At 46.5% G+C, this 142,584-nt stretch overlaps 2 protein-coding genes across 2 annotated transcripts; one reads left to right on the top strand and one right to left on the bottom strand.

Moving 5' to 3' along the window:
• Positions 1 to 63,490: 63,490 nt before the first annotated feature.
• On the top strand, positions 63,491 to 81,962 carry SYNM (synemin; the record flags this gene model as incomplete). The annotated part of the gene is made up of 5 exons (XM_084253738.1): positions 63,491 to 64,300; positions 68,605 to 68,729; positions 74,820 to 74,890; positions 77,901 to 80,317; positions 81,242 to 81,962. 5 exons carry the CDS (start codon positions 63,491 to 63,493, stop codon positions 81,575 to 81,577), a joined length of 3,759 nt encoding a protein of 1,252 aa, XP_084109864.1. The 3' UTR covers positions 81,578 to 81,962.
• Positions 81,963 to 86,429: 4,467 nt separating this feature from the next.
• On the bottom strand, positions 86,430 to 139,255 carry TTC23 (tetratricopeptide repeat domain 23; the record flags this gene model as incomplete). The annotated part of the gene is made up of 10 exons (XM_084253658.1): positions 86,430 to 86,544; positions 87,341 to 87,423; positions 99,583 to 99,732; positions 104,367 to 104,494; positions 114,096 to 114,201; positions 125,235 to 125,412; positions 135,002 to 135,127; positions 135,307 to 135,457; positions 136,935 to 137,058; positions 139,076 to 139,255. 10 exons carry the CDS (start codon positions 139,253 to 139,255, stop codon positions 86,430 to 86,432), a joined length of 1,341 nt encoding a protein of 446 aa, XP_084109784.1.
• Positions 139,256 to 142,584: the final 3,329 nt, after the last annotated feature.

The following is a 142,584-nucleotide window of genomic DNA, read 5'->3' as shown; positions in this document are numbered from 1 at the left end:
AAATGTTGATGCAATGCACAGAGGCTCCTCCTGCCCTTTGCTCCCTGCTATGCCCTTCCTCTGAAATGAGGCGGGGTCCTGGCTTCCCCAGTGGTCAGTGCCAAGGGGGACATGTTCTCTCTTTCATCCTCTCATCGGAGCTGTGCCAAGACACCAAGCCTGGCGCCCAGCCCTGAGGATTACAAGTTGCTGTAAGCCCTGGACCTGCACAACTCAGGGGGCCCAGAGAGCCCAGACTGGGGCACACCAGGGTGGTGACAGTACTAACTCAGTGATGAAACCCCTCAATGCTCCCCAAAGCAGGGCTCAGCCTGGGAGGAAAGTTCAGAACCTGCCCATAGTTCCGTGGCCAGCATATAGCTCTGGGGTAGCCGTGCAGCGTGACCCGTGCCCTCCATTCTTCATGGAGGCTGGTGCTGAGCCAGCCAGAGACTTGGGGGGCTCCCTCCCCGCCTCACTCAGCAGTGTAGGGGGTGCAACAGTTAGGGACCTGTAGGGGGCAGGAAGACACAGAGCAGGATCTTTATGATCCGAGCAGATGGGGTAAAGGAGAAGTCCTGGAGCCCTCATTGGCTTTTCAAGCTTTTATTGGGATTTACCAAGTACATGGCAGGCAGGGGTGCTGGGGGGCCAGGAGGCTGGCAAGTCTTCACTCTGTCTGGGCCCTCTGTCATTCTCTCACGTTCTGTCTGCTTCTCTCGTGGTTCTTCTGTTGGTTCTGCTTCTTTTCTTCTCATGGTACTGCTCTTGTGGTTTTGCTTCTCTGCTCTCCCGTTCATGCTTGTTCTCTCCTGGCATCCCCATGATGCCGCCCTTATAAGCCCCGTCTCTCAGCCCAGGTGTACCCATCTGCACATGTCCACACCCCACTCCAGGTGCCCGCCATCAGGCATGTATGCAGGACCGCAGGGATCCATCATCAATCCTAATGGTGGGAGGGCAGAAAAGCCTGACACTTTTTTACCTTACCCTACAGGACCCATGACTACCCCCTGGATGCCCTCTCTTGGGTTACCCATTTGGGGCTTCTCTTCAATGTCAAGGCTGCCTTTACTGCTCATTGTAACTAGATGGCATTTGCCTAACAGTGCAGAATGGGGGGCGGGGGAGGCCCCCTGCACATTTCCTGAGGGTCCCTTGGGATCACTACTTCCTCTCCAGGTCTTGCTGCTCCATCCTGTCTTCATCAGCACCTCTAAAGCCCCACCTTCTGTTGGGCCCTCTACTAAGAAGGCTTTTGAGCCCTGACTCTACAGTGGCTGTTTTCTGAACCCTCAAATCAAAACACATAGCTGTGATAATTCTTAGGACATTCACAGAAGTGAAACTTGGAACCTGAGGCTGCCCCCCAAAGTTGGTGATTATCCCTCTGCTATCCCTTGGAAAAAGTCAGACTAGTTGCAAGTGTGTTTGGCAACCATGCCAGGCTGGGTAGGTTCATCTTCGGTTCTCGCAGATGAAAAGATAAAGTTGGAGTCTTCGGTAGATTTTATCTACTGGTGCTGAATCAGGGGACAGACCAGCTTCCTCTCAGTATTTCTCTGGCTGTCTCTTCCCTGTGTAGTCATCACACTGCTTCAGAGTGACGCTGCCCTTATAGCCCCTCACCCCCTTGGCACAGGTACCCCTATTTACATATGCACATGCCCGTACTCTCTGGGGCGAGGTGTCCATAATTACAGGTGCGCATGCAAGACTGCAAGTGTGGGTCATAGATGCTAATGGCAGGATGGCATGAAAAGCCCGATACTTCATTTACCCTACAATGTGCCTTTTTATTTCACTTGCTTCCTACCACGTTTCTCCTTCCTGAAATTCACACACTTCCTTTACCAAAAAGCACTTCGTAAATAGCCATGGAGACTTCTTGCATTGATGGCCCAGGGGCCTTGGAAGTTGTGCGTGAATTGGATAGTGTAGACACAGAAAGCCACATCCACACCTTCTAAAGAGGAGCAAGGAGAATCCATCCCTTGCTCTGTTTCTGGCAAACACCGCCCCCCCCACCCCTGAAAAAAAAAAAGGTCTAATTATTCAGTGTGACTGTCAGTGTTAATCAGATTAGCCAGAAGATACTCAAGTCTATTTCATTTTGTTGCACAAATAAAGCCTAAGGGGAGGTGAGAGTTTCTGGCTTCCCCTAAAATCCTTACTCCCTGGCAGTAAACACTTTTGTGAGAGGAGGATTCTTAAAGCGAACATGTGTCCTTGGCCACGGGGAGCCACACCAGGGCCTGCAGCCAGGCCTGCAGGACTCCTGGGGAGAGACCCCCGGAGGCCAGAGGAGAACAGGTGGGCAGGTAGGGGACAGAAGCACAGTGCACTGGGATGGGCAAGCGAGGTGGCGATGGAAGCTTGGGGGAGGCTCCAGAGATGAAACCACTGGAGAAGCTCAAAACCCATCAGGTCAGAGCAGAGCATGACCCAAAACCTGCAGGGGGGCTGGGGCTGCACAGGCGCTCTTGTTTGCTACCATAACAAAGTGCTCCAGGCTGAGAGGTTCACATGAGAGACAATTATGCTTTCACAGTTCTGCAGGGTAGAAGGCTGAGAGCAAGATGTTGGCAGAGGTGTAGGGCTGTGAAGGGCTCTCTTTCCATGCCTCTCCCCTGCTGCTGCTGCTGCTGCTGCTGGCTAGCTGGTAGTCTTCACCATTCCTTGGCTTGCAGACACATCATTCTCATCTGCACCCTCAAGCTCACACGGTGCTCTCCTGTGTGCATGCCTGTGTCCACAGTTCCCCATTTCATAAAACACCAGTCATATGGCCTCCCCTGGTGGTGCAGGTGGTTGAGCGCCACGCTGTGAAGCTGTCTGCAGCCTCTGCAGCGCCGCTTTGATCTCAGCCAGCTGGCGAGGGTCCCATGTGGCACGGCAGACCTCTCCTGTTGCACCCGCTGCTCCCCTCAGCAGTGTATTTCGTCGTATGCCTGTTCTGTTCCCCACTCTGTCTCTGGTGAATCCTCTCACCCTCCTGCACATCTGGCCTGTACCCCGCTTCTTGTATAAATAAATAAATAAATCTTTAAAAAATAACAAACACCAGTCATATTGGACTAGGTACCCATTCTACTCCCAGATGGCCTCTTAATTAATTGCATCTGCAATGACACTATTAGGCACCAGGTACCCTGATGAGACACACGTAGGGACAGTGGTGAGACCAGTGTGCCCATCACTCCACAGTCCTGCTAAGAGTTTTGTCTCAGGTTCCCAGTCTGTTTTTAAGCCAGAAAGTTCTGCCCACTCCCTGGGAACTTAACAACTGTGAAAAACAAGCTTTATCCGGGCTGTTGGTAATGCGGCAGGAAGCATTAGTTGTCTCCCAATATCCATTGTCCCTTTCTTTCAGGAATGAATCCCTGCAATAAAAAGTGCTTTTTCCAGCCTCCCTTGCAACTATGTGACCATTTGACTATGTTGGGAAGAATGGGAAATAAGCAGAAGCTCCTGGGAACTTTCTACTTTAAAATCCTTCCTTTTCTACTCCTCCTCTCCCTTCTTCTCATAGCTTCTGTTATTAAAGATTTATATAAACCAAGCACGCTTCTAAACATCTTGCAATTATCAACTCCTTTGTTTCTCACAACACAATGAAGAAAATATTCTTAGAGAGCCTCCCTGGTGGTGCAAGGGGTTAAGATGCAGCACTGTGAAGCACATATCTGCAGCCACTGTAGCACGAGTTCAATCCCTGGCCAGGGAGGTGACCCACATGGCGCAACAGACCTCTCTCCTGTCTTTCCCACTGCTCCCCTCAGCAGTGTATTTCAGTAAATCTGCCTGTTCTGCTCCCCACTCTGTGTCTCGTGAATCCTCTCACCACCCCCTACCCTGAACCTCTGGATTACACCCTGCTCTTTTATGCATAAATAAATAAATTTTTTAAAAAAGAAAATATTCTTTGAGCTCTGTTGCAGATGGGGAAATTAAGGTACACCTGCCAGGTATCCTTGACTCTCTATTTTTCTTTGTTTCTTCCCCTGTTTGATGGATGCAAAAATCCTAACTGACCCAAGGGATCAGCTACAGGAAATGATGACTTAAGCTCAGGATTTAGTTCAGTGGCTCTTCAAGTTTCCAGCTAGAATGAAGCTTTGCTGGCTGCCACTTTTGATCAAGGGTCAGAGCCTGAGGTGATGTGCCACTGAGCAGCAAGAGCCCTGAAGCTGGGTCCCTGTAGCAAAAACTGTTCACAAAGCAATTTGCTTTTCTTCTTGGCACACAGCTAGGCTATATTCCCCAGCCTCCCTTGAACTTTAGAATAATTTCCAGCCAATGGAATTCGAATGGAATCCTAGACATAGCCCATTAGAAGTCATGTTCTTTCCTAGGTGCTCTTCCCCATCATCTGGCTACATGCAGGGGATTCTGGGGCAGAACCACAAGATTGAAGAAACTGTACCACTATCCTTGAAACATTTCTTAAATAGGTTTATTTAACATAGGGTTACTAGAGCCTATAGCACGCTGGACCCACATGGAGGAAGGAAGCCTGCTGATCTTGAACACTACGTTGGATTGTCAGGTAACCAGGGGAAACAGCTTTTTTTTTTGTGTTAAGACATTAGTATCAAGGGGCATGCTTGAGACTGCAACTAGCACTGACCCAAATTAAGAGAGTCCTCAAGAACTCTGTGGTATGGATTGGCTCACTAACCTTGAATGGCCCACACTGGAATTTCCACATGAGAAAAAAACACTTCTGCACTTTCTATGATTTCTGTAACTTCCATAATTCCTAGTCACCTACTAAACACAGGTGAATCTAATTTTAAAAGAGCATGACAATTACTTTGGTCCCTCTAGAGGCCTCCTTGCCTTTGCTATTTTTTGCCCCTGTTTGACTTTGACCCTTGGGGGTCTCCAACGATCATAGCTTTGCCAGCTTGGACCCTTAGAACCTCCCAAAGGCCACTCACTCTAAGGACACCCATCGGTGCCTCCAGCCCAGGTTATTTCAGGTAACCAGCTCTCTGACTAGAAGGCTGAGCACCTTGACTTGCAAACATCCACACGAACCTGACAGATGACTCAGTTAGTGAGTGATGACTTGCATTCAGCCTCTATTACAGCAGCCTTTCAGCATCTATCTTCCCAGTAGATGATTAAAAAACTTGATCTCTGCAACTTCTTAGAACTCCACTTATCACATTTGGATTAAAAAAACACACCAACCAACCTCCGAATGGCTTTTCTGCCAGATCTTAAACATTCCATATGGTCCAAAAGCTGGTTTGACTAATGAAGTGCGACTTGTGGTGCTTGAGATGACCCAGAGCTGCGCTCACTACTAGACTTTAAAACGTCTCCCTTCCCTTAGCTCTGGAGGAGTAAGGCAGGACCTGGGAGCCAGCAGCTTGGACGGAGCTCTAGCATGATGCTGTGACCCCAGTTAGCACCTCATGTCACCAAGACAACTGTCAACCATCTTCCATCTTCTGGGGGACCACCGAAACTAGACCTTGAGTCGAGAAATCTTGCTTGATCCAAAGGCAGGAACAAATGTTCATAGCTCTACAAATCTCCAGACGTCAGGATTCCAGGAATCCTGGAAGAGCTGAGAGTACCTTCCTGGACGTCAAAGAGCGTGGAGTGGCAGAGAGAGAAAAAATTGCAAATCAGACATGCGACTTTTTCCAAGCCACATTACTCACCCGACAGTCAGTGTCCTCATTTGCAAAATGGGGCATATTTCTCTCTTACGAGGACTCTCCAGGATTGAACATAAAATTATTTTTGAAAGTGGCAGAAACTCTTTTACCTCTCAGTGCCACTTGTCTTGATGCTGTTTGTCTTGGTTCTCCTCCCCCGACTCCCAGGAACTCAGAGCCCCAGCCCTGCCATTTAATGAGGTGCACAACTTGTCAAAATAATTGGACGTCTCTGCACTGCTTGGGGTAACCAAGCCCATAGCACTGGCGTGAGGACTGAGCAAAGAGTAGGAGGCGTGGAGAGCAGGCTTGAGCCAGGAAGTGTCCAGCAGCTTGTTATGGTCATAGGAAGAGCTGCCCGTTGCTCATCTTGTCCCCCCCCTTTGGGGCAGAAAGCTCCCTGGGGCTTGAAAGCTTGTTTTTTAACCAGCTCCCAATTCCCATTCACGGTTAAGTCTTATCCCTGGGCCTCCCGATCCCGTCCCATGGACTCACCGGCTGCTACTCACGCTGGAAATGACAGCTGACCAGTTTCTAGGCTGGTGACCCTTTTGGCAGCTCACTCAGCCTCTGCACCCCAGGTCCCCTCTCAGAGGCATCCTGTGGCATGGGTCTAGTCCACGGCCAGAAAGAAATCTTCCTGTCACGAGTCTGGGGCTGGTGCATGATCTTTTCTTAAGTGTTTTCCACTGAGGTGTGTTTCTCATTGAGTTTGCCTCAGATGTGTGTCCAGGGACCATCCTCTTTGGCACCTGCCTCACTTTCCTCCTCTGGCATTCTTGCCCCTCTTAACCCTGACACCTCGCCACCATCACCCCACACCCCCAACCAAGGATTCCCAGTTCCAGGTCAATTGCATCCAAGTTTGCCTCATGCAGAAACTGGAGAGCAGCGACTTGGATGCCTGGGGAGGACACCCGCCCGGACACACTCTTTCTGAGCTAGGACTGACCCTTCTCATCACGGGGCTCAGTGCTGGCGTTCACATGTCTCTGCCTCTCCTTCTACCCGAAGACAACTCCCAGACACAGGATGCTGGGTGGAAACCATCCTGCCTGGGGGGTAGGGGCATCAGAGTCTCAGGGAAGCTCGAAGACGTAGGACCACATGATGCAGAAGCCCATCTCCGTGCCCCAGGTGAGGTTGGTGCTCCAACCAAGGAGGTCAGGTCACCTCTCCTCTGTCCTCCATGCTTCCCTGGAGCCTGCCCTTTCTGAGGATTCCATGGAAAGACCACTCTGGGGGCTGACTCTGAGCTGACAGTGGTTCCCCTTGGTTCCCCAGGGTGACAGGATGCAGACCAATGGCTGCCCCAGAGAGTGTGTGAGCAGGACCGGCTTGGCCACCCAGGCAGAGGGCTCAAGAGGAGCGATGAGCTTCTGTCTCTGCCTCATGGAGGGGGGAGGGGCAGGGTCTGCTGTGTGAAGGAGGCCCTGGCTGGGGGCTGCGTTCACATTTCCCAGCATAAGCAGAGTCAGGGTCTGGAACTTTCCTTCCCTTTCCCTCGTGTGATCACCCACCCACCAGACCCCAAAAGCTGGGGTACAGGCCAGAGGTGTGGGGGTGAGAGGATTCACCAGAGACAGAGTGGGGAGCAGAACAGGCGGAGTGACTGAAATACACTGCCGAGGGGAGCAGCGGGCGAGTCAGAAGAGTTTTGCTGCTCCATGTGGGTTTCTCTCTTGGCCAGACGGGGATTGAACTTGTGCTGCAGAGGCTGCGGATTGCTTCAGAGTGCGGTGCTTAACCTCTTGCGCCACCAGCGAGGCCCCCATTGTTTTTCTAGAGTGACACTTGAACACGCATGTTCTCAGTCTCAGATCAGCCCCAGAGCCGCAGCTCTCCGGGTTTGTCCTCCGAGACTTACTCTATACCTAACAATAAGCCAAAAACCCTGACTTAGCCAGAAGCTAACTGGCCAACAACTGTCACTGCAGCGACCTGACTTAGCCTTTTTAGAGGCACTGGGGGAGCCAAGGAACAAGGAGTTGGGGGGGAAGCTAGAAACAGCAAGACCACATATCATTAAATAAAAATGTGACCAGCCTGGATTACAGGCATGCATCCAGGGGGCTGAATCGCAGCTTGTGTAGCTGAGGTGCTGGGGATCAGGGCCAAGCACGCCTCAGTGGAAGACCAGGCACCTCCCAGGACTTCGCTCTTCAGCAGTGCTCAAGTGTCAATGATCTTGTTTACCAAGGTCAGAACGGTGATGGGAATGAGAGCTTGTTTGTGTCATCCCAGTGACAAATGACTGGGGCACAGCTGAACTCAGGAGAGGGGAGGAGGAACCAGAGAAATTGTATTTCTATTCTCGAATCTCCATACAGCTGTCTTGAGCCAAAGTTAGTTAGTACAGTCAAAAGTCTCCTTTTCTTTGGATTGTGTGTCCACAGTAGAGAAAAGCCTGGTGACGGTGCTGACTGTGGTTCACAAAAGGACACTGTATGTAGCCAGAAGAAAAGTGAAATGAGAAGCATTGATGGATGGACAGCGGGTGGAGACTGGTGGCCAGCATGTGGCTTCTATGAAATGAATGCATGAATGCAAGGACCCTAATTATTACTTTCAATTTACAAAGTATGGTGTACATAGAAAATGCTGCAGGACCACTCTGGCTGCATCTCAGAGCAGTTTTAGAAGTAAATATAGAAATTCTTGTGTACACAGCTTTACATTTAAAAAAAAAGTCACTTTAAAGAGCAAGCAGTGTTTCCATACTTCATTGCATAGATCTGATGGGTGACCAGTTTTGTTTGTTTGGGTTGTTCTAGAGCAGGGGTCCTCAAACCACAGGCCACAGGCTGAATCTGGCCCACTGCCTGTTTTTATCAATAAAGTTTTATTGGTGAAGAGCTATGTTCACTTGTTTGCACACTGTCTGTGGCTGCTTTCAGTCTATAACAGCCGAGCTGGGTGGGGATCACAGAGACTGTCTAACCTGGAAAGCCTAAAATAGCTGGCCTTTTCTAGAAGCTTCACTGACCCCTATTCTGTTGGAAACAGTTACTTCAGAGCAAGTCCACAGGCTGTTGGTGAGGTGATGACGCAGGGGAAGTTGGGGCCTTTGTTGAGGAGCTGGGCTCCCCCATGAGCAAGGAGGGGGCAGGTTCTCTGGGTCGTGATTCTGTTATTGAATATGCAACCTATGCAGAGGCTACATGTAAGTGGAAATGCTTGGGTACAAAGAGAAATTACCACTAAGGCTTTTATGGAGGTGTTAAACATTTTATCAACTCATGGGATCTCTGACTCACAAAAAAAAAAGTCAGGTCAAGATCGAACTACGGTTGAAGAAAACATCCTTTTAGAGTTCTGACATAGGAGGGAAGGATCCTAACTTCCTCTTGTGAACTAGCAGGGGTACTTAAGGCAGTGGGGTGCTCTCATTTTTAGGGCTTTGTACAAAGGCTATCTCCTACATTGCTCCCCTTGCTGCAAATGGAAAAAGGTGGAGAATTTTCACACATCCCAGGGACCTGTATCCAGTAGGGTTCATAATCTTATGTTTGGATTTAGTAGACCAGTGGGTTGGAAAGCAGTCACTGGCCATGGATTGTACTGGAGATGGCATATTTAAATCCCAAAGGTGGAGTTGTGACATCACACTGGGTAGACACTGAATAATAAAGTGACTGTTAATAAAGTAAGGACATGTTATGAGACATTCTGCAGGAGAAGAGGTGGCAGAGGGATCAAAACAAAACTATATATATAGTTTAATTATATATATAGTTAACAAATAAAATAATATAAATAATAATAAAGTAAATATAAAATAAATATTAAAATATAAATATATAAATATATATAATTAAAAAAATAAAATACAAAAGAGGAAATAAAAGTCAGAATGTGCTAGTCTGGAAAGCCTAACATCTGGCCTTCTGACACTAAAAGGGGCTCTTGGTACAAAGAGCCGTAGAAAACCTCACCGCTGCTTCCTTTCCTCCGCTCTTGGCTGGGCGGAGCAAGCTCAGCAATAACAGCCAGAGCAGGTGTTCCCAGCACGGACTGAGAGCTCTCCTAGATCATCTCCTTTCGTACCCACAAGCCCGAAGGAGGTACTGCGATGATCCCCATTTTAGAGATGAGGAAACTTGGGCTCAGAGAGGTTAAGTGACTTGCCCACGATCACACAGCTGGAAAGTAAGGGGCCAGGCAGTCTGACTCCAGAGTCCATGCTTTAAAAAGGAAAATCTACAACAGACCTCAGGGACATAGAATTGGGTCCACTCCAGTCTTGGCATGACACGCTGCCCGACGCATGGACCCTCTTTTCCTTATTTCATGAAGGGAGTTACACATCAGTTAATACCCACACTCGCGCAGTTTTCGTCTGGGCTCCCATGGAAGATTCCAAGAGAGGAACGTGAGTCCAGGTGGTTTCTTTGGAAGGTGGAGGAACGCCAGTAAGACTGAGGCAGCAAGGAGATGGCAGCACACAGCCAAGCCAGAGCCTCAAAGGACACCTGGAGGGGCCTTCCTGGTGGTGCAGGGGTTAAAGACAGTGCTGTCAAGCTATTGCCAGCCACTGTAGCACAAATTTGATCCCCGGCCAGGGAGCTACCCACATGGCACAGCAGACCTCTCCTGTCTCACCCACTGCTCCCCTCAGCAGTGCATTTTAGTAGATTCTCCTGTTCTCCCCACTATCTCTCTCACCCTGTATGCCTCTGGTTTATACCCCAGTTCCTGTGTGCATGAATAGATAAATCTTAAAAAAAAAAAAAGACAGGGGCTCCCTGGGGGTGCAAGGGGTTAAGATGCAACACTATAAAGCTCTCCGCAGCCACTGCAGCAGACCTCTCCTGCCTGCAGCAAACCTCGCCTGCTGCTCCCCTCAGCAGTGTATTTCAGTAGATCTGCCTGTTCTGTTTCCCGCTCTGTTGCTGGTGAATCCTCTCACCCCCCACACCTCTGGCCTGCACACCAGCTTTTGTATGCATAAATAAATAAATCTTTAAAAAATAAAATAAGGGCCTCCCCTGGTGGCACAGCAGTTGCTGGGCTTCGAAGCTGCCCACAGCCTCTGCAGCACCGGTTTGATCCCCGGCTGCAGGCGAGGGTCCCACATGGCGCAACAGACCTCTCCTGCTGCGCCTGCTTCTCCCCTCAGCACTGTATTTCGTCAGTCTGCCTGTTCTGTTCCCCGCTCTGGCTCTGGTGAATTCTCTCACCCTCCCGCTCTTCTGACTGTACAAATAAATAAATAAATAAATAAATGACAAATAAATAAATAAATCTTTTTTAAAAATTTAAAAATTAAAAAAATAAAAAATAAAATAAAACGAAAGACAACTGGAGCAGCCCCTGTGGGCAAACTCTGGAAAACACAAGCTCAGAATGACCTGATACATGGAGGGTGGGGAGGGTGCGCCTTGGCACACCTGTCCTGCCAGCAAGCAGTTGACAGATGCTGGGTGGGAGAAGTTTCCAGGACAGCAGTGCACATCTGGTAGTTGGAAGTCATCTGGACACATGCAAAGTCAGGTCCAAAGCAGTGTTTCTCAATCTTCAGTTTAAAATCATCTTCACTCCTAGTGAGACTTCAAAAGAACTTTTTCTAATTGCCCCACCCCTGTAACATTTTGAAACTAGAGAGACTATACATGAGTTAACGTGCTGTGTGACTCTTTGGCGGGTGGGTATTAGTCAGGATTCTTGAAAGGAACAGAACCAATAGGGGTGTGGTGTGTGTATGTGTGTGATTTCAAATATATAATGAATTCTGGAGGCTGAGAGTCTTGGCAGCTGGCATCCGGAGACCCTCAGAGCCAATAGTGTAGTTCCAATCCAAAGGGCAACAGACTCGAGACAGAGAGAGAACTGAAGTTTCAGTTCAAGTCCCAAAGAAGGAAAGAACCAGGCCTCCTTGGTGGTGCAAGGGGTTAAGCAACGCACCATGAAAAAATCCACAGCCTTTACAGCCTTTACTCCCCTCCCGGCTGGCCAGGGAGATACCCACATGATGCAGCAGACCTCTCCTGTCTCACCCACTGCTCCCCTCAGCAGTGTATTTCAGTCAGTCTGCCTGTTCTGTTCCCCACTCTGTCTGTGGTGAATCCTCTCACTCCCCACATCTCTGGCCTGTACCCCAGCTCTTGTATGCATAAATAAATAAATCTTTGGAAAAAAAAAAAGAACCAACCCTCCAGCTCAAGGTAGCCAGGGAGGACGAGCTCCCTCTTACCACAGAGTCTGCTTTGTTGCTCTCTTCAGGCCTTCAGTGGACTGGCTAGGAGGCAGGGCAATCTGTTTTGCTGCCAATTCAAACGTTGATCTTACCCAGAAATACCCTCGCAGACACATGAGAATAACGCTTGGCCAAATGTCTGGACACCTCAGGGCCCAACGGAGTTAACCATCACCCCTACAAACCACACACCCCCAGTACCAGTTTTCTCCCAGTTGGAGGTGCTATTGCCCCTGCTGAGACACATGATCCAAATGGTCTACGCAGGGCACAGAGAGCAACTGGAATGACAGCAATACCATCCCGCTCTTTTTTAAAAAATGTATGTATTTATGCATACAAGAACTGGGGTACAGGTCAGAGGTCATCCCGCTCTTATCTCTCTGCCCCTGCTCATTGAGAGGACATGGGACTGGAGTGGTTGGTGAATCCACAGGGACAGAGAGAGAGGTGTACCCCATTATTCCATTCTTCTGGGCTGGAAGTTCTGGGGGAGGAGAGAAAGAGGTGGGCGAGGGTAGGGCCGATTGAAGCAAATGATTAGCTTTGATAACCCATCACAGCAGAAACGAAGCTCTAGTTTTCATTACTTTCCAAGATCCCTATGCAGTCTCGATTTCCCCAAAAGGAGCCCCGGCACAACGCATTTAGGCCCTGCCTTGGTATTTTGCTGCTGTTGAAATCAGATCCTAGAAAGGATGCGAACATCTCTCTGCTTCTGAGCCCCACTGCAATCTCGCACCAATGTCAAGTTAACTTCTCATGTTCCCAAGTTGAAAAGCAGTTGAACAGATGGTGGCTGACACCTTTCTCAGGAATCCTGGAAACCCACCAGTCTCCCCACTGAGGTATGAAAAAAAGAGGGATCCAAAAATGTGACATAGAGGAAAAAAAAAGACTGACATGGGATGAGCCCGAAGACCATTCTGCTGGGCATGATGGAGGCACTCTTGCCACCGCACAAGATCCAGAGCAGGAGAGGGGAACTGTCATCCCTGCGTGGGGGCGGAGGCAGCCTCCTGACCAAGCCTGTCCCCTGGCGACATTGCTTCCCCCAAAGATTCTGAAGATGAGTTCGAGTAGTGCATTCCAAATTTTTATGCTCGCCTGAAAATAACAGCATTTCTTCCAGGTTCTAAGTGGAAGGCTAAGTTGTGAAAAGTAGATCATAGAAAATGTGAAGAGAAGGGAAAGAAAATCAATGCAGTCTGCACACCTACTTTTTCCTTGAGAGAGCACAAAACTCTACAAACCTATATCCAGGCTTTAGCACTGGGGAGCAAGCAAGGACATTTTTTCCTGCTGTTTCCTTACTAAGATCAGAAAAAAGACACTTTACAGAGATGTCCTGCCTGCTTGTGACTATGCAGTTTCCTCTCTTTTTCTTTCTCCTTTTCCTAGAAAACCTGTCCTAATAAAGTATAAGAAAAGAAAGAAAGAAAAGCAAAAGAAACTCAAGTAAGGACTGCTTTTTTGGGAAGGAGAGAAAAGTAGCAGCTTTAAGCATAAAGCAATACTTTGGGGGCCTCCCTGGTGGCACAATGGTTGAACGCTGTGCTGCAAAGCTGCCTGCAGCCTCTGCAACACTGGTTCGATCCCCGGCTGCCAGCGAGGGTCCCACATGGCGCGCAGACCTCTCCTGCTGCGCCTGCTGCTCCCCTCAGCAGTGTCTTCGATCCTTCTGCCTGTTCTGCTCCCTGCTCTGGCTCTGGCGAATTCTCTCACCCTCCTGTACTTCTGACTGTACCCAGTGCTTGTATAATTAAATAAATCTTTTTTTTTTTAAAAAAAAAAGCAATACTTTGGTAAGGTGTGCATACGTGTTTTTAAGTCAAATGATTTCAGATTTTAAAAAATGAGGCATTGGTTGTTGGATAGTCTCCGAAACACTAGCAAATTCTCTCCCCCTTTTATTAAACTTGAGACATAATATCTATATATGCTACAATTGTCCTGGTAACATACTCATCTTTCAGCCTCAGTGACAATTTTGTGGCTGACCACGTGAAACTTAACTAAAAATTAAGCTACTCTGGCAGAACTTCTCTGATCTTTTAGTTTCCACAAATTTGAGGCATTATGGAAACAGGAGGGAATCTTAGAATATGGAACACATTATTGTTTTAGGGCTAGAATTTTAAAAAGCACCCAGCCAAATCACTCCCTTCACTTTTTAGAAGTGGAAACAGCATTCTAAAAGGCTGAACAATTTCCTAAGGTGACAGCTGGTTGGCAACAATCAGGTGGGAAGGACCCAGATTCCTGCTTCCTGGTAGGTCTTCTGTGACTCCTAACACAAAATGAGAAAAAAATCACCCACAGATTCACAAAAAAGCCCACAAAATGGAAGCTAGGACCACACATTGCCATTTCAGATGGTTTAAGCTGGGAGATTTACCCAGCTCCACGAGAAGGAGGGCATAGTGTGGCACATGGGGTCAGCTTTACCTTCACCCAGTAAAGAACTGCTCAGTGGAGTTACCAGAAGGATATGCAGACACCCCCATGCCAAGTCCTCCAAAAAACCACATTCAAGTCCCACATACCTGTTTTCAGATGCATAAAGATCAAAAATAATTTTTTTCCATTTTACAATTAATAAGGGGCTGTTTAAGCCCAATGAGCATAGCTCATTCCCAGGAAAGTCAAATTGCAGAACCACAGAAGCAGGGGAAAGCAATGTTAGGGGTGCTAATTGGCCAAAATCTCCTATAGCAAAGGACAGGGGTGGCACCCGGATGACCGAAAATCCCGGACCAGATATATTTACTGGAGTGGGTTTTGACAGAATCACAGGACTCCCCAGGTTGGGGGAACCCACACTCAGAAAAAGACACACCTGGTGATCTGTTGGGACATGGTGAACTCAAGCCAGTGTGGTTGAGTTCCAGCGAGGTCCCTCTGCCAGGTTGCAGACTGCAGACATGGAAATGCCTCTCCGTAACAGGGCGAGGGCCTCCTAAGCCCTCTTCAGGAGGCTCTAATCCCCCTCTTAGGGTGTAGCCCTCATAACCTATTCATCTACTGCAGCCCCACCTCTTAAAGCCGTCACAACGGAGGTTAGGATTTTAACACAGGGATTTGGGTGGACACAAATACTCAGTTGCTAGCAACCTGCTTCACTCTGAAAGCCAAGAAAACAAATTTCCCCTAAAACTAAACAGTAGAGCAAATACTAAGGTCGAATTCTGTCCAAAGTTAGAAATCTAAAAAAAGGAAAATAAGGATTAATGACATTACAAACACAAATAGGTATATCCATAAAATAGATAAACACATAAGTCTCCTATCAAAACAAGCTAAAAATGTAAAAAAAAAATGGCAAAAGACATAGGAATACCGCAGTGATTAAAAACTTAGAAATGAAGTAACAGAAGTCATTAAGAAATAATTAGAAAATAAGAAAAAAGATAATTCAGAAGTGAAGATTGAACTAGAAGGAAAGAATAAACAATAAATAATGCCTTAAGAAAAATAGAAGATGAGCCTGGTGGTGCAAGGGGTTAAGCACAGCGCTGTGAAGCTATCTGCAGCCTCTGCAGCACAAGTTTCATCCCCTGGCAGCCAGAAAGCTACCCACATGGCACGGCAGACCTCTCTCCTGTCTTGCCCGCTGCTCCCCTCAGCAGTGTATTTCAGTCAGTCTGCCTGTTCTGTTCCCTGCTCTGTCTCTGGTGAATCTTCTCACCCCCTGCACCCCTGGCCTGTACCCCTGTTCTTGTATGCATAAATAAATAAATATTTTCAAAAAGAAAAATAGAAGGTGAAAAATAGAAGAAGAAAAAATATGAAAAAAGGGATAAAAAGGATTTTGGGGAGGTGACAAATATTAAAGATATAAAGAAGACTAAATATGGACAATGGAAAACCTGGAGAAGCAAATCAAGTAAGGCAATAAAGCAGATGCTAGAGACTACACCCCAAGAACTCTTGCCTGAAATCAGAAGAAAAGAGATTTGAAATTATACATCAAAGAAACCAACATACCTGTGAATATAGAACAGAAGTTGCTAACACCTACACTAATTACTGAACTTTAAGGACAAATTTGAAATTTATTTGAGCACAGGGAAGGAGAGAATGTAATTTGTAAGAAAGGATGCTAGATTATCACCAGACTTTTGGACAGCAGTACTTAATGCCAGAAAAAAAAAGGTGGTCAGTCACATACTTAAGAAAATGTGTACCCAGGACCTTGATTCCAGCAACATTGAATTTCAATACAAAAGCAAACATCAACAGACAGGTATAATATAGAAATTAGATGAAATCTTGATAGTTTTCTATTAGGTTAGAAGTATCAATATTGACTCATGAGATAGTTTATCTTTAAATATATATTTGTATATCGATGACATGGAAGGAAGGAAATACATCAGAATGTGAAGAACTTGGAAGCGTTTGTGTATGTGAGTGTGTGTGTGTGTGTGTGTGTGTGTGTGTAGCTCCACCATAAGGAAAACATGACCAACCCAGAAAAGCGAACATTCCAGTGCTGACACTTAGGCCTTAAAGTACTATTTTTCACTCAAGGAGAGAATTAAGGACTTCTTGAAGGAACAAGGACTTCTTGAAGAATTGCCTGCATTTGGGGCTGGTGCAGGAGATGTAGAAGGTGAGCCTGGAACATCTTTCCATCCAGAGAGAAAGGAAGATATGAAAGATTTCCAAGGGTCATGTTGAAAGGACATGGAACCAACTTGAAAGGCTCCCACTGGGATCACCTGAGCTGCAGTAAAAGTGATGTTTAAATTCATGAGTTCATAATGATATGGAGAGAGAGGGGGGGAAAAAAAAAAGAATTGGTCACCCTCCCAGGATGATAGAGAAGCAATTTAATGCCTTGAAAACTGCTGACTCAGGGAAGCTTCTAAACTGTAGCCTGTCTTTCCTATGCGAACTATCTACCTGAAGTATCTTCCTGTAACAGTATTATACCCATCAAACAACAAAAGTGTTTTCATGTCTCCATTGTGCAACCCAACAAATGAATAGATTCAGACATTAGGGGAATGGTGTCCCCCCAAACCAGGTGTGTCAACTGCAGCATCCAAAGTGCCACCTGCACGCTACATCCCTCCACAGTCTGGCCGAATTCTAATGATTGTATCACCAAAGGGATTAAACCCAAAGCTGGCCCAGCTTCTGGATCCAGCTGCCCACGTTTCTGGAAACATCAAAGGCAGAGAAATATGTTGAACCAGGGGAATGTGATTAACAAGTTACAGGCAGAGGGGAACACAGCTACTCCCTGTCGAGAGCATGTTTTCAAGACATGAACTGTGAAAAGGATGGAAGGGGAACTAAGAGCTTAGAAAGACTTAAAATAAATACCAAAACTGTTTCAATGGCCTCCCTGGTGGTGCAAGGGGTTAAGCACAGCACTAAGAGGCAATCCACAGCCTGTGCAGCACGAGTTTAATCCCTGGCCGGCCAGGGAGAAACCCACATGGCGCAGCAGACCTCTCCTGACTCGCCCACTGCTCCCCTCAGCAGTGTATTTTGTCAGTCTGCCTGTTCTGTTCCCCATTCTGTCTCTGATGAGTTCTCTCACCCGCCGCATCTCTGGCCTGCACCCCAGCTCTTGTATGCATAAATAAATAATTCTTTAAAAAAAAAAAAACAGTTTGAATGGACATAATGATGTTATACCCCCTGAGGAGGCATGTATGGTGGACAAAACTACTTTCAAAAGAAGCTAAAAAAAATGAGGAACACAGGGATCATGGTAGTGCTTGCTTTGGGGAAGTGGAGGGGCTGGGATCCGGAAGGAGTATACAAAGGGTCTGTTCCCGGGTGACTGGCAAAATTGTATGCCAGACCTAAATTGTGTTTGTCCTTAAATCTTTCAGCAAGCTGTGCATTTGGTTCATGTGACTTTCTGCCTTCTGGATTGTATTTTAATATAAAAAAACATTGCTTAAAAAATAGATTGAGGGGCCTCCCTGGTAGTGCAAGGGGTTAAGATGCAACCTGAAGCTGTCTGCAGCCACTGCAGCATGAGTTCGATCTCTGGCCAGGGAGCTACCCACATGGCGCAGCAGACCTCTCCTGTCTCCCCCGCTGCTCCCCTCAGCAGTGTATTTCAGTCAGTCTGCCTGTTCTGTTCCCCACTCTGTCTCTGGTGAATCCTCTCACCCCCTACACCTCTGGCCTGTACCCCAGTTCTTGTATGAATAGATAAACAAATCTTTAAAAATACAGATTGAACTTCATGTTACCTAAGTTTAATAGAAGGGCAAGTGGAATTAAGGTGGGCTAAGGTCTTTAAATTGGCCAGGGAAAGGGCGAAGGTGGTGATTAACTTAAGATTTTAAGTATACAGATTGCCATTTCAGAATAACAAGTAAAGTAACAGAACTAGAACAAGGAACTCTCAAGGTGGTAGAAGGAAGAAATAGAATAAGAAAAATAATCCAAAAGTGGCAAGAAAGACATATAAAAGAGGCTTGGAGCAGTTGTGTTAAGGTTGAAATGTGTCCCCCCAAAGACAGTCAAAGTTCTAAACTCTAGTACCTGTGGATGTGGCCTTTGCACACGTCATCACACCACAAGGAGGCCATTCTGCAGAAGACGCACCTTGATTCAATGTGGCTAGTGGCTTCAGGAGAGAAGCGACCCAGACACAGAGGGAGCAATGCCTATGACAATGGAGGCAGAAGTTGGACAGATGCAGGTGCCAGCCAAGAAATGCCAAGGCTCAAAGCCCACCAGCAGGAGTTAGAAAGTGGCAAGGAAAGAGTCTACCCAATCACAGAGGGCGCATGGTGCTGCCACTTGATAGATCTTGATTTCCAGCTTCCAGAAAGAACCATGACGGGATAAATCTCTGTTTTTTTAAGTCACCTAGTTTATGGCACTTTGCTATGGACAGCACAAAGGTATACATCAACTTGACAGGGGTATAGGGTGCCAGATATTATTCTGAGTGCTTTTGTGATGCCATTAACATTCAAATCAGTACGATGACTGATTTGGATAGCAAAATTGCCCTCCCCAATGTGGTGGGCATCAGCCAATCCACTGAATTTCTGAACAGAATCAAAGCCTGGGTGACAAAGAATTCTTTCTTTCTCTCTGTCTTCAAGCTGATACATCAGTCTTCTCTTGCCTTCACACTTGGAATCAGACTGGAACTTACACCATCTGCTCTTCTAGGTTTCTAGCTTGGCGATCACAGATTCTGGGTTTCTCAGCCTCATAATTGCAGAAACCAATTCCTTATAACAAATACAAATAATATAAATATATCCTTTCAGTTAATTTTCTCTATAGGATCTAGACCAATACAGACAACCCTAGGAAGCTATCACAAGGAAGCACAAGGAAGCTATCACTGGGAAGCACAAACTAAGGTATCATATTTAACACAAACTTATCATAAAATAGAAATGATTCAAGCTTCAGATAACTACAAAAATAAACTGATTTTTATCATTTCAACTATATGCTGTTTTCTCATCATTGTTGAAATAATGAAACAAAAGGTAAAAAAGTAGAAATTAAAAGATTCAAGAAATGACTAAAGGAAGCTAACATGGCCCTATTAATATCAGATAATATATGCTTTGAAGTTAATAGTTTTCTCAGAGATAGGGCAATTACTTTGCAGTGATAAAAGATTGAATTCACCAGAAAGGTACAATAATTTTAAATGTAATACACTTAATATTATGGCCTCAAAATATGCAAAATTAAACTTCACAAAATTATACAGAGAAAGAGACAAAACCTCAATCAATATGGGGGATTTTGAATAAAATGAATAAGCAGCTTAAAAGATTTCCAGAATATATTAAAAAGTCACACACTATAACATAATAATGCAAGCATAAGCAAATTACAGAAATTTGCAAAACTGATCTTTCTCCTACCCTTAGTGTGAGCTCTTAACCACACATCAGATAAAAACAATGATGAGATAATGATATCAGAAACGATGTTCAAACAATGTTTTAATTTTCAAGAATGGTCTTTTAAGTAAGGTTTATATCCCCTGTCCTTAACGATGAATGAAGTGTTCGTTGTGCCTGGGGACACTTGTTAATGGTAATATGAAGTCATTGCCATTTGTTTGACACTTGAAACTTACATCCACTTTTCAGGAAATGGTGGTAGAACAGCTGGATGTCTACATTAGATAGAAGGGGCAAGAACCCTGTCCCCGACCTCAAATATTAATGCCAGAGGGATCCTAGAGCCAATGTAAAAACTAAACCTGGGAAGCGTAAAACTACAAAACATAGGAAAATATCCTCATGACCTAGAACTAGGATAAACTTCTTAAATTCATGAAAGAAAATAACTGTTAAATTGAATTTTATCCATCAAACTTCAAAGCTACCCATCAAAAGACACCATGAAGATGAAGAGGCAAGTGAAAGAATAGCAGAATATATTTGTAATACATTCTAACAAAGAACTCAGATCTGTAATATATAAAGAACTGCAACAAGCCAATAAGAAAAAGACAACCATTTTTTAAAGGATAAAATAAATGAACTCCATATAAGAAGATATCCAAATACATGTGCCATGATTACTTAGATAAAGGCAAGTTAAAACCACAATATTATATCAACAGGCACCAACCAGAGTGGTTAAAATTTAAAAGACCAAGGTCAAGTGTTAACAGGGAGCAGAGCAACTGAACTCTCATTCATTTCTGACAGTAGCATGAACAGGAAAGCTGTTTGGCAGCTTCTAATAAAATCAAACATATACGTACTCTATGAAACTTGTGCAGGAATGCTTAGAGCATCTTTCTAATTTCTCCACACTGGACACAATTCAAATGTCCATAGGTAGGAGAATGAATACACAGATGGTGGTTTATTCATATATTTTTTGTGGCAATAATACTACAGAGCAAAGACAAAAAATAAGGTACTGATACACACACCAAACTGGATTTGTCTCAAAAACATTGAGTAAAAGAAGGTGGACACAGAAGATGATGACCCTATTTATGTAGCATTCAAGGGGAGGCAAAATTAGTCCATGTTGGTAAAGGACAGAATAATGGTTACTGCTGCAGGTTTTTAACTGGAAAGAGGTCCCAAGGCTCAGGAATTGTTTTATATGGTGATCTGGGTCACCGTTACATGGGTGGCTGACTAAAAATCCACTGTGCTGTATACATAAAGATTTGTGTGTTTTAGGCAATGTAACAAAAAAACAAACATCTAGAATACAAAAATAAACATCTACAATTTTCTAGCAATCTTTCTTTAAGATTTATTTTTATTGGGCCTCCCCGGTGACGCAGCGGTTGAGCGCTGGGTTGCGAAGCTGCCCGCGGCCTCTGCGGCGCCGGTTCGATCCCCGGCTGCTCCCCGGCCACCAGAGGAGGGTCCCACATGGCGCGCAGACCTCTCCTGCCACTTGCTGCTCCCCTCAGCAGTGTACTTCGGTCTTTCTGCCTGCTCTGCACCCTGCTCTGGCTCTGGTGAATTCTCTCACCCTCCCGCGCTTCAGACTGTACCCAGTGCATGTATAAACAAAAACAAAGAAAGACAGAAAGACAGAAAGACAGAAAGACAGAAAGAAAACATGCCTCTATATAAAAAAAAAATAAAAAATAAAAAAAAGATTTATTTTTATTTATTTATGCATATAAGAATTGGGGTGCAAGCCAGAGGTGGTGGGGGTGTGAGAATTCGCCAGAGACAGAGTGGGGAGCAGAACAGGCAGACTGGTTGAAATACACTGCTGAGGGGAGCAGAGGGTGGGACAGGAGAGGTTTGTTGCACCTTGTGGGTCAGCTACCTGGCTGGGGATAGAACTCATGCCATAGCTTAATAGCACAGAGATTTTAACCCCTGTGCCACCAGGGAGATCCCTAATTTTCTAGCAATCTTTAAGGTAACATTCCAGTCAAAATTTAAAATAGTTCATTAGGGATCATGATAAATGTTTAGAAGCCTCTCCTAAAGTTTTTGGCATAAAAGACCAAATTGACATACTATTCACGTATGAATATTTGCTCTTTGTTCCACATAAAAACAGCAGACATGATATGTAGAAAAAATAAAGAGAAGCTAAAATGCATTCATTTGTCAGCAAATACTGCTGAAAGACTCAGAATATATTGCTGAAGATTTGAAAATATAAGTATTAGAAAAATAGGCAATGTGGAACATTTGCTGTGCAGTTGGTTTTTTCACATGTATCTTAAGTTTATGGTATTTGCTAAATTTTGTTTCAGTGATGAAGACATAAAGAATTGTTTTGGAAGCTATTAAAGGAAAGATATCGATAGTAGAGAAAATAGATTCTAAATCGCACAGGACTTTATTAAGATGGTGTTTTGTAGGAAAATGTGTTTGTAACTCCAGCAGCAAGGGTTACAATGATTGTAGTTTTATAAATAAATGTTCTGGGGTGGGATTTCCAAGTCGGTGCTCCAAAGGAAGACAATTCACAGCATCCATCGCAGGCAAAGAAGTTCCTTAAGAGAACTGGAAGGTAAAAGCACGCAGTGATACAAGCTGTCACCTGAGTGGTTAATTTCATGAAAACAAGGCATTTGATATATAGCCAAGCCTTTCTGTAATAATGCCAGGGAGTGACCTTAAGAAACAGGTGTTGTTGCAAAAAGAAAAATAAAGCTCCAGATTTTCTGACCTTTTCTGGGATGACAAGTGGCTTTCAATAATATAGGTACGTAGCAGGTAAAATTGAAGAAACTGATTTCTTTCTTTATCCTTAAGTTTAAAAGTGGATTTAAATTTCAAGTCAAGGTGCTGCTTGGAACAATGAATTCTAAATTAACTGCTTGTTTTTTTTTTTTAAAAAAGAAACATGCTACAGAGAGATCACTTTGAAACAGTTGTTTTTAAATGTTTCTAACAGGTTGTGATATTAGCTTTGATTCATATGGTTACAATAAACTCCCGAAGGTACACATTTTACATATTTTACTATTCAAGTAAACTAAATTTAGAACCCGGGTTTCCCGTTACAAAATTGCAGCGTGGTAAACTAATAAAAGAAAACACTTTCCATTACATTGATCCAAAATATGAATGCATTCATTTTAGATCATATTAATCACATTTATATTAATAATTAATATAAGCTTTTAGTGTTAACCAAATATTTTAGTATTGTTAATAAAAGTTAATGTAAAACAAGTTTCGTTTGTTGATTTCTTGTCCTTTTAGCAATCTATTTGGTGATGGTGTAGGTATAGTTATGATTACGGTAGAACATGATAGACATTTGAATAGACAAACACTCACATATATAGATATTGGGGCTGCATCATCAAAATATTTTTCTGATGGGAGTGTTCAGTCAAAACACCTTGCTCTCTTGGTTCAATCACCAACTGTGCTTCATTTTCCTCCTCCACCTCCCTCCAAGTACTTGGCTAGATGATGGTTAAATGAGTAAAGTGCCAGGGAATGGCTGCATCCCAGTGACCCAGCGGATCTTGGAACATTCTGGAACACTGGACATTTCTATCTCATACCAAAGCAAAAGCTGCCTCCTTGTCCTGACTTGACCACATCACATGCAGACTCTTCCTCAACTGGGTGACTTTCAGCAGCCTGGAAGATCCTTAGACTTGTCTTCCCAGAGTGGATCTAACTCGTTTTGGGTTACCTGATATCTCATCCCATTCCAAACAGCACCGAGTCTCTTCTAGAGTATTCCCTGTGTGGCTTTTTTGGGAAGGGAGCAGCTACTGCCCACTGTCCAGCCTGAAGTCAGCAAGGGAGCTTGCATGTGATATTCCAAGACCTGTGCATGTGACACAGGGTGTGAGATAGTTGGAGCCTGTAACTGCCCTCAGAGGTCCTTCTAAAGGTTTGTGTATCTTAGCCCAGCACACACCAACATAGCTCTTAATTCCCTGTGCTCCTTCCAGCCTCTGCATCTTTGCATGTTCTGTTTCCTCTGAACTACCATCTTTAAACTCAGCTCTCAGGTGAGTGTAGCAGACTTTGTCTACACCCAATGAGTCCTGGGGCTTTGATGGAAGGGTCTAGGTGGACAACGTCTCTCAAGCACCTGCCTCTGCGTTTCAGCCTGAGAGTCCCCTGTGGCTGCAGCCCAGCATTCAGCCAGATCCTCCTAGAGGCTGGAAGTGCTGGGGCGGGGCACACACAACCCCTAAGAGCACCCTTCAGATGACAAGGGGTGCAGAGGTGATGATGAACACCCAGCATCCTCAGCAGTGGGGCAGTGAAATCTCTCAGCACATCCCAGAGTGACTGCGTGCCAGTTTGCCCATGGGTCAGCGATCTGTGGCTGTGCCTTTTATCACCTTCCTTCCTCTCTGCATTCAGCCCCCAGATGAGTCCCTCACATCTAAGCCCAAACTCAGTGTCAGTTTGTGGGTGAGCCCAGGCAAAGATAGTCAGAGCTCCCTGTTACAGATAGTCTCATTCACAGTACCACACATAATTTGAAGCAGTATACTTTGATTGCTCGATTAATGTGTGTCTCCAGTACATTCTAAACTCACTGAGTACAAGGTCCTGTCTGTCTTGCTCCTCCCAGATCCCACAGACCCCAGCACCCTGCCTGGCACCAATAAATTCTCAGTAATCACTTGATAAATGAAGACATGCATGACTTGGGTCTGGGACTAAACCTGACTAATCTCCCTCACTTCTTCTGTGTGATTTGCAGCAAGTGACAACAGGATCTCTTGAAGCATCAATCGCCTTTCTGGAAAAGGAAGCTAATAATGTCTGCAGCCAGAGCACCAGCAAAGACAAAGGGGTGGAAAGGCAGACATATTCCAAGAGGCAAACACCTGTTCTGGTTGGTTTTTACCTGCTCCCTCCTCATGTGCTGGGATATGACATTGAAGTGCTCTTGACATAGAGACACACTTGGGTAATTGCACCACGCATGCTTCCCTCCAAATGGAGTCCAGTCTCCACCCCTGGTGCAGGGTACACTGAATGTCAGGAAAGTAGCAGCTTAGAATTAGTCCAGTGAATGTTCTCGAGCTAACTGTTGGAGAGGTGACCAAAGATCCATGATATCTAGTAATTTGCCAATTTGCTCAGGCACCTGTTGGAAGTACCTCAGATTGGCATGAGGAATGAATCATCATGAAGCTCACAACCAGCCTCATCAACAGCCCGCATCCACCCTCCATGTGGATTTGTAATGTTTCAGCAGAGTTGTCTGTGTGGTGACTCCCATTCAGGGTCTATTGGGATCTTTGGTTCAGTAAGTTTAGCCAGATTTTATTATAGTTTAACATTAATTTATAGATCATTACTTAGAATGGTATATATGTACATATATTTACTTTTTTTTTAGATTTATTTATTTTATTTATATAAGCACTGGGTACAGTCAGAAGAGCAGGAGGGTGAGATAATTCACCAGAGCCAGAGCGGGGAACAGAACAGGCAGACTGATGAAATACACTGCTGAGGGGAGCAGTGGGCGTGGCAGGACAGGTCTGTGTGCCATGTGGGACCCTCACCGGTGGCCGGGAATCGAACCGGCGCTGCAGAGGCTGTGGGCAGCTCCACAGCCTAGCACTCAACCGCTGTGCCACCAGGGGAGGCCCTACATATATCTACTTTTACAGATATTTGTATATAGCTATATTGTTTAGCATTTTTTTATTTATTATATTTACATAATTATGTTTTATATTGGTAAAGCATTTTGCTCAGTAGGATGCTGAGGATTTTTCAAGATCTTGCTACATAAACCTTAGGGACCTCAAGGTTTTCCTCTATCAGTTAGAATTAGTTAGCCCGACTTGAAACAGTAGGATCTTGGGTTCTCCTGGGTCCCCTGGATAACTGGAGGTCATTCTAGTTACCCCTGCCTGTTTGCTTTATGAGTGTCCTATGTGGCAGAAATGTTCACAATTAGTCTTTTTCTCCACCATCTTTCCAATGGATGGTGCTATGGAGGCAGGATGGAAGTGGACATCTATGGTTGCCTGCTTGCCTGCTTGCCTGCCTAGCATCCCTAATCTCCTTTAGTGAAGAAAAACATTCCTTTTCTTTTAGGGACCAGTTTTCTTAGGCCTGACCAAGGAGGGCCAAAGAGGGCCAGTGAGAGATCAATATGAAAAGAAAGTCAACAATAACAACAACAAAAAAGAAAGTCAACATAGAGAAAACTAGCTGAGATATGGATACGGCCAAGTTCAGGTAATAATGTTGAGCTCCTGGAGCAAACGGTACCTGAAGCTGAGACTTTCCATTGCCAGTTTCATGAATCAGTTATATCTCTTTTATGCTTAAATCAGTTTAGGTTGGGTTTCTGTCTTTTGCAGAAACAGAAGGCATTCTGGCCCATACAGAAGGCGTTCTGGCCCATACAGAAGGCATTCTGGCCCATCTCTACTCTAGGCTATAAAAGGCCCCATGAAACTTTAGAAATTTAGGCAAACAAGCAGGAGACCAAAGGTGGCTACTGTCCCCTGGGGCTTCTGTCTGCATGTGTAATCAGCTTTTGCCACCATCTTCTCTAGCCACTCGAAGACACAAGGTTGATAGCAAACTATTCATATTGAGGAGTCAGTAATGACACCCCCCTCCCATGACAATCCTTTGGCTCATCCCATAGGACTGTTCACCATGCTTCTGTCCTCCCAGGCTGTCCCTAATCAAAAGGGCACACACTTTGGAGTCAGATTCTGGCCCTGCCACACAGTAGCCAAGGGACTTTGGTCATTTTTGTAGCCCACCTTGTTCTGAATTCCCTGTGGTTGTGATAACTTTATCCACATCCTAGGGTTTTTCATAAGGATTCAAGGGCCTGTGTAAACAGTCTTCACATAACTTGTAGCATATAGCTGACACTCAATCACAGGTAGCTGGTTTACCAGTCACGAGATATTTACTGAGCCCTTCTGGGGTGCCAGGCCCCTCGCTAAGGATTTTACAGGCACTACTTCATTTAATTCCCCCAACAACCCTAGGAGGTGGCTCTGCTGTACTCTCCATAGGCCAGCCACTCTGTTAAGTCCTTCACAAATGACGAAATCATTAAATCTTTGAAAGAACCGGAGCACAGAGTTGGAGGAGCGTGACAAAGGCTGCACAGCACTGCCCTGGATGGCTGCTGCCGGGCCACACAGGGCAGGCGATGCAGCTGTGCCCATGGGTTCCACCTGCCTCAAGGCATTACCCAGGCATCTGAATGGAACCAATTCAAGATTTGGGGACAAGTTTCTGGGGGAGAGAACGGCAGGATGAAGCATCGCGAGAGCTAGAGGACACCTCTCTCCGGTTTGCATTTTGCCAGCACATCTGGGAAGGGCGAGGCGGCAGCCGGCTGCCACATTCCTCATCCGGCTAGGACGGGCGCTCTGGCTGCTGGGATGGGAACCTGGGCTCTGGAATGTCAGGACAAATCCAGACAGCATTAGTTTGCACCCAAGCTGGGAACCAATAAAACAATGACTGGAAAATAATAATCTACAAACTATTCTTGCTGTAATGTTTCCACAGAAATATACTATGTAGCAAGCTAAGTACATTCTTGGAAACTTGGAAAACCCCCAAAACTGGTAGAAGCAACTATTTTTTTTTTTTTTTTTTTTTTTTACTATTTCACAGAGAAGAGATAGAGGGAAAAAACACACACTTCTTGGATTTAACTTTGTTCACACAAACTTTCTATTTTTTAAAGAAAAACTGGCACCATTTAATCAAAGCATGAAACTGTCACTCCAGTAATTTTCAAAAGTTGCCTAAAATTGTGTGACTTGGAAAATTAATTTCTGTCCAGAAGAAGAAACCCGAAACAGGTCTTCTGAGTGAAAATGATTGCCCTCCTTCCCCCGCAGGAGGCACATGGAACAGTGGAAAGGGGCAGGGACAGAAGCTCAGCCAGACAAAAGGCCTGCAACTTGCCTAAAATAGAAAATAAAAGTTAGCAAACCTTTCCGCCTAGCAGGCCCCCTCTTTTTGCAGTCCGCTCTAGAACAGGGAGTAACAGGTAGGAAGCCATCCCTGAGGCTGGTCCTGAAGCATGCAAGTCCCTGAGGCAGTTAAGGTAGAAGTTAAGGCCCAGATTCTCTTTACCCCTATCACCTGGGGTTTGCTTCACACTTCTGGGAGCAAGTGCACCCCCAGGCTGACTTGCCTAACTCTACACCCCTCTCCCCTCACCCCTGTTCTCCCAGGCAGCAGCTTTGCTTTGTTCTGCCGAAGCAATTCAAATCACATCGCTGTTTGGCTTCTCCTTAGAGATCTTTGGAGAAAGAGACATCTGACAGGAGCTTTGCTGAAGAAGTCACTGGCCAGGTAAGTTGTTCCTAACTGCGGGACAAGCCTTGGCTTTGAAGTGTGAAGGGCCAGGGTTCAAAACCCAGTTTTGCCACTAGTCGTGTTACCTGTGAAAGGGCGAGGATCACTCCTGTCTGTGGGTGTGGTGTGAGGTTGAGGGTTACAGTGAACAGGGGGGGCCTCAACTTCCACCCTGCCTGGGCCATCTCGCTAAGCACACCTGAGGGGCCAGCAAGGCAAGGAACAAGGGGCAAGGAAAGAAAGCCCCACATCCCACCCTCCCCGCCCCTGCTGGTACTAATCCTCATCTGGAACCTCACTAATGCACCACGAGGAAGATGCACCCCAGCCGGGAAGCGATGCCCGCACCCCCTCGCGCCTCGCCAATGGGAAGTCACACCCTCCAAGCGCAGCTTCCTTCCGAACCAGAGAGCTGGACTGTCCCATAATAGGGCTTTGTTCCTTCTTTTTCCCGCTCCTCTCCCTCCCCCCGCTGCCTCCCTCCCTCTGGCCCGGCCGGGCCCCGGCGCGCACACAAAAGGCGCCCGCGAGGCGGAGGTGCGGGCCGGGGGCTTGTTTACCCCGCGGGGCGCCCCGGCAAGACGCTGCCCGGCGGCGCCACCTACCGGCGGGACGCGGCACTGCGCCGGGCGCGGGCCGCCGGCGGCGATGACCCAACGCCGCAGGCATCTGAGGATAACCTTTCCCCTTTCTTTCCAAGACCAAATAAGGGGGCGCTTCCCTCTGCGCGCCGGGCCAGCGGCGGTTGGTCCGAGGGGCGTGGAAAGGAGGATCCGGGAACTGGGCTGACGGGCTGCAAAACAACCGACCACATTGTTCCGCGGCCGCCGGTCTCCACCGCCCTCCCTCGGGTGCGCACGGCCCGAGGGCAGGCGGGCGCCCCCTGCAGCGGTGCACGGGGGACCCGGCGGGCGAGCGGGCCAGGGCCCCCCCGCAGCCCCCCAGGCCGCGCCGCCCCACACCCCAGCCCTCAGAAGTGGAGGGCGGGGTGCCCGCGGGGTCGCGCCCCTTTGCAGCGCTCCCTGCAGACCCTCCGGGGCCCGCGGGCGGGGGGCACAGCCCGAGGGGGAGGCAGGCCGGGCTGCCAGGCCTCGGAACCCTGGCGTCGCCCCCGAGGAGGGAGTCACCGGTGGTTGACAGTGTGTGGTAACCACAGAAACCGAGATTTGACCTATATTTTCGAAGATGGCCTCAACTCTAGTTTTCCTTCTAGAAGTCAAAGTCAGAGAGTCTGACCTGACTGGCTGTTCATTTTCCTCCTGCTTTGGATTCCAGGATGCCTCCCAGAAGCCTGGGCAAGTCAGAAGAGCTCTGGTGCTGGGTGGCGACAACTCGAGAGGGTCCCCGCATTTGGGGCCAGGAGGCAGGGCCAGGCCCAGAGGGCGGGCCCCTCACCAACCCCCTGCCCACCCGTGGTGGGTATGGTTTGGCAGGGCAACTGTCAGATTTTACCAGGATTTTAAATATGTAAACCGTTTGGCTATTTGATTCCACTTCTGAGTTCATCCTATGTGGGTAATGGGTAGTGTATATTCAGATGGTGCTGGCAGGCACGAGGCTTAACTGAGCATTTACTATGTGCTGGGAACTATTCTAAATAGTTACAAGTACCTGCTCATAACATGCCTGTGCAGCAGGTTATTATAGCCTCCGTTTTATAGAGGAGGAACCTGCCTCAGAGGTTAGAGCTCCACCCTGAATCACCCAGCCAGAGAGTGGATTTATGGTAGACTCTGGGATCCAGAGCCTGTGCCCTTGACCGCAACACTAAATGTTTATCGATGGGGATTTGATTAATTTAGAGTGCATCCGTATAACGGAATACTCTCCAGCCACTTAAATGGTGATGTAGATTGGGAATAATTGGCATGGAAAAATGTCCATGACGTACTGTTGAGTGAAAACAGCTGGTTCCACCACTGCGTGCATGGCACCATCCCGCAGCGGCACAGGAGGGCGCTGGCGGCGCGGGGCTGCGATCACCTGTGCCGGCAGGACTTCAGGTGGCTGATTTCACAGGGATGTTTTCTGGATTGTTGAACCCATGCGTTTTGGAAATGAGTGCATATTATTTTCTAATTTAAAAAAGGCTATTTTGCTTTTGAAAAAGTGACAAAATATTGGGCCTCCCTGGTGGCGCAAGGGGTTAAGACGCACCCTATGAAACTGTCTGCAGCCACTGAAGCCTGAGTTCGATCCCCAGCCAGGGAGATACCCACATGGCGCAGCAGACCTCTCCTGACTGAACCGCTGCTCCCCTCAGCAGTGTATTTCAGTCAATCCACCCATTCTGTTCCCTACTCTGTCTTTGGTGAATCCTCTCACCCCCCACACCTCTGGCCTGTACCCCAGCTCTTGTATGAATAAATAATCTTTATAAAAAAAAGACAAAATATTTCTCAGATTATATATCAGAGATATGTAGAATATTTTACTATCTTTTAATATTTCAAACTACTTATTATTCATTATTTAAAATATAACAATTTTAAGATTATATTTTGATATGAAATATATCAGAGAAATGTATAAATATGTATCAGAAATATACACACATTTTTCATATAGGTATACTGTATACACATACGGGAAACCACTGTTGAGGCTGTACTCAGATCCCACTTTCTCCAGAAAACCTTCCCAAATCCCTAAAGTTGGAAGGAACAGCTCCCCACGCCCCGTACAAGTGAGAACTTGTGTCCAGACACTCAGCTACGTGAGCACATACCTATGTCACCAGCTAAACTGTAAACTCAGAAAGGGAGGCATAGATTGTTGAACTTTTCCCCCTGTTCCTTGCACAGCAGTTTACTCATTGCAGGTTTCAAGTATTTATTGATAGATGGGTAGAAATCCACATTGATGGAACAATCCACAGAAGAATGAATTAATTGCATAATTAGATGTTTGATGCCTGCAGTCTGTTAGCCAGATGATGGTTGCCTTGGGAATAGAGATGTGTCTGTGCTATTCAGCTCCATATCCTGGTACTTGGACAGTGCCTGGCACATAGTAGGTGCTCTGTAAATGTTTACTAAGTAAATGAGCCCAGAGCTGCTCTGTCCCAAGGGGTTCTTCCCCTTGAGAAATTGAAACTAGTTTCTTCTCCTTGTGCAGGGACCTCTGTTTACCAGGTGATTAAGCATCTCTTTGAGGCAGACTTCTCAGCAAGAATTGGCTCTAGTTACACAGCAAAATATAGGGTAGCTCCTGGGATTGATGGGAATGGAGGGGGAGACTTGGAAGGGAGTGAAAGAAAAACTTGGCTAAGATCAGGCCAGAGAGGTTGGCTGGCACCCTAGCCACTGCCTCCTCCCCACATAGGCACCCTCTCTGTGACCAGATGTCACCATCGTAAATGGATTCCATCTTGTCCCTTCATCTTTGGGGTGTGTGTGTGTGTGTGTGTGTGTGTGTGTGTGTGTACAATACACATATTGTGTATGTGACGGTATTGGTGTCTCAGCTCCAACTTCTCCAAAGAGATGCTCTTTACAAATCTCCCCTCACCTCCAACAACGCAACCCTTCATTACACGCAGGTGGACCTGGTTTCCAGAGCTATGTGCCTGATTTTGTGTTCACAGCTTTGGAATTCATCCCCTATGCGGCTCAGTGCCTCTGTAGGAAGTTCCAATTGAGCATCCTGCAGAAATTTGCCAATTAGGTGATAATTACAAGGGTCTTGGCCTGATGATAATTTGCTAAATTGTCCACTTAGGATTTTGGTATCCCACTCTATGCGCATTTATAAACATACGGACCTGAAATATTTAAAGCTTCATACATTTACTACTACAGGAGAGGCAGATGGCTTTGTTTGAAAGGGAATGAGTTGGTTCTTGGACAAAGTGCAAGAGATAGCAATGCTAGTTTTAATCTTGATCTGGGATCTTGAGAGATCAAACTCTTGCATGGTTAGGGTGAGATGCTATGTGAGTATAGGAGTGGCCCCCAAGGCAAAGGAACTGTGACACTGGCTGGTGGGGAGGGCATATAAAAAGAAACCACACTCTGACTACCTCCTATCTCCTCTGCCAGCCCAACCACTTTTAGTCATTTGTTCCATTGACTGCCTAATATCTTTCCACTAGGGTGGTAACAACTATTGCAAAGACTCCATTCTGGAGACTTTCTCTGGCCCTTCACAAACTCTGCTCTGCCTCATGGTGTCCAGGAGGGGAAAGTCAATCATCAGCCATGGCCTGTAGGCATCTTCTAACAGCCTCTCACTCTCTAAATGGTGTGTAGTCCACAACAGTTAGCTTGAGATAGGTTCTGCTGCAGTAACAAATAGCTCCCCAAACTCAGTTGCTTAAAACAGAAGCATTTCTTTCTTTTTAAAAAATTAATACAGTTTATTGATTTACCATTGATTGCCAATCATATATAAATTTGGGGGGTACATCATCATCTCTATGTATTTATAAACCTCATTTCACCCACCACCAGAGTTCTAGTGCCCTCATTGCTATCACATGAATGCCCTCTCCCCTACTTTCCTAAATCCTTTCTCCTCCCCCTCTAGTAACCACTATATTTTTCAGCATCAAAGAGTTATTTTTTGTCATGTTTTGTACCTCATTTTTTGTATTTGTAGTTCACCCATGAGTGACACCATTCAGTAACTGTCTTTCACTTTCTGATTTATTGTCACAGTACAACCTCCTCAAGTTCCATCCTATCAAAAATATTTCACCCTTTTTTGATAGAGGAACTCTGAATAGTGGCCTGTGCTGCTGTTTGGAGAGCTGCATGGCTGCTGCAACCGTGAGCTAAAAAGCAATTGCCCAGAATCAGCTGGTCCCTTGACCCCTGCTGGCTGAGGCCTGGCTATGTGCTCTTGGTCACCCTACCTGGCAAGTATGTATGGATGAACCCTTCTCCTAACCTGTACCCCTTGCTCCACTGAAACACCCACTCTTCCCCCCCCCAGGGCCAAAAATATTTGAAGGGTAACGGAAGAACATAGAAACAAACAGGTTCTCATCTTGTGTGGAAAGCTGATGGGTTTTGCTCTGGTGGTGGCTGGAGGAGATGGAAGAACAGCTTGCTTCTCTCTCCCTGGCACTGGCCCCTTCATAAGGACTTGCCACATCCCAGGTTCCCACCAAAGAAAGAATCACTCCCATGTGCCTGCAAGGAAGTCAACAAGTGCCCCCCGGACTGCCACTAGGAACCCACTTGAAATAAACGAATTTGTGCTAGTTATAGACATGTTTTATGGCTCCATCTATTTAAATGATGGCAGATGTCTTCTAATATTAATGAGGATGATTCTGGAAAAAAAATGTTTCTAGAAAAGTGGTTTTTGTTCTTCCAGAACATTGGAATTTCCTCATTTCATTACCAAGCGAAGGCTCCCCCTCTCCCTCTTCCTTATGATTAAAAACCAATTTGCACCGGTCCAACCACTATGGAGAGCTGTGTGGAGATTCCTCAACCTACTAAAGATAGAGCTTCCATATGATCCAGGAATTCCACCCCTAGGTATTTACCCAAAGGACACAGAAACATTAATTCCAAAGAGCACCTGCACCCCTATGTTTATAGCAGCACTGTTTACAATAGCTAAGCTTTGGAAACAACCCAAATGCCCAAAAATAGATGACTGGATCAAGAAGATGTGGTACATGTACACCATGGAATATTACTCAGCATTCAAAAAAGATAACACACACAGTTTGCAGCAACATGGATGGCGCTGGAAGGGATCATACTCAGCAAAATATGCCAGAAAGAAAAAGGAAAATACTGGATGGTCTCAGTCATAGCAGGAATCTAGAAAACATAAATAAGGGACCAGGAAAAAGAATAACTATAAGATAGAAAAAAATCAAAATCAACAAACAACTATGAACCAGAGACACTCTATGGGGGAGGGGGGCAGGGAAAGGAGGGTTGGGGTCAAAATAAGGGGATTGCAATTGTATGGGGAATATAAAAATAAAATTTAAAAATAAAAAACAAATTTGCTCTCATGTTTGTGTGTGGCTGTGTGTTTAGACCACATGCAAGAAATCAGACAAAGCCTGATATTGGAACTGAGGTCAGATTAGGGAGAAAACAATCTTCCAGCTCTGTTAAGAGAAACCAACACGGAAACACAAATTGCAGTGAGAACCCCTGACAGTCATGTGAAGTATTAATGCATCATTGTAAAGTTTTTTTAAATCACATTTCTCAAAATCACATCTCACCCCCCCCCATTGGGCTGCTAGGAGCAGTGCAGCTGTTCACATGTGTGATGGTGTGCAGCCGGGCGGGCGGGGGCATGCCATCTCTCCCCCAGGCTCACCGGGACGGACATGCCAGTGTGATGCCCCAAAGATGCTATTATTACACCTACATTACAGATAAGAGACTGAATCATCAAAAACATTTGCAATGATCCGCCTGGTGTCAACTTAGAAGTCACTGGTAACAGTTTTGAAGGTCCCGCTGATCTACTCTGGCTGAGATGAAATCAGTTACCCAGGCCAAGGTCAAATGGACAAAGGTGGGGCAGGGGAGATTCCTAAACTCTGCCCTTAACCCACTGTGTGGGAGAGAAGGGCAGGAGGGAAGGGTGGGCGGCCGCAACCACACACCTGCTGTTGCTGACCCTCGGGCTTGGGGCGAGACAGCTTCCGAATGAACAGATTGGTGGCAGCGTTGCCCCAGGGCTGCTCAGGAGGGGGAGCACCTTCCTCAGGGCCTCCGATTCCTGTGTCTTCCAGTGGCCTGTGATGCTGGTAGTGACAAGGCTCCTCTCTGTTCGGCTCCTATTTTGAGGCCATAAAAGCCAGGGGTTTGGAGCCTCCCCTGGTGGCGCAGTGGTTGAGCACTGGGCTGCGACAGACCTCTCCTGCCGCGCCTGCTGCTCCCCTCAGCTCCCCTCAGCTGTGTATTTCGTCAGTTTGCCTGTTCTGTTCCCCGCTCTGGCTCTGGTGAATTCTCTCACCCTCTGGGGCTTCTGACTGTACCCAGTGCTTGTATAAATAAATAAATAAATAAATCTTTAAAAAAAAAAAAAAAAAGCCAGGGGTTTGCTTCTCCCAAAGGTACATTGATTTGAGCTCAGAATGAGACAGGGACCAGAGTTTGAGCATCTTGGAGAGGGTGGTGGATTCTGAAAACACTGCATTTCAAATATGAGAGGGGCTTATGTCTGCAGGAGACCGGGCTAAGTGCATCTTTGGGAAGGCATCTCCCAGGTTCGGGAAATGCCATCACTGAATGTTTGTACATCTGCCCCCCACCCCCAGCATCCCCTCCTATTCCTCTTTGCAGTGCAGGATCTTGAAAACAGAAGATGCAGACCACACATTGCATCCAACTTTCTAATATGATCCCTTTGGACTCCACAGTGTTTTAAATAAAAACAAGTTCACATTTTAAAATCGTGTCTCCTGCTGCTTAAGAAAACACTCTGGAATTCTAGCAACGCTTCACTCGCATTGGCAGGTGGCTGCCAGGGGCCCCTTGGGGGGGGGAACCTGCTCACTCTCCCCCCCCACCTCCAAAGCACCCAAATTGGCACATCCTCCCATATGGAAGCTGAGAATCTGTTGTCTTTTACCACTTGGCTTGCATCATTGTTTTTCTTAGAGAAGATGCGTTTTTCTTTGTACCTCCGCCTCTATCAGACATGAAAAAAGAGGAAGCTAAACATGCCTGTTCCCTCAATGGCTAGCTCCTCAGAGACACTGGGGTTCGCATCCCTTGATACAGAAGATCGCCTCTCCTGTAGGCCAGATGCCGGCGAGCTTTCTCTTGGATAATGCTTTTCCTAAAGGAGAGATCTGGGCCACCTGCAACATCCAACTGTTGTTTGTTTTCAAAGAAATATTAATAATAAAGCTAATATTTATTGAGCACTTACTCTGTGCCTGGCAATTTTCCAAGCACCTTCCATAAATTAACTTATGTAATTCTCACAAGAAGATGCAGTAAAAACAATTATTACTATTTTATAGATGACAGCACAGGAATAAAGAGCTTCAGCAACTTGCCCCGCTTGTCTTAAGAACAGGTCAATCGTGACCTGAGGAGGCACAGCAGACACTGAAGTCCTGCCCCTGGGCGCCACGTGTCTTTCCTGGAGCAACTGCACAGGGTTACTGGTCAGGGTTGGCCTAGCCAGTGCCCCCGCAGTCACCCCTAGATCTCAGTGTCTTAAACCCACAAAGGTTTACTTTTTGTGTCTACCACCTGATTCTGGAGGGTCCCCTAGTGTGTCACTGTCACCCCGGACAGTCAGAGCTGACCCTGCTGGGTCCTTACCAGCTGCCCCCCCGACCGCAGAAGGGGAAGAACTCAAAGGTGCGTCAGCTGTGGAAGGCTTCCTGCAGCAAGCGGCGGTCATTAATTCTATCCGCATTTCATTGGCCAAAGGAAGCCACTGGCCTTGCCCAACTCCGAGGGGCCGGGGAGGGGAATCCTGCAGAGAAGGGCTGGTCAACCGTCCACGGGGCCGGAGGGAGGTGGATCTGTGGAAGTTCCTGAGCCTCAGAGAACAAGCATGGCTGCTTGGGAGCCCCAGGACATGGTGTGGCCCAGCGTGGAGACCTGGGTTTTTCTCCCCGCCTCGGCTCCTGCTCCCTAGACAGGCTTGATGACTCCAGGAGCCTTGAGAGGGTGATCTAGCAGGGGTACTGGCATGGGGAGAAGCGCATTCTGCTACCCAAGGCCTTTGCATATGCTGTTGCTGCTGCCTGGATCTCTCCTCCTGACCCCACCCAGATCCCTATTCATCCTTCACGTTCCTAGTCATCCTTCATGTCTCAGCAGTGAGTTCAAGTTCCCCAGGAAGCCTCCCCCTCAGCTTGGAGTGGGTTGGGCCCTCCAGTTTTTCTCCTTCAGAACACTCCGTAGTTTCACTTTTGGGCAATTAAATTTGTGTGATAATGCAGTTTGTGTTGGTCTTCCCTAAAAACCTTGCAGCTTTGGGCCTCCCTGGTGGCCTAGGGTTAAGACTCAGCACTATCACTGCTATGGCCTGAGTTCGATCCCTGGCCAGGGAGCTGCCCACATGACACAGCAGACCTCTCCTGTCTCCCCACTGCTCCCCTCAGAAGTGGATTTCAGTAGATCCACCTGTTCTGCTCCCCACTCTGTCTCTGGTGAATCCTCTCACCCTCCCCCCACACCTCTGCCCTACACCCCAGCTTCTACACAAAAATATATTTTAAAAAATTAAATAAAACCTTGCAGCTTTCTGAGGGCCAGTCCCAAGCCCGTCTTGCTCACCTTCCCACCCCCAGTGCCTGCCGCAGAGTCCTTCATGACGACTGAATGAATGACGAGCAGCGAGGGACAGCAGCTGCTGAGCAGGATTGTGAGTGTACATGAGGTCCCCCCTTAGATGACACCATGAAATGATGGTGGGGGGGCTCCAGGGGTCCTGAGATCCTGCAGTTGATGTGGAGTCAAGACAAGAAAGAGTCCACAGGAAGACAATCACTTATTATTATTTGTACAGGGGATGCCCCAGAAGGAGGATGGGGCAAGGCCAGGAACAAGAGGATAATGTGGGAGGTCATCCCACAGGGAAGTGAGGCAGTGAGGCAGGGGGGTGAGGAGTCTGCATCACCCAAGTGGCTACTGTGGGCCACTTAGCACAGCCCCTGGGGCACGTGGGGTGGTATAACCCCAGCTCTAAAAAGTTATTCTGCCCCATCTGTGGGTGGAGAAACTGGGATGTTAAGACACCAACCCCACTTGCTCACTGGTGACAGCACCTCCCAGGGGCCTGTGAGTTTTCCTGTGGCTTCTGTAAGGGCATGAGCTTCGGCTCTGCTCCAGGGTCCTGGAAGTCCAAGTTTGCATTTTCCGGCCCTCTGGGAGTAGGCTAGGAGTACTCGCCCAGTCTCAGCTAGTCCTGTGCACAATGTGTTCAGGGCTTGGCTGTATCTCTATTGCCCTCTTATTCACCATTCATCATTTCATTTAATAGACTTTCAAACTTTTATTGGGCTTCTTCTGTTTGGCAGGCACTGAGCTGGAGACTGGGGTACAAAATCAGATAAAACACAGTCTCTGCTCTGCAGTACTTTATGAAGCCCTATTCCAGTACTTGGAGAGGTGTTGAATGCCAAACAAATAAATTCATTTGGAGAGCTGTGAAAAGCATCCCCCCTTCTTGGAGTATCACAAAACACACTGACACTAAAGGCTCTGAGAAGGACTGCAAAGGGAAATCTCTAGCTTTTTGACCCAGAATTTCCCAAACTTATTTGACATTGGAACCCTTTCATAGCAAATTGTCTATATTAACTTCTCAAGAACTAGAATTCTGTGAAGCACACTTTGATGAAGCCATTAAAGGCCTGCAAAGAACAAGAAGGTTGAGTAAGGAGGAGCTCCCTCTCTGTGAGCTGAGGCATTGGTTCTCTTTGGCCTCAAACTTGGACTGGAACTTACACTTTTGACTTTCCTGGGTCTCCAGTTTGCTGAGTGCAGATCTTGGGACTCCTCAGCCTCCATAGTTATGGAACAATTATAAAGACTTGTTAGTTGCTTATAATAAATCATACATATGATCATATATACACCTGTGTGTTTCTATCCTATTGTTTCTGGTTTTCTCTGGAGAACCCTGACCAAGACAAATTTGGGAGCAGATTTTTGGTAGGATAGTGCATGGGGTCTCAAAAGCCACGGGGTGCTTTGAGTGGCTAGAATGGGCATCTCAAGACTTTCACGTAAATTCCTCATTCTGGAGTGTAGCCACCATTCCATCTCTTGCTAAGTTAGAGTTCTTTGTTCTAGGAAACATGTATATTTGTGTTTTCACTAAGGACACTGTAAATTCTGATGGGAAAAAGTCCAAATAGTGGAAACAGTGATACAGTTATTACACTTAGTCTTGAGGCTAATTTTGTTGCAAATTTTTCCTTAAATGATGTTTCTTGACTTTGCCCATATTCATTATGAGTTCAGCACTTACAGGAAACCAGCATATGGCTTTTTAATGAATCAACAGTGCATGACCAAGAAGTGTGGAGGTTGGTGTTTATTTTGAGATCAAAGAGAGAGAAATGAAGCCCAGAGGTACTTGTTTTCCGGAAAAATCACACTACTGTATGTTAGGGAGATGGGAATCTTCCTAATTTAACAGTTTTTTTCCTGACTGTCCTATTTACTCCCACCACTAATCTGATTCTATAAATAGGGTTTAAATATTGCACCCCTAGCTATTTACTACACAGTTGATTATGTCCTTTTAATTAAGAGATTTCCAAAGAGCCTCATTACATTTTAGCCTTTGCAGCCAAACAACAGAGGGTGTGGCCTTTCTGCAAAGAATGACTTTCTGTAATTTATATCCAAGAAAATGCAGACAAGGAAGCCCCCAGGTGTGCCTCCCAGACTTGAGGGAAAGTCAGGTTTTGAAGACAATACTGTCTTCCTGGAACACAAAAACAAGATGCATGCTAACTGAATGCTTGCAGTGTGAGGCCAAAGGCCGCCAGAATACCTAGTCTCAGATCTGGCTTGTTCAATCTCTCCCTGCTTCCTAGACACTTTTACTTCGCCTACCAGAGTTCTGCAAAAAATCTGGTCGCTGAATTGCTGTTTATGTGGCCCACACGCCATCTAGTGGCTAGCAGGGAAATTGCAAAAATAGCTTCACAGGTCACATGCCAAACTACTCCCATGCGGGCTTCAGCCTCAGTGATGCACAAGGCGCTGGTTCTCAGACTGTGCTGCGCGCTCAAAACACCGCGCAGCTTGTAAAATTTTGATGCCCAATTAAATTAAATTAAATTTTGCACCCCAATTAAATCAGATTCTCTGATGGGGGCCCAGGCAGCAGCATTTTAAAAACTCCCCCAGATGAGACCAGTGAGAATAAGCGATCTTTGCAAGCAAAACGAGGTATGAAAAGGTAGAAATATTTCCTGCAGTTATTTCGCATTTTGTAAACAAGATTTTCATGTATGAAAGTTTCTTTTGTGTCTCTTTAAAAGGGGGTCATTAAAAAAAAATAGGCTCAGGGCCTCCCTGGTGGTGCAGGGGTTAAGACGCAACCTATGAAGCAATCCGCAGCCACTGCAGCACGAGTTCGATTCCCAGCCAGCCAGGGAGAATCCCACATGGCGGGAATGACCTCTCCTGTCTTGCCCGCTGCTCCCCTCAGCAGTGTACTTCGGTCCATCTGACTGTTCTGTTCCCTGCTCCGTCTCTGGTGAATCCTCTCACCACCCCCCATCTCTGGCCTGTACCCCAATTCTTGTATAAAAATAAATAAATCTTTTTTAAAAAAATAGGTTTAACATGCAGAATACCAGAGAGACTGCAAACACATACTTGAATCCTAGTGCTTGGTTCCCACCGCAACTTCACCACACACCTGCTTTCTGGCCCTGGGTGCCCTTCACTGCCAGGGTGGATGGAAGCGAAGCGCAGTCTCACTGGGTTCTCCAATGTTTCCATGAGTTAATACCTGTGGGTTATTTAGAACTGACCCTACTGCATAATAAATGCCATTTAAATGTATGTCATGAAGGGTCCATAACATTACTTAGCAACTTGCTTTTCCAACTAAACTATGTACCGGACATCACCTATGATGGGCTCATAAAATAGATCTAACTCATTCTTCATTGACTGAAAAATGACATTTTAGGATAGCATCCACCAAATGCATTTGCTGGGTTAAATGGTATATACGTTGCACATTTTAACCAATGCTGCCAGACAGCTTCCTTTATCAAAAGGATAGTAAATTTTACCTTAACAATTCTTTTCTAAAATTAAAGGTTGCTATTAATTTTTTTAAAGATTTATTTATGTATGCATACAAGAGCTGGGCTACATGCCAGAGATGCGGGGGGTGAGGGGATTCACCAGAGACAGAGTGGGGAACAGAACAGACAGACTGACTGAAATACACTGCTGAGGGGAACAGCGGGCAAGACAGGAGAGGTCTGCTGCACCATGTGGGTTTCTCTCTGGCCAGCCAGGGATCGAATTCATGCAGCGGAGGTTGCGGATTGCTTTATAGTGCGGTGCTTAACCCCTTGCGCCACCAGGGAGGCCTGTTGTTAATTTTAAAACATCTGGAATTTCCTCAATGTGCTAAAATGCTTTTTGTACAGGTCAAGGAAAACACCATTGATATTTCTATTGAAATTAATTTCAGGTAAATATTATTGGGAAATTATTGACACTTTTATGATTATTAATTCTCCCATCCAGGGACATACTGTGTTTTGCCATTTGTTCAAATATTATTTTTATAATCTTTAATAAAATGTTATGACTTTCTTCAGGGAGGTCGCATAATTTATGGCAAATTTTAATGAAGCAATAAGATAAACCCAAAAAACACTTAGTCCAAACATCCAGCATATAGCACTATAAAGACTCTTAGCTATTATTATTATTGTTGCTATTTTCATGATTAGCTTTACGTAAACTCATTAAATAAAATAATAGAAAAGTCAGGCTTTAAAAATCCTTACTGATGAACTCACACAAATTCTCAATATTTGTAAAAAAGTCAATGCTCTCTAAAATTGATCTTTGGACTCAATGCAATCTCAATAAAGATTCCAGACACTTTGTGTGTGTGTGTGTAAATTCAAAAGTTGATTGTAAAATTTATATAGCAATGTAACATGCCAAAAATAACCAAGCAAATCTAGAAGAAAAAGATCAAAATAAGAGGACTTACACTGTAGGATATGGAGACTTGTTATGAAGGTCAATCAACTAAGATAACATAAACTAAAGCAAGATCAGACAAGTGATCAACAGAACAGAACAAAGGTTGGAAAAGTGACACTTCACTTCTGACAAAAGTGGCACTCTTGCATCAGAGCAATGGGAAAGGATGATCTTTTCAATAAATAGTGTTGGGTCAGCTAGACATCAACGTGGACAAAATTTATGTTGGTTTCTATGAACACTCTATGCAAAAATCAATTCCAGAATTATTATGGTTCTAGATGTGAAAGGTAAAACAGCAAAGTATATAAAAGATAATGAAGGAAAATAACTTAAGGATATTGGGATAGTTAAAGATTTTTTATACAGTACACAACCATACAGAAAACTAAATAAAAAATCCATAAATTGGTCTACAATAAGAGTAAGAATTTCTGTTCATCAAAATACACCACTAGTTGGCTCAATATAGGAACATCAATAATGTACCATACCAAGAGAATAATAAAATAAAACAACATAGTCATCTCAAGAGATGAAGAAAAAACATTCGACAAAATCTTGAATCCTTTCATGGTAAAACGACAACAACAACAACAACACAACAGACACTCAATAAACCAGGAATAGAAGGAAACTTCCTCAATCTGATAAAGGGCATCTATGCAAACATCGCAGCCAACATCATTCTTAATGTGGAAATATTTAATGATGACGTGATAAAAGAACTATGATTCTCTTATGATCAGGAACAAGGCAAGGATGTCCACTCTCAACACTGCTATTCAACATTGTTCTGGAGGGTCTAATCAGGGCAGTTAGCCAAGAAAGTAAATTAAAGGTATCAGATTGGAATGGAATAGTAAAACTCCTTTTGTAATGAGGTGATCTTCTACAGAGAAAATCCGAAAGCATCCATATCAAAGAAACCTATTAGAGGTTTCTAATAAATGAGTTCAGCAAGGTTTTGGGATACAAGATCAATATACATATGTACCAGTTGCATTCTATACATATAATATTAAATTGAACATGTACTATAAACAAATATAATATTCTCTATAAATCATCCTATCTAAGTGCAATGACTAATCTGGAAATGAAATTAAGAAAATAATTCCCTTTGTAATAGCATCACAGCTAATACTGAGGAATAATCTTAACAAAAAATATGCAAGATTTGTATACTGAAAACTACAAAATGTTGTTGAAGGAAATGAAAACAGACCTAAAATAAATGGAAAGACATTGCATACTCGTGGACTAGAATTCTTAATATTGTAAGGATGGTAATACTCTTTAAACTGATCATCAGATTTAACACAATCCCTCTCAAAATCCCAGCTGCCTATTTTGCAAAAGTTGACAAGCTGATCCTAAAGCTGATATAGAAATGTATGGAACTCAGAATATCCTGAACAATCTTGAAAAAGAACAAAGTTGGAAGATGTATACTTCCTAACTTCAAAACTACAAAACTACAAGAAACCAAATTGGCATGATACTAGCATAAGGATGACCATATGGATCAATGGGATGAATTGAGAGTGCCAAAATAAACCCTTACATTTATGGTCAATTAATTTTTGACAGTGATGCCAAGACAATTAAATGGGAGAGAGAACAGCTTTTCAATAAGTAATGACGGGACAACTAAATATCCACATGTAGAAGGAGTGAAACTGGACCCCTACCTCACACCATACCCTTAAATGGATCACAAACCAAAGCTAAAACTGGAAACACTTAGGGGACAAAAAGAAAACAGAGATGTAAATCTTTATAACCTTTATATAAATAGGGCTGGACAATGATTTCTTAGATAGGGTACCAGGACACAAGCAACCAAAGTAAAATTGGCAAGTTAGACTTCATCAAAATTAAAAGCTTTCATACTTCTAGGTATTCTATGAAGAAAAAGAGGAGACGGCCCACAGGATGAGGGAATATTCAAAACATAAATATGTGATAAGAGACTTGCAGCCAGAATATATTAGTAACTCCTGCAACTCAGCAATAAAAAAAAACTAAACTCAAAAATGGGCAAGGGTTTTGAATAGACATTTCTCCAAAGAAGCTATACAAATGGCCAATAAGCACATTTGAAAAATGATAAATGTCCTTAGTCATTAGGAAAATGCAAATCAATTCCATAAGAAGGGCCTCCCCTGGTGGCGCAGGCGGTTGAGCGCAGTGCTGTGAAGCTGTCCGCAGCCTCTGCAGCACCAGTTCGATTCCCTGCCAGCCGGCGAGGGTCCCACATGGTGCGGCAGACCTCTCCTGCCGCTGCTCCCCTCAGCAGTGTATTTCGTCAGTCTGCCTGTTCTGCTCTCTGCTCTGTCTCTGGTGAATCCTCTCACCCTCCCACGCATCTGGCCTGTACCCCGTTTCTTGTATAAATAAATAAATAAATCTTTAAAAAAAAACACCATAAGAAATACCACTTTACATTCTCTAGAATGTCTATATTCAAAGAGATGAAATAAGCAAGTGTTGGCAAGGGCACAGAGAATTGGAACCTTCATAACTTGCAGGCAAGAATAGAAAATGATGAGTTTGCTTCTGAGCACAGTTTGATCAATCCTCAAAAAGTTAAACATAGTTACCAAATAAGCCAGCAATTCCACTCCTAACTTTAAGTCCAAGAGAAATGAAAACATATGTTCACACAAAAATTTGTATAGGAGTGTTTGTAGCAGCATTATTCAAAGTAGGCCAACAGTGGAAACCCAAAAGTCCATTACTGATGAAGTGATGAATGACACATTTATATCCATACAATGGAATAGTATTCAGTAATAAAAAGGAATAAAGTACTGATAATTACTACAACAGGGACAGACCTTGAAAACATGCTGAGTGATGGACACAAAAGAACAAATGTTGTACAATTCTATTTACATGAAGTATTCCATACAGACAAATTCATAGAAACAAAAAACAGATGAGTAGTTGAGAAGGATAGAAGAACAGGGAATGAGAAATGACAGCTTATGGAAGGGGGTTGCTTTCAGAGCTGATGAAAATATTCCAGAATTAGTAGCAATGAATACATAACTTGTGAATATACTAACAACCACCCCAATGTACGCTTTAAATAGGTGCCTTTTATGGTATGTGAATTTTATTTCAGTTTTAAAAGGCACCAGAAAGAAAGGAAAAAGGCAAGACTGCATGGGAGAAGCCAAAAAATATATGAAAAAATGCTCAACCTCATTAGTAATAAGAAAAGCATGAAACCCTAACTGACCTCCATACTAATACTGCCCTTGAGCCTATTCCCAAACCCTAACTCTTACCTGTAGCCATTCTCATGACTACAGTTTAAGATACTGAAAAATCCTGGGACATTAGCTTTTTTAATCACTCCCCGAAGGAACCACACTCTTGACTTCTAACCTCAGAGTTTAGTTTTGCTGGTTTTTGAATTGTATATTCTCTTAAATCTCTCTTGTCTCACTCAATCTTATATTTATGAAATCAATCCATGCTGCTGCATGTAGCAACAGGTCATTCATTGTGGTTGCTGTGTTACTTTGTATGAATAGGTCACAGTTTACTTACTCATTATTTCTGTTGCTGAGCATTTGGGTTTCTTCCAGTTCTTGACAAGCAACACTGCTATGTTGAATGAAAGAAGTCAGAAACATAAGGATGCATAAAAACTGTGTGATTCCATTACACTGGCTCCTCTGGTCTCTGGGGGTAAAGGGAAAGGAGAGAAAGAGTCTAGTTCTTGATTTTGATGCTGGAACCAGGGTGTGCACTTTGTGACCATGTGGGCAGTGCGCTTAGAATTGGTGCTCTTTCACACTCAATGAACACCTACACTGGAGGGCCTTGCCGGTGGCGCAGTGATTGAGTGCTGGGCTGCAAAGCTGTCCGCAGCTTTTGCAGCACCAGTTCGATCCCTGGCTGGCCGGTGAGGGTCCCACATGGCACTCAGACCTCTCCTGCTGCGCCCGCTGCTCCCCTCAGCAGTGTATTTCGTCAGTTTGCCTGTTCTGCTCCCCACTCTGGCTCTGGTGGATTCTCTCACCCTCCCGCGCTTCTGACTGTACCCAATGCTTGTATTAAAAAAAAAAAAAAAAACCTACACTGGAAACTCAAAATTCACTTGGGACAAAATTGAGCAATATATTTCTTTTGCTATCCACAAGTTACTAAGCCACTTGATGAAGACCGGCAAGCTGGAGTTACTCCAGACAGAGCCCGGCCCCAGTGGCATTTGTCTTGGGTATTTATAGGCTTGGTTTTTTCCTGCTAGGATGTTATGTCTTTTGGTTGAGTTCCTGGATATCCTGTTTCCTTGACTCACTGGCTACATACTGTGCTTCCTTGGGTCTTCACCCATCTCCCAAGCTGGTGGTGATAGATGATCCATCCTTGATTATCAGTATTAGGAGTTGTTAGCATCAAGGACAACAAAATCCATTCATTCTTTTGTGGACTTGCTTTAGTTTAAGTAGATTATTAGCAGCGATGGACAAATGGGTAAAATGACTGTAGGAAAAGCATGTTTTAACTGCTCCCAATTGTGCTCTGTGACAACAAAGATGGTTGGTACTTTATGGCTTGTTGGAGCAATCAGAGTAAAAAGCCACAAGCCGGCATCACCAGTCCCTGACGATCAGCTTTACTGGAGCATCCTAGAGGAATAAACACTTCCATGTGCACTGTCCTGAGTCAGACATCTCTATGTGGCTTTCTGATAACTAGGTGTTCGTTGCACATTATATATTGTCAATTATTGGAATATATCTTAGTGGGCTGGAAATCTGACATATGTGCTGATGTTGGTCATATTGTTATATAAAGGTATTTCTAAATTCAGTGCCTTTCAGAAGAGAAGATGACTGCTTTGAAATTGAAATTGAGTTCATATTTAATAATATCAATTAAACTATTATTTCATAATATAACCAAGATTCACCTATCTCCAGTGGGAGTGTATATATATTTTGTTTGTTTGTTTTTAAGATTGATTGATTGATTGATTGATTTATGCAAGCACTGGGCACAGTCAGAAGTGCGGGAGGGTAAGAGGATTCACCAGAGACAGAGTGGGGAACAGAACAGGCAGACTGATGAAATACACTGCTGAGGGGAGCAGCGGGCATGGCAGGAGAGGTCTGTCACGCCATGTGGGACCCTCACTGGCGGCCGGGGATTGAACCGGCGCTGCTCAGGCTGCGGGCAGCTTTGCAGTACAGTGCTCAACTGCTGTGCCACCAGGGGAGGCCCGGAAGTATATATTTAAATTGTCCAATAATATTTTTAATCCTCAAATGGTTTTCTGCGATGACTTTCCCTGCCTGCTCATCTTCCCTACTCCTTTATAATGATCCTTGACAATTGTCTGGCTCCCTCCCTCCCTACCTCTTCCCTGCATGGCTATCTGACAGTGCTACTTCAGGAACTGGAAGTCATCTTGGATTGTCTTGTGTCCAGTGTTGGAGCATTTGGGATGGACAGAAACTTAGATAGCAATATTAGCTCTCTCTCTTGCCCATCTAGAATATTCCCCCCCACACACCCATGTGTAGGAATAACTGGACATTTTGCTTAGCTCTCCACATCTCTGTTTTTCAATGATTCTCACTCCTGGGATTTGGGATATGGTGGCATGGTCAGTATTGGTAAGCTTGCTATCTCTCCATTCCATTAAAATGGAATGAGGCAGACATCACACTTGATTACCACACCTTGTTTTGCTCAACATAAGCCACAACTGAGAAAATAAGAAAAAATTAAGGAAAGTGGATTGACATTTATCACCACTGGAAGGGCTGATCTGAAGCCATATCCTCGGTCAAGTCACTCACATTGCCTTGCCAACCTCCTCCTCTGGCATAATCCCACAGGCTCAGCTCTCAATCCACAAACACAGGATCAAGAAGATAACTTCCTTAATTTTCTCTTAAGTCATCTGAGTCTTCTTATGGCAGACATGCAATCTCATCAGTTTGGAGAGGTCCTCAGGCTCTTCCTAGTATTGCACCCAACTTTCACAAGGTTTGCAAGGTGCCAAGTACTGGCACCATGGCATGATGAGACTGGTAGGACAAGCCAAGTGGAAAGAGCCTTTCAGGGATCTTGGTAAGACAGTCTTGCTCCCGTCTGCTCAGTCATCACAGGTCAACACAACAGTGCTTCCTTTTAGAACTTCCAGACCTTTCCATCCTTAGACACACAGGAAACACTCTGACAAGACCATTTGTGAGCCAGGCCAAAGAGCAGTCTCCTGTCCTCCTGGATGCCCCAACTTCCTGGGGGTTCCTCTGCCTCAAGAAGAACCTAGGGACACAGACGTCCTTCTTTGGAAACCTCCACACCTGACCTCAACAGCTCTATCCACTGAGAGTGAAGAGTCTTTTCTAGCCTGGGGGGCAAAGGGTGGGGTGCTGAAGTGATGTTCTTCCTCCTGGAGTCCTCCCGGATCTGTTGCCTGGGCTCAGTTCTGTCTCTAACCTCCAAGGCCACTGAAAAAACTAAGACCAACACCTGAATCTTTGCTTTCCCTCACTCTCTGATAAGCCATCCTTTCCCCCAAGTCCCACTGTAGGGTTAACAATTGTCAGGCTTTTCTGCCCTTCCACCATTAGCGTTGATGATGAATCCCTGCGGTCCTGAATGCATGCCTGATGGCGGGCACCTAGAATAGGATGTGGGCATATGTAGGTGGGATACACCTGGGCTGAGAGGGGGCTTAAAAGGGTGGCGTCACGGAACGGAACCATCAGAACAAGAACAAGCGAGCAAGCGGAACGGAACCACCAGAAGAAAGCAAGAGTAGCAGTGGTGGGAGAAATGAGACCATGAGAGAATGCCAAGAGCCCAGAAGGAGTGAAGACTTGCTGGGGGCTGGGAGGCTGGCAGAGTCAGGCATCTCTATGTGGCTTTCTGACAACTAGGGTGTTCGTTGCACATTATATATTGTCAATTATTGGAATATATATTGGAATATATAATATATAATATTATATAATTATATAATATAAATTATATAATTATTATTATATAAATTATATATTTATATTATATTATATTATATAATTATTATTATTATAAATTATATAAATATTATATAATATTATATTATATAATATTATATTATATAATATAATATATAATATATATATTCCAATATAATATATTGGTGCCCCCTGGCACCCCTGCCTGCCGTGTGCCTGGTAAAATGGCAATAAAAGCCTGAAAAGCCACCGAGAGCTCCAGGACGCTTTTCTTCACCCGTCTGCTCAGGTCATAGAAAACCTGCTCTGTGCCATCCTGACACTACACCCACAAGAAGCCTAGGGAAAGAATGGAAAGGGGAGTTTGGTTGTTATTTCAAATATTATCCATCCCCTCCCCAAGGAGAAGTGCTGGGTCTCCCATGCTCCATATCTCATCAAACCCCAGGTAAAGACTGAGTCTCTACCTGAGCCCAACGTCATGTCTGCCCAGGTATTCTTTTTTTTTTTTAGATTTATTTATTTATTAAATAGTAAAGATTTATTTATTTATTTATACAAGCACTGGGTACAGTCAGAAGCGTGGGAGGGTGAGAGAATTCACCAGAGCCAGAGCGGAGAACAGAAGAGTCTGCCCAGGTATTCTAATGTTGGCTCCTGCTTTACAAACATTCAACATAAATGACTTCTGCGTTTGTGCATTGTCTTGGGTTATCTCTGACCATGACCCTCCACTAACTTAGCGAATGAAGAGTTGACTGTTTGGGGATCTGCAGCCTGGCACAGAGAACCCCGTGCCAGCCCCCAGGTCATCCTGGTGGAAAAACATACCTGAGACCCAAGAGATCTGCTAGTACTTGTCACCTGGTGAGTCATTCACACCCATTCTGTCACACTGAGCACCTTGTTAAAAATTCTGCTGCTATAGAAGGTCAACAGCATTTGCATCCTCCCTGCCTGACAGCAATGTTTTGAGAATAAATGAGATACTGTGCTTTCATCCCCAAGACAATAGTGCATCAGCCTGGAAACACTTTCACATCTATTACCACATGGACCCCCAGACTGGTTAAAAAAAAAAAAAATGATCCCTGTGGTGAGCAAATATAAGAGGGAGAAATAACTCTTTAATATGCTAAAAACAAAACAAAACAACAAAAAAAAAACACCTAAGTTCCTTTCCCTTCCTGAACTCTGTGTTCTAGCCTTTGCATTTTGATTGGCTTTTCTGCTATTCATTCCCTAAGCATGTCTTTATTCCATGAAAAAAAGGAAGCACGCAAATTGAGAAGCCAACATGTGTTCAGTTGAGTGTGTCCTGAGAATTGGTTAGAAGGGGCAAGCCCTGATGATCTTGAGGGAGGAGCCAGATCTGCTCAAATCCAGAGATTTGCTGCCAAGCACCAGCTCCCACTAGTCTCAAGTTCCCCTAAAAGACTCTACCTACAGGCTGGCCACCCATGAGCTCCTCCTCCTCCTAGGCTGCCCTTCTTTATTTGACAGCCACACCAACAGGTCCAAAAATTCCCATCAAGTGAAAACCCTTGAGATTTTTTTTTAACCCAATCGGCAATTAGAAAGTTCAAGAGGGGGTTTCTCTAATGGACCATATTACATAAATAACAGTTTTGCAATAAAAGCCTGTCTGACGAAGGGGATGATCTCCAGGGAACACATTCTCAGTCTCTCAGAGTCACTGCCCAGCTCCTCCTGCCTCTTTTCCCAATTTCGTTGTCACATTCACTCCTGTCCTTTTAATAAATCTAGATTGGGCCTCCCCTGGTGGCGCAGCAGTTGAGCGCTGAGTTGCGAAGCTGCCCGCAGCCTCTGCAGCACCGGTTCGATCCCTGGCCACTGGTAAGGGTCCCACATGGCGCGCAGACCTCTCTTGCCATGCCTGCTGCTCCCCTCAGCAGTGTATTTCGTCGGTCTGCCTGTTCTGCTCCCCACTCTGGCTCTGGTGAATTCTCTCACCCTCCTGCACTTCTGACTGTAGAAATAAATAAATAAATAAATCTTTAAAAAAAAATAAATCTAGATTGCTGATCTCCTCAAGCCTCCATGGAGATCCTCACATATGCTTGATCAGCTTCAGGTTTTCTCGTTTCCCTCTTAGCCCCCTTTCATGCTCCTCCCATATCCATTACTGCTCTTGTTACCCACCTAGATTCCTAAGGGCACCAATGTTGTTTTATTTGGGGAGCTACCAGGCTGGTGCCCATAGCCAGAGGAGTCAGCCCCCTTAACTCTCCATGGTTTTAGTTTCCTTCCATACCTCCTCCTTCCCTCCCCGATGCACCCCCACCACCATTTTTTTTTTTTTTGTGGGACTATGGTTTCATTTTATTTATTTTTTTTAAGGGACTTATTATTTTAAAGATTTATTTATTTATTTATACAAGCACCGGGTACAGTCAGAAGCGCGGGAGGGTGAGAGAATTCACCAGAGCCAGAGCGGGGAACAGAACAGGCAGAATGACGAAGTATACTGCTGAGGGGAGCAGTGGGCAAGGCAGGAGAGGTCTGCGCGCCATGTGGGACCCTCGCCGGTGGCCGGGGATTGAACTGGCACTGCAGAGGCTGCAGGCAACTTCGCAGTCCAGCGCTCAACCGCTGCGCCACTAGGGGAGGCCCTGTGATTTCATTTTAAACAGAAATCATTTCTTATCCTGTCAAAAGTCTTGTCTGAATCCAAGATGACCAGGTAGCTGCCTCCCCAGCTTCAGTTATTTTTCTGGAGGTGACTACGTTCTCTCAAGCCCCCCTAGGATTCCTCCGGGCCCTGGCTACACGGGTAGCATGTACCAGCCTTACCACTCCTCAGGACAAATTGCTCCCATTGAGGTTGAAGCAAAACTAAGGCAGCCTGCTCCTCATTTTTATTCACCACTGCAGAAATGCAAATATTGTGAAAGGGAGGAACATTTGTGTTCTTCCAATCACCCAATTTATCTGGATTTCCACCTTCATTTGTGAAATAGAGGGTTTAGCAAAGCAAAATCAACAATTTTGAGTTGGGGACTCTCACCAAAGCAAATAAAATAAATATTGCCACTCCAAAATATATTTTGACACATTTTGTATTATCTCTTTATGGATTCTGGCTGGAGGTGGGAGGGAAAAGATTGACAATTGTTATTAATCAGGCTTTTCCTGAATGCACAGCTATTTGAGGGACTTAAAGGCTTATAGGATTTCAGATCCAGGAACAGTCTGTATTAGTTATCTACTGCTGCATAAAGGATGATCTCAAATTGACAAACATTTATCATCTCCCTGCTTCTGAAGGCCAGGAATTCAGGGATGGCTTAGCTGGGTGGTTTTGGCTCAGGTTTTTCCATGAAGCAGTCAAGCCACGGGCCAGGTCTGCAGTCATTGCAAGGATTGACTGGGGCTGGCAAATCCACTTTCAAGGTCAAGGTTGTTGGCAGCCCTCAGTTCCTCGAAAGTTGTTGGTCTAAGACTTCAGTTCTCCCTGCCTGGCCTTCTCCAAAAGGGCCGCTTATGAAATGGCATCTGAATTCCCCCAGAGATCCAAAGGAGAGAGAGCAACAAAGAAGGAGGCCATAGTCACTTCTATAACCCAATCTCAGCAGTATCACGCTGACACTCCCTCCAGGGTAAAGGAGTGAATGACAAGGGGTGAGACACTGACCACCACAGGACCTTACAGATCATGGCGTTTGATTCCCTCAGTTAAGTCAAGGAAGCGAGGACCCAGACGATGGAGTAGGCTGAGATCCTACAACTGGCTCATACCCACAAGACTCGAACCCAGAGCTTCCATATGCCAGGATGTTGCAACTCAGCAGCTACTTATTTCACCAATTCTGTGCTTACCCAAAGCAAGAACCGAACTAGGCAGCATGGAGACTCGAAGACGAAGACAACAACTCTGACCCCTGCCCAGGAGGTTACAAGAGTGGTGTGGCATAGGATACAGAGGAGGAGATTACCCAGCAGGCGGGGGCACATGTCTTCAGAGAATTACAAAGGAAGACCCTTGCGAGTTCAAAGGAAGGCCTGGTTTCCACAGGCACCAGCAGGGAAGGTGTAGATATGGCGACATTGAGTTTGACCTTGAAGCAGAGATGGAATTAGGCTTAGCAGAGAAGATAGTGGCGGGGTTGCACTGAGAGTCCAGGACTTGACCCTGGTCTCTTTACATCTGTCTCTACTAGGTACAGATACAGCAGTTGAACGAATCAAAGTTCAAGTTCTAAATCACCTTCTTGCTTCCTGGGGACTAAAATCCCGAGCTGTCCAGGACTTTGGCAGCTTTCTGAGCCTCTGCTTGCCTCAGCTGCCATCTTGGTTTTGACTATTGGAGCTGATACCTGAGATCAAGAAATTAAAACAACTTCCTGACCATGGTCTATATCATCAGAACAATCCCCAGGTACAAAGGGAAAAACCTTTTTTTCTTAAGTACAGTTGGTGAGTCAATGTTTGTTCCTCTTGGGCAGTCATCCGTGCCACTGACTTACTTGCCATTGAGTCAATCTTGGAGATTTACTATGAGGAGGTGGTGAGAGAAAAAAAAGGGTAATATGGGTTTGGGGCTGCCATCCCCTGATGAAGGCCAGGAAGTGTTTGGGAAGGTGGAGTATGCATATAACCATGGAGGTCAATTCTAGAATGTGTTCAGACTGGACACATTATCCATCACATTTAGAAAACCCACAATGTTGACGAATACCGGGTCTATGCTATGCTATGGTTACAATTGTAGAGATCATCATTAAGAGGAGGAGTTTTAAAATTATTAGTCAATTAATGAATCATAGTATTAAATTTGTGGATCCAAACTAGCACGTAAAAAAAAAAAGATTAAAATATTGGAGGGTAAGTAATGTTTTGTAGCACTTTTGTTTCAATTGTGTGTGCATGCACATGTGTGTGTGTCTGTGTGTGTGAGAGAGGGTGCATGCAAATATAAACCATGTTGCAGTTTTTTTCATTGTGGTCACTGACAAAACAGTTTGACAATGATTTTGTTCCATATAAGAGAGAAAGGCAGTCAGATCCAACCAATCTTTCACTAAAGTCTGCTGAAGCTTACAACCGAGAACATACATGGTGAAAAGGGATGCAATTTGGGGGAGATGTAGATGAAAAAAACTGACGATCTTACTCTTTATGTGTATATTTAAAATATTTCAGAAACAAACAACATTTCACGTGGGTGATAACACAGATTTTATTGCTTGTTATAAATGTCTTTTTTAAAGATTTATTTATTTATGCATACAAGAACTGGGGTACAGGCCAGAGGTTGGGGGGGTGAGAGGATTCACCAGAGACAGAGCGGGGAACAGAACAGGCAGACTGACTGAAATACACTGCTGAGGGGAGCAGTGGGTGAGACAGGAGAGGTCTGCCACGCCATGTGGGTATCTCCCTGACCAGCCAGGGATCAAACCCATGCTGTAGGGGCTTCGGACAACTTCACAGCATTGCACTCAACCCCCTGCACCACCAGGGAGTCCCACAAATTTTTTTTTTTAATTTTTAAATTAGATCCACCGATTTTGAGTGTACAGTTCAAGGAATTTTGACAAATGTACCATCAAAATAGATGAAATAATTCTACCACCCCCAAAAGTTCCCTTATTCTCCTAGTTTTAGCCTCTGGGGTATAGTGAGGGGGTCTAGTTCTCTAGAACAGAAGCACAAGGGAGAGTAAAGCAGTATGTGTCAGGGTCTCCATCTTGTAAGACCTGGAGGTCACAGAAGGTTAAGGATTTGGGGCTCTGCTCTGAGTCAAAAGGGAGGTGTGAAGGGTTCGGCACAGAGGAATGATGTGACTTAGGTTTTTTAAACTATGGAGAAACTGCTTTACATGCACCCTGGAGATGAACAAATTTACTGCAGAGAAGAGTCAGGTTTCTCAAAAGTCAGATGAAGAAGTTACAAAAACACAGAAGGAAAAGGAAGACTGGCATGAACCTTGGGATTGGACTGGAAGCAGAGCTTGCCCTCATGCTTGTGGGCAGATGACAGACGTGTGTGCGCATGGGCTACATGTGTGTGCATGTGTGTGCACTGCCATCTTAACTATTTACTTAGGTCCCTTATTTCAACAATGTTTTGTAGTTTTCAGTGCACATACACAGCACTTCTTGGGTTAATTTTATTGCTTATAGCTGATTCTTTTCAATGCCACTGTAAATGGCTTATTTTCTTACAATTTTGGAAGGTTCCCTGCTAGGGGGTGGAGGAATACTGATCATTTCTGGGGTGATGTTGCTGTGTGAGTTTTCTTCTTGATGAACTGGGACAGGATACAGGGGAAGGGGGCACTAGCTGGTGCAGTATCCTGGGGAGAGGTTTGGAGGAAACAGTAACCAGGACTAAGGAATCAAGTGACTGTGAAGTGCTGCTGACTCCGAAGAGAGAAATGCTTGGCTCAGACCTATTGCTCAGAGATTAAAAGGGAAGTGCGAGCATCATAGCACCTGCTGGTCGTCCTCCTGCAGGCAGAAGGCAGAGAGAATGGAAGACAGGCACGGTATCTAAGTGTGACAGCAGCAGTGCTTCTGTGGAGGCTGAGTTCTCCTACGTGCAAGTCAGGCCCTAAGGGAGGAAGACTGACTCAAGAGGCTTGGGATGGAGGAACCTGGGGACTGTAGGTAAGAACCTTGGACCTCCAGATTCCCCTGGGCCCAGAGGAGACCTGCTCTCCTGGCTGAAATATTGGGCCTCTGGCCTCTCCTGCTAGGAGACCATGCTGAGGCAGGGGCCTTTCAGGACAGCGCTTGCTGTGTGGAGCGAGCCAGGCCTGTATCTAGGATCACACCTCAGCAAAGTCAGCTGAGGAAGAGCCACAGGCTCAGCTGCCAGCCGCCAAGGAACTGGGTCAGGAGGGTGCAAGTTGGTCCATTTGGTGGTGTGAGGGCCATTCTCCTGGGACAGGGGTCCTGGGTGACCATGCCAGTGGGCAGCTGGGCTGGCCCATCTTAAATGAAGTAGAGAGACGGGAACTGCTGGGGCAAACTGTGAGGAAGGGAAGATGTGAGACGTGGGCACGACACCAGGATGACCACCCACTGACCGCGTTCCTTTAAGAGGCTGTTAAAGGACTAGCCTCTCCAGGGGGATTGGCACTGCCAATTAGAACCGGCCAGAGGGCTTGCCAGGACACAGAGGCCTCTTCCGCAGTGCAGAAGCTTTTCAGTCGATGTACTCCCATTTGTTTATTTTTGCTTTTGCTTCCCTTGGCGTTGGCGCTGAGTCCACAAAAACATCACTAAGGCCCATGTCAAGGACGTATCCGGGTCTTCCCCTCAAGTCTTTAGTCCTATTTGAATTAATTTTTGTGTGTGGCAGGAAAGCAGTCGAGGCTAATTCTTTTGCTTGTGGCTGTCCAGTTTTCCCAGCACCGGAGAGACTTGCCTTTCTCTATTCCCTGTTCTTGGCTCCTTGCTCCTAGATGAGTTACCCATAAAGGTGTGGGCTAATTTCTGGACTCTCGGTTTCGTTCTGTGGGTCTAGGTGTCTTTATTCAGATGTCAAATTATGACGCTACCCGCCTGGAATGTATACAATGTTATAAACCCACATTTCTCAATAAAAAATTATATTAAAAAAACACATGGATTCAGTAGGTTTGGGGGTGGAGAATGCCCATTTCTAGCCAGCTGTTGTCAGTGCAGGCCCCTGACTTTGGGGGCCACAGGGGACAGGCCTAGCAGAGGGCAGGTGGCAGCCTGTAAGAACCAGAAGCAGGATGGCTATAATTACCATAATGAACAGCAACACTGGAATGGCAACCTGGGCTGGGGGAGCTGACCTAAGGGATCTATTGCGATGACTCATAGAACACAATGTTCCTGGGGGAAATAAATGGAGCTGGGGACAAAAATATCCCTAATAAATACAGTAGATAAAAACACCCCTCTGTAAGTCATTGCCACTTTCCAGGCCTGAGTCAGTGCCCAGCCCTGGAGCCTATCAATTAAACGCTGGACCCAGTAACCTCCATGGTGAGTAAATCCATATGTGACTCCACCCCACTCAAAACCCAGGTCTCCCCCAAAGAGATCACAGTCATTTACAGTAAGGAAAGGGGAACACTCATCTCTTTGCTGAACAGTTGATACCCAGGACCGGCTCCCAAGTGACACTGATACTCAGGGACCCAAATACCCCTATAGCTGTCCCATTAGAGTTTGGGTCTATGGGGGTCCTGCCAATACAGAGCCTGGCCCCAGACACAGCAGGCTGAAAAAAGCAAACTGAGCCAAGTTACACCTTTGAGGGTCTGGGGCACACTGGTACGTCAAGCATGAGATTGGATCAGACCAGCCAGGTGTTGACAGGTAAGAGCAGTCATACCAAGGACAGGTGTTTGTCAACAAGAGGAAGGACATGTACCTGGGGGGCACTGTGGAAAAACAGCATACTCCCCAAGCTTCCTGTACCCCCAGACCCGGAGGCCACCCAGAAGGGGGCTGTGTCCCTGGTACCATGCCCAGCAGCTGGCGCAGAAGGACTCAGAAACCACTTCTGGAAAGACCCCATCAAGTTCGCCTCCATGGGAAATGTGCTCTTAAGGGCAGTCAGAGCAAACATTCTTTTTTCAGTTCTTAGGGTGAAATGAAGAGCCCTGTTCCTGTAGGGAAGATGAACCAAGGTATGTGTACTTTGCCACTTGGTGTCTTTCCCAAGCTCTTTTGCAATGTATAGGACATGGCTTTCCAAATTAAGAGAGGGAGGTTCGACAGCTTAAGTTACTGCACATTTTTTTCACATGACAAGTGCTATTTTTGCACCTTTTAAAACAGGCAGCCTAGACCCCAACAAACACCTGCTGTGCTCCTATGAAACAATGATAAACAAATGATCTGCCCTCTCGAAATAGCCAGAAGAGCCACGGCAGAGGGGAATGTTCTGGGCTCTGAGTTGCAGGATTCAAGTAGTTTTTCGAATGGGGCAAGGTAGGAAGAGGCTGGGTTCTGAGTCTTTTCTAGTACCTGTCTGTTTAGTGCTAGTACCAATCCCTTGAGGGAGGAGCTATCCTCACTGCACAAAAAGGAAAGTCCAGAAGTTTCGAGGACTAGTCCAAGTCTACTCTCCTGCTGCCTGGACCCTTTCGACTATGGACCCAGCTGAGTGGCTTCCTCTGCACTGGTCCCTGAAACTTGGGCCTTCCACGGGCTGCCAAGTGATTGCTGGACTTTGGGATCTCACCCATCAGGACAACCATCATTTTCTGGTGCTGTGCAGCCCTCACTGTGTGAGGGGCTTGTCACAGAATAGCGGGCAGGGGGCTGGGCAGCCCATGGGTCAAATTCTGTCACTTTCTACCTGCATAATGTTTGGCAAACTGGCTGTTCTGTGGCTCTGTTTCCCTGTTTGTGAGGACGGTGCTGCTGCTCCCTACTTCAGAGGTGCTGAAGACTGGGGCGAGTCCAGGAAGAGAGCTTGGACCTGCCCAGGAGAGGCTTAGCCAGGACTAGCTCTGGCCCTTCAGCCCAGGGATGCTCTGTGTGCTGTTTTGTGCTCACAGATAAAGAATCAGGTTGTGGTGTCCTGACTCACGTGGGTAGTACATGCAGGGACACAGAGAAGCTTGGCCCATCCTGCACCCCTAGGCCCCACTCAGTCCTCCCAACCAGACCTCGGCATTTCCCTTCTGCCACTTACTTCATTTGCTACCTGGCCAAACCTGTCAGGTAGCAGCTGTGCCTCCCTGGCCACAAGCTTAGGTGTGCAGGAAGTAATGGCAGGGTTTTTTTTTTTTTTTCTGTATCTCAACTGATTGAGGGCCCCAATTTCCACTTGGGGGGATGGAAACCCAGTCTCAAGTCAAACTCAGTTCAAGGTTCTAATCACCTTCCTTGGGGTTGTACCAGAATTATTAAGGACTTACACATGCCAAGGTGCTGGGGCTAGACAGAGGCTGGGACCATGGGCCACCATGCACAGCTGAGCAGGTTGTGCACTGCACAAACACACTTGATGGGGAATCAGCGGGACACTTGATAAGTTGTGGATGTGGGTTCAGGACCACTTCCACCAAGGAAGGAACACCTATTCCTTTGCTCCAAGGAGCCATCCAGTAGGTCATGTACCTGTGGGTGTCTTCGTATGCCTTCTAAAAACTGGCACAAAGGCAGCTCAGAGCAGGAGTGGCCATACAGAGTTGCCTCATCCTGTCTGAATGGCACATCCAGCTCCCTTGCCACTTTTGGAGGCCCTTCACCTCATTCATGCTGGGGGTGAGCAGCTGGAAAGGCTCTCCTGGCCCAAGTTCCAAGGCCTCTGCTCTTGGAACCCCCAATATAAATGGGATTTTGGCATCTCCATGTCCTTCCCAGGAAGGACAGCCCTAAACACTACAATACCTCCTCCCCCTTCTCAGAGGAATATTTCTTTTCCGTAGGAACCCCAACTCTTGTTAGCTTCTGTTCTGACATCCCTTAGGATTTTTCCCCAACATTCTATCAGCCCGATGTCCACACTAAGCTTTTAACTTGTATTTTGAAGAGCAAAGTCAGGGAGACCTTTCTACTTGGGCTCTCTGCCTCTGCCCCCTAACCCCCTCCCGCCCCCCGCAAGGCTGTGGACTGCGGGAAAGGGATGAAACTATTTGGAAAAATCCATGAACCTTCCCCTCGCAAACCTCAGCTGTTCCACCACACCTAGGAGACCCGTGGGGCACTCGCTGGTCTCGCCCTCTCCCCCCCACCGCTCCAGCTCCCCAGCCAGCGCAGCCCTCCTGCTTCTCGCGTTTTTCGATGTAACACTGCGTGGGGGCCGCTCTGCTTCCCAGGCACCGAACCCCAAGGGCGCAGGAGGGGGACCTTGACTAGCAGCCCCAGCCCTTTCGGGGCTCGCCAGCCTCAGGCAGCGCCCCCTGCCGGGAGGTCGGGGAAACGCGCGGTCTCCTCGGGGCGCGCGGCTCGCAGCGGTGGACACCGAAACGCGCGTCCAGGCCCTTGGCTGAACATCTGACGAGCTTCTGGCTACTAACCCACTGAACTCAGCAAGCAGGACTCCAGGCAACTTCCTCTCGTCAACTATTTGATATCCCTAAATTGGAAATTGGTATCAAGCAGGGTAGATTGTCCCAGAAGTGTTGAGTCTGCCCAAAGGGGGCTGTGGGTAGAAAGAAAACTCTTCCAAACCATTGTCTTATGGCAGTGGGGAGCAATTTCTTTTGTATTTGCAGAAAACATAATACAGCCAGCAAAAAAAAAAAATATTATCGGCCATTAGAAAAATTTAAAGTAGAAGTGATTATATTTAGTTCCATGGAATTGTGTGTGTGTGTGAGACAGAGAGACAGAGAGACAGAGACAGAGAGACAGAGAGAAAGAGAGAGAGAGAGAGAGAGAGAGATTATCCACCATAATGGATAGAGAAATGTCATGAGAACTTTGGGACTTTTGCTTTTGGCCATGCACTATTAATAGAAAATGTATTTGTTAACATGATAATCATATGGAGGCAGCTTTAAAATTTTTATTACAAGCAATAATAAAATGCACAATACTACTAATCATAAATTACATATGGCAAATTGATTCTTGAAGAAAGCCTTCATTGATTTTTGCAGAACTCTGCTGTCTCTAGTTAATCTATGATTGGAATTGACAAATGAACGCTGTATGGGTGACATGAATATTGGTTGGTAGTTCTTTTTCCCTTAACGAGAAAGACCAAGGTAAAATAACTAAGAAACTTCATTCGTTGTCAACATGCAGCAACCTTCTGCTAACTTGGATAATGGTTTTGCGACACTGGAAAAATCCTTCCTCGAATTCAGAAGCAACTGACACAATTATGAAATTTAGTCTGCCTTATTAATCTATTCGCCATCACTTTCTTTAAATCTAGAAAATCTACAAAACAGTAAGTCAATTTAACAATTAACAGATTATTTACTGGTCTCAGTGATGTAAATACACAAGCTACCAACACGAGGCCGGGGAATACCAAGTTGGGTAGAGATACAAAGAACCACATTATACAGAACAGCATTCCCACCTCACAGGTACACTAGACCACCATGCCTGCAACAACAGACGACAGTAAGACGTGTTTTATCTTTTAGGAAAATTGTACTTTACTAGACAATCAAATAATTAGAAAGGGATATGTCTCGAGTATTAACTTCCTTTTTGCATAATTAATGGTAAGTTATAATTTAATTTTTAATAATGCCTGTATTTAACAACCTGCTCACAAAAGCCATAAGGAGCCCCATGCGCCACTGCCAGACTCCAGCCACTTCTGGTTCCACAAGGAGATCACTGGCAGGGGAGGAGAGGGCAGTAAGAAATAAGGGTTGGTTTTCCTTCTCCTGACCCCTGGTGGGAGGGATTCTGAGCTCCTGCTCCTCTAGTGTCCTTTGGAGCTCAGCCAGCCCTCCCGGCTCTTGGCCCTAGAGTTGGGCTCCTTGGTTTCTCACTCTTGCTGCTTCCTTGGCTTCTCCATCTGAGCTCTACTTTGTACACAGCCTTCTCAGCACATCCCATTAACCACTTCCCTTGGAGGCTGCCTCTGTCTTCTGGCCTTACTCTGCCTGCTCAGACATCTCACACATCTACCCCCAAATTTAGGAAATGCGTGTCTCTAGGCAAGTTGCTCAGCTTCTCTGAACTTCAGTTTTGTGAGGATAAAACCAGATCTTTCAGGATATTTCTGAGAACGATTAACCAATGGTCTTCTTCCTGCCCTGCTCTTCCCCAAACTGGGCGTCTGAACCTTGTAGTAGTCATTTCCTCAAGGACAGGATTTGACATGAGCAGACTGGGGAAAAGGCTTTGACTTCCAAAGTCCACGTCCCTGTAGGACATCAGGGCAAGGGAAACCTAATGAGTTAAAACAAAAAGAAGCACCTGACAATGTCCTCCTGGCCGGCCAAGCCAGGAGAGGTGGGAGAGCAAGCGCTGGCAGGATGGGCATATGAAGAATGGAGGACAAATGGCTCCACACTGAGTCCACGTAACTCCCTGAGTCAGCCCACAGGGCCCTGGTGCCCCAGTGTGGCCTGGGAGAGGAGCACCAACCGCTTGGGGCTCCCCCACAGGCTGGGTGATGGCATCAGCTGACAAGCAATGTGCACTTGGGCGAATGGGAGGACCGCCAAGAACAGGGGTCCAGACACCCCACCCCCAAACCTGCACCATGCCTTTGGCACTGAATAATCCCTTTCCTGCCAATTTGCCTGGGCAGGAGAGAAATTCTGAATTGAAAGGTATTAATTTCTACCAGGTGCAGAATAAGGTCTGTGATATGGGGTCTCTGGGGAAACAAGGCTCACTTCTATGCCATTTATGCCTGCAGACTCACACCTGTCACTAAGAGAGTGCTGGAAGTCACCTCAAGGGAGCTTCCCGGCCAACTTGCTGACGGGCTTCGCCACGCCATCTGCAAAATATATTAATTGGTGGCCCTGCCATGGCACCTGTGTCCCAGGAGCACCTCAACCAAGAGCCATTGGTTGGTTCTGTGCCACTTAATGCCACTTGTATGGGTTTTTGTCATTGACAACTTAAATAACTGCCATGAAACCGAAGGAGACACGAGTGAGTGAAAAAGGGCTGTGGTTTCCATGACAACGGAACACGTTGGCACACGTTGTTGGGAGAAGATCGGCTGTCACATTAGGTGTAAGGGCGACCACTGCCAAAGTTCAGGGAGACATTATAACCATAGAAAAATTCTGTGGTCAGAGCACTTCACGGCTGTCTTTAAGTTCTCAGTCCTACAGAAAGGAAATTGGCAAGTGGAGCCTCTGTCCTGCGCGGGTAGTTTGTATCAGAAGGAAAACCCACATCAAAAGTCTTACCTGGGGCCTCCCGGGTGGCGCAGCGGTTGAGCGCTGGGTTGCGAAGCTGCCCGCGGCCTCTGCAGCGCTGGTTCGATCCCCGGCCACCAGGTGCGGGTCCCACATGGCACGCAGACCTCTCCTGCCGCCCGCTGCTCCCCTCAGCAGTGTACTTCGGTCCTTCTGCCTGCTCTGCTCTCCCCTCTGGCTCTGGTGAATTCTCTCACCCTCCCGCGCTTCTGACTGTGCCCAGTGCTTGTATGTATAAATGAATGAATGAATGAATGAATGAATGAATGAATGAATGAATGAATGAATAAATAAATCTTAAAAAAAAGTCTTACCTGCACAGTAACCAAATGGATAATTACTTATAAAGTAAAAACAGACTATTTCATGCGCCCGTGTGCACGGACGCATATGTGCACACAACACGCATCACCTTCATAGATCATACACGTGTGCATATAGATAAGATTAAAAAAATCGAACCTCCCATCTCCAGCGCCTCCGATGAGAAGTCTCCCACAACTGACCGCTTCACCATTCAGCTCCCATTTCGTGGCGGCTTCTAGTTTGGTCCACGGACGCCGGGACACCGGGGCGCGGTGGGTACGCGCGTCGAGGCATCCACGGGGCGCCTCCCTGCACCCCTGCTCGGAGCTGGGCCCTGCAAACGAGCCACCGGCCGGCTCTTCGGCGTCTCCTGGCCCGTCCGGCCCGGTTCGGGGCGCGGCGCCGCGGTCCATCCGGCAGGGGGCACTGTCCGGCCGCCGTGGCCGCGCCGGGCCGCGCTCTGATTGGCTGGAGGCCGCGGCCCGCGCCCACGCCCGCCCGCCCCGTCCGCTAAGTGCGGCGGCCGGCCAGCCCCGGCCCCAGTCTGCGGGCCTCCAGGGCGGCGGCGGGGCCGGAGCGGCGCGGCGGCGGGACCAAGACCGGGGCGCAGCGGAGCGGCCGGCGGGCGAGCCGCGCACACCCAGCAAGATGCTGTCCTGGCGGCTGCAGACGGGCCCCGAGCAGGCCGAGCTGCGGGAGCTCAACGCGCGGCTGCACGACTACGTGTGCCGGGTGCGGGAGCTGGAGCGCGAGAACCTGCTCCTGGAGGAGGAGCTGCGCGGCCGGCGCGGCCAGGAGGGCCTGTGGGCCGAGGAGCAGAGCCGCTTCTCCGAGGAGGCGCGCCGCCTGCGGCAGCAGCTGGACGAGCTGGGCTGGGCCACGGCGCTGGCCGAGGGCGAGCGCGACGCGCTGCGGCGCGAGCTGTGGGAGCTGCAGCGCCTGGGCGAGGAGACGCGCGCCGCCCGCGACCGCCTGGACGCCGAGCTGGGCGCGCAGCGGCGCGAGCTGCAGGAGACGCTGGGCGCGCGCGCCGACCTCGAGGCGCGGCTGGGCCGGCTGCAGGCCGAGCGCCGCCTCCTCGACGAGGCCCACGACCGCGACGTGCGGGAGCTGCGCGCGCGCGCCGCCGGCCTGACCCTGCACTACCGCGCGCGCGCCCCCGGCCCCGCCGCGCCCCCGCCGCGCCTCCGCGAGGTGCGCGACAGCTTCGCGCTGCTGGTGGCCGAGTCGCGGCGGGACGCCGTGCAGATGTACGAGGACGAGGTGCGCGAGCTGGAGGAGGCGCTGCGGCGCGGCCAGGAGAGCCGGCGCGAGGCCGAGGAGGAGATGCGGCTGTGCGCGCAGGAGGCCGAGGCTCTGCGGCGCGAGGCGCTGGAGCTGGAGCAGCTGCGCGCGCTGCTGGAGGACGAGCTGCAGCGGATGCGCGAGGCCTACGACCTGCAGGCCGAGGAGCGGCAGGTCCGTGCTCGGGGACGGTCCCCGCCGGCAGTCCGGGGCGCCCGACACGCCGGAGGGGTGGGGGCGCGGCCGGGCTCTCTCAACGCGCAGCGCCTTCACCCCCATCATGGTGCACCGACGGGTGGGGCCCCGCCTGCATGGCTCCGGGACCCTACGCGCAGAAGGCACCGCCTACTTCCCCCGCAGGGCTGCAGGGCCCGGCTTCTCGCCAAGCCTGGAAGTGGAGCAGCATATGGGTCTGGTCCAGCGACCCAACGGGCCAGTCCCATGTGGCAGGTCCCTGTGGATCGCCCAGTCGGTTAGCTTGTCGATTTCTTTAGACCTGGGCGTCTTTGGGTGCACCCTGACAAGTGACCCTCGGTTCTCTTACGTTTCCCAGCTCCACAGACCTACAGTAGTTCATAGAAAAGTCAACGAGAATGACCCAGACTTCCAGAAGTGACAGCTTATTCCTTCTTAGAGGGGTTTCTAGGCAATGCCAAGTCCTTGCCTGGAGCCATTCAAAGTAACAGCCCTTGCTGGCTCTAGGCTCCCCGGGAAAAATTTTAAACTGATTCCCAAAAGTGGTTTTCTTCATCTTGCCAGAATGACCTCCCAGCTGCCTTGTTTGTTCTTGGGAGGGGCAGCAACTTTGAATCAGAAAAGGGCTTAATGGGCAAAGTATTCTCACAGTGCAGATTGACGTCAGGTCTCTGGGTAGTGTAACTGGAAAAGGGGTCCAGTGGCAGGATGTTATGACAAGTGTGGAGGCATATAAACAGTTACTGTTTCAGGGAAGCAAAGTTCAGAGCTGCAGGGTGACACCTGCGGCTGATTTATTCTCTGTACACCCAGCCCAGTCCCAGTCCCACTCCTGACCCTGCCCAGTCTCAGCCAGAATTGGAGATACTCCCAAATCAGACTGTCAGTGGTTCTCAGGACGGCAGTTTATAATAACCTCCCCAGCATTTCACAACTGTTTGTAGAACCACTTGTAGCTGGAGGTTGGAGATTTATCATGGGGAGTTTGGTGCATTTAAAAAAAAAAAAATCAAGGGAACACAGTGTCTGTGTCTTAGAGGACTATAGTGAGGACACTGGGGTCCCCAAGCCATCAGTGAAGGTCTTCTGATGACCCAGGGTGCCCAGCACTGAGGTTTCATATTCAAAGAGCTGGTGTCCGCTGCGGAATCATACAAAGCAAGGCAGTTCTAAGTTGCTTGGAATTTAATCTGGGCTGTGGTTGTGTTTGGCCTTCACCTCATAATTTTGGAAAGCATTCTCCTGGGTGTTGCAGGTGGAGCTAGGACAGTGACTGGCTGAAGTGCTGATTTCCAGAACTTGCCCTCAGCTGAGAGTGTGCCCCTTCTCAGCACTAGGGGCCGGCACCCCCATGCCACAGGCACACACTGTTGCGTGAGAGTTAAAATGGGCTATACTGTCAGATTTCACAGAGCTTTAGACCTATGAATATTGTGACCCCAAAGTGGAGTGCCTGCCAAACTTACTACCCACTGAACCCCTTTGTGGGGAGCCCCCATGTGGGGAGCCTTGTGTGAGCTCAGGCCTCACACTTGCACTCATGCTGCCTGACTCATTATGGATGTTGAAGCTCTGGTTTCTGTGTTCTCGTCTAGCAGCAGAACCCTCCCTCTCCCCCATATAAATCCCAAGCGGAACCCCAAAGATGGAAAGTAGAGCGTCTCCTCTGGAGGAGCAGTGAGGCCTGAAGATGTACAGTTAGCATCATATCCAGTCCTCTGACAGGCACCTGCTCCCTCCGCTGTGCCCCCAAGTTCCTTCCTGGGGTCACACCTGACCAGGGACTAGGAGGACCTTACTCTCAGCTTCCCGTCCAGTCTACCCCATCTCTCTGGAATCAGTATCTTTTCCCTAAAAGTAAGGAGCATAGATGTGTCAGTAAGGACTCGGGCTATTTTTAGTTTTAATTTGTGGCAGTTCCATGGCATTAAATGCTTCTTTGTCCATTTCCTGAATCTCTCCCTGGTCAGCTTAAAGCAGCCACATTTCCAATTGCTTTCCAAAAGATTCAATACCAGGCATTAGTATTCAAGAAAATGTGAAAATGCTAGCAATTTTGTTCAGGAGTAAGCATGGACGACTCCACCCCAAGCCACTGATATTTTCATCGTTCATAGAAGCAAAAGGTCCGTCCAGAGACACTGAAGACACCCACTTCCTGTAATGTGTGTTTCGCTGCTCAGTTCGCCTCTATCAAGCGCTCCTTGTGTGCCAGGCACCCATGTCCCAACCACCCCCCCCCACATGTATCGACTCTCTATCCTCACAGTGATCTCATGAGGTGCTACCAATGTTAACCCCCTTTTACAGATGATCAAACCAGTGTGGGACAAGAGCGGGCGCAGAGAAACCTCAGGAGACCACTGCAAATGTGAAGGCAGGAGGTGCCGGCGACTTGGAACGGGGCAGTGCAGAGGGCTGAGATGAGGGGTGGGGGGGGGGATCTACTCTGAAACCGAAGCCTGGGAGGTTTGCGGGTGGCTTGGATGGGGCAGTGGGGAGAAGGAGAAATCCAAGTTGATGCCAGGCTCGTGGCCTGAGTGATTGGGAGCACTCTTCTGCCGGAGGGCAGGTTTGGCAGGAGCTCAGAGTTCAGTTAGAGATGTTCTTGGGTACCCGCCTGGTGTTGGGAGTCTGAGCTGGGTGCTGTCTGGGCTCAAGCTGTAAATACTTAACATTCAATGAATGTTTATTATTAAGTAAAGATTTTATTAGTTTTTAGTAACTCTTTAGCTTTATTACTTGTTATTAATGCTTGTTAGTATTCAGTAGCAGTATTCAGTAGATCAGCTACCTGTCTCAGCCCTAACATTCAAAACCCCCAGTAGCCGTGACATTTACAAGCTCTTGGTATTATTGGGTGACTTGCTCAGCTCGAGGCGGCTCCCGTTTGGTTAAGAGAACATGGATTCTTTGGATACCGGCAGCAGCGTGCTTTCCCTGGTGTAGCCCACATTTCATCATCGGTTCTGATGCCACTGAAAGGCTCTCTAAATAGCAACTAAAAAGGTGACCTCTCTTCCCAGCTTTTATGCCACTAGGTGAACCAGCTTCCTCCAGGTTAGAATTAGCCCGCTGGGTCTCCTGCTCCAGTCCCTCTGGCCTGGCCCAGGGTTTGGAAACTTCTGGTGAAGCACAGCCCAAGTCGAGCTTCAGTCTACCTGCAGGATCCATTATGGTTTCTGTGGGGACTGTGGGGAGCCGAGAAGTCTTGTCTTCTGCTCCCAGAAGTCCACTCATTTCCTTTGCCGCTGACTCACATGGCCATGTGGTTGGAACTATACTGATTTTCCTCCTTGTGCTTTAAGGGGTGCAGAACTAGGCTGTGCCCTCCGGGAGGAGAGACAGTCTTCATGGCTGGGAGAGCTTAGACCGCTTAGGGGGGTTGTAGTTGGAGAGTTGAGAATTTATGTTATTTTTTTCTAAGCAACTTAAGAAGAGTTGAGCTTCTCCGTAGAGAATAAATCACTACAAAGTCTCAAGTTTTACTCTGTAGGTCAAGTTTCCTGTGAAGAATGGAGCAGTCTATTTATGTTAATGTATATGTGTAAAATATATTGCCCTATAACCATGTATTGCAATTTATACTCCCACTAAATGGGGAACATAGGATTTTAACACCTAGATTTCGCTGGATCGGAACAGAGTCATGACTAAATCTTAGCAACTGTCACTGGCAGGTGGTCTGGTCTGGCGAAGCTTTGTCTCCTTCTGAGGCCAGCTTTGGGGACTATCATAGATTCACGGGGAGAGGGGGGTGCCTGGTGACTTCTAAATGTACTCCCTTGTTTTACAAACTAAGTGATTGTGTTGTTAGCACGCTTTATCTACACACCGGGATGCTAACAACTAGTACTAGCTAAGCAAGAAAGCTATTATGGGAGCCACAAATACCAGGTAAATTCTACCTCAAATCCGGGTGACATTTGTAAGCCCCCACTGTCTCTTCTAGGCTAATTTTCGGTAGCACCTTAGTTGATGGGTTTGATGTCTTTCCCAAGTGGCCCGACTTTTGAACTGCACAGACGCCTGGTGGGTCAGCTAAGCGTTTGTTGTTGCTATGAGTGAGTATGACCAGAGAGGAGAGTGTCCTGTTAGAATCTCCCACGCGTGATGAGGTCTTCCTTGGGGACGAAATGCAGTATTGAAATTCACCCTTGCAACGACCACGTCTTTAATAAGCCTGCAGGTCCTTCATGTCTTTTCCTGTCCTGAACTCTTGGTACCTTAAGTGCCACCCTAAAGCGCCAATCCTCTGATCTAAAAGCCCTCTTTCTCTTTAGGGAGTGATCGCCTGCCTGGAGAATGAGAAGGCGTCCCTCACCTTGGCCATGGCTGACCGGCTGCGGGACTATCAGGACCTGGTGCAGATGAAGACTGGCCTCAGCCTGGAGGTGGCAACGTACCGGTGAGGATGCCGTGCGGCCTGCTGAGCGGGCAGTGTGAGTGGCCGGAGACTCTGCGGAGTCCCCGTGACAAGCAGAGAGCACCCCCTGGCACAGCAGCTAAGGAGTCTGGGGCCAGAGGGAGGAGGATGGGCAGGGCCTCCCCAGCTCACCCAGCTGGTGTCCCTGGTGATGAGAATAGCTGAGGGAGCCCCCTTGCCAAGGGCGTGCCTGTCCCGGGCACCCTGGAAGATCATTGGGTCCTAGGAATCAAGTGTGAGTTCACAGAAGAGCAAGCTTGGCTCAGAGAAGTAAAAGGGCAAGAGCCCAGAGGCCAGGATCCTAGCCCCTGAAGCTGTGTCTGCCTGTTACACAGTTGTGTCCCCGGCTCTGACTCTACCCCCGTGGGTGTGGCCTTGAACTGCATCTCTGCCAAAAGCTTAGTAAGGTACTGCAGGCGACAGGCTTTGTTTATTGAGATGTCCGCTTGAATTCGGGATGACTAACCCAGAGGGAAAAGTCACAAAGCCTGCAAAGGGGCTGGTGCAGGCAGGGCAGAGACTGCAGTTCACTATCCCCCGAGTGACCTGTGGCCCCAGAGCAGCTTCCCCTCAGCCTCCCTTTCCTGCCCCTGGGTGGCAGGCGGTCTGTAGTTGAGATGGTACCCCTTAGTTCCTGCAGCTATGGCCCAGGTCTCAGGCACTCACAGTGTAAGGACTTTTAGAGACCCTGGGCCTCCCCCCACCCCCATAAGATGATAGTGGTAGCCAGTGTCATCAACCCTCACCACCTGCCAGACAAGGAGTATTTCACCCTCTCCGCTGGGTAGGTGCCTCTCACCCCTGTTACAGGTGAGGGAGAGAGGGCCAGAAGTCAGGGGTCTAGGCTGGTGAGGGGCAGACCCAGCCTGTGTCTTACTCCCAGCCAGTTGAGGTGAGCACAATGCCCCCTTCATTCCTAGGGTTGTGTGAGCACAGATCCACCATGGGTGGGAATAGGCTTGGGAAAGTCTGCCTTGACAAATGAGGAGGGCATTGTCAGTGCCTCCCCAGCTCACCCAGCTGGTGTCCCTGGGAATAGCTGAGGGCCAAGGTCCACTTCCCTGTTGGGGGCAGAGCAGCTGAGTTGGGCACTTCCTAAAGGGCGTCTGTGCTGTCTCCTGATCATGGTTTCTGCTGAGACAATTAGAGGGGCCTGGGTGTCAGCTGGGGTTCCAGACCACAGCCTTGCTGTCCTTACCTTCTGCTAGACTTGCTCAGCCAGGTTTTCATCCAGGGCTTTAGTACCAGCAGTGAAGAGGGAGCTGGTCCGTACCCTGGACCCAAGGCAGCCTCGGAGGAGTGAGGCCTGCCCAGGGCCATGGCAGCGGTGGAGGAGTCTGCGAAGAGCCTCCAGCCACACTAGGGGTTGCCCTGGGGCCAAACCTGCGGGGGCCTTGCTGGGTTCCCCTGTGAGAGCTGCAGTGGGCAGGGAGCCGAGCGGGGAGGCACTGGTGGCCTCCCCTTCCAAAGGTCCGTCTCCTGCATTCTCCTTGGAAATCTCATGGGGCGAGCCACCCCAAAGTTAAATCGGTAGGGTGTTCAGCCAAATGCTGAGCAAGATGGTATAGGCTTACAAGTAAGGATCACTCCAGAATAGTGCACTGTCTGTGGCAAACCCCCACACACACTTCTGTGCCCACTTTAATTGCTCTGTGGGCCACAGGATGTTTTCCACTAGAAGTAACAGAAACCCTTCTCAGACTGGCTCACGTCAAAATGGGAACTTAGTCCTCAAATAACTGGGAAAATCCAGACACCCAGATGAGGTTGGTGGTCTACACCTGGGCAGGATTGGCCTCCAGCTGCTGCATCCCCTGGTGTGAGGAGGGGGCTCTTCCTGACCTGCCTGCACTCTCTCTGGGTGTGGTGCCCACCGCTGGGCTGGGGGGTGACTCACTCTAGAGCTCGAGTGGGGTCAGCTTCCTGTACGTCTCATGAACTGAGAGTGGGGTGTTTGGTGCCCCAAATCAGGCAACATTCTAGCGCAGATGCCGGGCCGGCCCAGAAACCCACATTTGTGCCCATTTGTGACTGTCGGGTGAATCTTTTCTCCAGGGAGGCAGATGGTTCTTCCAGTTTCCTTTCTGGACTCATCGTCTGGGTTGGAATTTGAAGACATTGATTTTGCACTTTATTTCTGGGGTCTTGAGCCCTTGTCTTCCCTGCCCCATGTTCTATCATATAAAGAGAGGGCACAGCCAGGTGTCTTTCCCAGAAGCCAGGGCCAACCTTTTTGGTAGGAATTCACTGCCCGGCCAGCTGTTTTTCATGGCCGTTAATCCCGAGCCTCCTTTGCTCATGTCAGCAGCCTGCTTGTCAGTGGGGACAGTGTCCCCTACCTCTGTCTGCTGCTGGCATTTCCCTACCCCAATTAGGGGTTGGCTTGGCCATCTGCTGGCATTTTAGTCATCAGACTTTCCGGGACGAGAGTGATTATTTGACTGTATATCTTTCTCAAGTCCAAGTGTGCATGGGGAAAATGAGAAGCCAGGCCCAGGAGCCTGGTCTGCATCCACTGGGCCCAGGAACCAGGTGTGCACCTAGCTTGACCCCGCCCAGCTGCAGATACCAGCCTTGAGGGTAGAGTCACTGCAGGCCTCCCTGCCTCCTGGTGCTCAGGTCTTAGTCGGAAGGTGCCCGCTTGTCAGAAATGGTAGAATGTCACCCGTTTCCTTAAGTCAGAAGCCAGGCATTTTGTTTTTATGTTTCAGTGTCCTGAAGACAAGCCCTTGTCGCCCCTTAATAAGTGACTCTGTGTATATTCTGTGCTGCTGCTGCGTTCTAAGGACAGGCATGCAAGGCCCTGTTTGGGTTGGTGCCTTCTTGTTCTCTGACCCTTAATCTCTTTCTCCAGTGCCCTTTGATCTTTATAAATTGACATAGGCTTTCGGGGTGTGGTTTAACTCTGAGGACAGAGGGAAAGACCAGGAATGGCAGCATGGCCTCGTGGTCATCTTTCAGACAAGCCAGTGCTTTGGGACAGACCCTGATGCTCCTTGGCCTGTGAATGGAATCTCTCCTTTTGACCCCTGCTCCCCTTCCCCTGTGTCCTCTTCTGGCTTGAGTCTGGGGTGCCAGGCAGTCCCCCCACCCACTCTGGGGGTGCACAGTGAGGAGGCCAAAGCACAGTTCCGTGCTCCACCCTACTCCCACATCCTTCTCCCTCCTTGTGTGCTCGTGGATGTGGGTGCACAGCAGCCTGGGCCCCTGATGTGGAAACAGCAGCTCTGCTCTGAAACTCCATTAGGATAACAACTCCCAGACAGCCCTGCGGCACGGTCAGGACAAGGACGGTGGTCTGTTAGGGCCTGGAGCGTGGCCAGAGGCCACATTAGAGCTGGCGTCTGCCTATGGATTGTCTCGGACTCCTTAATGAGGCCAGGGACCTGGCTTTCCCGCACACATCTGCTTATTTTCCTGCTTACAAGGTTGCCAGCCTGTGGCGCTGTGAGAACCCATCACTAATAGCCCGTGATTCAGGGAGCTGGCATTTCTCAGTCACCAGGGCTGGGAGGCAGTTTCCTTCATCGCTCTCAAAATAACCGGACAACACTTGACCCATTTCTTAAAGTTGTACGAGTCAGTGCCTTGAAAAATAAGTTTCTTTGTGAAGACTCAGAATCATGGCAAATTGGAAATACTTGTACTTAGTGTCTCTGTCAGAAACTCTGCTTGGTTTATGCCTCTGCTGCTAGTCCTGTGAGCTGTTCCGTGGTGGCAGGACGTGGTGTGTCATAAGGGACTGTATGAATACTGCGTTAGGTGTTGACCTGGGCACCTGCACTGCCCAGTGCTGGGCACCCAAATGGAAAAGGTGACATAGCCTCTAGGAGCTGGTCACCGAGAAGGGGACAAGGGTGGGTGGGGGCTGAGTCCTCTCCAAGTAGGGGCTTTATTTTCTATGGGGGAGCCCTGTAGGGACCCTAGATGAAATCACCAAAAGATGTTATGTTTCCTTCCTTTAATAAAGGGCTGGAGGGTCTATCTGCCAGGTTTGGATCGCCCAGAATCTGTATGAGATGCCCGACCTGGTCTTGCAGGGAATTCTAGAGCTAATGGGCTGGTGAGCGCTCAGGCAGCTGGGTTCCTTGTCAGACTCTGGACTGGTCCCATGTCACTCCCTGTGCAGGTGAGCTGGGTGCCTTCAGCCGGCCCACCCTGCCTTTGCTCCATCTGCTCACCTGTGACCTGGCATGCCACCATGGGCCCAGTGTAGGGGGGTCTCTAGGGGGACTGCATGTGGTGATAGGCAGGAGGGCTTGGGCAGTGTGGTGCTGCATTTCGGCTAGAGCCAGTGAGGGCCCCCCCACACCTACTACAAAAGCCCCTTGGGGGATAGCTGCCCCCTCCCTTATATCACAGCACCCTCTTCAGACTCTTGGACACAGAAGATTTGGTAATGATTTGAATTTCCTTGGAGAGATGAACAAAACCATTCTCCTTTGAGGGGTGAGAAAACACCTGCCTTCCCTCAAGGGAATCCTCTTTATCCTGAACCCCACCCTCCACCCCCCACCCCCCACCTCTGATTTCTCTGCTCAGAGTCCTTAGCAGAGGACTAGGGCACTCCAATGAGAAAACCTGTGGGTGTCAAGTCCAAGGGAGGATCTGAGACAGAACTGGACACTATCACCAGGCCCCATGCTGACCCCCTATGCTGACGTATGCTCCCTTTCTGCTGCTATAATCCTGGGGTGCAAACCCTCTTTTATGCTGAACATTCCCCTTACTAAATGCAGACCTTGGAATTTTCTCAGTGCTGGGAGCTATTTGTGTTCCTGGAACCTAAAATGCTTGGTCATGAGGGTGTGTGATTAAAGGGTTGGTGTTCAGTTTCCTGGCTTCACCCCGAGGGGAAGAGCTGGGCCAGACACTGACCTTGTCTTCCTGCACGTCCAGAGGGGCGCTCTCCAGCCAGTCTTCCAGGCAGACGCCCCTGCACCTCCAGCAGCTCCCTCTTAGCACCATCTTTGCTTCTTTCCTCAGAAGAGGCCTCCTTTGTTTCCTTTCAGCTGTGCACGGGGTCCCCCCGTTTGTGGGAACCACCACCCCTGAGTCAGTGGAAATAGAACATGACGCGGATTTGCCTGAGTTGCCAAGTCCCTGCCGGTTCTGGCATCCTTCCTCGGGTTTGGTGGCCAGCTTCGGTGCCCAGCTCGCCGCTGTGACCTCAGCACTCCCAAGTGGGCTCTGTTTCTGGTTGCCCTTTGCCACACACAGTGTATTTCTTGAAACTGGAGTTAGTGATTTCACGTGTTGCCTAGCAACTGTACAACTGTTGTGCCCGCAGAGTGGGCATCCTAGGGGGTCTCTGAGCAGTGGACCCCCATAGCTGGCCCATGCGAGGCACGCCTGGCATGTCTGCTCTCTCCTTGGTCTCAGGATAGTGACTAACAACTTGTTAAGGACTCTACAGTTTAAACTTTGGAGCTAGACGTGGCCAACAAAATAACCTAGTCAAAGGCTTTTTCCATAATTATATTAAAGCATTAGCAGAAAGCGTCTCTGGCTGAAATGAGGCCCCAGGGGTGGGGAGGAGAGAGAGTGGTCTGTCCTTCCTGCCCTCCATCTTGCCTCTTTTTTGAATTTCTCATCTCTAAGATGTCCTCGCTGAGTTTGGAAACCACAAAAGCAGTTTGGGGGCCTTCTTTCAGCTTCTTGTCAATCCTCTGCAGACTGTGGCTCCAGAAGACCTCGGTGGGGGAGTGTAATTGTTCTAGGCCTCTCTCAGTTGGCTGCTGTGCCTTGCACAGGTCCTTCAAGACCTCTGACCTCTTTTCTGGGCCCACATCTCTCTGTCTCTTCCTGTTCCTTGCCCAGACTTTGGAAGAACTTTCTAGAAGAGGTTGGCTCTCAAGCAGCTCTATAACCCTAGCCCCTTATTTTGTCCATTGAATTGGCTAAATGCTCTCTCCAGCCAGGTCAGCCAAGGTGGGCTTTCTTCTTCAGGCATGAGTCCTAAAACATGACACCGTGACAGTGAGGTTGTTGACCAGATACTACACTCTGAGTCTTATAGAGGGACTTCTCACTATTTCCTAATAAGTTTTCTTTTTTAAATGGTTTTTACAGAGCCTTACTGGAAGGTGAAAGTAACCCAGAGATACTGATCTTGAATGAGCGCCTTGAAAAGATACCACAAGGTAAATATAATGAAAGCAAATTTTTTGACTTCAAGATGTTGTCCATATAAATGGGTTCATTCTGTGGATAAATGATAAAGTGTCATTCATCTGGAAGAAGAGGGCTTAGTTACCGTGTTTCAGATAACTGTCTTTCATCCCTCTTGTAAGCACCAGTTAGATTTGATTTCATGGGCCATGGTTTCAATAAAAGTGTAGGTGAGATTGGGGAGCTGCTTTGATAAACTTGTTTGTCCTTCTAGCTGATATTTGGGGGTGCTTCCTAGCTAAGTGGTGAAGTAGAAGGGGCTGAGCCTGGAAGTGTGAGAAGGCAGACATGAACTTGTCATCACACGCATTGGTGGGAAACCCCTTCGGAGGTATTGTTTGTACAGCAAATTGATTCCCTAGAACTTTCTGCCCCCGACTCCCGCCCCCACCACCTCCAGAGGCAGAGGCAGGAGACATTACACCCTTTCTGCTGCCTGAGGTTGGCATGGGCAGCTCAGGTTGATGTGTGTGCAGGTGCCCTGGGGTCTGTCTTGGCCAAAAAGCCAAAGGTTGCAGGACAAAGCCCACCCTTCCTATAGCTGCAGAGCTGATATGAGTTAATGTCCATTAGAAAAACCCTGAGAACTTGTAAGGTGACTTTAAAAAAACTTTTAAAGCCTTTTAGAATCTTAAAGAGCTTTCTGGCTAAGCAAGCACAGCTTAAATTATGTCTAATATGCTTCATATATCCCTGACTCAGTGTGGTTTCAGTCCCCATGCCATCTTCACAATCATGGCAAATTGGGAATAAGGGACTCGGAACCTGTGTAAGGAAAATACATAATGAACAGCCAATTTGGATTGATGGTAGGTTTAAAAAAAATAAAAACTTTTCCATCTTTATTTTTCAAAATCAACATTGTCCTGACTGGATATTTCACAGACTTGCCAGGTCACTGGGTTCAGAGCAGTGATTTTGGTTCTCATCATCTGTGACTAGAAGGGATTTGATCTCAGACAATGTCCAGCAACTTTGCTTTCTAATTTTGGGCATCAGACTGGAAAAGGCAAAGATGTCCATGGAAATGACTGTGAGCCAGTCTGCCTGGTATCAGTTAACAGAAGACAGTAAAAATAATTCATTTACTACATTTCAGGATTTATTTAGTCACTGAATTTTTAACATGTGGTTCTCTAAGTCTGGACGTCCATTGCATAACAGAGAGAGGGAGACAGGAGAGAGAGGGCCAGTCTGGGAGGGCCAAGAGACTTAAGTCCAGGCTCACTGGTGAGTCTTTGCTCATTGTGATTTGGGAGTGGAGGAAGGGCTAATGAAGAGGGCTGCTGGGTATCTATAACATTCATTCATTCATTCATTCATTCATTCATTCATTCACTGACTTTTCAAGCCTATTGAAGGATATAGAGATGGTATTTGTGGACTGAATTTACTTTAGCAATAACCTGTTATGCTAAAAGAAAGAGTAAGGATTAGAATAGAGTACTGGTTGTGAACTCTTACTAGACTTTGTGCTTCCACATATTTCTGTGTCTGTACAGTATAGGTGCCCATTAACTGGTCATTGAATAAAAGTACCATGTGTTCATGGGTTATGGATTTGTCAGTGCTCATTATTCACTATTCTTTTGTGATTTGAATAAAACAACATTGGCAGCTTGCCCACAGGCAGTAGGCCTAGTACCAGTCTATGATTTTCATAATTATCCTTGAACTTACTTAAAAAAACCAGGTGGCTCCTGCACTGTTTCCTGGGGCTTCACCTTCTGGGACTTCTCAGTTTAGCATTAGTATGTTAACCTGAACAGGGCAATAGTGTGGGAAATGAGCTGGCCTGGTTTCTTATCTGTATCCTGGGGTCTGTCTGGAGAGGCCCCCTGGCCTTGGCCGCCATGAAGGAGACCCGGTGGGGAGAGAAGGATCTGCCTTGGCTCAGCCAGATGGAGAGTGGGGAGGTGGGGGGAGGGAGGCCAAGGGAGATGGGCCTCCTGGCCCCTGTCTAACTGCCAGCTGCCTTTCCTAAGAGCAGGTGCCCTGGTGGAGTTCAGGTGCTCTGAGGTAGCGCTCTCTGCAGCTGGTCTAGAGCAAAGCAGGAAAACCCACGGGATTGATCATGGCATCAAAACAGATCACAGTGTTGGTGACTGGTTGGCTTCCTGCTCTGGCACCTTTTCAAATGAAAAGGTTTAAAGCACAAAATTAGGAGAAACCAGGAAACAAGTTGATTCTTCAAAACTTGGTCCAATGTGGAGATCAGGGCAAATAAGCACATTAATTGGTAGAGGGACTAATACCATTTGGTGTTTACTAATTATATATTTTGTAATGATGAAGCTCTTCTCTGCTGAAATAAGTAAAATAAACTTAACAAAGTAGCAGTGAATGATTCCAAAATATCATAATATTGTGAAACTTCAGCCATAAAAACTAGCACCCCTAACCTCCCTGGCACATATGCTCTGCTTTACAATCACACGTTTTGTATTTTTGTTAAGAAGGATGAATATTTTAAGGCCAGCAACTGGAGAAAAGTGTTGTATGGAAGCATTTATAGTGCTAAATTTTTATTGTTACAGGATTTTTAAAACCGTTTAGGGTTAGGAAAAAACTTCATGTATAGTGACCTTTCTGTGGTGATTGTCTGCATTTATTATGATGAGATTTGCCCCACGAAGATGCTTTTAGGATGAAAAGAGGTGATGATCACTATCATTTTTTTTAAAGATTTATTTATTTATTTATACAAGCAGTGGGTACAGTCAGAAGCGCGGGAGGGTGAGAGGATTCACCAGAGCCAGAGGGGAGAGCAGAGCAGGCAGACTGATGAAACACACTGCTGAGGGGAGCAGCAGGCACAGCAGGAGAGGTCTGCACACCAGGTGGGACCCTCGCCCAGTGGCGGGGGATCGAACCGGCACTGCAGAGGCTGCAGGCAGCCTCGAAGCCCAGCGCTCAACCGCTGCACCACCAGGGAGGCCCGATCACTGTCATTTTGATGAACCGTTTGTTCTGTTTCTTCAGATTTCAGAAACACGTGCTATCATTACACCACCTCAGCATTACAGCGGGAGAATGAAAGAAATCTGTTTCTGAGGCAGAAAGCCCCTTCGTGGAGCTCCAGCCATGGTCTGTCCCTGCACTCTGGCCTGCCTCCACGCCCCTGGCCACGCACTGCCGTTGGGGGTGCTGCCAGAAGAGGCCTCCGGGGCTCCAGTTATTCTTCTTTTGCCAACACCAGGTGGGAAAACGGGTATGAGACGAGCCTCCGGACTTTCCCTGCAGCCCCCAGTCATGGAAAACACACCGAAGCTCAAGTGAAAACATTCCCTGGTAGACCAAAAGCTAATGGCATAAAGGATGTCCCCACGAGGTTAGCCCCAGAGTCCACTGTCACCCAGGAGTCGCGCCGAGAACGCTGGGACAGTGTGGCCACAGGTGCTTCCGAGAGCACTAGGTCAAATGAGAGGACCATCATTTTGGGGAAGAAAATAGACGTTAAACCCACGAAGGAGAAAGAGAACAGCAGAGCAGGCACTGTCCAGACCAAGCGACCAGAGAAAATGTTTGACTCTAAAGAGAGGGCCTCAGAGGAGCGGAACTTAAGGTGGGAAGAGCTGACGAAGTTAGATAAAGAAGCCAGAGAGAGAGAAAGCCAGCAGATGAAGGAGAAGGAGAAAGAGAAGGAGCTCTTGAAGAAGAAAAGTGCGAGAGACAGAGACGTACCGATCAGTGTAGAAGTAGTCAAGGACGGCACGCCGGGGGCATCCCCGAAAGGTTTCCAGACGCCCCCAAGGACGGCTGCTGGCCTTGGGCTGAGCGGAGGGGTGGGGACGAGGGAGACCAGGTTCAGTCCGCACTCTGGCGACACCACCGGTTCGCCGACAGGTGACGCCGTGCCGGAAACGATAGCAGAAAACATCGTGTCCAGTGTCCTGAAGCACTTCGCCAAGTCCCCGGACAAAGAAGCCACGGCTGATTCCTTCCCAGACACCAAAGTCACTTACGTGGACAGGAAAGAGATTCCTGGTGACGGGAAAACAAAGACCGAGATAGTAGTGGAGTCGAAACTGATCGAAGAGGTCGATGCTTCCGACGAAGCTGGCCTGGACTACCTTTTAAGAGAGGAGGTTAAGGATGTGGAGCTGAAAGGGAAATCAGCCGAGCGGATGATAGGAGACATCATCAACCTCGGCCTGAAGGGGAGAGAGGGGCGCGCCAAGGTGGTCAACGTAGAGATCATCGAGGAGCCTGTGAGCTACGTAGGTAGCGAGAAGACACAGGAGTTTTCGACCCCATTTAAAGTGGAGGAGGTGGATGATGTGTCTCCAGGCTCACGGGGGCTCGCTGAGGAGGAGAAAGGTTTTGGAAAAACATACGTCACCTTCTCAGGTAGTCAACATGAGAAGACCAGGCGGCCCCAGGAGAATGTAACTCACGTGGAGGAAGTGACAGAAGCAGGTGACTCGGAGGGAGAGCAGAGTTATTTTGTCTCGACTCCCGAAGAATACGCCGGAGGGCATGACCGAGACGGGGGCCCAGTGTACGGGCAGGTCCATGTTGAGGAAGAATCCACCATCAGGTACTCTTGGCAAGATGAAATCATGCCAGGCACGCGAAGGCGAATGAAGAGGGACGAAGCGTTGGGAGAGACGGTCGTCAAGCCAGTGGATATTGGAGAACCTTCTGTGGAGGCGGGTGTGGGTTCTACGCACTGGAAGGAACAAGCTAGAAGTGGTGTGTTGCATGCTGAGCCCATCGTCATCGAGAAGGAAATCAAAATAGCACGTGGGTTCCACGCAGCCAGGAAGGGAGGCCACACGGAGCCCCGGCAGCAGGTGGTGGAGGTCATCGGGCAGCTGGAAGAAAGCCTTCCCGAGCGCATGAAGACAGAGCTGTCCGCCCTCTCTGGAGAAGGTCGGGGGGGACCGGGAAGCGTTTCTGTGGATGTAAAGAAAGTCCAACCCCCTGGCGGCGGGTCCCTGACCTTGGTGGCTGAGGTCAACCTCTCGCAGACTGTGGATGCCGATCAGCTAGACCTGGAGAAGCTGAGCAAAGACGAAGCTGGGGAGATCGAGAAGGCCGTGGAGTCAGTGGTACGAGGCAGTTTGGCCAAGCGACACAGCACAGCGCCGGGGAGCCCAGAAACGGAGGAACAGGTCCCAGCTGCCGGCCTTCTCTTCAAGCGCTGGGCCACCCAGGAACTGTACACCCCCACCCATGAGGAGGGGGCTGCCGGCCGGGCCCCTCACAGCCCAGAGCGGGTCACTTCCCAGGGTCCTGTGTCGGCCACCATGGAGGTCACCGGCCCCCAGGGCTTTGGCCGGTCACTCGTACTAGAGGATGTGAGCCAGGCTGTAAGGCGCATTAAAGTAGGTCCCACTGGAACTTGGAGGACTGAGCAAGTCTCCCTGGAAGGACCCACCGCAGAGGTGGTGCAGGTAAGTGGGGAAGGCAGCCTAGGTCAGGCAGCGAGCTCGGCCGGGGCCAGCTGGTCTGTGAGGCACTTCACTGTGGGTCCCCAGCAGAGTCAAGTATCCAAAGAAGTCATTTTCCAAGGGCCCGGCCCTGCCTGTGAGCTGGCGGGGGCTGCACAGGAGTCTGGCCCAGCAGAGCTTCCCACAGATAGCGCCAGACCAGGGAGCCACGGGGCATTTGGCTCCAGACAGTTCCATGCTGAGAGGGAAGTCCTTTTTGAAGGCTCTGTTTCCACGGCAGGGGAGGCTGGTGATTCTTTCCAAACAGAAGAGGTGGTGGGTACCCAGACTTCTGTAAAGCATCTTCAGTTAGGCCCCAGGGCGGGGTTTGGTGAGCAAATCCAGTTCATAGTCCCCCTTTCAGACTCCGTGAAACTGGATGTCACAGGAGATTCTGGACACACAGAAGTGGGGGCAGGGGATGGCACAGGCACCAGGCTTGTCAGACTCGGGCGTCAGACTCATCACACCGTCCAGCAGACAGTCACCGCATCGGGGGAATGGAGTGACTCAGAAAGCTGTGCCTGGCAAGAGGGCCCAGCAGACCGGAAGGGCCAGGCCCCCGGGAGCGCCAGCGAGGGTGGGGGAGCCCTGACAACTGAAGAGAGCACCTTTTATAGCGCTGTTTCTGAATCTCCCCAGGAGGCTGGTGTGGGAGGTGTGTCGGGGGCAGAGGTGACACCGGGTACGAGCAGGTCCTTCAGGCACATTCGTCTAGGTCCTGTGGAGACCCAGACCTCTGAGTATGTTGTCTTCCACGGCCCCATTTCTGAGACAAGTGCCCTTGCTGGCTCAGTGGGCTCCCCTGGGGGAGGAGAGTCGGGGGACAGCAGCAGCACCCTAAAGCCTGTTGCCCTGGGGCCCAAAGAAACTTCGTTTACCTTTCAGATGGACGTGAGTAACGTAGAGGCGTCCCCCAGATGGACACGAGAAACCACAGGCCTCTTCTCCGCAGGTGCGGGAGTGCAAGCTCGTACCGGGTCTGACCCTGGTGCCTGGAGAGACACTGGCCGTGGGAGCGACTGGGCAGCCGGTGGGGGCTTTCAGGCTGCTGCTGGGGACAGACACAAGGTCCCTGGGGAGGAGGGCAGGGAGTTTAATAAGACGGTTCAGCTACAGAGAATGGTAGACACAAGGTCAGTGATTTCGGATGAAAAGAAAGTGGCCCTCCTCTATCTAGACAGTCAGGAGGAGGAGGCTGAGAATGAGGGACACTGGTTTTGATAAATATTTTGTTTTAAATGGCATCTTATTTGGTGATAAGCCGAGGCACAAAGGCCTTTACTTATTTGCAAGGGGGGACACTGACTCTTTCTCCAAGAGTGGTCCAGGAGTCTCAATTTACTTCATAATCTGTGAAGTTTTCAGGCTATCATGCCTTAACAGGTGTTGGAATTTTTTTTTTTTTTGAATTAGGACTTTTACAGAAATGCTTTTTATCATTTTATTCGTAAAAGTTTCTTTTTTTCCTGGAGTTTTCTCTCTACTTCGAGAGATGATTTGTTGCACCTGCTACAGATAGGCCTCCCATCTGTTTGAGATTCTAGTTAGCTACCCATTGGTAAGATGCCTTAAAGGTAACCAGGCTAAAGTAATATATTTAACAGTAATTTTATTGCATGAACTAACACAAATAGTAAACTAATTTTTTAAGGGGAAAATGCACACATTTCTCTCCCTCCAGTCTTTTTGAAAAGAAATTGTAGGAAATAAGCAGACTGCTTATGTTTAAAGAAAATCTAAGTGATATCATATTTAGGAAGAAGTTACTGGTCATAGAGTTAAATTCATTTTAAAACTTGAATGAATTGCTTTCTATGTGCAGGGCTTTTTAAAATGCAGTGTTCTACTTAGGGAGAGGACTGTTCTAGTTACGGCAATAGCTCAGACCAATACACCTGCTCTGTTTGCACAGGTTCTCAGAACTCTGCACTGAGTGTGTTACACGACTGAGAGTCGCTTCAGGATCCTTTTTGGTGGCAGTAGGCCATTCAGTAGCACACAGTCAATGCTCTTTTGTTATAACCTGAGTTCTGGATTAACCAGCTCCTATCCGAGAATGTTGTAGCTTCTCGGCACCTTGGTCCCAGCACCTGAATGCTTCACTTCACTGGAGGGTGGGGTTCCCCAGAGACAGAGGAGTGCTGAGGCTCAGCCTGCAGCAGGACCGGCAGGATGGCGAGGTGCAGCGGAATCAGGGGCAGAATGGGGGCTGTGCCTCCCCCGGCTGCCCTTCTCAACGCAGCGCCAGTGGAGCGGAGGTCTTTGTGATCTCCAGAGTGAGAGAGGAAGGGCAACAGCCAACCTCAAGGAAGTTTTTGCACTTTCAACGGGAATCATCATGATTGGTCCAGAGGAGCGAATGTTACATAGAATAAGCTATCTGGGAAGGAACTGGGTACCTCTCCTGCTGTGCAGCACTTATGGAGCCAGAGGGGCCCAGGCGGAGGCCCCACTCTTGCAGGACTTGGAATGGGTCTGCATTGTAGGCCACCAAGTGTAAGATAGCAGAATGAGTGTGTTCTGCTGGATTCATTTTACCCCAGGGTTTTGTTTTTGAAGCGCTTGTCTTTAAAGGTGTAGCATCACATAAAAATAGTGTCTCGAGTAGCTCAGTATTATTTTAATCCAAATTAGTGTCTTTCACATAATGTTGTCTAGACCACTTCTGGCACTCACAGAACTGCCTTAGTGCACTGAGAGGTAAGGCCCAGGGGATGTCATCCTTGGGCAGGTTATGGTGATGGGGGTGAGTGTGGCATGTGAGGGTCATCCCTCTGGGTTTCACACTATGACCCCCTGGCCCTCAAGAAGCACGTCTCAGTGGCTCCCAGGAACGGCTGCAGCAGAACTTCGGGGAGAGAGCATGTTCTCCAGCGAACGGCGGAGCAGCGATACAGCACAGCTTTCAGGACGATCTACTTTAAAAACACTGTGAATCAGGATGTAAGAGTTGATTTGAATTGCAAGTTTAAACCTTTGTTATCTGCCAGATGAACAAATGATTGTCACAAACTGGCAGGGAGGTGTGGGCCTGGCAAACAAAGACTTCTCATTTCCAATATGGCCAAGGATGAGCTGACTTGATGTATTACTGGTAATGGAATTTGTGTAAGGGATGCGTTGGTGAGGATTTGGGCAAGAGGACAGCCCACTGCTTGGATGGCAAGACAGACTGGTGATGATGGTGATGATGGGGGGGTGGGGCAGCCATAGTATTATGTGAGCCTAAGTGGATTTAGTTTGATATCATTGTCCTTACTTGTGACTTTGTAAATGAGTGTTGCATAAACAGAAGGTTAAAACCTGGTCACCCACTTCTATTTTGGCAGTGAGTACCTTAGAGCTGAATTGTTATCTCCATGTTGGAATGCACATAGTCAAGAGGTGTCCCGCCCAGAGTATTTACACCATGGAATCAGAAGCTGTGGTTGGTTACTAAGTCTGTGGACCACCCAGGAGCAGGGTGTGCCCTGGACACTTTGAAAAGTCACCCACAGCTCCATGGCCTTTAAAACTAGTCAGTTGGGAGACAACAGAAATCAACTAATGGTTGACAGGGTGAGGACACAACTGGTCTTTTCCTGTTTACTTTGTTCAGACAAAACTGTATTAATGGAATGTTTTTCACCTTCCACTGGTGGTTTGGATATTGTTTGTTTAAAATGTGTATTTAGATTGGGATCGTCTGAAAAGCAGATCTTATAAACCTGCTGTTCCCCCCACAAAGAGAAATGCCACAGAGTGAGTAAAAATAAAAGCATAAGACAAAGAAATTGCTTGTTTCTAAGAGAAGGACTGTCTGCCAGATTGGTGTTTTTGTTGTTGTTGTTTAATTGTCATGAAAGCACATCCATGTTTACATGCATGCTTTTTATGGTGGCTCAGAACTGTTGTGGATAGGACAGATGCAAAGTTCCAGTTCTTTAATCCTTCACTTGAGTCAGAACTTGATAGCATTAGCCCCAAACTGGAAAGCCTGGCAGACTGTGAAGAAGCCAGCGGGGGACCTTTCACATCCAGACTGGTCAGCCTGAGAGGTTAGTGCTTGGAGGGGTAGGGGGTGGAGGTGCAACCATCCCGATGTCCCATCTCGCCTGGAACCGAGGAGCTTTCAGGGCCAGGATGGAGGCCTGGCCACGCCAGGATGGTGGGTCACCTTGTGTACAGTTTGAAAGCTTATTTTAATGGCCATTTCTAAGAGCTTGAAATGTGGTTGTTTGGGACAAAGGATCTCTAACCCATTTGTAACCTTTCACACACAAAACCCCCCATGCATCCAAAGCTGTAGTCTTCTCTCAGGTCGGAAGTTTACATACACATCAGGTGGGAGACATTTGGTGGAACATCCTAAATTGGTTTTCTCCCAGGGTAGGGGCCAAATTTTTAAAGGGTTTCTGGGATTCCAACATAATACCCTCCAAGAAATCCAGAAGTCAAAAGGAAGAAGTCACAGGTCAGAATTCACTTTTTCCTCCCCAAGACTAGCACGGACTCGCACGTTGCTATAATAGAAAACCATTGACGCAGGTTGAATAATGGGCCCCCATTGGTCATGGTTCTGGAGACGCAGGCCCAAGATGAAGTTGCTGGCCCGGTCGGTGCCACGTGAGGGCGCTCTTCCCAGCTTGCAGAGGGGCCGAAGCCTGCTGTATCCTCCAGTGGTGGAGAGAAAGGTGCTCCCTGTCTCTTTAACAAGGGCATGAATCCCATTCATCACGGGGCTCCACTGTCGTGACCTAATTGCCTCCCAAGGGCCCCACCTCCAGGTACTGTCTTCTTGGGGGTGGGGCTTCAACATAGAAATCCTGAGGGGTGCACACATTCAACCCTTGGCTGACTCCAGTGTGGTGTATATTTAAAATGCTGGTGCCGTCATCCATGTGGAAACCTGTGAAGTCAGTGACATCCTCTTTGATGAGGCTTTCACCCCTCAGGCCTGGGGTCGGGGATGGGCTGTGTGGTCAGCTGTCACACTCTTGAGGACAAGGGACCATGTCTCTCCTCCCATCGTGAATGAAGCCAGAGTGGTGTGGGTTCTGCCTGGGTGGGAGGGGAAGGGTGCCCGGGCTGCCTCCTGTTGCCTCCCCGGCCATGTATGTGGCTGAGAGGAGGGAGCAAGGGGAAGCCCCCGGATCTCACGGTTGACAGCACAGAGAAAGGTGCTCACAACTTCCCTTCCACTTGCTCCTTCTGGAACCACTGTGGCTTCCTCCAAAGGGACTGAAAACCTCAGTAGACACGAGTGCTCACCCTATCTCCACCCTCACATGCTCAATCCAGGAACACCGGGTTGGGGCGGGCGGGGTTGGGGGGTGTGAGGCTAAGGCCTGTGTCAGCTCAAAAAACCCCAGAGAGGCAGCACTTTCCTGCTGCCTAGGGTGGAGGCCACAGGGGCAGCAGCAGGGAGTCAGCGCCTCCTCTACACCGTGGCCTCACCTCTGCTCATCCCTCTCCACTCCTTGCACCTGCCTCCCCTGACCTCCAGGCCGCATCAGGTCCACTTGCCACCTGCCCCCCTGGACCGGATGCTTTCCCTCTGCTGCAATGGCAGCCCCTCCCCAGGCTCCCGGAACTCTGAGGCATGCTTCATTTTCAAACACATACTGAGCCCAGGACTTTCAAATTTCCTTTTATTAGCATTTTATCCTCAATCTTTTATTACTATTCTGTAATAAAGGGCTCCCCACTCCCCAGCTGCATTGCTCCAAATCCGAGTGCAGGCCTGTGTGAGGCCTGCCTGCCCAGTCAGAAGTTGAGTCCATTTTCCTGCACAAGAAGTTTAGAGCTTTGGAAGAGAAGCCTTTGAGACAAAGAAATGCTGATGGGTAAATGATTTTGCTGGCAAGAAGAACCACTCAGGTGGTAAAGAGAAAAGTGCTTTATAAAAGCACCAGCTCAACCTGCAGGCATCCACTGGCAAAGTGTGGCTGGGGTAGGGGGTTATGGGATGGGTCACTGGCATTGGGAGTGAGCACCCGGACAAGGACTGCTGAAGGCTTGTTGGAGAGTGATGACCACAGCACCCAGATGGCAGCTCCCAGGCACGACCAGTGCTTGCTCTGGGGGCCAGGCCTCAGTCGGCCACGTTAGGCCTGGCCTTCCCCAGTGCTGTGTGGTGGGCCACGCTGGCACAGAAGGCTGGCTTGACTTTCGGGGTCTGCCTCGACTTCATGGCCACCTCAGGGGCTCTGCAAACAAGCAAAGGGTGGGTGATGAGATGCCCCTCACGCCGGCACACTGTTTACCCCCACGCTTGGCTGCTGTGACGACCAGCCTAGCAGGTGCTGAAGACATTTCATGTAGGAGCCTCAGGAGGGAATGTGGATGAGAGGAGAATTGTGGCAAAGAACATCAAACACAAGACTTTTTTCCCTGCTTTCTCACTCCCTGGGACCATCCTCCCAGAGCTGAGACAATCCATGCTTAGCTGGCTCAGGGAGCAAAACACCAGCAGAAAGGTGGGCTGGGACCTGGTTGACTTTTAGTCTTTGTGCTGAAAGGCCTGGGCCCTGAGTCAGTGCCCCCTGCCGGCAGTATCTGCAGCGTTTCCATGAGCATCGACTTGGCAGTCAACTGCCAAGTGGCCTCAGCTCAGTGACTGAGAAAAGATGTGGGACCAGCCTTCAAGGAGAAGTCTGGGGGCCAGTGGCTCCTATCCCCTAGGTACCCCAAAAGCAAAGAGAAGCCTTTTCAACAGTGAGGACCTGCCAGGGACCAGTGTACGGGAAGACTGATGCCATCCCATGTTTCTGACATTCATTCAAGAGCTAATTTCTCCTTAATATTTGGGCATGGAAGATAATTACAACTGGATTTTCAAAGGAGAACTGTTTCTGCATAGTTTATGAGTTATGGGAAGTCAGTTGCTAAAACTTTCCACGGAGAGTTCCACAGAACCTTAAAGAACCAGCTCCCTCTGAGTCTTCATGGCCAAGGAAAGAGACACTCAGAGAAGTGGTGCGAGGGAAAGCCAAGCCAACTCACTTGGAAAGCGCGTTCACGGCCTGCTGGGTGGCCACAGTCCTCTTGTCCTGCGGTCCATAGAGGAGGGCTTGAATCTGAAGACACTGCAGAACACCAAGTGGGAATTGTGGGGTCACAAAGGTCGCTGAGAGCATTTTGCAGGAAAAGCAGGATTTAGAGAAAGAGGACTTCACAGACCCCTGCTGTGAGGGAACCAGTGTGCACTCTTGGGGTTCCTCCCAGGAACAGTCAATTTGGGTGGTCCAAGGCATCCAGGAAACAAATGTACACGTCTAGCACTATTTTATAGAACTCTCTGTGGCTACTTCTATGCAAAAAAAAAAAAAAGGCTTTAAGTCGTCATTTTTAAAAATAAATGCAGTATCCATTTAAGCTCCAGTTTCCATTTTTTAAATGACCCCTTTAACAACCCAGGGGAGTTCCTTTTAGTGGTAGTTTTGCTTTCTTGTAAACACTTTATCTTATATGGGCTTTCATACAGAAGACAACACTGTTTGATATCATTACTACACACTGATTTCTTAGGAATGAATTTTTTTAGTATTTAAAATATTCAGCTTCATTTCCTTTTACTGTTTATTGTCTTGCTGTTTGATTGCTTATCCCGGGTCAGCGCAAACTCAAGGAAAGGTTAAAGATTAAAACTGTGCTGCAGATGGCCAAGATGATTTTGAAGAAGAATGAGGTGGACACATTTACTAAGACTATAGTAATCAAGACAGCGTGGTTTTCATCCAAGGAAGGGATGGACAAGCAGACCAATGGAATGTGGCAGGGCCCACTCCTTGACAGATTAATAAGTGGCCTTGAAGGGACTATGAGGAGGAGCGGATCTGGTCAGTAAGGGGAACGGCGGCCACCAGTTTTCCAAATGGAAGAAAACGCATCCCTGCCCCACACCCAATAGAAAATTTAGAAGAACTAAAGGTACAAAAGCAAAGTTTGAAACTTTTAGGTGAAAATAATGGAGAACATCTTTATGATGCAGAGGTACGGAAGTAGTTCTTAGATAAGATCCAGACAAACCCAACATCAAAGACTGATAAAATTAAACATCTAAAAACAACTGTGTACCAAAACCAAAGTACAAACACAAACCAAACGGAAGGAAAACATTTGCACAAGACAGAGGAGGGATTAGAATTCAGAATACATAAAGAACTCTTAGAAGAGAGTGAGAAAAATAAAAACCACCTCCCAATAAAGAAAATCGTCCAAATATAAAGACAGATTAGTCAAAGAAGTTGAAAACAGGCAACCACAAATGTCCCCTTACCTATCAAACTGCAAAACATTGTCTTCTGATAATGGTGACCTCAAGCTTTGTCAAATACGAAGCAGCAGGACTATTTTTTTTACTATATTGATAGTGGTGGTAACATTGGCATAGCCACTTCGTAGAACAATTTCACAGCAGTTGGTAATGGAGAGTAAATGATGAGCGACCTCTGTATGACGCCATATATATAGTCATACAAATGTTGGATGTGTGTTTAGATGAATTTCACAATTGAAAGTAGAGCAGGGGCCTCCCTGGTGGTGCAAGGGGTTAAGACGCAACCTATGAGGCTGTCTGTGGCCACTGCAGTAAGAATTAGATCCCCGGCCAGGGAGCCACTGACATGGCCCAGCAGACCTCTCCTGTCTCGCCCGCTGCTCCCCTCAGCAGTGTATTTCAGTCAGTCTGCCTGTTCTGCTCCCCACTCTGGTGAATCCTCTTACCCCCGCAACTCTGGTCTGTACCCCATTTCTTGTGTGCATAAATAAATAAATCTTTAAAAAAAAAAAAAGAAAGTAGAGCAGAAAAAGCAAACTGGAGAGAAATGCTTGAGATATGTGTTTATATATAGTCATATATGTGTAATTTAGATGAAGATTAAGAACATGTAAAACAAAGCCAAAGTAAAATAATAAAACATGGGAATGACAGCAAATTGGGGGAGTTGTTACCCGGGGGTAGGGTGGTTCACAACTGTATGGGTCAAGCTTTATTTCGTATGTTGAAGAGTGAGCTCAGGGGTGTTTGTTATCTTATGTATACTCCTGCATAGATGAAATATTTCATAATCGTTTTAACAGATTGAATTAGTTTTTCTACCTAGCACAGCTTGAGTCAAAATTAGTGTGAGGGCTTGAGATACTGAAGACCTGAGGCGACCTGATTTATCAGGTGTCTTCAGGCCTTGGAGGAAATTAAAACGCACGCAGCCAAACCGCTCTGTCTTTTATACACTGTGGAAAACAGTGTATAAAATGTTTGGTTCAATCAGAGGAATTAGAATGTGGCTCTAGAACCTGAGAAATGGGGTTGTCTTTTGGAGAGAAGAAGTAAAGTTGGATGAAAATATGACAACATAATCTAAAATTACAGAAAATAGTCACTATTTCTTAGCTGAAGTATATAACACCAAGAACCAGTAAGCTGCTTCTGTCATTCTATTTATACTACAACCCTGATTATTCTGCAAAGGCAAGCCTCCCAGCCCCCCAGCCAGCTTTTCTGAATCTCAGTGAGGGCCTGACCTGGCCTAGAAGCCAGTGCTGCTCCTTCCGGAGCGGGGAGGAGGGGTGCGGGTGGTGAGCCAGCATTGCTTTCATCCACAGACTAAATCGATGGCTGTGACCTTGGGAACGTAGCAACCTTGAGAGAGTTCTGTGTTGCTTTGAAGGAGAAGAGATGGCAACTCGTTCTGACACCCATGACACTTAGGTAAACTCTCCCCCTACTCCTGCTTGGTTTACAGCCATTCCGAGTCTGGAGGTGGTAGAGCTTACCCCACACGGGGCGGGCGGCAGAGGAGGCACAGAAAGAACAGCAAGCAAGAAGCAGGCAGGTTTCCCTTCACTCCCTGCCAGTCAGAGAAAGGCCTCTCTCCAGGGCTAACACTTTTTGCCAGAACAGACTTCATTTTCTCCTACGTGGCCAGAAATACCTCCACTCTGTGGAAAAGATCAGGTCTAATTTTAAATCCACCCGACTTCCCTGTTTACATATTTATGAGTGCCTCCGATGCAGCTCATGTGGAGACAGCTGATGTCGACCTGCCTTAGTGCTAATTCATTCACTGTGGCATTAGAGTCTCGGTGACATTCTAACGATTATTGGAGACAGTCTGAGGTCTCAGTTCAGCCTGTCTTAACAGATGGCCTCCAAAATCTAAAACTCGGAGGAATTTCCCTCCTATCCCTTTGGATATCAAAACTGTTTCTCGCTGGCCCCCTATTCTCTCAGCAAAGAGATACCTTTAGCTGAATAGTCACAGATTCCTGGGATAGTGCTTACATGAATTCTCACCAGCTCTACTAACCACCTCCATTCCAGATCTTATGTGCTGGTATTTCACAGGGGGGTGATGACTAAGAGACCGTGGAGGGACCATAGCTTGCAGTTGGGTCAAGGGACCCTTTTCAACAAAATCAAGCCCAGAGAGAGGTGAGCCTCATCCCCATCCTACCCCCTGAGCTCCAGAGTCAAGACTTATCCTGGTAGTGATAGAATTTGTTAGGTTACTTATCTTCATTCAGGAGATTTAACCAAAATTCTACCTGAAGTGAGGAGCTATGCAATGGGGTGTCCTCTAGGAGATCCTCAGGTCCCATCCCAGAGGGCTGAAGACAGTGCCAGGGCGGCAAGACCAAGCCACCCGGACAGGAAATAATCAGGAAAATAATGGTTTCTCCCTTAACTGCACTAGTCTCCAGAAGTATCTTTTTTTAAAAAATAGTGAAATCATCCATTACTGACTTTTACGAGAAAATGTTTTACATAGCTGCATATTTATCTAAGAAACAAACTGAACTTTTCAATGTTCTGCTGCTCTTAGCTAAATTTGCTTCAGCATTTTCCTGTGAAGTCAGTATCTGATGCTTTTGTTCAACGTACAGACTTGGGCAGAAACTGATCAGTAGAGGCTCACGGGACCTACTGGGAGGCAGGCATTGCTAACATCCCACGGAGCCAAGCAGACAACTTCCCAAATCTTGACAGTAGAACATTCTCCACCATAAATCAAGGTGTGCTATGTTTGACATCCGCCTCCAAAGAGTGTTTCTCACGTTAGGCAAAAAAACAAAAAAGCAAACAAAAAGCCCTTGAGATTTCAGGCACGCAGAAGAATTTTAGGGAGCCATTATTCTGTTTGATTTTATCTGCAGCGGTTGTGAGAAGCCACTTGTGTCCCTAGTATTCCTTAAACACTGAGCAGGGAGCCTTCCTCTCCAGGGAGCACCTGCTCTCACACCACCTGCAAGCTGTCCCCGGTGTCTCAAGGTCTCACCCACCCTCACCACTCTCGTCGATGAAATTTTTGCTCAATGAATGATTAAGTGACTGGACAGATAAACTGAGCAAATTCTGATTTAAGTTTTGACAGTCAGGAGCCTCACTCCTCACCTCTGCGTTGTCACGTGTCGTGGGTTCTATGTCCTTATCGACATCCCTCGACTCCCCCACGACTCTGCTCCAGCCCCTGGCCACTGTCTTGGAACAAGCTACCATCACCTTTCTCCAGGACAACTGCAACACAAATGTTTAGAAAACACGCGCATCAGCAGGACTCTCCAGTGTAGGGAATTGCGCTGCGTTCCCACGTGGACACGGAGGAAGGCTTCGTTCTAGTGAGGATGCAGCCCCTCTTAAAGCTAAGCCTTTTTTTTTAAAGATTTATTTATTTTTATACAAGAGCTGGGGTACAGGCCAGAGGCGTGGGAGGGTGAGAGGATTCACCACAGACAGAGTGGGGAGCAGAACAGGCAGATTAACTGAAATACACTGCTGAGGGGAGCAGCAGGCAAGGTAGGAGAGGTCTGCTGTGCCATGTGGACATCTCCCTGGCCATCCAGGAATCGAACCTGCGCTGCAGAGGCTGCAGGACAGCTTCACAGTGCGGCACTTAATCTGCTGTGCCACCAGGGAGGCCCCAAGCTAAGCCTTTTGATCTGCCTTTTTCAGGCAGGGCTCTCTCTCCAGGTGGAGTCGAGCATTTTGCGGAGTCCTTCCTGAGTTGGGTGGGGGGGTAGCGGGGAGCTGGTGGTGGTGCTCCTGACCCTCATTGTTGCCACCTGTTAATGTTACACTGCATCTATGTGGGAGATGTCCTCCTACCACCCACTCCAGGCTCTGCCCCCAGCACCGAGGCTCTGAACCAGTCCTGGGCAGTCTTCGGACAGGACAGTCTGACAAACCCTACACAGTTCAGTGCCCTCCAGATCTCAATGCCAATTTAGGACCTTCTAAGGCAGGTGTGTTCACCAGGCCACAGGAGGAACTTTTCAGAGCAAATGCAGCCTTGTCCTGGGGCAATCTGGCACACTACCCACCTGTGTTTTCTAAAGGACAGTGAAGGTGGAGGGGGCAGTGCCTGGGCCGCCTCTCACCCCGAGGGGAGTAACTGTTCCTGGCAGCTGTCGGTGCCAGGGTGGCTCAAGGCCTGGGACCAGCCCGCGGCAAGTGAGGGAGGCTCCCCAGTTTCCCCATGGAAGGTCATGGGTGACCTCGAGCCCTCTAGCCATCAGCTCTCATTCTTATACTACATCAGTGGATTAACACACCTCAAGGAGCGCTCCAAGCACCTCCAGGCACACAGCTCAACCCAAACACAGGCCCTTGAGAAGAAGGTAACGTCATCATGACCTTCCTCAAGGGTAAGGGAGACTGCCTTTGGAAACAGTGTGAGCTAACAGGGGGGCTTCCTGGGGATTTCACACGGGACAGGATTTCCTGGTATCCAGGGCAACAGAGAAGATGCCACAATGCCACAGAGGCTAAAGGGAAAGTAAAACTACAAGGGCCACCAATGGAACGATGGGACACCAACTGAACATGAGATACAGCATCTGTAGGAGCCTCTGTGTCTGGCCTGCTGGAGAGCTGGCTGGAAGAGGAAGGACCTCCAGGCGGTTTTCGAGCCTTAGCCCAGCGGGGACCACACAAGAAACAACCCCCTGCCCCCCCTGCCCCCCCTGCCCCCCCAGCCCTCTGGGTTGGCTTTCTCAACCTGCAATCTATGAATGAAAACTATTTTCCATCACCTTTCTTCAAGTGATTCATGCTAATGGGCTTTGGGTTTCTTAGAGAAAGAGGCGACATGCATTTTATTATTCCTTTATAGAAAGGTTTCCTGTTGGAAGCTGCAAAGTAAGCGGTGGGCTGAATTCTGAGAGCAGGGACGCCAGATTAAGAGGAGGATCCTCACCCGACCTCACACTGCTCCTGGGCTCTGGCTACTCCTGAATGCCGCTGACCCAGGACAGCGCCATCATGGATTCCTGCTCAGCCTTTCACCTGCACGCAAACGCTGGCCATGCCTCCCTCTCTAGAATCAAACCAGGTCTCTACGTTGCAGAAACGTGAACTTCTACTGTGGAAATTTCCATCGGAAGCCAACAGCGGTCTCCAGTTATTCCCTCCAGGCAGATGCCTTTGAAAGGCACACTCAATAATATAGTTTCTTTCCAGTAATTTAATCCCGCTGTCTGCTCTGTTGCCTGCAGCTTCCTGTTTTTCAGGCCTGCAGAACTGTGCGGAGACATTCAGTGGAGAAAGGCACATCTGGGAAAGCCAGTGTTCCAGAGCTCCTGTGCTCGAGTGAAAACCTGGGGGCGCAGCTGCTGTTGTGATAAAAACAAAAGAAACACCCGGCGACACCGTGAGGAAGTCCAGTTCGGCAGCAGATGTGAAAGGGGTATTTGAGGCCATGTGTGCCCTGTGCTGAGGGAGCGGCCTGCGTGGTCCTGAGGGAACATGAGCTGTGGACATGACACAGCCTGTCCCATCATGGACACAGTTGACACAATGCAGCTTTTTCCTCTCTCATTCTGGCAAATGACCAGAGAGCTTGAAATGTCAAAGCCATTGTTTCAGGACTGATGGTTAATCAGGCCAAAGGAAAGCAACAAAATGTCACCAACTTCTACTCAGGCTTCAGGGGCGATGAAAATTGAGTTTCTTAAAGCTGAGCTACTTTTCAGCCCCTCAGGTGGGTACAGAAGAGTGATTTGGAACCTCGCCCTCCACGCCTCCCACCTCACCCAATGCTAAATACAGATTCCCACTCCAGACACTGGTTAAGGGGTTTAAGACCCACACTTGATGGTGAGCTTTACTTAGAGTAACCTGTCCCTAGAGAATTTAATTTCTTGTAGCCTCAAGCCCCTTGCCTGTAAAGCAGGGCTAGGCATGACTGACAGGCAGGGTTCTGAGAGGGCTAGGGATAGGGGACGAGCCTGGCCTGATGCGTGTTCCCACTGAATCCACCACCGCCAGCAGGGCCTCCTGACAGCTTGTGTGGCCCTAGTTCAAGCTCCCTGTGCATCTGCTAACACTTGCCTCCCTCCCCATAGTGTTCCTCATCTGCCTGGAGTTGTGTGGCTCAAAAAGTAAGAGTTTTCCAGACTTCATCTGGAGGCTGAAATGGGGACAGGGAAGTAAAGAGGCTCTCCAGTGGCAGGGTGTGCACGGCTGGGCAGCACCAGCTAATCGCAGCAGCTCACTCACCTGCTTCCGCCTCACCTCAGGGCAAACGTGGGGAGGGTGAGGAGGTTGGTGGGCTCAGGGGTTGCTGTTATCTCCCTTTACAGAGAAGAAAACTGAAGCCTCTTACCTCAATTCTTGGGGCATTTCCTTTCCCTTATCTACAAGATCCTCAGAGTGATTTAAAAAAAAAATCCTAAGTGCAAACGTTTTAGAGTCGTGTCTGCTTTCAATTCCCTCAATAGCTCCCACCTGTGTAGAGCAAGGTTCAGAAAACTTTGTCTGCAAAGGGCGAGGTGGTAAATATTGGAGGCTTTGCAGGCCAAGAGACAAAACTTGAGGCTACTGCATAGGTACTTACGTAAGAAGAGAAAACGAATTCCCATGAACTTTTATCAATGAAATTCAAAATATATTAATAATAATGATCATACAGGGCTTTTTTTTTTTTTTTATAATCTTGTACCTACCAATGAGAAGAAAGGATTTTTTTTTTTTGGACGGGGATAACATTTCACTTAGTTGGGGTTCAAAGTTAGTGTTCCCTACCTATTAACTCAATTTATGATCAGCTTGTAAAGTAATTACAGACTGATCATTTGTAAAGATCATTTTTTACTCACTGGCCTTTCAAAAACAGGTAGTGTGGACTAATTTTGGCCTTCAGGCAATTATTTGGGACCTTTCATTACAGGATCAAGCCTCAGCCCTTAACCTGGCCAATAGGAACAAGGATCTCTCCCATGTTTTTCTCAGCTGCTCCCCCTAAAGACCACCAGCCCCAACTACTTTATTTATATTTCTTAATAGGCTTCAAGGCCATGTAATTCTGTCCTTCCCCTTTTCAGGATTACTTATCTATATACTTTCCCTTAACCCCTTTTCTCCCATAGAGGCTGGGACGGACCTGCTGTACAGAACTTGGCACACTGCATCACAGTTTAATGCCCTCGCTGGCCCAAGCACCCTTCAGAGAAGGGACGGCCTCACGCTGGCTGTTCTCATGCTGTGCTCCAAACTAGGGAGCGGGCTCGAGTGACCCTGTCCCAAGTCTTTTGACTTTGGGACAGAGTTTCCTGCACCAACACTACCTAGCCACCTCGGAAACCCCGTGTTCTCACTCCTGACCACACCACTACCACAGCCTCAGTGGGCACCAGGTTCAAGCCAGGCCTCTCAGTCTTTGCCTCAGATTATTCAAGCTGTGACTGAAAAACGGTTGGGCACAGGAGGCGAAAGAATGTAGCATCACCATGAGGGATGAGATGTTGAGAGAAACAGGAAGGAGGCCTGAAAGCCACCAGCTGCACTAGATTCTGGCTTGGGCATTTTCTCCTGAGGCTCAATTGTGTGTCTCTGTCCTGCTAATCACCTGCCTGTTGGCCCTCCTGGAAAACCACAACACAGCAGATGCCTCTTCATATCTGAGCTGGTTGAGCTGTACTCTGTCAGTAGCAACCCGGACTCCTACTAACCTGGTCTTGGCATTCTCCCCACTGTTTCTAAATGTTTCTAAGCATAGGAAGCCCTTGCTCAAACAAAAATCTCACTTGGAAGCCCTGGAGGTAAAATAGATGAGGTGTAGAATAGACAGCACAATATGGCGCGTCTGGTGCTAGCCCCCAACTCAGACAAAGCTCTTAGCTTTGCAATCAAGGCTGAGATGCTCATTATCTCAGCCCCACTTTCCCTCCTTGTAAAAGAGATAATAGAGGTATCCAACTCTTAGGGTTGAGGTTGGGTTTAAACAAGGTAAATATCTGTTCATGTGAAAATCTCTGCATATAATGCCAGGGATATAACTACCATTCAATAAACATTAGGTATTAATTACATTATAGAAGTGTGTGGTGGAAAAACAGAGCAACTGCCTTCCTCAGTCTCGCTCACCATAATGTCTTTGGGATATGTGAAATATTTAAATGACCTTAAATTACTGATTTAATATATTTCTTCCTCACTGGACCTGAAAGTCTCATCAAACAAGCAGCATACTGGCCTTGGTAATAGTTTTTTCCCCAGGTCTTTCCAGCACAGTGACCCAAAGAAGGTGCCCCATAACTATTTGTTGAGTAACTGATAATAGATATAAGTATGTTATCTTATTAAAAAACAGGCATTGTATCTATTGCCAATGTGGGACCTATGTTAGTAGAATCAAAAAAGTGTGAGAAGAGAAAAAGGCTTACTTTGAGGACAGCCCTCTATGAAGTATAGTTAATTTTTTTGGTTTGATCAGTTATCTTACTTAGAAGTTCCCAGGTTCCCCCCATTTAATACCAATTAATGTGAAGAAAACACAACATAACAGAACTTATAAGATACATTTAAAGCAGTAGTAAGGGAAATTCATAGGCTAAAACACATATCAATAAATGGAAGGAAATTAATTAAATTTCCAACTCAGAAGACAGAAAATAACTCAAAAAAGCCAGAAAAATAAGTTACAAGCAAGAAAAAAACTAAGATAAAACCAGAAATTAATGAAATAGAGAATAGGAAGACTGATACAATTAAAATTCTGTTTGTTTGAAAAATGAACCAAAAAGACAATCCACTAACTCATTCAAGAAAAAAGTGATAAAATCCAAATATAAATCAAAGAAATTACAATAGGAAAATAGCTATTAAAAAGGTAGAAATTTTAAAAATTCATGAAACTACTTTGTGAATATCTATGCAAAGAAACATGAAAACATAAATAAATTACCCAGAAAAATAATTGAAGCTTTAGGGACAGAAAGCTTCAACAGACTAAATTTTTGTAGAAGAAATAGAGAAAATTATCAAAAAGTTTCTCCAAGGCCTAAAGAGTTTCTCAAGAAGTATAAACTTCAAAGATTAGATAGTTTTTTAAATGATGTACAAATTCCTTTGGTAAATGTCCAAATTATTTTGATGAAGCAAATATCACACTGATACTTAAATATTGCTTATAAATATTTCTGCAAAAATCATAAATATTAGCTAACAGAATCAACATCATATTAAGAATACAATTTGATATGACCACGGGGATTTATTTCAGGAATGCAAGGTTGGTTCAATATTATAACAAAGTACACCAAATTAAATAATATAAGAAGTATGATATGATTATTTCCACTGATGCTGAAATAACCTTTGATAAAATCTAATACTTATTTTTAATAAAAACTACTCATAAAAATAGAAATTGATGAATACTTCCTTAACATAATTGTGTGTGTGTGTGTGTGTGTGTGTGTGTGTGTGTGTGTGTGTGTGTGTATGGCCAGTATCTACTAAATGAAAAAACACTAGGGACATTTCCACTAATATCAGGAACAAGGAAAGGATGCCCATTATCACTACTGCTATTTATTACTGTGTTGGAGGTATAAACCAATGCAATTAGACCAGGGAAATCAATTAGAGGCATAAGAACTAGAAAACAAAAAGTAAAACTACTTGCAGAAAACCTGAGAGAATAAATGCTAAAATTAACTCATTTAGAAAACCAACTAGAATATAAAATTAATATAGAGAAAATAGTCTTTCTATACACAAAAATAACTAGTCAAAAGATTTAGTGATAAAACTCCATTTATAACAGCATCAACAAAGGCAAAAATACTTAGAAATCAACTTAAGAAGTATTCAAAACCAACATAAGGAACACACTTTAAAATGTGCCTGAATGATACAAAAGCAGACATGAACAAATATAAAGATATCCTTTGTTTTGGTGTAGAATGGCTCAAAATCATCAAGTTGTCAGGTCCCCTGAAGTTGATTTACAAATAACATAATGCTCAAAAAAACCCACCAAACTTTTTATGTGGTTAGACAAGTTAAAACTAAAACTCATTTTGAAAATAAACATGCAAGAATATATAGAAAACCTGATATCCTTAGGGGAGAAAAACCAAGTGGATCTTGTCCTACCAGATATGAAATCATGCTATGAAGTCTCTAAAATTAAGACAGCAAGTACTGGGATTTGGATAAAGAAGGGAGATCAGTGGAACAGAAATCCAGAAATAGGGCCAAGTACATATGGAAATGCAGTATATGATAAAAGAGTGATCTCACATCACTGAAGTATATGTGGGTTCTTTAATAAAATGGCACTGGACACGTAGGTGGTCACTTGGAAAAAAAGATAACATTAGATTCATACCTCATATCATCCACACAAATAAAACCTAAATCTAAAAAGAAATACAAGTACTAGGAGAAAACAGAATTCTTCTATAAACGAGGTATACAGAGTCTAGTAGAGTAAGAAATTGATAAATTACACTGTAAAAATTAAAAATTATTTCCATGGTAAAGACATGGATAATTAAAAATAGTGTGTAAAAGAGGATTACTGGGCTTCCCTGGTGTCACAAGGGGTTAAGTCTCAGCACCATCAAGCTATAGCCAGCCACTGCTGCATGATTCGATTCCCAGTCAGGGAGCTACACACATGGTGCTGCAGACCTCTCCTGACTCGTCTGCTGCTCCCCTCAGTAGTGTATTTCAGTTGATCCGCCTGTTCTGCTCCCTACCCTGTCTCTGGTGAATCCTCTCACCCCCTGAACCTCTGACCTACACCCCATTTCTTGTATGCATAAATAAATAAAAATAAACCTTAAAAAAATTACTATTTTTTTTACCCCCAAATTGTTCATTTAGTTCAACTGCAAAAGTGATTATCTTACCTAAATAAACCGCTTACTAAATTTCATTTAAAGAGCACAGTGGCAGGAGGAAGTGACTGTGGGAAGCAGGGCTCTCTCCACCATTAACGCCACTCCAGCTTTACCTTCTTCAGTTTCTTGTGGGCCCCAACGTGGTTCCTCTGCGCCAGGTCAGCTGCACTCAGGAGTCGGTATGTCTCTGCCACCTCAGAACTGAGATCCCCAAACACTCCCATTTTGGCTTCCAGGGACTCTTTTAAGATGGAAGTTGCTCTCTGTGAAAGGCACAAAAAGCGGTTCAGTTGAAAATTTCAAAGGCGGATAAAAATCAACGCTTCTTAAAGAAAAATGATGCAATGATGAGTATTTTCCCTTTTTAGAGGAATGGATTTGGATAGAGCGTCTCATGAGCCGAACCTACTTTCCTCCAGTTGAACAGGAGACAGGAGTAACAAGGAAGCCTGAACTGTGAAGGCACATGTGTAAATGACACCTGGAGAAAAAGCCACTTCAGCTGTTACAGGAATCTGTTTTAGTTGAGCAAAGACAAAAGCTAACACACAAGGTGTCCTTGGTGTGTCAAGGGCTGCGCTAAGCAATTTACACGTGAGCTCTTTTAAGTCTGCCTCCTTTAGAGAAACGCAATTTTATTTTTTTAAAAAGGTTTATTTATGGACCTCTCCTGGTGGCACAGCGATTGAGCGCTGGGCTGCACCCGCAGCCTCTGCAGCACTGGTTCCATCCCCGGCCAATGGCGAGGGTCCCACATGGCGCAACAAACCTCTCCTGCTGCGCCCGCTGCTCTCCTCAGCAGTGTACTTCGTCAGTCTGCCTGTTCTGTTCCCCGCTCTGGCTCTGGTGAATCCTCTCACCCTCCCACACTTCTGACTGTACCCAGTGCTTGTATAAATAAATAAATCTTAAAAAAAAAAAGATTTATTTACTTATGCATACAAGAACTGGGGTACAGGTCAGAGGTGCGGGGGGTGAGAAGGTTCACCAGAGACAGAGTGGGGAACAGAACAGGCAGACTCACTGAAATACACTGCTGAGGGGAGCAGCAGACAAGGCCGGAGAGGTCTGCTGCACCATGTGGGTAGTTCCCTGGCCGGCCAGGGATCGAACTTGTGCTACAGAGGCTGTGGACAGCTTCACAGTGCGGTGCTTAACCCCTTGCGCCACCGGGAAGACCCGAGAAACACAATTTTAATCCTCATTTGACGAAGGAGGAAACAGGCCCAGAGCAGTCAAGAAACTTGCTGAGTCAGACAGCTCACCAGTGGCAGAGCTGGGACCTGAATCCCGCCGTTAATTTCAATCCCTCCCTGCACAGTGACAGTCATACCAGAGTGAAAACTACAGTTGGCTGATGATTTATCTCCTTAGAATACACCCAGCGCATTCTCCAGGGTTTTGTGTTTCTCACAAGAAATAGTTTGGGAAACCGAAAGCAAACATTCCAGCATGATAAAAAATTAAATATATTTGACATTTGGTTTGGTTTATCTGATTTATTTATATCAACATGGAATAAAAAACATGAGTTGGTTGGAAACCAAAATCTGCTGATACTAATCTCTACAGTCACCAAGATACATATGGGGAAAACCCTGCACGTAGATCGCCTACATTTTCTCCTGAAATTCCTTCACGAACTTCCACGTGGAGGCACAAATGTGGCTTTCCCACTGCACACAGCGCACTCACAGCCAGAAGGCGCTAGAAGGCCTTGCTCTTTTCATTGGCAACACTCTGTAGTAGGTGCTGGGTGGAGTGGGGGACTGCAGTGAGGGTGCTGATGAGGCAGAAACTATTAGGCGAGCACAGGAATCACTGGTGGGGCAGAGAAAATGTGTAAACTGTACAGCGAGGGGAGGACTTGCCTAACGCTAACGCCCGCGCCCTGTGCGCACCAAGTCCCTTTCCAGCGTCTGTGGGCCAGGCTTTGGCTTGGTTCAAGTGTGGGGTCTGGCAACTTTTCCAAGGGAATTGATTGTCAGACTTTGAGGAGCCAGTGATGAAAAGAAGAGCCACAATCCTTTTCCTAAACAAGCTTTCGATGCCATTGGCAGCCTGATGGGGAAACTAGACAAAGATGTGTGTGAACGTGAATGCAAGTCGAGATGGCAGTGGATGAGAAGCTGCGTGGGTTTACAGGAAACAGACTGTTAGTCTCCGAGAGTTGGAAAAGCTTAATGGAGGGAGTAAAGAATAAATAGGACTTTGGTGGCTGAGAGGAGTGCCCGGGAAGCTGGAGACGTGGGCATAAGGCGGGAAAGGCCCAGCAGTGGGGGGAAGAGTCTGATGGCAGCAGAGACGCAGGCAGAGTAGCAGAGGGGGTGCAGAGGAGTCACAGGCTGGGAGGTGGTGGAGGCCTTCGTGTCAGGCTGAGGATTCTGGGTTTGCCTAGGGGGAATAAGGGAGTCAGAGAAGGTTCTTGAGCAGGAGAGGAACAACTTTTGGATAAACCCACAGGTTATCTTAACCTGCGGCTAAGTAATCTTCACTTACATTTTACCTGAAAAGGCATCTTCCTCCCCTAAGATCACCTCCCTGTTGCTGCAGGCCTTTAGCCCAAGTATAGGAGGTGACCACATCAGGGATAGTCTGAGCAAAACCCCAGAACTCCTGGACTGCCTGAACTCACCTCAGGTCCAGCCCTTGCTGGCCAATTCCTGCTAGAACCCACAGTGAGGGTCTGAAGCCAAGGGTGGACACACCGAGGCCACCGCATGTGGTGGACAGGCTGTGCCACACACGGGTGCGGGCGGGAGGATGGCAGGCTGAAATTGGCCTGTGTTCTGCTCTCCCGGCTATATCCACCGAGGAAGAGGTGGTGTTTTTTATTCTTACAAGGGCACCTGAGGGACTGACAAGGACCTTAGAATGAAAGAGCCAGTTGGCTAAAATCTCTAAGGGCAACCTGGAAGAGCGAGGGGCATCTTTAAATCAAAGCACTGATTTGGGTGGCACAGGCAAGGTGTACCATGGGTGGTGATGGGCCTCAGCTACCTCCACAACAGGTCAGGGCAGGAAGCAAGACGGGAATGGGAAGGGGCGGGTCCACTGAGCTAGCGAGGGTAGTCAGGCAGCCAGCAACCCAGACTCCATCCACCATCTGCTCGTTGCTCCTCGGTGAGCAAGAGGTCTCTGTTCTCATGGAATTCAATCTATACCAGAGGCAGAAAACAATCACAGTTATACTTACAAATATGTGAGCACGCCAAATAGGCCTCCATAAATAAAAATAATGGGGAGAATCTAATGAAGGGTAGGGAGAGAAATAAGGCAAATTGGTGAATCCCTCATTAGCAGGATCTGCCCTAGTCAGAGGGTGAGTAGGGAGGAGTCTTCCAAAAGCTGGCACTGCACAAAGTAGGAATTGGGAGAGATCAGTGTGGCCAGACATGGATAGGGGAAGAGGCAAAAGTGGGACAGAATCCAGAGGGAAAAGTATTATGGGCCTTTAGGAATCTGATTCATTTTAAGGGCATGGAGAAGCCACTGGAGTTCTCTCACAAAAGGGAATTCACTGATGCTATTTGCTACTTGAAATGATCACCATGGCTTCTTTGTGCAGAATGGATTCCAAAAGGGCAAAAAGTGGAAGAAAGATGGAGTTTGTTAGAGTAGCCCAGGTAGGAGATGATGACTTGGAGGTGCGGGGTGGGGGGAGGAAGGAGTGAAGGGGAATTAAGGGATGAGCTCAGGTGTATTTTGGAGGTAAAATGACTGATGGACAGGATGGGGTGAGGCATGATGGTGGCACACATCCCCCCAGCCTTCTGATCTCAGCACTCTCCCCTGAACTTCTAGAACTTGAGATCTCTGGAAGGCTCCCCTCTACTTGACTGCATGATCCATTTGATATGGCTACAGTAGCCCTATTTTGGCCTGATATACATGGGTGAATCGAGATTAATAACTTATGTTCCTTAAGCAATCGAGATGGGGTGGAGATTAAGAATTAGTAGAGGGGCCTCCCGAGTGGTGCAAGGGGTTAAGCACCGCACTATGAAGCTATCTGCAGCCTCTGCAACACGAGTTCCATCCCCAGCTGGCCAGGGAGCTACCCACATGGTGCAACAGACCTCTCCTGTCTTGCCCCCTGCTCCCCTCAGCAATGTATTTCAGTCAGTCTGCCTGCTCTGCTCCCCACTCTTGTCTCTGGTGAATCCTCACCCCCCACCCTCGCATCTCTGGCCTGTGCCCCAGCTCTTCTATGCATAAATAAATAAATCTTAAAAAAAAAAAAAGAATTAGTAGAGAGCAGTTGGGAAAGAGTCTGAAGAACAAAGGAAACAAAGTTTTTCATCTCAAGGATTTCCTTGATAGATTAGAACTGAACAGAAAATATGTTTGTCTACATAAATCAAACCACAACACATGTTTTTTTCTGGTAGCTCTTAGGTTCTGCCTGGAGTAAGTTCCCAGGGGTTTAATTACCAATGAATATAAACTCAGAGTCTGGGCCATGTTCCGTTTTTATAAGCCATGGAGAACATGCCAGTATGATTCAATGGATAGTTAGCTGTAACTTCTGCTGTGCAGTTCTCATTAGACCTGCAAGTTCCATCCATTATCCAAAATAAGGTGAGAGGAATTAGACACAAGAACTGCCACCTCTATCCAGGCAGCACCACCGGCTGCATAAGCAGGGTCAGTCCACAGGATTCTCAAGGTGTCTAGGCCTCTGAGTAAATTCGACATCTACATTCTCTTAAATAGTTTTTGTTTCCCAAGGGCAAGTATCTGGGAGCTGCTGAAAGTGGCCACCTGGCCTTTTTCATCCATATCCCTATGGAGCTTGGCACATAGTAGGTGCTTAATGGATGCTTACAGAGTGAAGGAGTAGCCCTTTGGCTATCAACAGGGTTGTCCAAGTAAATCGGCGGTGGTCCAAACTCACCTCTTGTTGTCCAGTGGCCTGTAGAAAATGGCAATATTCATCTTGAATTGTAAGAAATTTGGCTTTTCCACTCCCTTTAGCATCTTTAAGATTAGCCATGCTCTCTTGAAAATACTGCTCAGCCACACCTGAAGAAGAGAATTATAACAATTTTGAAAGCTGCTCACAGACTTGAAATGGAAATAGAAAAATATGCTTTTAGGAGTAGCGAGCTATTGGAAAATTATAAGTATTTGAACAAGAGATCCCAGTTGAAAAAGGCGGTCTTTTGCCCACTAATTTGACTATTTTGTTAGAAAAGATTTAGGTCACAGGAGGATACAACAATTTTTTTCCTTGGTTTTTATACATCTTAGCTTTCCCAGTGATGTGGTAAGCAAAGTTAATGCAAATGGGAAACTCTCCTGCAGACCTGAACGCATTGGCGAGTTTTCATTAATTCTTTGTATAACTCTGGTTTCTCTTCACTGAGGTTGGGACTCCAAGGGTCCACTCACTTTAATAAACTCTGATTATAATCTTGGAACATAGTTTCATAACATAAAAAGTCTCGAAAACATGGTGGACATGTTGCTGAGGGAAGAAACCCAGCTATTCCAAACTTTCACACATAATGGTTATAATATAACAAATGCATTTTCACCACATGCCAATCTTATAAGCAAGCAAAAGAAAACTTCATGTATCAAAAAAATAGCAAGGGAATGAAGTGCCAGAGCAGTGAGTAAGAGCTGATGGCCCACGAGGGTATTAGAGGAAAGGAAAATTCTATGAGGCTGGGATTGGATAAACCTGAGGGGGACCGGAGAGGAGGCCTGAGGCCTGTGTGTGGTAGATAAGCTGGGATGGAGCTGCCCGCAAAAATCCAGTGTGGCCCGCAGAAGTCAAGGTGGACACCAAGTGGCCCTCACCCTTTCCTTTGAAGCTTGTGAAGATGCTGTGATAGTACTCCTGAGATGAGGTTGTGTTATGTGGCACAGCTCACTTAACAAAAGTGAGAATATCTCTTGGGCCTGATTTAAGCACATGAACCCTTTAAAAAAAACCAAACAGACAGATTTCTTTGGTTGGTGACAGAAAAAGAAGGCAGAGAGATGGAAAGTGTGAGAGGGATTGGACAAGAAGGAAGTCTTCCACTGCTGAGCTGCACAGGGCCGTGGGGCGAGGAGCGGCCTGTAGGAGCTGAGAGGGGCCCTGCCCAATAGCCAGCAGGAAAATGGGGACCTCAGACCTACAACCACAAGAAACTGAAATGTGCTAGTAACAGGAATGAGCTTGGAAAAGGAACCCACACTCCGAATGAGAAAATGTCTGGTCAACAATCTGTTTTAGCCTGAACAGAGAAGCCATTCTTACAGTGCTAAACTTCTGAGCTAAAGAACTGTGAGTTTGGGCCTCCCTGGTGATGCAAGGGGTTAAGCACAGCACTGTGAAGCTATCCGCAGCCTCTGCAGCATGCGTTCGATCCCTGGTCGGCCAGGGAGCTACTGACATGGCACAGCAGACCTCTCCTCTCTCACCCGCTCTCCCCTCAGCAGTGTATTTCAGTAGATCCACCTGTTCTGTACTCTGTCTCTGGTGAATCCTCTCACCTCCTGCACCTCTGGTCTGTTCCCCAGTTCTTGTATGCATAAATAAACACATCTTTAAAAAAGAACAGTGAGCTTATAAATGGGTATTTCAACAATGGCACTTTTTTTTTTTAATGCAGCAACAGAAAACTATTACAGCCAGGAACCCCTAAGATGGAGTTAAGAGCAATTGCACTGTCCATGGTGAGGCCTCAAGGCTGTCCCTCCAGAGGCCATGGGCAGAGAAATGGCATCTGAAATAACGAGGCACCGCACACGGCCGTGCACATGTGCGAGGGCTGAATGCGCACCTACTTGCGTTGGAAATTCTGAACCAAGAAATTACACAGAAACTAATCCAAAGCTGGAGAAATTATAGGACTCCAGCACAGGGGTTGACAAACTTATTCTGTGAAGGACAGATGGTAAATATTTTAGGCTTGGTGGGCCAGATGGTCTCTGTAGCAGCTATTCGGCTCTGCCGTTGTAGCGCAAAAGCAGCCAGAGACGAGAAAGCCATGAACGAGCATGGCTGTGTCCCTGGAAAACTTTGCAAAAACAGGTGGTGAGTTGAATTTGGCCCTAACAGAGGGCCTGCTCGAGCAAAGGAGAGTGCCATGTCTTCCTCCCCCAGGAACGGGGACTCCCCCTGAAGGCATGCTGGAGATGGCCTCCAGGTGGCATGACAAACTCACAACCTTTGCTGGGGATGATTAACACTCACAAAGGCAGTGGCCTACCTGGCGTTTCCACTTGGAAACCTCACCTGTGTTGTGCAGAACGTGGTCGCTTGCTCCTTTACATTTCCTCTCTAGTTACTTTCCCTTTATCACCTCTAATTTCATTTTCGTGGCTTCTCCCTAGTTTCTTGATTGGGCCAGCTAGTATCTTCTCTATGCTAATATCTTTTCCAAAGCATCAGCCCTTAGATTGGTTTTTCTCATACTCCGGTGTGAATGTCAGTGCTTCCAAAGAGGCCTCCAAGAACACAGCACCCCAGGAATCACAAGGAGTGAGATCAGGGCTGTCCTGTGCAGGGTGTGGCTGTTCCTGAGGTGGTAGAGAGAGGGTGGGAGAGCTCTGGAGGCCAGAGGCTGCCAGTATGCAGGTCCTGGCCGTGCAGCCTTTTTTTTTTTTTAATTTTTTAATTTTATCTATTTTTTACATCAGTTTTCATTTTTGCACAAGGTATGCATTTTCATCTTGGTTATAGTCCCCATACAATTCCCACCCCCCTTGTTTTGATCCTACTCCCCTCTCCTCCCCTCCCCCCCCCCCGTAGTGTGTCTCTGGTTTATAGTTGCTTGTTGATTTTGATTTTTACTTTATTATAATTAGTCTTTTTTCCTGGTCCCTTATTTAGGTTTTCTAAATTCCTTCTATGACTGTGGCACATCATGGGCTCCAGTTCCGTCATCTGGAAAGGGGATCCTTACACCAGTCATTCCCTTGGGGGTGCTGTGAAGGTCACGGGGTTATTACAGACAAATAGCTGATGACATGCTTAACACCTTGTCAGTGCTCAATAGCTTTTAATCGTTTAAATTTTATAGACAGTTTAGGTTACACGGTTATGGATCTCTTTCCACACCAGTGGCACACTGAGAGCTGAGAGGACAGGAATGGCATGGAAGTGGACAGAGTTGCGTGGCCAAAAGGCACAGGTGCATTTCAGCAGCCCCGCACACCCAATAGCTCCGAGGACACACCTGTAATCCATAATGAGAATCTTGTGCTTTACGTGGGAAATGTATCCATCAAATCTTGTCCACCTAAAGAAAGCTTAGGCCTGAAAACAAGCCCGTTTTACTGATCTGCAAGGTTTACAGTCATGCAGAGCTTGATGACAAGGCTGCATCCGAGGATGGCATCATTAGGGGTTTCAGTGGCATGTTGAGTGACCGTGACTTTACTTTGTTCGGCACATAGGCAGCTGCCAGCGAGAGGCAGGCATTTGCCTGTGAGGTGCTGCCTTCCAGAGAGGTCTCAGGCCTGGGCCTGCAGCCTAACTGGACAGGAGGCTATTGAACTGAAGGCCCTGTTCCTTTTTTTCAATGGCTGGCGGTGCTGAGGGGTGGGGGGTGGGGTCTGCCAGACCAGCAGATGGCTTTCTAGGGTGTTACTCAAACTTTTCTGTTGGGAGGAGAGAATTCTAGCACATGGAAACGATTACATCTCTTTCACTTGTAGCTGATTCATGGAGGGGAACAAACATGAATGTTCAAGCTAAGTATCAACTTTGGCTACTTTGATAATCTGATGACAGCAAGCGTGGGGGTGATGTGGGATTTATTTCGTGGATTCTAAACGCCTCACAGAAATGAACATTCCATGTCTAAAATCTAATGAGACTATTCAGGAGCAGCGGACTCCTAATATTTTAATTTTCTGTCTGATTGGGAAGTAACCAAAGAATGTAACCAAGGAAGGCTCTTTCAGCATCTCAGCCTTGTTCTCCTAGAGACATGCCTGACTATAAAGAAGACATTTGGAAGAGTTAGGGTGGACCTGGCCGGGACTGAGCGTCAGACCCCGCACTTTGGCAGGAGTAGTGCTGTGCTCAGGTGAAGGAGGAAGACACAGGGGTGGGGAGCACCCTCCCCTCCCCTGGGTAAGCAGCCAGTCTCTCTGACACAGTTAAATACAGCTGCGCTTGGCTCCTTTCTATGCTGCTTTTGTAAAGTCCTCCTACGTCTTAGTATTCCTTTCCCCAGTCATCACATGCAGACCAACTCCCCCTTGTTTAGGCTGGTCCCCTACACCTGAGTGCCACACATTCCTTGCCCTTCTCTAGCTGGTCTCACAGAGATGCTGAAAGAAAGGAAGCTGCTTGGCTTAACTCAGACTAGTGGGCTTACAACCTCTCACTCGAGGGAACCCATTCATGTTTTCCAAAAAGGATGCTGGGTAGCACACCTGGCTCTTTGGAAGTGAAGGAGGAAGGTAGGGGAGGAAGAAGGTGACATGGCCTCTGACAAGGGAGCCTAGCTTGCGGCAGCAAAGTGGGAGGGGCTGCTGGGAATCTGCCCCCTTGCATTAGCCTCCTAACATCACTGCTCCCCTTCCTCCATTTCAGAGTCCTGGAGGGTCTCTAGTCAAAGCGGGGTGACGGTTGTCGTTACGGACACGTTGACCGTCAGGCATCCATTACTGCTCCTCAGGACCCTTGCATGTGAGAACAGCCTAGAGCCTGGGAACACAGCCTAGAGCCTAGATGCTCAGGGCGTCTTCCCAGTCTGTCAACCTGAAACCACTTTTACCTCCACCTGGGATACAGGAAAGTGCCTTTGTTTTAAGATCCTGACTTATTTCTCCGACCTTAAAATTCCCCCCAATTAATCATAATTAATCTTTGAGATGAGAGAAAATTTGACCTATTACTACAGCTAAAGATAGCCACCCTGATAAACAGGCTTTGTTCTTCTGGAAGAGCCATGCCCTGGAAGGTCCATCCGGGACCAGGATCCAGAGGGCCAGAGGTCACAGTCCCTGGCATGGGACGCGACCTCCCGGTGTGGGCCTTGTTGCCTGAGCTGGTGCCCTAAGCTGGTGCCGTTTCGGTGCTCTCACACATGGCAACCCCTAACTTTGAAAATCTCTTCTAGAATCTTCTGCAATCTGATGCTGGAGGCGTGGGCAGAAGATGAGGTCACTTTCTAAAGTACAGGAGTGTGACTTAGCTTGTAAATCTGAGCCTTAGGGCACAGGTGTTCCAAGGCCATCAATCTTCTCCCATGCTCCCTCCAGCAGAAGGTGCAGGCTGTCTGCTGGAGGGAGGGAGGATGACCGGGTGGGCATGGAGGCTTAATCTCTCCTGGCGGTCCCATCAGACTGTTCACAGGCAGGCAACAGAAAACAAGGCTTCATTCAAAGAGCCAGAGGAATGTGGGGTTACGATTTGGCACACTGGAGGTCAGGAGGTTTTTAATTAAAATAAATTCCAGTAACCCCGGGCTCATTTTCTTGAGGCCGTCCTAAGGCCAGTTGGAGCAGCGAGGCCAGCTTTCATTAAGAGGGAGGCCGGCATGTTGAATGTGACAATTATCTTTTGTAACATTCTTGGGAAATAGTCTGTACTAACTGCAAAAGCATTAAGGACCCCGGGGAATTTGAAAATGGAAAGTCTCAAAAACTAGCTTGGTGTTAACCAAGAGGAGTGCTATTACCCAGTAAACAAACAGATTGAACTCATTTAGACCCTGCTGGGGGGCTGCCACGGGCTCTGCAAGGCCACTTGCCGGCCTGGGGGCCCACCAAGGATGCCTGGGAACATAGGAAGCGCAGGACAGTGTCTCTCCTCGCTGTGGGGCCCCTAGTGGTCCACATAGAAGGCCCTCTTTAGGAGGAACACTTCACAGGGCCTGGTCATGGCTTCTGGGCATGAATGAACGAGCTGCTCACAGTCACGTGGGCCCAGGAAGTGCATGGCTGTCTCTGGGCAGGTTTGGTTCAGTAGCTGAGGAAACCAAGATGGCAGCTGGCTGGGTGAGGCTCTTGGGGGAGAGTATATGATGCCAGCGCCTGGCACCATCGGCCTGATCAGGGGTTCAGTTACCTTGAACATTCTCAATGCCAGGCAGCTGACAAGAAACCCAGCCCCATCACTCAGTTCCACTGGGGCCACTCAGTGGTGGTCGCAGTCAAGAGTATTGTCCCAGTTACTTGTCTGGTAAAGAACATGCACTTCCCATCAGCTGCCCTAGAAATCCTTCTTGAAGCCAAGTCAGAGTATGAATAACATGCTTTTCTGAGAAGTTCTGAAGACAAGAGTAAAAAACTGGAGCCTCATGAAAGTGGCTTTTATGAGACATCACTGAGCATATGTACCTCATGCTTCCTAGGAGAGGGGTGCAGCCACAGACATAGTTCCCATTAACAGAGCTGGAGGGCGGTTTATAGGAAAAGGTTGATGAGGTTTCAACTCTGAAGCAGGTTGTCCTTCTGGAAAGAGTCCAGCATGGGCTTGGAGTAAGGTAGAGGGCCCCCCCTTCTACTCCTCTGTGACTCCAAGGGTCTCCAACCTGCCTATCCTCTGGGGCTCCCCAGCCCCCTGGAGCTCTGGGGACAGGGCACCACAGTGTCCTTGCTCCCCAGTTCCAGAGTGTGGTAAGCAGGCAGTGCCTGCCTGGCCTGTCTAGGGCTTGCTTTGTGTCTAACTTGGAGAATGACTGTGGATTGGAGAATGACTAACCCTCTAGATGGGTTGTGCTCTAAGTACCTTCTAGTGGTTTCTGAGAGGGGTTCACCATCCTAACGAGTAAAGAGAAACAGTGAGAGGCTCCCCTTTGTTTCTCCATCCAACCCACGGCACTCACGGCAGCTCCCCCCTTCACTGGGCCTGGGCAGCACAGAGCAGGCATGGAAGCTGCCCTCTGCCTGCGAGCTCAGAGGCAGGCCCATCTCGGGCTGGCTGGGCATCTTGTGGTAAGATGTGGGCCCTGAGCCGGGGCTGAGGAAGGGTCTCTCAGAGCCACAGAGCTCAGGAGGTGCTGTGAAGCCAGAGGAGGAAGGAACATGGAGAGGGGAAGTATAAGGAGGGAGGGAAGTGGGTGTGCACAGCCCACGGTGGCTCACACTCACTTTCCAAGGCCTCACCTGAAGGCCTTGGGTTGGAGCTCCAGCAAGGGCGGTGGCAGAGGCAGTTAAGGAGGGAAGAGGAAGGGGGCCTGACTGTGGTGGCTTCCAGGGGTCCACGTTACCTCTCAGGAGCCCCCTGGAGTTGGGTGTGTGTCCGCCAGGGGCTGTCTGACTGCCGGTCTCTCAGGGACACAAGAACCCCAGGAGTGACAGTGACCCAGAGACCAGGGAGTGGGCTGGGGGAGGGGAGGCAAGGACAGCATGGGGGCACGTAGAGAAGGCAGGTCACAGGAGGAAGAGCTGAGCAAAGGGAAGATCACCTGTTAAAGAAAGGGGAAGCTTCTGTGAGGTAGAGCACCTAGCTTCAGGTTCTCACATGCTTCACAGCTAAGTGCAAAGTGTGGGGATAGGGAGAGATACATATTTGTGCATAGGGAATTACATTTCAGGAATGCGCCCTGCTCCAGGCCAGTGCACTCATCAGGGATCCCATCCCTGCTCTGGAGGCTGCGCTCTGCCCTCTCCAGGCCCTGCAGAGTCCCAGGGCCCGCCGTAGCCCAGGCCCAGATGAGGCCACTTCCAAACAAGGCCGCCTGTGCTCAGCGGGCTCTGCCGCTCAAAGGTTTACACTGAAATGTACTTGGCTTCAGTCCCTCTGATTTTAATATCTTTTAGAAGAAGAGTTATAAACACAAGGCCAATGCCCTGAGCACTGAGCAGGGCTGGGAGAGCTGTTAATACCAAGTTTGTCTATGGCTGCTCTGGGAGGCTGGCCATGCACAGGTTAGGAACATTCCAGGATCCTGGATTGGGAGTCCTGACGCAATCACAATCCTTCACGACTTCTAGGGCAGTTTGTCTGCATAAGGAATGCGAAGAAGGCACAGACTCAAGGATTCACTTGAGCATGGAGCCTGACACACTGGCTTCCTGGCCGGGGGCGTTCTGTCTGCAGAGCGCAATGCCTTCAATGGGCATTGAGCAAACATTGAGAAATTGTTCTCTCCAATGATCCTTCAGAAAAAAAAAAAAAGGACATGCTCCCCCTGTTAGGAGGTATGGATCCAGCCCGCACACTTGTCTGGTCTCATTCAGAGCCTGAAACACATGTGAATGAGTTACCATCAATTGCAAACTGATTTTACCCAAAAATCCAGATTTCTGCCTTCTCTTGGGAAAGCAGAGGCTCTGTTAATATAAGACTGCCTTCCATGTGAGGGCAATGGGCTGGAGCTGAGTAGCGGCTGCTCCCTTCCAAGGACAGAGGCTTCTCCAGCTTGCCACAATCCCCACTACTCCATATTGTCTCTCTCATACTATAGCCAACAGTTAGCTGCCATTTATAATTATGCTTGCTGCTGCTACTGCTTTCTAATAACTGTCTGCTTTCATTCACCTTGCTTGGCTCCTAGAGGCATTTAAATTTGTGACTCCTGCTTGCTTAGTGGTTTTTATCAAACATGCATTTGCACTTTTAGTGTTTATTAATAGTTGTGAAATGGAAGTTTCTTTTCCCCTATAAAAGGGATTTCAGGCATCAACAAGACGGGCGAAATGTTGACTGTGTGAAGGTTTTGAAGCTGTCATGTGTGGAATAGTCTATGGAGTGAAGATTAGAAAGTTCTCCTTTTCTCTCTATCCTTAGACAAGGTCCTCCAGCTCTGGAAAGGCACTAAAACTGTTCCAGGGGAGCAGAATGAGGGCTCTGCAAGAGGACAGACAGAGAAACACCAGCATCCCTTTCCTATATCCTCCCTGGAGGCCCTGCTTGGCCCGGAGAGTTCTGCACACCAGCTACTCAGACAGGCATCCCCTTTGTGTCTCCCACCCCCAGACTCCCCGTCTTAGTTCGACTTCTCAGCCCCAAATCATCTCCAGCTACCAATTTCATTCTTGCTGACACATTGGACCTTACTTTAATAGAAAACATAATATTTTTATCTGACATTTTGGAATGCACTTCTAGGGCTTCTTGATGACTTAGATGGTATCTAAATAGTCTACCAACCACCACACAGTCACCAGAGTGTGTGTTCTCCCTCAGTAGAAGGGTACCAGATGCTCCGAGCCCAGGATGTGAATTCAAGAATCCCCACAGCTCGAAGCCCTACTTAGTCGGTGGGGCTAAGAAAAACCAGATGAGTCGTAAATGGCAACTTCCTTTTGAAATCCTGAAACTGTGATTTCATCCTGATGGAAAGCACCGCCCTGTGGGAGCTGGAGGCCATGTTCCAACCGGCCAGATCTGTTGCCACAAAAGCTCCACAACAATCTTTAAAAATAGATCACCTTTGAAAGCAGAGCAGATTTCTCTGTAAGCCACCGGGGAGGCTGTGGTGCTCTCGGTCGCTATGTTTGGATGGAGATTGGCTGTATTTGAAAGTGAAAGATTACAAGAAGGCTCTAGAAACCAAGGGCTCTGGAAAATCCCAGAGGGGTACAGCCTCAGGAGACCAGATAAAGCCAGACAGGCCCCCCCCCCAGGACCCTGTCACAACTCTTTACCCTCCCCAAGGCAGCTGTGTGCTGACCCTGATGCCGAAGGGAGCAGGCAGGGTTGTCTCCCACAGAAGACTCTCACCATGGTGCTCAGGGTTCCCAGAAGCCACAGCAGTGCGGGCGACAGAGTGGGCGGAGCCCCCAGCCTCCTCTTGAGAGGGGTTTCTGCTCAGGACGATGTGATGCGCCTGTCACCACAGAGAGAAGAAACATGTTTGTTTATGGGCTTAGCAGCAGCTACAATGAACTAAATGTTTTTGCAGTGATAAGCAGAAAGCCACAGAACTTTCTAGCAAGCTGGACAATATGATTTATGTGGCAGCGTAATCACTCTTGGGAGCGCTGGGTTTCAAAAGCATTGTGCCGTGGAGAGAAAGCACTGGGCACTGAGTCCAGATGGCTCGGTGCTGCGGCCTGGGCCTGTCACCAAGTAAATAATCTCAAAGTCTCCGCTGCGAGAGTGCAGTGTCAGCATAGGAGGGGGAGATCTCAAGGACGCAGCGATGGACCAAGAAATGTGGGTGCCATGCAAAGGAAGGGCAATCCCAGCAACCCTGTCCTCTGGCCAGCCTAGAATGGGGGACCTACCCAGGCCCCAGTGTCAGCAGCCTCACCCTCAGTAATCCAAACTCCTTCCTCTACCTGATGCACCAGGCCCCTTTGCCTGCACCCTCTGCACTGGCCCACAGGAGCTACCTGCACATGGAAAACAGCTCAGTTCCCTTTTTAAAACATATCTTAAGGGCCTCCCCGGTGGCGCAACGGTTGAGCGCTGGGTTGCGAAGCTGCCCGCGGCCTCTGCGGCGCCGGTTCGATCCCCGGCTGCTCCCCGGCCACCGGAGGAGGGTCCCACATGGCGTGCAGACCTCTCCTGCCGCCCGCTGCTCCCCTCAGCAGTGTGCTTCGGTCCTTCTGCCTGCTCTGTTCCCCGCTCTGGCTCTGGTGAGTTCTCTCACCCTCCCGCACTTCTGGCTGTACCCAGTGCATGTATAAACAAAAAACAAACAAACAAACCAGCAAACAAATAAATAAATAAAGCATGCCTCTATTAAAAAAAAAAAAAATTAAAAAAAAAAAAAAACATATCTTAAAATCCTTTAAGAAGAAAAATCCTAATGGTCCTATGAACAAAAAGTAACAATACTCCTATCACATGATGAAATGCAAATTTCAGCCCTTTGAATAAAAAGATAAAGTGACACATGTGCTTGTCAACATTTGGAGTTTTAAAAATGCCATTAGTATGTGTTTACATTCATCTGATAACAGACACTATGCACTATGGATTGCTGGTTATGGGAAAGGCAAAGGCTAGAAGGTGTGGGCAGGACCGAACGATACACGGCGAGGTCATACAGGGCATGAGGACGAGATGGCAGATCTTGCACAATCAACTGCCCCAAAAGAGGGACAGATAAACTAAAAAACCCTGAGTTGAAAGGAGAGAAAGTTTAGGATGCAATGGGGAAAACGTACCTACAGCTACGATGTTGGCTGCACGTGCTGTTTTGCAGTTTTACTGAGATATAATTGACACACAGCTCTGTAAGTTGCAGTGATCCGCACAATGACTTGACATTCATACCACAAATGATCACCACAGTAAGTGTCGTTAACATCCACTTATTAATCATATAACTGGAAGGGTGCACCCCTTCACCCAATTCCCCTACCCTCAAACTCTAGCCTCTGGTAACCCCAAATCTTACCTCTTTTTCCATGAGTTTTTTTTTTTTGCATTATTTTCTTTAGAGTCCACCAATGTTAGCTCATACAGAATCTGTCTATCTCTTTCTGACTTTTTTCACTTAGCATGACACCCCCAACGTCCATTCATGTTGTCACAAATGGTTAAGCTGTGTTTTAATTCTTTTTCATTTGTGACACCAATTTTAATTTCTGTCACAATTTTTTATTATCCTCATTTTGCAGATGAGAAAACTGAGGTTGCTGAATGGGGAATCTATCCAGGCTATCTTACAGCTAGTAAGGCATGAAGAGAAGGCTCTGACCTTGATACTGCAACATCAAATTCTGCTTTTCCTACCATGTCACGAATGCTCCGTTCTTCCCACCCTGATCCATGGCAGACATCACTAATTGATGCCAACATACTCCCCAAAGCACCCTGATTCATCCAGTCTCCAGGAGCTATGACTAATCTGTGGGAGCTGGCTTGGAGATAGTTAGACCTCTAGAACCTTCTAGTCCCAACCCAGCAGTGAGACTATAAGAATGACAGAGATTTGCTCTTCTGATGACCAGCTGAACACATTTCATATGTTAATGTTCTATGTTAAAATCAGCTGAGATAGTAGCTCTAGACTTCCCATTACTGGGGCCATTCCAAATCAAGATTCCTGGAAATAACTTTTATTGATGTGCCAGAATAATGAGTATTTCTTATTCATAAATGCTAACACTATCTTTTGACTTAAAACTACTTTTCTAATTATAGGATTAAATAAATTGAGTAAACAGTTTGGATGACCCCCACACTAGTCATTATTTTTGATTCAGCCTGAAAGAAGGAAATGCTTTTCAGTTAATGGGTACTCTGAGGCGCAAGTACAATTGATGCTTGAACAACATACATTTGAACTGTGAGGCTCCTCTGATTTTTGGATTGTTTTTTCAATAAATATTTTTAATGCACAAATCATTGTATCTGTAAGTAAATATGAATTTCTTTTTCCACATTATCTTTTCATATGATATCTAGTGTTAGTAATACATAGAACATTGTGTGTTTTGTATCATGTAAGGCAGTGGTGATATAGGAAATGATAATTCATCTTGTAAACAAAGTAAACTTGTAGTACCTAGAAATACCATCCAGTGCTGTAAATGTATTTTCTCTTATGATTTTCGTTACCACCTTTCCTTTTTTTTAGATTACTTTATTGTGAGAAAACAGTCTATAAAGCAAAATGTGCAAAATACATGTTTGGCTGTTGATTAACCATTAAGCTTCAGGTCAGGTTATTAGTCAGGTTATTTTGGAGAGTCGAAAGGTATATGTAGATTTTCGACTAGGTAGGAGTGAGCACCCCAACCCCTGAGTTGTTCAAGGGTCAGCTATATATGGAAGAAAAGGCAACAGACACCCCAGAAAGAGAGTGAAACTATCCCATGTTAAGTGTTTGGGGAAAGGAAGAGAGAGTATAAAAGCCAGCTCCACCCCAAATGCAAATTGAATCATCTTTACTTTGGAGGTCAGCTCTCTCTACAATCCACTATTTTTTTTAAAAAGATTTATTTATTTATGCATACAAGAACTGGGGTACAGGCCAGAGGTGTGTGTGGGGGTGGTGAGAGGATTCACCAGAGACAGAGTGGTGAACAGAACAGGCAGATTGACTGGAATACGCTGCTGAGGGGAGCAGCAGGCCAGACAGGAGAGGTCTGCTGCGCCGTGTGGGCTGCTCCCTGGCTGGCAGGGGATCGAACTTGTGCTGCAGAGGCTGCGGACAGATTCATAGGTTGTCTTAACCCCTTGTGCCACCAGGGAGGCCCTACAATCCACTATTAAAGAGGAGCCCCCTCTGATGGCAAGATTTAACTCATTGTTACAGTGACTTTCAAAACACAGGAATTTAGATGGATTAAAAATCAAATTCATATTTAAAAAGATTTTTTTTCACTCAACATGACAATATAAGGCAACACAAAAGACACGTCTATCAAAATATATTTCAAATGAATCACTACATGTTCTGAAAGTTGTGTAAGTTGCTGTTTGCCTTGGAGGTGGGAGGTTTTCCAAGGGCAAAAAAGCTTACAATAGCAAGAAAGTGGACCCTGAAAGCTTAAGGGATCTGAATTTATCACAAACTCTTCATAACCTCAACTTTTTTTTCACGAGAGATGCTAATATAAGCAAACATTTATTATTCATTATGTACTTCAGAAACTCAATCCCTGATTTAATTTATTATTTGATGTTCATGAAGCTTCTTAAAACCATATGCTGGAGAGGAAAGGGGGGCAATGTGGGCAGTGTAAAAGGGAACCCAAGATGTTTAAAATGTGCAAGATTAGCATTTCATTTATTCAGTAAAATTCAATTCAGTTTAATTTAATTCAATAATATTCAATTCAATTCATCCTAATTTGTAGATGCTTTTACATGCCAGATATTGTGCCAACACTAGGAATTCACAAAAAAATCAGGCAGGGGTTTGGCCTCAAAGGAGTTCACAGATGAATTCTAAATACAAGGGTGGAATTTGATCCTTTTCAACTTACAGACACTGCCCCTTACCAGGTTTTAGGACCTGGCTCACTAAACCGCCTATCCACCCCTGTTCCCATCGCCATTTTCAGTGATTTCAGTATCGATGAGGTTGGCCTGTACCTATCAGGCAAGAAACAGATGACACAGTGTAAGGGGTTAATTGAGGAAAAGCTCCATTCAACTATACTTCACTCAGAGGAAGTGCAAGGAGAGAGACCTCAAGGCCATAGATTTCACCACAGTGGGCATGCTAGGGAGGGGGGCAGCATTGGCTGGAACTAGAAATGGGAATAGTAGGACAGGGGCTGTGACTTTCTGTAGAGGTACACAGCCCACTTGCAGGGACCTAGCAGGGACTGGCTGAGGTATACCCCGTCCTCTCTCTCCTGCCAAAGTCAAGTCTGGGTGTATCCCAACCAGCTGGCAAAGGGCTCATGAACACTAGACTTAAGACTCAGCATTTGGGGCCCAGGGCAGAGCTGTGAGGGAGGCAGAGGAGCTGATGGCAGACTAAAATAGCCAGCAGATGACCCATCTGGCACCTTGGCCCTTCAGGATCTGGTGGGCTTGTAGCAGGGTGGTCCCCAGGAAAGGGGAAGTTCTAGGTTTCCTGCCCCACCCAAAGGAGGGTGGAGCTAGGGAGAGAAGACAAACCTGCAGAAGGAGACTGAGGAAGGAAGGAAGCAGGATGGAGCCAGAAGGAGACCTGGAGGAGGCACATGGAGCCTAGAGACACGTGAAGAAACTGCACTTGCCTTTTGGTTGTGGACTGGGTGACACAGATGTGGGTGAGACCCGTGAGGAGGTGACAATGGCGGTTTTTGTCTTGATTTTGATTTTGCTCTTTTCCTTCCAGACTGGTCTGGTTGTTTCTGATCCTTTTATGTGGGTCCCCACTGGAAGGTGCTTTAGACCTGTGGCAGCTTTCAGGCCTTGATCTGGGCCAATCCCACTTGGGTGGACTTTTACCCACGAGGGGACGGGGAACTTTGGGTGCTTAATTTAGAAACTATATTCTTTGCCTTTCCTGTATTGTTTACTAATTGTATTAAAGTTCCTTCCCATTAAAGTCTCATATGTTTTGTGTGTTGATGCGGCAGATGGCAGAACCTATTTAGAGCAGGCAGGTTTGGGGGGTCTGGGGTGCCCCTCGCCTGCCCTGGAACAGTAAGAGTGGAGATGCTCTCACCTGAAGCAGGCGGAGGGGGCCTGGAAGCCCACCCATTTGCTCCCACCCAACTGCCCCTGTAAGGCCTTCCATGGACCCTGAGGGCTGGGGCCATGCAGATTGAGAAGCAAGCGGAGCAAGTGTCAAGGAAGCCGGCACAGCCAGCAAATAGCTAAGGAAACCCCTGTTCACCCTTCCCGAACAATGCTTTGTGTGCTAAGAGGATGCAGATCTGGTACAACGCTTTGTGTGCTAAGAGGATGTAGATCTCTCCGTTCTATGTGTCCCAGAGCATTTAAGGCCCAGTTGCTGGTTTAACAGACCCATAGCAGGCCGGGCTTGGCCCTCCTGGCTTTGTGCAACAGCCCGGGTCAGGGGCCCCCTGGGGATCTGTGGAGGGCGCCCAGACCCATTCCCCTGATCCATTCATCTCTCCCGGCTCGTATTTTTCCTCCCGCCTTGTTGTTTTCAATATCTTGTGGTGATATGTTTATCAACTGTCATCTTGAAGCTGAAGCGGAGGGTTTAATACTCCTCAGTCTCTTGAGCTGCCAGCATGTTGTATTAACTTAAAAAGAAAACAAAAACCTTTCCTATTCCACGTTGCAACCCTATTCACAAAATCAGCCACCTCAAGCCCTGCCACGGTACAGAGCATCACTTCCCCGTGAGTCCCCCATGCATTTCTGGGGAACCATGGGTTCCTCCGCACCATCTAGCTGTCAACAGACACAGTCTGCTGGGGGGCGCTGACCTAGTCAGTGTCCCCTTGGGGTTATAAAATATGTGATAGTTCTCGAAGAGAAAAGCTGATGACTAGCAAAAGGGATGCTTCAATTTGTGCGGGTAGATCCTATATGCAACTTATAATACAGGGAGGATTCTGAGTGTGGACCCCATTTCTGAATATGGGGTTTGACTGCTTCCCACTTGGTAGAGATTAGGGGGTCACTGACTCAGAGGGAAGCCTGTCCCTCCACACGGGGAAAAGCATACAAGCAGCTCTAGGAACTTTTGTGAATTTGAATGCAGTCTACTTGCCCTGAAGAACAGAACTGGTGGGGAGGCGGGGAGAAAGACAATAGAAGTCTTCAACTAGCATGGCCAGGATCTCGTTGCAAAGCTGAGGGCCAGCACCAGAAAGACACAGAGGGTGATTCAACAGCTCCTTCGGTGCATTTAGCCTCCTTGCGGGGCCAAATGAATTACAGGCACAAGCTCCATCTCAGAGTGACCCCCAAGAATGATTAAAAGCCCAATTCACTGATGGGGAAATTAGATGAAACAACTGCCGAAAGGTCACATAGAAGGTCAATGGCTGAACAGAGATTTGAAATATGCCCTGTGATTCCAAACCGCATGCAAAATATTTTCTAGTCTGATATCTGGTTGTTAACATTCTGGTCTTCTTCTGGCTTTTTAAAATGAATAGTACCCTTGGCAATCTCTCGTGGGAGGGCATCACCCCCATCTCTTTGTCACTAGTGGCTCCTGTGAGTCTGTCACATGGATGGACATACTGTAATTTTCCCATTGATAAATTTTAAAGCTATTTCTATTTTTTTTAAAGATTTATTTTTATTTATTTATACAAGAACTGGGGTCCAGGCCAGAGGTGCGGGGTGGGGTAAAAGGATTCACCAGAGAGAGAGTGGGGAGCAGAACTGGCAGATGTACTGAAATACACTGCTGAGGGGAGCAGCGGGCGAGACAGGAGAGGTCTGCTGCGCCATGTGGGTCAGCTCCCTGTCTGGGGACCTAACTCATGTCTCAGTGGCTGGCGACAGCTTGATAGTGCTGAGACTTTAACCCCTGTGCCACCTGGGAGGCCCTATTTCTAATTTTTTGTTGTTGCCAACAACACTGCTGCTATACATCTTTGCACACTTGTGCACATACATCTGTTAGGTAAGTTCCCAGCTGTGAAACTGCTGGTCAAAGGGTTGGTGCATTATAAAACTAGAAAAGGGGTAGCAACTGCTTTCTCCCAGAGGGGTGTCCATCCCCACTCCTACTGACAGCGCACATGGAGGCTGGCTTCCTTGAGCCTGGGCCATCAAGGAGCCTCATCTAACATTATTATTTTGCTCATGAGTAGGTCAAAAATGGCATTTCCTTGGTTTAAATGCATTTCTTTCATTGGAGTGAAATGATTTTATACAGATCTTATTGGATTTCCTCTTCTGTAAAGCTCTGTTCCTGTTTTTTGTCCACATGTCTATTGCCTTCTTTTACATTTCAATTTTATAAGAACTCTCTATATTTTCCCCTCATTGACATTTATTTTTTGACACTCTGTTGTCACAGAGCAGCTTTTCATTTTTGTGCTGTCAAATGCATCAGTGTTTCTCCTCTTTCTCTCCTCTCTCTGTCCTTCCAAACCCATCTGCACAGAAACTGAGGAAAGACGCTCAACGAGGACAGGCTACTTACGGGAGGGGAGGCTTGGGATGACTTGACACCCACTTCATTGTACTTTTCTGCACGGCTTGATATTTTTTTTTAATAATGAGCATTAGCATTTTTTATTAAAAATAGTTGCTAATGAAAAGGAACAGCATGGCACTTGGATTAAGTCTTATGTCATTCTTTGAAGATGTTTAGTATTAATAAAATCATAATTGCATTCTACATCTCTTCTAATTGTAAACAAAAACAACTAGTATTTCTGGAAGTTTCTCAATTAAAAATAGCATTGGGGCCTCCCTGGTGGTGCAAGGGGTAAAGCACAGCACTATGAGGCTATCCGCAGCCTCTGCAGCGCAGGTTCGGCCTTGTGGCCGCCAGGAAACCACCCACATGGCACACCAGACCTCTCCTGTCTCATCTGCTGCTCCCCTCAGCAGTGCATTTCAGTCAGCCAGCTTGTTCTGTTCCCCACTCTGTCTCTGGTGAATACGCTCACCCCCTGCATCTCTGGCCTGTACCCAAGTTCTTGTATGCATAAATAAGTAAATCTTTTTAAAAAATAAACAAAAAATAGCATTGTCTGACTATCACAAGTGAAGCTATAACAAGAGCCACCCTGAATGTGTGCTGAGGAATCTGTACCTGCCAGGAGCCTCATGGGAGTACCTAGCAGGCATCTGCTGGGCCAGTAACTCACCCAGAGCAGAAACCTGAAGCCAGATTTTCAGTCTATAGTCTTTGTTAGAGTAACTGACAAATTAAATGATTTCATTATACTCTGCAAATTAAACTTCCTTAAATGCAGCATAGCTGCCCTGAAAACTGAAAACAGAAATATGCAATTCAAGTGTCAGAGATGTGAAAAAGCATCCAAGCTAGTGCAGAGCTAATTTATATACACCCACAAACATACTCTCACTCACAGACATGAAATCCTGTGATTTTATTTTATTTTATTTTTTTGGACAGGAAAATAAGGTCCTATTGCCAAAATCTGCCATGAGGAGTTTCAGGAACAATTATGTTTGTGTGGTTTCTTGCAGACCCCTGCTGCCAGGGGCTGGATGGGCGACAGCCTTTTCATCAGCCCCTTGGTCTGCTGCCTTCCCTGTGGGCCACCCTACGGGGCTTGCTTTATTTTTCTCACTTTAATGGGTTGGTTCCTAAAATACTTTGGAACTTTTCTACATTCTACAGAAAATAAAAGATCTTTTCTCTCTGGGCGTTTCTCTCACTCCAAAAGAATGAAGAGTGAAAAATAAGAGGAGAAATAACAAAACCCCTTTTCTTTGTGTGTACTTAATAAATGGCTTTGAGGCATGCGATCCCTGGGAGAGCGGTGGCCACACTGTACCATTCTCTATTTTAGGTAAAGTTCCTAAAGAAAAGGAAAACCTTGATAAATGTTTAGTAATTATTGCTAATAAATAAAAGTAGCTTAAAGTAGCTTAAACTGGCAATATGCCTAATAGTTCTCAAAGCATTTTGAAACTTTGAGCAGTTTTGTGAAGTGGATAAGGTCTTTTGTAGATTTTTTTTTTTTTTGAGAGGTTAAATGACTTGTGTAATTAAACAGCTGGTAAATGGAAGAGTCTGAACTCTTTTGTGATTTCAAATTTAATGCTATTTTGACTTCACCAAGCTCTCTCTTTAAAAATAAGAGGTAAGAATATAGTTAAGCACTCTCTAATATTTATTATCTTCAAAAATAAACAAGTAATTTCTCAAACTTTACTAGTATTATAAAACTGAATAAACTTCTTTGATAACCTGAAGATAGAGAAATCTGACTTATTCAAAATTCAGATGTAATGATGTAAAGGAAAGGTTGAAAGCTTAAAAGCATTTAAAGGGCCTCCCTGGTGGCGCAGCGGTTAAGCGCTGGGTTGCGAAGCTGCCTGCAACCTCTGCAGCACTGGTTCAATCCCTGGCCGCCAGCGAGGGTCCCACATGGCGCGCAGACCTCTCCTGCCGCCTGCTGCTCCCCTCAGCAGTGTATTTCGTCAGTCTGCCTGTTCTGCTCTCCGCTCTGTCTCTGGTGAATTCTCTCACCCTCCCGCGCTTCTGACTGTACCCAGTGCTTGTATAAACAAACAAACAAACAAATAAATAAATAAATCTTAAAAAAAAAGGCATTTAAAAAAGCTTCTGTTTCTCCATATTTCACTTACTATACAATCTGGTTTCTCTACTCATTATTGACCTAACATTTCCTACCACAAAGTCATCAATGAAAGAAAAAGGGAAAGAGATAGAAAGGAGAAGAGAGGCAAGGAAAAGGGGAAATTTAAAAAACATCGTATGTAGCACCATAGGTCAGTTGCTGTTAACACACATTACGAATATTAACTCATTCATCCTCGCAACAACTCTATGTCCTCCATAACAACTAAAGGTATCAAACGATAGAGGATCTTTTTCTTTTACTTTTCCTCCTGTCTTTCTGGCAAATTTTTCTGTTTCCTTTGCCAGGATACTTGACCAATGAACACTCAAGTTCCTCAAGACCATCATAATACTCTTCTCACTCCATAAAACTCTCCCTAGGTGACATCATCCTCTCCCAAGACAATTACTATGGATAAATAGAGAACTTCTGACCTATTTTCTGAGATCTGGTCCTGATTATCTAGTTGCCTAGCTGTCATGTCCATTCATACACCTTATGGGCATTTCAGACTCACCGCCTCTCCACTGCCCAGGCATACCTGTTCCCCTCTGTACATGCACAAATAGTCACCATCACCTTCAACACTGGCTACTTCAAGAGCCCTCTTACTGGTCTCTCTACTCCACCGCTCCCCATCTGTCCACTGTGTTGGAACCGGCCTACCCCATGGGTTTTGAGGTTGTCAGTCCTCACATTTGTGTGAGCCAACTCCCAAAATAAACCTTTCTTTCTCTATGTATAGATGCTATATATAATAGGTTCTGTTTGGAGAGTCCTGATGGACAAACTCACAGAAGAATCTAATCATGAAAACATAGAACTGCAGGTAACAGATGACTCTAAGTGACTTCAGGGATAGACTTTTGTCACAGAAAATAACCCTGATCAATTGAATAACATAAGTTCTAAATAGATAGATTCTAAAAGGATAAAGAAACAGTATGTGGGATATCAAAACTTATGAAGCTATGAGGAAAGTTGTCTCTATGGAGTCTGGGTGTGGGATCTGCACCCACTGGAGCCTTTCTATGAAGATGTGTGTTGAACATCTACCCCAGGCCAAGTGTTCTCTTCACCCAAATTATTATTTGCAAATAATTGTTATTGTTACTGTTATTGCAAATAAATTGCTATTTGCAAATAACAAAGTGGGACATTACCAGAGCTGCTCTTCCACTTGTGTCTATGAAAACCGCTGGCTCTAAACAGGTTTGGGGGCCAGGATGTTGCAGCTTACCTGTAATTGGTGGTTGATGGCTGCATCGTGAAATCCCAGGGCTTGCTCTACGCCAGCTAATTCCCTCAATACCGGTACACACTCAAGACTTCTTTCTCCTTTACTCATCTCAATATATTCTAAAGCCTCTTGGTAAAGGGGGAGAGCTTCTTTTGATTTCTTCTGACCTTGATACACCCTAAAAATATCAAAGAGATTATTTTGAAAATAATTAAAATAAAAAATACTACAAATATAGGCAGTCTAGCGGTTGTTCAGGTTTGTTTCCTAGTCAGCTAAGTCTTCCTTTTTTCCAACGGCAGTGGGACACAGTGGTCATGAAGATGGATTCCGGAATAAGCAGGAAGGTTCAAATTCACCATTTCCATTTTCCAGCATTTAAGGAGGGTGTAAAGCACTCTCATTAACTGTTTAGAAGAATATAATTTGGGCATAAGCTTCTCTATATCAAAGTTAAACATATATATACACATACATATTTCTGCCAATTATACTTTAGCATTTTATCTTAAAGAGATAACCTGGGGCCTGCCCGGTGGCGCAGCGGTTGAGCGCTGGGTTGCGAAGCTGCCCGCAGCCTCTGCAGCACTGGTTCGATCCCTGGCTGCCGGGTGAGGGTCCCACATGGCGCGCAGACCTCTCCTGCCACCCACTGCTCCCCTCAGCAGTGTATTTCATCAGTCTGCCTGTTCTGCTCCCCGCTCTGGTGAATTCTCTCACCCTCCCATGCTTCTGACTGTACCCAGTGCTTAAATAAATAAATAAATAAGTAAATCTTAAAAAAAAAAATCAAAAAAAAAAAAAAAAAAGAGAGATAATCTGGCAGGAAAAGGAGATGAGTATATATATATATATATATATATATATATATGAAAGTTTACCTAAGTATTCTTTAAAATAGTGGAAAAGTACAAAAGCACTTAAAATACAATAGGTGATTGTCCAAGTAGGTGATAATCCTTACTTCAGAATGTCACGTAGCTATTAAAGTTAATGTTGATCCATATTTATCAAAAAAAGTATGCTCACTATATATTTTTTCTTTTCTTTTCTTTTTTTAAAGATTTATTTATTTATACAATAATCAGAGTACAGACTAGATGCGCGGGAGGGTGAGAGGATTCACTAGAGACAGAGCTGGGAACAGAACAGGCAGACTGACTGAAATACACTGCTGAGGGAAGCAGCAGGCGAGACAGGAGAGGTCTGCTGCACCATGTAGGATTCTCGCCGGCTGGCTGGGATCGAACCCACACTGCAGAGTCTGCGGACAGCTTCACAATGCGGCGCTCTACCACCTGCGCCACGAGGGAGGCCCTGCTCACTATATATTTTTCAATGAAAAGGGCAGATTACAAAAATACTTCATATAACACCGCATGCATGTGAATATTTTATATCTGATGTACACACACACATATGTAAAGAGATATCTAAAAGCTGGCCCCTAAAATGTTAGTGACAGTTATGAGTGTGAGTATTTTATTTTTCTTATTTATGTTTTCTAAGTTTTTAAAATTTTCTTCTATTAAAACTCTATTGATTTTACTCCAAAATATTTGCTAGGATTATGAGAAGTTTTTTCTTGTGTAGAAAAATGTCGTGTACAAAATTCATAAATTGTCATTTGCAAATAACAAAGCTGGTCATTACCAGAGCTGCTCTTCCACTTGTGTCTATGAAAACCACTGGCTCTAAACAGGTTTGGGGGCAATCCTTCCTTTTTCCCTCCACCCCAGAATCTTTATTACAAAAAGGCCTTACAATTCTCAAATTATCCATGGGTAAAATTGAGATATTACACGAGAAAATAACTAAGAGATCACAAAACATGGACCTTGTTTTCAACTCAATCATTGGATATTTTTGACAGTCATTGCGCTACAATAAATATCAAAGGGATTGACTGATAGAGGTAAAGGTACTTTTCAGATCTGTGGTTCAGATGGCCATAATGAAATAAAATTCTCACTAAGTAGGTTATGAACTGGAATACCTTCTATTATTGTTTTTTTAAAAAAGGTCTAAAACACAGAGGAGAGGTCAGGGATAGATATGCTTCTAGACCAAGTAGAGTTGTAGCTCACATCAACTCTAATCTTGGAAAGGGAAAAATTAATAGGGGACCTAGTAATACCGGATTGGCCTTCTGATTCTTATTTAGCTTAGAAGGCAGTGGGTAATGCTTAGCTTTGTAAGTATCATATTTTATTTTCGAAGAGAAAACCTGCTTGTATCTCTGGTGATACAGACTTTGAAACATATGGTTGGTAATAAACCACTTAGCCAAAGAAGAGATTTCTGGTAGGCACAGATTAAATTGAAAACAGGGGTCAGCAAACTTTGGCCTAGGGGCCAAATCTACTCACTGTCAATCTTTGTAAATAATAAAGTTTATTGGCACACTGCCACATCCTCTGGTGACTTGCAAAGGTAGGGTAGAGGAGAGGCCAATAGGTACCACATAGCCCACAGGGCCTAAAATACTTACTGTCTGGACCTTAACCGAAAAAGTTTAATCATCTCTGGTCTAGAATCTAAAGAAAGTCACATATTTCAGATTTTTTTCCCCATCTAATTTATCCTGAACAGCGCCATAGATATTTAAGCAGAGGAAAAAAGTATTCATCTTCCTTTCTTGCGTTCATAAATGATGCAGTGTGCCAAGGAAGGAAAGAATAGGTCCCTTGTCTCCAAAGCAGCTAATAGTCATGGAAGAGTAATAAAGCCAAAAAAAAAAAAAAAAAAAAAGCCAAGATGACTTCAGATGGGCAAAAGCTTTAAAAGGCAGCAATATTCAAAGCTTAGTGATCAAGCTCACAAATGAGAAGAAATAGAAAAGCAGACAAGGCACGTGCTAATTCATTATGTCAACAATTCTTACTTTCCCGAAATGGAACATGCAAGAAAAGTATCTGGGGGTTTGTAATGGTGGACACCAAGGGCAACTTGTAGGTATCTAATAGCACTCTCAGCCCAGAGAACAGCCTAGCACTCTGAGTTAGCATCATGCCACCTTTTCAGGTATTAAAAAATCATCCTCCCACTACCTGACTCTCAGAGACTGTCTAGACAAGACCAGGATGAGAGGAAGGGTCATCATCCCAAGTGCACAGCAGGAGCAGGTTGTATATCTCCGGATACACAGCCTCCAGCAAGAACAAAACTCCTCTGGACCCTGGCTTCCCAATCTAATCACTGGGGTCCAAACCGGTGCTTGTGAGAAACAGGTAAGGTGCCCACAAGTGCTTGGCAAAGGAGACCATGCCATCCAGGTTGGCATCAAATACCTACATAGAATCAAGCCTCTTAACTCCTTCCCCTCCCAACTTGTGGCTTATATGGGACTGAACAGCAAAGTCTTTAAAAAGCCAGCTTCAGGGCCTCCCTGGTGGCACAAGGGGTTAAGCATAGCACTATGAAGCTATCTGCAAGCTCTGTAGCACGAGTTCAATCCCCGGCCAGGTAGTTACCCACATGGCCAGCAGACCTCTCCTGTCTCACCCACTGCTCCCCTCAGCAGCGTCAGATCAGTCTGCCCGTTCTGCTCCCCACTCTGTCTCTGGTGAATCCTCTCACCCCCCACAGTTCTTGTATGCATAAATAAATAAATAAATCTTTTTTTTCAAGCCAGTTTCACAAAGATACAGACATATCAAGCTTTCAAATATGAAAATTATACTGTTTTGTTATGGCAAGACACAGACACATTCAGGGGAATGAAAAATACCAACTTTAGGATAATCATGGCTGGTAATGTGTGGAGAAGAAAGCAGGCTTGGGAAGAACACATAACAGGCTACCATTTATGTGAAATGTTCTGCATTGTAGACTTGGTATTGTGTACACTGGTATTTACACGCAATATCTATACTTTTATAAGCCTGGGATATTTTAAAAGATGAACAGATACAACACTATTGTTTACTGTATACAAGCCACTTTCCACCCCTCACCCTTTGAAGTCGCTGTTGCCAGCAATTCCAGGGCCTGGAACTAACAGCACAGCCCAGAGTGGAGGCAGTCAAGCTAATGTAACCCACAATGAGGCTTGTGGAGCTCAATGAGAGTCCACTATTCACATAAAAGGAAAGAAAATAGAAAATAAAATTACTTTAGCTTCATGATATATTTAATAAAAAAGGAATTGAGGGGGTACTATATCAGGAAATAACTCAATTATAGTCTTACCTCCATCTCTAACTCACTTAAAGCATCAGCCAATTTCAGGTAATCTTGTCTGTCTCCATTTGCTCATATGTAATGTTTGAGAGAGCAACATTTTCCCGTTTCTATTTCTATCTACCTGCCGGGAACACTTGGAGGTTTCCTTCTAGGAAATCCTGTTTGTGGAGCATTAGCAGACACCCCAGACAGAGAATTTTGAACAACAGAATGTGGCAGTATATTAATTGGGCAGGTCCCACAATTTAAACTAAAGCATTTTGCATTAAATTAAAACATACCTACAGTAGTTCCATAGCGCACGTGACAAGACACTCATTTCAGATGGGTTTTAGAAACTGTGAAGGGGACAGACATGGAAGGCAGGCTGGCAGAATAATTATTTGCAGTTGTTTAAAGGGAATGTGTATTATGAGGATAGAGGGTTAGAAAGGGAAAGACAAAAATAAAGCTTTAGGGGAATAAAGAAATAGAAAGTGGAAAAGTAAATAAAATTACCTGTGTCACGTGATTGTCTATTTCCCCAGATTTAAGACAGCTATTTTTTTTAAATTGCATTTTGTGTAAGTCAAGAGCATCTCTTCAGTCACTGGGATAGTGAATAGGAAGAGAGTCAAAAACAAAGCAAAGCATTATTGTAGCACTATTTACAATAGGTAAAACCTGGAAACAACCCAAATGCCCAAAAATAGATGACTGGATCAAGAAGATGTGGTCCATATACACCATGGAATATTACTCAGCAATCAAAAAAGATAAACACATGCCATTCGCAGCAACGTGGATGGAACTGGAAGGAATTATGCTCAGTAAAATAAGCCAGAAGGAAAAAGAAAAATATCGGATGGTTTCACTTACAGCAGGAATATAGGGGAACCAAATAAGACATCCATGTAAAAAAAACAATAACAGTACAAAACACAACAAAGCAAAAATGGACAATTATAAACCAGAGACATCCTGCAGGGGAGGAGGCGGGAGAGGGATCAGAGGGAGGGAGGGAGGAGCACAGGGGACTGAGGTGATGGTGCACAGGTGCCTTGGGGAAGGAAACTCTACGGGGACTACACCTGAGGGGGTGGGGGGTAGCAAATATTTTTAAAAAATGAACAATGATGTAAAAAAATTTATTTAAAAAAAGCAAAACAAAAACAATTCACAATCAAATGATTTCCTTCTTTGATAACTAGGCATAAAGCATCCCAGGCACATGGAGCCATGGAGGAACTGACAGGGGAAACACCCCTTCAGGAGGAGAGCAGGGCATTTCCCAGGAGCAGGAACAGGACAAGCAGGACTTGGAACACATGAGCATTTCTCAGGGTCTTTATGCACAGTACATAGTGCAGAGAGAGTGACTCTAAAGAAACACATCTACGGCTCCCGAGTGGTGCAGGAGTTAAGTCTCAGCGCTGTCAAGCTATCACCAGCCACTGCAGCATGAGTTCAATCCCCAGCCTGGGAGCTGACCCACATGGCACAACAGTCCTCTCCTGTCTTGCCCGCTGCTCCCCTCAGCAGTGTATTTCAGTCTGCCTGTTCTGCTCCCCACTCTGTCTCCAGTGAATCCTCTCACCCCCCACACCTCTGACCTAGACCCCAACTCTTGTATGCATAAATAAATAAAAAGAAATCTATAAAAAGAAAAATAAACACATCTACATGAGCAGACATTAAGGACCTCCAGGTGTTAGAATAAACTAAAACATAAAATAAACCTGAATCCAGAAATCAACAGTTTAATTTGGAGATAACGGGTTGGACCAATTTAGGGTGGATTGTAAGCTATAAAAGCAAAGGCTATTATTACTGAAGTTTCAAAAATTCTTGGTAAAAGCCACCGGGTGTGCTTTCTGGAGAAGCATGTGCTAAGTGCAGTCCCACCACCTCAACAAGGGGGGGACAGCCATACATACACACACACACACACACGCACGCACGCACACACACACACACACACACACGCACGCACGATGTCCCTCTGGCCCTGGTTTTCTCTACCCCTCCCCAGGAAGGGTTGGCTGAGGGAGAAACTTTCCCCATTTCCTTTCCTGTCTGGAAATCTTGCATTAAAATCACTTTCGAAATCTCATGACTATGACAGATCAAGAGAAAGTGAGCCAAAGAAACAAGTCTCAAGTTTTAAAAAATAAGCATAGGAGATGATGTTTTAGCCTGGGTGGTTCATGAGAGCAACAACAGAAAAATAAAATGCTTAGCACTCTCTAGTCAGAGGAAAGGATACAGAGAATCTCGCACGCCAGGGGCAGCCCAAAGTATGGACTCTGAGCCTACGAGATAAGCACGCACTTAAACATCAACTCGTGTCTGGAATGGAACTGCAGACAGGAAAATGCTCCACTGGATGGTAATGATATGGCTGCTTTTTAAAAAAGGGTCTACCATGTACCCCATGCCCGAATGTGGGGTCCATTTAGTCATCACAGCAACCCTCTGCCGGCCTATTGTTCCCACCTGGACAGGACAGGAACGCACCAGGCCTGCCTTCTTCCGACGGCTGGGAAGGCTAAGTGCACGCTGATTGACTCCGAAGGCCACCCCATCAGCAACACACCTCCCGTTCTTAGAAACACCTGGAAGGTGGCCTAATGTGCTAAGGAGTGTTTATATCACAGACACGTTTGAGAGCTCATTCTGCGTGGCCAGGCTCACTGGGGGCTGCAGAAGACACCAAAGGTCACAGAGAGCTCTGTGTGTGTGTGTGTGTGTGTGTGTGTGTGTATACATACCACCATGGTGTGTGCCTGTGTGTGTATAAAGATACCATCTGTCGCTGGGGACCTGTCAATCAGTACCCAGGATAGAAAATCATTTAGCACTAGCGAAACGTTTACCCATTTTTGTTAGTGATTTTTTAAAATAAAGCCACAACTGCCCACAAAAAGGCTTGGATTCACTCTCCACCATTAATAAGCAAGTTAGTGGATGAAGTGGCTCTGGGGCAGGGAGACAGGTAGAAGGCACAGGCTCAGCCAGGAATGGGAGACACAGGGCATGAGTCACCCTTGCTTGCTTATCTGTCAGCTGAAGGAGAAAAAAACTGGTCTGGCCTGATGGGTACCATAAAAGGCGAGGCAGAGGGAGGAAGAGGATGCACCAAAGATCCCCTTTTAAGAGAAACAAATCCCACAAGCATTGCCTCAGCAATTAGCCTGGCCTTCCAGCTCTCAGACCTGGCAAAAGAAAAGGCCCTTGTGGTTGTGAGTGTAACTACAGATGCGCAAAACCAAAGCCCGGTGACTTCCTAAAGCAGATGGGTCCGGGCAAAATAGTCACACTTTAAAGAAGAAACAAGAGCAAAGTGATTGAATGAAAACCCCGCAGTTCGGTCAGGCAAGTTCCAGTGACTACTTCACTGTGTAGAATCAGGAAGCAAAGAAGTAGTAAAGTTTTCAACAATTCTGCTAAAGGCAAAAGTAACTGTTGGGAGAGCCTGGAATGTAACTTACATGCTTGGATATGGAGCGCAGATGTGTACGAGGCCCGCCATCTGCTGGCAAGGTTTGGTACTGCTGATTTGGAAAGCTCAGAAGAGCTGATTCTGGCCAAGGATAATTTACTCTCTTATGTAGCAACACTGCACAACATGAGGTATTAGTAACACCGGTCAGATCTCAGCAGCTGCAACAAATATCAGACCTTCAACCTCTGACTTGTATATTTCCTGTCTTACAATGCAGGTCTCTGTTAGCTTGGAAAGTGGCATGCTGCCTGAGGATGTTCCTGGCAGTGCCACATGGGAGCCGGGAGCTGGGGCCAGCTGACTGCGCATCACTACCAGGCACGTGTGGTAAGTGTGTTCTGGGGAGCATTGCTAAATGGAGAAAAGTAAGAAACGGGGTGAGACATATCCAAGTTTATACAAACTTGGGGCCTCCTTAGGGGCCTCCCTGGTGGTACAAGGGGTTAAGACACAACGTTTGAAGCTATCCACAGCCACTGCAGCACGAGTTCGATGCCCGGCCAGGGAGCTACCCACATGGCGCAGCAGACCTCTCCTGACTTGCCTGCTGCTCCCCTCAGCAGTGTATTTTGGTCGATCTGCCTGTTCTGTTCCCCACTCTGTCTCTGGTGAATCCTCTCACCCCCCCACACCTCTGGTCTGTACCCCAGTTCTTGTATGCATAAATAAATCTTTTTCCAAAAAAATTCTTACAAACTTAAAATACTTTTTAAAAGTATATGAAACAATGCTGTTTATTATTCAGAAATATATATTCAAACACATAAATTATCATTCAAATAGGTATCTCTGATGTGCAGAGGGCAGAATGAAAGTGAGGATCAGAGATGAAAGGAAAAAATCAATTTCACAAAGCATATCAAGGGTTCTGTATGGACTAATGAACGATCAGTATTTCAAGTCCAAATAACCTCCAGGCAAAACACAAATGAACAAGGGTGGACGTATGCAAAATGTATTACAAAAACAAGAGTCAAACTTGGTCATTCCCAGCTCCAGCCATGTGCAGGCACCAGGTGTTCTCAGGGCCCTTTCCTTCTTAAACAGATCCCACTAGGTCTCTGAGCTCTCCTGGGAACCAGCCTTTGCCTGCAGTCTGGTTAGTTAGAATTCTTCCAGCTGTGAATAAGGGTCTCTATGGAGGTCAGCTGGGGATTCGCTGCTGCTTCTAGGATAGCCTTTCTCTGCTCTCTTCCCATGAACCCCCTCCTTCCAAAGAGTGAGCATGCTCTGTCACCCCAATGTTTTGTGGAATTGGCTTGGGATTGGGCTTTGGGAAAGGAAGAAGTGTGCTGACCACCCAAGGCTCGTCCTTTGCACCCCACCCCCCAGGCTCCAGCATCCAGTTGGACTTATTTGCTGATATGGGACGAGGGTGGGAGGAACAAAAACAAATCTCCCACCATCGTGAACTTAGATATCTGAAATCTTTCTACTTTGAGGACCTAATCATAAAATCAATGTATTGAAGTATTTAGATTCAGAGAGCTGAGGATAAAAGGGAGAGAGTGAGGAAGAGCACAGAGGTGGGGGGCGGGGGGCCAGGCACGGAGAGCAGGAAGATAGAAAGTCAAGAAAACGATGCCCAGAACTCAAGGACCAGGCTGGCGGAGAGCCACACATCTAGCAGGTGTGTGTCACCCACATGTCTGTCTTGATAGTGGCAACTCCAATATGCCCATGGTCCTCTTTTATTTACTTTTGTTTTTTTTTTCAAAGATTTATTTATTTATGCATACAAGAACTGGGGTACAGGCCAGAGGTGTGGGAGGTAAGAGGATTCACCAGAGACAGAGTGGGGAACAGAACAGGCAGATTGACTGAAATACACTGCTGAGGGGAGCAGCGGGCGAGTCAGGAGAGGTCTGCTGTGCCATGTGGGTTTCTCTCTGGCCGGGAATAGAACCCACACCGCTTAGGCTACAGACAGCTTCATAGCGCTGCATTCAACCCCTTGCACCACCAGGGAGGCCCCTTATTTACTTTTGGACAATGACCATAGAGAATCATGGAGAAGCTCTCCTGCCCCAATACTGATTCTTTTGGCAAAGAACCTCCAGTCATCCTACATTCAAAAAGTGTGAGACTTGAAACTTACTGTGCAAATGACAATTTGATCCGCGCTTGAATTTCTACCCATTCTTCCTTTATAATCCGTCCACATTGTAGTAGCTCCTTTGAGAGTCTCTCTGCTTTTGTCAAATTCTCTGAAGCGTCTTTAAATCTGAGTTGTGTTCAAGGAACTTTCTGCTGAGCTCTAGATTCTGGGACTCCCATTCCTGGACATCCTTGGCTCACATACCTCCCAAACCCTCCTTGAGCTATCAGTGTTTGATTTTGTCTTGAGAATTAAATATAAATACTATGTACTTCTATTTGTAAAAATGAGAGGCAAAAGGATACTTCTGGAGGGAGAGTAAGGCTCTCCCCATGGTGTGGAACAGCTCGATGGAACACTTGAAGACATCTGTATCATCGTTATAGGGGGGCGCAATGGAGTTGGTGAGGATTTCTTTGGCCATTTCTGCATGTTTTTTTGCCTGCAGTGACATCCCTGTGGGGAAAGAAGAGGAGGTCTCAGTTTCTTTTTATTTCAGTTGGGCAGGGATGGATAATCTATGGCTAAGGAATCTGACAAGGTGGCCTTCGTGTCCTGTCAAGTGGCACATGGAGATGTCTGGGCCACGCAGAACACTGTCATGACTATGAAAACCAAGGAAAGGGGACTCCCTGGTGGCACAGGGGTTAAAGACAGCCCTATCAAGCCATCTCCAGCCACTGCAGCATGAGTTTGATCCCCGGTGAGGGAGCAACCCACATGGTGCAGCAGACCTCTCCTGGCTCACCCCCTGCTCCCTCAGCAGTGTATCTCAGTCAGTCTGCCTGTGACAGTAATCTGAATGGCATGAGTGAGTTTTCTACTCCCTCATCTATAATCCTAACTTCACAGAGTTATTTTAACATACTACAAGTAGAGTGACATCTACAAAGACCCGATAGTCCCTATCCCAATAAGGTGATGGACTAACATGCTACACGCTCTTATTCCTACATGGGAACAGATCACTATACAGCAAAATGGAACAAACAGAAAGTGAATGCCAAGAGTGAATTCCCAGGATGCCGGGGCCCTTCCTTCCATGGGTTTATTGCTTTGTGGTGAGGGTGACACTGGGGATCAACAGTCAGGTTTCTGGACTTTTTGCTAACCCCATCCTACTTCCCCACACCGACACCTCCTTCCACACCCCCTTCCACCCACAACCATACACTCCGGTATTATGTTCCTCATCATATGGAATCGTATCTCAAACCTCTAGAAAAGTTGTCAAATGGGAAGCGCTAGTTCTATATCTGTAAAACAGGAAAAAATATATAATTTCTGATGGAGAACATTTGGGGTATGTTCTTCCCATGGGAATTCTTACAAGATTTTGTCTTTTTTTTAAGTATACACTTAATCAACCTGCCCAAAATGTATTGGTGCTGATGATGCATTCAGAAGTAAGAAAGGCCCAGAGGACTGTATTTCAACACTGGTCCAGTCCCTCGTGGAACTTGAAAATCTACAGAAGGCAGTGTGGGTTGGGGTTCAAAAACATGGGTTCTAAGGCCCTGAATGAACTCTCCGAACCACTATGTACCCTGAAGGCTTTAGCTTCCTTCACTGTGAAGGGGGATGATGATGTGACACACCTCCCAGGACCGTGACGAAGGGGGAGGGAGATGACACATGGGAAATAGTTGACGTGGTATCTTAGTAAATAGCAGCTGTGGCTTTTACTTTAAATTGAGAGGGAAAAGACTGTCATGCAGAAAAGGGAGCAGGTTATTGGCCAAAAACATCATTTGAAGCTGCAGATGCCAGGACACTGGACCAGTGTCCTGGTATCCGAAACCCTGGTCTGAGCCTTAGATAAACTACCTGTTAACAGTGTGATCTGGGGCAAGCTGATTCAACTCAGTCTTGCTATTTCCTATGAATCTAGGAAACCAAAGGACTGATCCTTCTCAGTCTGAGGGGAGCTCACCTTTCAGCTGGAGGTAGCCTTGAGCCAGATTAACATGAGCCTCTGCTAGTTTCCAGTGCGAGTCGCCATAGCAGATCCTTGTCAGCGCCATGCAGCGCACGAGCTCCTGGATGGCCTCTTTGAACTGCAGGGAAGAGAACACGGGCTCACCTGTAGGTCAGCTGAGGGCCCCATGTCCTGCAGCACAAAATCAACCTTTATCCACGCAGTATCTATTAACTGAATGGCTATTTATGCGACTATGTGCTAGATGTGGTTTAAGCACTTCGAATACATCAGAGAACAATACGACAAAGATCTGCTCTCTCGGGAGGGTGAAACGGACAATAAACATAAGAAATAAGTACAATGCGTAGCACAGTAGAAGGTGAGACACGTAATGGAATAAAAGGAAAAAGGAAAAGCACAGCACACAGTCTTAAGGAATCATCCCATGAAATGATTTTAGTAATTTAGTATTTAGTGATTACAAATACTTAGTAATTATGAAAGGAAGAACAGTAATTCCAGGGTGAAAACTGAGCATTTTCACTAAATGATCAAGTTAGCATTGTAGTGACAAGGATACACAAGCAGGGTCCTAGGTGATGTCTTTGGGATTCCTGCCCCAAAAGCATAAAATGGAGCTGACTGTGAGGAAACGCATGAAATGTTTTAGTCCCATTGTAGATGCAGCCAGAAGTTAGCTTTTCACATGTGTTAAATGCCTCAGGGCATCAGGAATTCATTCTCTTGCAAGATTCTGGTTGAGAAAGTTGGGAAGTGTGTACATGCCCTCTGGCTCGCTCTAGTCTCTCCATCCCTGTCACCGCCAGGTCCCACTGATTCACATTTCCAGCTCCCTGTCCAAAGATCTCAGCATCTGTACTGCCTCTGTTGTAGCTCGGCCCTCATAATTTCTTGCCAGGAGTATTGCAAATATCCACTAAGCTGGCCCCCTCCTCCAATTTGGCTCGCTTCTCATCCATCTTCCTACATGGCTAGCCAGACCTGAGTGATCATTCCAGAAGCTCAAACTTGCTCATGGCACTCTCCTGTTTATTCTCCTTGGGTGGTCTCCAGAGCCTGGAGAAGAAAATCAAACCCTCTTCCAAGGTGTTAAAAATCCTCAAGAGCTCAAACTGTCCATAATCCAACCTCATTTATTGCCCGATGTCACTAACAACTGAATCACAGACAGCTTCTGGTGTTCCCCAAATAGATTGCATACCCTAAGACCCTTGGCATTGGCTCCTGTCCATCTGCTACCTCTGTCCAGAGCACAGTTGTCCTGTCCCTCGCAGAGTCAACTCCCAGGCACCAGTATCAGTCAGTGTTTACTAACCGATGGTTGTAGGTCTTAGGGTTTAGGTCAAACCTACAACCAGCCAGTCCAACACTCTATCAAGTAACTGCCATCCCCACAGGCTTCCCTTAATTGCCGTGGTCCCACCAACCTCAGGTTCATTTCCCAGCCCTCCTTCCCTCACTGCCTCTATATCTCCTCAGCCTGTGTCCATTATAGAACTTACCATGCTGACCACCAATATCTGCCTCCCATCTATTCTCCAGGCCAAACCAGGAGCCCCTCTGAGGCCAAGGCGGAGGCTTTCCCACAGGTGCCCCCAGTACCTGCAAGCCCCCCGGCACATAGTCGATATTTGGGAAATGAATGAATGGACAAATAGGGTAGGAGATATAAGAAATGGCAGAGAAATGTATATTTAATGAACAAGTCAATGAGTAAAATTTTGGAGGAGAGAATGAAAAGAAGTAGGCAGAAAACAAGAAGATAAAGAGCATCCTCTGAAAGCTCCATGACAGCAGAAGCTTCATCTGCTTTGTGCTGTATTCCAGGACATGAGCCTCGTGCACAGGATGAGTTCATAACTGTTGACTGATGGATGGGAAGTGGCTGTTTTAGGTTAAACCCTGCTACAGCCAGTCCAGCACACCTCTGGCAGAGGCCAGGGCACACTGGCTTATCTGTGTGTGCATTCATTCAGCAAATATGACATGGGCTGTGCCTGGAGGGAGGCCCCAGTGCTGCACCCAGTGGCTCTTCCACTCTGCCTCATACACAGTGCCTGAGCCCAGGCTATGACTGAAACTGTCCTACTTCTCAAGTTACCAATGCAGTATAGAAAAGCAAGGCTTCTTACTTTGTGGTTGCTGGACAAGGCCTTCACTTTCTCTTCACAGAGGTGAAGTTTCTCTCCAGGAGGCTGGAACAGGGCCGTCAGAGGCAGCTTGTTTGAGATCTTCTTTCCAGGCGTTATGCTGACAGCAGCAACAACTTCATCTAGGTGGTTGGATATGTGGGTTTCCTGGGATTCGTGCATATTTTTATATACATTGTCCTCTAATTTTGAAATAAAAAAAAGTATTAAATAATAATTTCTGGAGTTACTTTAAGAAATATACATTTCCATTTCCCATAGAGACTGAGGCTAGGATCTAGGACAATTTTGACATTCTACCCAAGATTTCTTGGAGATTAGTGGCAGTCTATCAAAAAAAATGCTGGTGGCTAATATAGATTTGTTTGTAAAACTTTTAGGATGCTTTCCAGTTTTAACTAAACAGAATATTCTTTGTTTATTTAAATTATATACACACACAATATTCTCCACAGTAGGAATCAGCTGAACCCAAACAGTTCTCAAAGGTCCTGAACTAAATCAACAGAATCTCAGAACCCCAAATGACCTTGAGGGAGGAAAAACAAATATTGTTCTTAAACTTTCACCTCTGCCCAAGACAAAGTAACATGAAGGAGATTTACTTGCTTAAAATAACCCAATAACTAACAAGAAAACCAAAACAAATCCAAAAAAATAATTCAAACAAAACGTTATGAAGGTGATTTTCAAAAAATAGGACATCAGACAAGAAGACAGTGATTCCTGAGAGACTGAAACATTTAAAAAGTGAGTCCCATGATTGCCTAGCTGATTGCTTTGAGAAAGTGTCAGAGATAGAGTTCAGGGGAGGGACCCAAAAATTATCTAGTAGATGACTTGTTAGAAACTGACAAACATTTTCTAAAGTCTCTATAAAAATGTTAAGCATCCAAAACAACTTTGTAAAAGAAGAACAAAGTAACAGGTCTAACACAAGTGTTTATCAAGATTTAAAAAACTATGGCAATCAAGGCAGTTTGGTTATTGCTGGCAATTTAGACAAACAGATCAATGGACTTCAAATATATAAACAAATGATTGTTGAGAAAGTTGCAAAGGCAACTTTTACAGAAAGGATAACCTGCTCAACAAAAATGGTTCTGGGACAACGTGTAACATAAAAATGAAACAATTTAAAAGTCATTTATTCATATCACACACCATATACAACAATTAACAAAATAGAACTTATACCTCTAAAAGAAAATCTTTGTTACCCTGAGATAGGCAAATATTTTCTAGATATGACATTAAAAACCATTATAAACTGGACTTCCTCAAAATTAAACATTTCTGCCCTTCCTAAAACCCCATGAAAAGAATGTGAAGACGAGTCACTAGTTGGGGGAAAATATTTGCAAAACACATATCTAATAAACGACTTGTATCTTGAGTATAAAGAGAACTCTCCAAACTCAGTAAGAAAAACAGGTAAAATATTTAAACAGTTGTATCTTGATACATCAAAGAAGATATATCAATGATAAATAGACACATGAAAAGTTGCTCAACCTTATTAGTAAGAAAATACAAATTAGGGGCCTCCCTGGTGGCACTATGAATTATCCACAGCCACTGCAGCATGAGTTCGATCTCCACAAGTTTGATCCCCGGCCAGGGAAGTAACCCACTTGGCACAGCAGACCTCTCCTGTCTCACCCGCTGCTCCCCTCAGCAGTGTATATCAGTCAGTCTGCCTGTTCTGTTCCCTACTCTAGCTCTGGTGAATCCTCTCACCCCCGAGACCTCTGGCCTGAACCCCAGTTCTTATATGCATAAATAAATAAATCTTTAAAAAAAAAAAAAGAAAAGAAAATATAAATTAAAACCACAAAGAGATATCACTCATACCAATTAGAATAACTAAAATTAAAAAGACTGACTGTTACAAGTATTGGTGAAACTGTTGGGTAGTTTCTTAATAAGTTAAATATGCACCTACTACACGATCCGACCATTTCAATCCCAGGTATTTATTGAAGAGAAATGAAAGATTATGTCTACACAAAGACTTATACACAAATGGTTTTAAGAGGTTTACTTTTAATAGCCCAAAACTAGAAATAACCCAGCTGTTCATCAATATAGGTAAATGAATAAACAAACTGTGATATAGCTAGGAAATAAAATACTACTCATTGATAAAAAGGGACATAATATGCTGCAATATGAATGAATCTCAAAATAGTTGTGCTGAGTGATAGACTCCAGCCAAAAGAGAGTACTACAGTCTTAAAAGTAATCATATATTTTTATAATCAGAAAATGCAACACTATCAACATATATAACTATACTTTCCTATCTTATGAGCTGAAAATTTTAAAGCTACATAAAGTAATATCCTCTGCAATATTTGCTATTCTGGGCCTCTGAACCTAGTGTTAAATCTTAAAATTTGGTTTTTTTTTTCTTTTTTGACTAAAGTGTAAAAAGTGGTTTGTGTCTTAATACTGAGTTCTTAACACAGAGATTATCACAGAACATTTACAGGCTGGATCTAATTTGTACACACTTAAAAAAAATTTTTTTGGACAGTTTTAAAAAAGGCATTAATTTAAGATTAGAAGTTTCACTTGTACGGAAAAGTCTAGCTTTCTGGACTTGTGGCTTCGTCTGAAAAGTCAGAATACCCACAACACTGGGTCTGTCTCCACAGTTAACAATGGCGGGAGGGGTTGCTCTTTCAAAATGAAAGGCTGACATGAAGGGATGTGATTTTCCTGGTCCACGCCACTCATCACTCATTTCCTCAATTTAATCTAATCTAAAACATCATTGATTAGAAGCTATATCACTATTTGATAGCCTCTAAGAAAGAAATAGCACTGCCATTAAACTATGGCTTGCCAGGATCCAAAACCTCCATTCCCATTTCAGAGATAATTAAATAGCAAAATGTGCATCCCTGAATCAATGAAATGAGACATGTTATCTGCCTGGCTCCTGGAAATATTTTAATAAATGGCTTTGTTTTAAATAAGTGCCTATTTCATTGTATGCTGTAAAACCTTCAGTATAAAAACACACCCTTCAGTTCACTTACTTGGAGCTACACACTTATCATCAGCCACTTTTCTTTTCTTTGTAATAGCCATAGCTGGGATTTAATTTATCATTAGAAATCAAGCCACCAACATAGGCTACCCTCTCCCTGCCAGCCTACAGTTCAGCTTCCCAAGTCTATCAGTGCCCACAACTGCCAGTTAGACATACCCAAACGACCAATGCTATTCCTTCTGCCAGACCTGACCAGCAGAACGCTGAAGCACATGATAAGCTCCAGCTCAAAGTGAGAGAAAGTGGTGGAAAGTGGGTTCTCAGCCTTCCATTTCCAAAAGGTGATGTTCAAACATTTAATAACTGGCAAAGCAGGAGGGCCAACCAATTGGTATAGATGGTAACTACGTGGGAGCTGGGTTCCAAAGGTCCTCTTCTGTTCCAGGTGTTGTTAACCTGTGTGTGCTGACTTGTGGGGAGATCTAGGGAG

The sequence above is a fragment of the Talpa europaea genome (genome assembly GCF_964194135.1).
Source record: "Talpa europaea genome assembly, chromosome: 14".
Taxonomy (NCBI): Eukaryota; Metazoa; Chordata; class Mammalia; order Eulipotyphla; family Talpidae; genus Talpa; species Talpa europaea.
Note: the sequence above shows the minus strand (reverse complement) of the source record. Positions and strands in the feature narration are given on the sequence as shown.